Source organism: Sceloporus occidentalis, unplaced genomic scaffold (genome assembly GCF_023333645.1).
Source record: "Sceloporus occidentalis isolate IW3139 unplaced genomic scaffold, rSceOcc1.0.p SCAF_3, whole genome shotgun sequence".
Lineage (NCBI taxonomy): Eukaryota > Metazoa > Chordata > Lepidosauria > Squamata > Phrynosomatidae > Sceloporus > Sceloporus occidentalis.
Window position 1 is genome coordinate 114,824,348 of NW_028316983.1, and position 137,904 is coordinate 114,962,251.

Sequence of the window (137,904 nt, forward strand, 5' to 3'; positions counted from 1 at the left end):
GGGAGGCATGTTCCTCCCTCTGTCCTCCTCTGACCTAATCCCTCCCCTGAACTTGACCCTTCATCCTGCTCCTTCCTCCTTCTCCTGCCCTCCATGGCACCCTTCCTCCTCCTCCTTCCTCCTCCTCCTTCGCCCCGATGAAGGGGAGGCATGTTCCGCCCTCTGCCCTCCCTCTGACTTAATCCCTCCCCTGAACATGACTGGGGCCAAGTTCACATTTGCCAGGACCCGTTTTTTTTCAAAAGATACAGGTAAAACTCCACTTTCAAAAGACCCGTGCCATGTCCCTCAATGTGTGTGCAAACCTCAAATTCAGGTGCTAAAGAATCGGGGCCAAAATGAACTTCCCACTTTTAATCGGTTTCAGAACCAGGGTAAAAGGTAGTCTGAATGGCCACACAAACAAGTTTTCCATTGTATACAACGGAAGCCATTAACTATGCCACTGTATATAACAGGACTTGAGCATCCATGGATTTTGGTATCCATGGGGGTCCTGGAACCAAACCCCAGGAGATACCAAGGACCCACTGTAATACTTTTTCACAAAGTGGTAGTTTAAAAGGAAGCATCAAAAGTGATTCACACTTCTTCTGCCCCTCCACCACTGTAGGAGGGACCAATATTTTTTTTAAAAGTCTTTTAATTTATTATGAAGTTTTCCCATTTCAGTATTGCTTTTAGCTTTCGGCCAACCCTGTTTTTCAAGTCTCTGAAAAGCAGCATAGCTATTCCTCAGCGGCATGACTTTTTTCTATAGGAGTGGAATCAAATTTATGTTAGTACTAGGAATAACATCTGGTCTATCTGTGTTTTCATCACCTGGAAAGTCATACACAGAATCTAACCTGGTTAAAGCCTTGTTGGATGTTAACCTATAGAACAATAGTAGCTACTTTTTCTTATTTTGTATGAAACAGAGCCAGCTGTCTTCCTAGTAACATCTGGGTTTTCACTTACATGGGCTGGAATGAGGAAGAAGGAGCAAAAACACAATTGACAGCTCCCATGCAATCCATTACTACATTATACAGCTAATAATTGTCTCACAATAAGTCCAAATGTTCAGTGTCTCAAAGACTCCCTCCAGATGAGAATATGAGACAGCAGGTGTTCCTCTGTTTTGTTGTCCCTCTTCTTACAACATCACGACAACTGCCAATTTATTTAGATCCAAGAATAAAGACTAAGAATCTGTCCAACTATGACATTTTTAGTTAAACAGGAAAAAGCTGTCAGATTGCACTGGATTGTCTTTATAAGAACAGTAGCCCCATGTAGTATATTCTAACACATTAACCAAACATCTGGTAAGAATTTCCTGTCCTATGCATCTGGCAAATCTGGTAGGTTTTCTGAGTTTCCTAACAGAGCTCCAAGATAGTTATCTACTCACCTTGGCTTTTAGCAACATCTTTCCTCCTGTCTTTGCCCCACAACTGAACTTGTCACCTCATCACCCGCACATTTGGCATTTCTTTTGCTATTTACGCATGCAACATATTCATTCACAGCTATAAAAGTCTGTTTCTAGGCACTTCACTCCATGCAATTGGTGAAGCAGATTTAAGACTACAGAGGTTTATGCTACCCACTTCTTTCTCTCAGTTAGTCTCAAAAGTGCTCCAAGATCCAGACTAACGTGGCCATGTCAATGACTTCCAATTTTGACAGTATATATTTAGTACTGAATACGTATTGCTCAAACAAAAATAATGACCACAGATATTTATATAACTTTAAAGTAGGTGACAAAGCCATTGAAATAGTTCAGGACTTTCCATACCTTGGCTCAACCATTACTCAGAATGGAGACTGCAGTCAGGACAAGAAATCAGAAGACTAGGGTTTGGAAGGGCAGCTATGATGGGAACTAGGCGAGATCCTGAACTGTAAACATATATAATTGAATACTAAAGTTAAGCTTGTCCATGCCATCATATTTCCTATTTCTATGTATAGATGTGAAAGCTGGACAATGAAGAAAGCTGATAAGAAGAACATCAACTTATGTGAAATGTGGTGGTAGAGAAGGGTTTTATGGATACCACAACTGCCAAAAAGACCAATAAGAGCAAATCAAGCCTGAACTCTCCCTAGAAGCTAAAATGACCATATCATGGGAAGACATGACTCACTAGAAAAGACAATAAAGCTTGATAAGGGAGAAGGCTGTAGGAAAAGAGGAAGACTACATTCCAGGTGGATAGACAATCAAAGATGCCACAGCCCTGAGTAAGACCTGAGGTGACTTGGAGGTGATAGGATCACCATAAGTCGAAGTTGCCAAAAAGTGGGGTTCTTCTAGCAAGCAATCGGATATGCTAGCCTCAATGGGCAATATATTCTTATCAGGTGATAGGTTAACTTGCAATAATAGTTTAAAAACCAGGTTAAATCCTACATTCAGGGCTAAATTAAATGTCTGATAGGTAGTTTCCCTTTGTATAGCTGTTTTCAGTATAATAGGTAGCTGGAGAAAGAAGGGGAACATTTACCCACATTAGGACCATGCAGGGACATAGCTAGGATTTTAGGAAGGGGGGAGTCCAGACTAAGTGCCACCATTATAATGGGGCTTGGGTGCAGCAGCGCAGCAGCACACACCATTCATTTTTCATGGAAGGGGGGTCCAGACCCCAAGAACCCCCCCTTGGCTATGTCCCTGGACCATGGCAGAAGAAGGGGTCTTTAAACCTTTGCCCCTGCCTCTTAAACACACACATTGTTGTTAACTGCCTTTGAGTTGATCTCAACCAATGGAGACCCTGTGGATGGGACACCTCCAAGACTCCCATTCCTCCACTGCTCTGTTCATAAGGTCCTGCAAAGTCATACCTGTGTGATTTCCGTAATAGAGTCCAACTATCTAGGATGGGATCTCCTCTCTTTCTACAGCCCTCCACCTTTCCTAGCATGATTGTCTTTTCCGATGAGTTGTGCCTTCTCACGATGTGGCCAAAGTACAACAGACTCAACTTTATCAATCTTGGCTTCCAGGGAGATTTCAGGTTTGGTCTGTTCAAGGGGCCATTTGTTTGGCTGTCCATGGTATCCTCAGCACTCTTCTCCAGCAGCAAAGACATATGAAAGCTGGATTGTTGTAAGGATCAAGTGGGGTGCCCTCAAGTGTGTCAATGCTACTTGAACAGCATGAGACAAATGTATACATGACACATTTATTTAAAGGTGGCAAATCTGTTGCCATTGCTGGATGTTAGTCATGCTCAAAATGGAGGACATTTGGAAATCCCTCCAATCCTCGAGGGAGGACATGTCCTGGAATAAAGGACATCTGATCACTCTGTCCTAACTGCAAAGGAGGACAAATGTAGGGCAACAGAGAAAAATGTAGGACAATGCCACATAAAGGCTAAAGACACTTAAATTTATGTTTCATAGCCATGCTAAAAATGGATGACATCTGGAAATCCCTCCTGGACAGAAATGGAGGACATATCCTGAAAAAGGAGAATGTCTGGGCACCCTGTCCTAAATACAAGGCAGGACAAGGCACCACAAATGATAGGACATTCCAGAAAAATGTTGGGGAATGACCCAAGGAAAGATGAAAAAACTCCTATAAATCATTTACAGGAGTGTTTTAGCTTTTATTGGGTCCTTCCACTATGAGCAGGGCTTTGCATTTATAATAAACATTGGGAAATCCCTGCTGGGCAGAAGGTTGCAATGGGGGACGTGGGCTGGAAAAGGAGGAAGCTCAGCAGTTCCAGGGGTCTAAGGAGGATGGGACTATTTTCGGCTGGGTTTATATTAGCCACGGAGGGAGACAGGGCTGATCATGGGGCGTTCTGAGGCCGTAACGGATTTCCCTGCCATTGACCCTGGCTAAGTAGTTCCGGCTGGCGGATGAATCCCTGTTACGGACCAGAGGGGGTTCAGTGGGGTTGCAGAGGCAGCAATGGCTTCAAGCTCCCCCCAGAGCCAGCAGGAGGAAGGAGGAGGAGGAGGAGGAGGAGGAGGAGGAGGGTCTCCTGAGGAGGAGGAGACCCATCCCCTGCCACTAAAGTTCCCTTCGTACCTGGGAGCCCTGAGCAGGAGGGAAATGGTGGAGCTGTACTGCGACTGCATCCTCCAGGGCTGCCAGGTGCGCCCCTAGTGGCAAGGAGAGGAAGTGATGCTGAGGGTGGGCAGTTGGGAGAAATAACAACGCAGCTGGGTCCCACTATAAGGGCTGGACTCCCCCATCCATGGAACCACCAAAGACTTGAGTACCCAGCTTGATCATGGGGCCAGTTAGCTTACATACATTGCAAACAGCTCAAGGAGTGGCACTTAAATGCACCTCAGGCAAATAGCAATAGCATCTTCATTTGTATCCCGCTTCATACGGAACTAATAAGCTAATTGCCCCCACCAATCTAGGTATTCATTTTAGCGACTTCAGAAGGATGCACGCCTGAGTCGTGCTTGAGCCTCTGGCTGGGATTGAACTCGCTTTGTGAGTGAGTGGCTGCAGTACATTTAACCACTGCGCCACCTCTTCTGGCTTCATTTCAGGATCTGGGATTCCTCCAGATGTTATTGTATCTAAATCGCTGCCCATCTAGCCAGGATGCTGCCACCCGGTGAGGCCTGACCGAGGCAGAACAGAGTGGCACTATTACTTTCTTTGATACACTATACTTCTATTGATGCAGCCTAGAATTGCATTTGGCCTTTTTAGCTGCCGCATCGCACTGTGTGCATCCAATGGGATGGCAGTTGCCAGTGGTTTGCTCCTGTAACAATAGGATGGTGGGGGGGGGGGGAATAAAAAATATAGTATCCAGTAGCACAACTTGAAGCCACAGTGTGCAGTAATGACATGCACACTGCAGCTGCCTTGGGAGCCAGTGCTGTGGTTGGTTGGGACTCGGATCACTTTCAGAAGAGGCAGCTTTTTCTTATCCATCTGTTTTGCCCATATGACAGTCTGAGAAGAATCAATCCTGCATTGGAGAAAAATAATACAAAATGATGTCTTGTTTTTGAAATATAACCATTTATAAAACTGAATAAAGTGAGTTATTTGGATAATGTATATGTCTCCCTTCTATTCTGTCTAGGCAGAAGATGCCAGAAGGGCAATGGGTAAATATATTTTGGAAAAAATGAAGATGAAGGAAAAATGGCTTGGCATCTGGGAGACCAATCCAGACACTTTTTTTACCAGTTCTGAAGAAATCACCGCACCAAATGTTGGTGTGCTTGTTGAGGTAACAAAATCAGTTTACTATTGATTTTATTACTGAAATCAGTAAATAAATATATTAATAGTTTAAAAAATATACTGCTTTTCAGTATTACTTTATTTATTTTTTTCATCAAAGCAAAAAGAAAAGAAGTTGTCAAGCATCTGCCTTTTATGTATTCACTTTACAGATAAACCAAGGAAGTCACAAAAGAAGAAAATAATAAGATGTACTATGAATATTAATATCTATGTTAAAATTTATTTTAAAATATGTCTGAAAATTGTCAAAATGCGTGAATATTGTGCTATCAATACAATAAATAGTTTAATTTTTTTTTAAAGTCACCGACTATGCTGGCTAGGTATAGGAGTATATGTGGATCAGTAATATTTAATGCCCACTTCAAGGTCATAGTTAACATGAAGCCCTTAAATTGAAGAAGTGCCATTTTAGCTTTCCATATGGCATTGTGTATAGGATTCAGTCCAGTCCAGTCATGTGGCTTTGAATTGGAAAATTGGCCAATGTCATAAACAGAGCATAATCTCACTTAAAGGTTAACATTTAGTTGGTGACATAAAGCAGGCATAAGTCCAGTTTTTCCTTGGAGTTTATCAGACAAGGGAAATTGGAAATATAATCCAATGGCAATCCGAACGCAATCATGGGGTTTAAGGTTATTGCATGATAGACAACCACACGCAATTTCGGGCAATGGGAAGTCAGTCCAAACGCAATCATGGGGTTTCACGTTATTGCGTGAGAGTTGATCACATGCAATTTTGGGCAATGGCAAGCTATTTTCGGGCAATGGGAAGTCAGTTCGAACGCAATTCGAATTCACGTAAATTAACTGAACAAGCGAATTCACATGAATTGGCCCCACTTTCTTTTCATTCAAAATTAAGAGAAATTCCTCCCATGTGATAAACTCCCCTGTATGTGTCGGGATTTTGTTGTTGTGGTTGCAGAGGTCAGGTTCTGTACCTCCCTGCACAACCGTCCAAACCTCCTGGAGACCCACCTTTTCCATACTACCTTCCTTAGTCATGACCACATTGGAGGCAAATGGTAAGATGGCTGAGAACCATCTGTGACTATTGGCAGATGCCCAATGCTGAAGGTATATCTCCCTAAGTGTCCCCCAGAGGTCCTAGCAGATGGCATAGTCGCACATCTGACTGAAAGTACATAGCCAGACCTTACTTGGTCATTCTCTACTTGCCCCTCCATGGCAATGGTGGGGTCAGGCGCAGGAGGACAGGGAGTGCTGTGGGAGGGAGAGAGGAGACGTATCATGGTCCCTCAGTGTCTAAGCCAAAGTGCTTATTCTGTTTACCTTTACTAAACAAAACCTTTAATGTCTCAACATCCCAGAAGTATTGGAACTCAAAGTGATTGGGAAAAAATACAGTCATTGTGGTTTAATTATTGTATACAAACTAATTCAAACTTTCAGGTGGAAATTATTTTTTCACATGCATTCACATTATTTTTTTTATATGTGTTGCATCCATTCATTGTTAGAAATGAATGTTATGAAACCATGGATTTTGTAGAAATAGAAAATGGTCTGTGGAAGAAATAAGCTGTTTAAAAAAAAATCCACTTCTCTTTCTCTGCTCCATATCGCTGACCGAATCCTGTACATCTAGCTTTCCTTGAGATACATGGACCAGTCTGGAAAAGATTAACCTCTGTCTTTTCCAGTACTTACTTTTGTGAGATAAACTGTGGTGTTGCTTGTCCCTTGCCTGGGCAGTTTGTGTTCGGATGGAGCTCTGTCCTTTGGCGATAGAGCTGGCTGCTCTCAGCCAAAGGTCACCTTAGTCAAACAGTTTAAAACATGCCACATCCCCATGATGAATTTTCTTTCCATCTTTGATCAGAACAAGACACCTGTTGACCGCCCCCAGGGCCCCTGATGTAACTCTTCCCCCTTATTCAGCAGAGACTTTAGGAAGATCAATAATGCCGGTTTGGACTTTTTTTAAAGTGTTCAGTCACTGCTATCCTTCCCCATCCTATCTGTCTTTATTTGTAATAAAATTACTTACTTGGACTGGCTTCCTTGTTTGCACCTTCTAGCATTTGCCTGATTGCTTTTTGTTTGGGCAGAGTGAATGATAGCAGTAGAAAGTTAAAATAAGACTAAGGCTAGCAAGGACTGGAACTAGGTTATACACCATAACATTCAGAGGAATCCTGCTCACTTGGACTGGATTAACCAAGAGCCAATCATAAGCACACAGAGAGAAATAGGAGACGTTAATGCTAACAAAGGTCCTAAACACACTGCAGAAATAATCCAGTTTCAGTCCGCTTTAACTGCTCCGGCTCAATGCTAGGGAATTATTCTGGCAACTGTAGTTTTGTGAGACATTTAGTTTTCTCTATCAGGGAGCTCTGGTGCCACAATAAACTACAGTTCCCAGGATTCCCTAGCACCAAGCCAAGTCAGTTAAAGTAATCTCAGATTGTGTGTTTTGGACCAAAGTGACTTATCCCACAATAAAGATTTCTTATTCAATTTCCCTTGCTTGGTGTTGATATTGACTTAATTATATCTTTTTCTCCCTCTTGCTTTCCTCACTTGTTTTTTCTCTTCTTCCTATTCCTTGCAAGTCAGCCAATTTATAGAATAATCTGGTGTTTAGAAAGTGGAGCATTTCAGTTTTTATCAGTATAACAAAGCAATCCTGTGGGGGACTTAAGTTGCTCAAACAGCAGCATAACTTCTTTCATATCTTACAACCTCCCAGCCAGTGTTTGTTGAATATAGTCTTATGCCATACATTGGTTTTTCATACGTATTAAATAAAAAAATAAAATTCCTGAATATACCGACAAACACACATATTTTATTTCTCTTTACATAACAATGGTTTATTTCTTTGTTACATTTTAGGTTACTTGCAAAGTGTACGAGCATTTCTGTCCTAACAGGAACATTCCTGTCTCTATTGCTGAGCCTTTCTCCTCTAACATTGCCAATATTACAAGACCTTTAGTTGAAGAAGTTCTGGACAAAAAGGATCATTGTGTGCCTCTTTCGGAAATCGTTCCTGTTCAGGGGCAAGACAGTGCCGTGTCTGACATAGCCAAGGCTTTGGAAATTGTGAGGTATGCTTTTTCTTCAATGTAGTATTCAACAGGGTAGTAAATATCAAGGACGTGCCAAAATGGAAACAATGCTCATATATAACCAAATGTAATAAAGATTTTAATTAAAGACCAAAATATTACAGCAGAACTGAAAACTCAGTTAATGCACTTTGGGACGAATATTAGCCCATATCTCTGTTTGAAGCCTTGGAGATTTGTTTCCAGTCCAAGATGCAGAATTCACTGGGATAAATAGCTATATGATCTATCTTCATAAAAGGCTACTTCCGCTGTTCAATCTAAGGTTACAGAGCCCTAAAGTATTAAAAACCTAACAACTTGTGTGATGGTTAACTGACATCTGATCATCTTCCAGTACCGTACATTTTAAATCATTATTTGATAGTTGTTAGATAAATGCTAGAAGGTACAAAGAGCCAAGAAAATTTTTGAAATGCATATTATAACATTCTGAATTTCTGGCATTCTCTCAGCATGTACTGGGAATTTGGGTTTACTACTTTTTAGACTTGGAAGTTATGGAAGTTCAGTAAATATATACAGTCTTTAAACCAATCTCCATATTTACAACAGAGGTGGGGATCGTGGTTTCCCAGATGTTGTTGGTAACTCCTGGTTTTCCTCACTATTGGTTGTGTTGGCTGGAGCTGACAATAGATGCCATTCTGCCACTTCCAGAACACTGAGAGATTCCTAATGCTGGTTTACAAGAGAGATAATAATAATAATAATAATCCTATTATTATGTTTATTTTAGCCAAGCAACAAAACAAATAATTTTTAAAAATTCTCTTTGATCCCACCATTTTGGAGAAGCTGAAAAGCACAAAAAGCACAAATACCAACTGATGTTTTATTTGTTCTGTACTAGCTGATCAGCAAAATGGTCTCTCTTCATCATAATACAAATGTCCTAGCTTCTTTATTGTCCATTGTCATTTCATGTTATTTTCTGTTTGGTTCAGTCCATGTAAAAGTGCTCAGGCTGCCCAGATGTTGTGGGATTTCAATTCCCATCAATTCCTGTGCAGAGGATGATGGGAATAGCTTGTTGTTGTGTGCCTTCTAATCATTTCCAACTGATGGTGATCCTAAGGTGACCCTGTAATGGGGTTTTCTTGGAAATAATTCCAGAGAGGTTTTACCTTTGCCGTCCTCTGAGGCTGAGAGAGTGTGGCTTGCCCACGATCATTCAGTGGCTTTCCCTGGCTGAACGGGGATTTGAACGCAGGGCTCCAGAGTTGTAGTCCAGTGCTCCAACCATAGCATCACTCTGGCTCTCTGAGGGAATAGTGCTTCATCATGGCCTTGGGCAAGTCATATGCTCTCAGCCTCAGGAAAAGGCAAACCTCCTCTGAAGAAATCTTGCCAAGAAAAACTTATGATAGGATCGCCTTAGAGTCACCATAAGTCAGAAACAACACATACGCAATACATCTGGAAGGCCACAGGTTCATTAGCACAGTTGTCTAGGAACTAAATGTGCTCTGAGTGTTTTCTAACCTGCTATGATCACAGTCTCCTGGGAGTTGGTGCCATCAGTCAGTGGAACAGCTAAACATTCAGAAGCACTTGCTGCAGCTAGAAATGGGGAGACACCTGCAGAGATCACTGACTGTCTTAGAAGAGTTTATTTAACATGGCAGAAATAGTGGAAAATAATTACGGTACTTAGAATATTTCAGAACAACTTGATGGCTTCAGTATATTTAACCACACTACTACACTGCTACTACTAGACATCTACTACAGCAAATCAAAGCAAAATGCAAATACAAACAAAAGAATACAAGATATTTTAGCTGGCACAGATCTTGCAGAAACTGGTCACAAAAGGATGGTTTAGTAGAGAAATAGTGAAGAAATAATATCCTATATCTAGGACAGCATGACTGAGAAGTTAAAAGATTTTAAAATGAAAGCAGCCTATGCAAAAGCATTCTTCTAGACTGTATTGTACAGAAGTACTTATAGAACATGTTTGTGAAGTTTTATATTGCCTTTCCCTTTTCCTAGCTCTTTTCTCTTCTACTAAGTTCTAAGTCTTAATTAATGTTTCTAAGCTATGTTACTGTATAACATACTTTGATACTCTGAAGTAACAGATCAAGGTCATGTTATTGTGCATCTCATTTAGGTTTTTCTATGACTTCCTTTGGAGAAACTGGGATGTTGATGAAAATAGTGAGACTTATGCTGCACGGACAGAAGGGAGAATTAAGATGTAAGTATCTTTGTTAGACCTTGTTTTCATAAAAAGTAGAGGAAATGCAACTCCTTTAGTAATATTTGTCCAACAAAAGAATAGGGATTTTAAAAAGTCACCAAATGACCACTTTATTAATTTGAATATTAACATGTTATGACGGCTGGGCTAGAAGCCTCCTCCCTGATATTCTGATATCATATATAATAGAGGGATGTCCTATCATGTGAAAACTTACTTTTTCACTTTGAAATGGTGCAGTTCAAAGCCAGAATTATCACCTCATAGACATGTGAAGATCTGGGAGGAAGAGCTAAAAAATGTGAAGGGAGGATTCTCCCTGAAGCATTTTTTAACTGGAAAAGTTGAAAACATTGGATTAGAACCTTTTGTTTTAGAATTATGAATAAATATTTAAGACCTAGTTTTCACATATTTACTGCCCCAAATCACTTAAAACTATGTAAGAACGTTTTTTATCTAAGATTTTATGTACCAAATAGATGGCTACAGTTCCAAGCCAAAGGGCCGAAGCACGTGGCCCTCTTCCAAAGGGCTGTAGCCACAGTCCAAAGCAGTCCGCCCGCAGAAGCGGATTTAATCCACTCCTAAAAGTTCCGGCTCTTGCCCCATAAACATTACCTAAATGTGGTTTGTGGCCACTTTGGGGGGGTGTAGATGATACACACACACACACACACACACACACACACACACACACACACCAAATCAGGTGGAAGAAACACAGAGGTCATGCTTTATTTGGCCCATGCATTTCAGAGCTAGATTTCCTTTTCTCGTTTTTTTTTAATGGGTGTGTTAACATTTCTGTGACAATATGAGGAACCAGTAGAAATAACTAATTTCCTTTTTTTTAATTTGCTAATGCAGACAATTTCTTCTGTTTTTATTGGAGGTTCTTTCCCTGCTTCTCATAAATTAGCAAAACCAAAGAGTATCTTTGTAGTTCAGGACCTTGTAAGCTCCATGTGTAACAAAGATAAAATTTTAAAAAATTAAATTCGGTTGGTAATTTTTTTACTTTTATATCTACCAAGTTATGTGTAGTGTTTTATATTGTAAAGTATATCGACCATATATACTTTATACGCTAAAGTTTCAGTTTATAACAAATGTTAACTCTGTATTCCCTCCCCCTCTCCATTCCCCCCCCCCCCGAAATTGCTTCCTCCCATAGTTTTTAAATTGCCATACATTTTACGTTTATGCCATCTCATCTACAATTTGTGGGAATGGAAACTCAATTTTCTTGTATAAAGTTTCAAAAGGAGAGGTTCTCATTTTCTTAACTCTTCATAGTTGGTGTGATATCAAGAATGGGAGTATTCCTGCTCCATTTGCTCATCGTTTTATAAGAAATCTGAAAAAATGCGAGAGCCTGCATTATGAAATGATTAATTACCGAAATAATATTGAGGAAGTCCCCATGCAAGAAGAAGACATTGAACTTTTTAAAAAATATTTTGAAGTAAGAATGTTACGTCGATTATTAAAAAGATGGGAAGACTTACGTCTAAGGTAATTTCATTTGTCGTATGGTTTGTTTTTTTTAAAATAACAATGGGTTTTTAAAGTAAAACAATAATGGCTGCTTTTCAGTTATTTGCTTTTAATGTCTGTCATCTTGTTTATTAATTATAAATATAGGCAGCTTGTTACTAAATTACACAACAGTCCTTACATAGCTGACAAGGGCAATGCCACAGTAATCATGGACACAGAACAATACAAACAAAAATGGATCCTACAATATACAAAAAACTGAAACATGACCCAACCAGCAAAATCACCAAAAAAACTGAACACCCTGATCAAAAACCCCTCAATTCAGCTATCCACAAGACAAAGTTTGTGCAAATCTGAGGCTCTCCCACCAAGACTCTATGGATTTCCCAAGATCCACAAGGATTCCATTCCACTCCGACCCATAGTGAGTGTCAATGGATCCCCCACATATGACTTAGCTAAGTTTCTGGCCACACAATTACAAACCCATATAGGGCAAATCAATAACCTTGAACTAAAACCTGGAGACATACTAATCAGCTTTGATGTGGTCTCCTTGTTCACCAAAGTCCCAATAACAGACACCATGGCGGGTTACAGACTGCCATTAAAGTACGCGCAGAGCCGCACCCCCTAACCCTAGTATGCACTCCACCGCCATTAATATGTCACGGCCGCACAGCCTCCAAATGAGGCGGTGCGGTTGTGACATATTGAGGCCGCGCCACGGCGCATAGTGCGCCCTTTGCGCAACCCCGTTTCGGAGCTCCTTCCTGCTTTGCGTCAGGCTATGCCAACCTTCAGATGGTTGCACCCAGCGACGCAAGGGAGAAAAGGGCCAAGCGGCCCCTTTCTCCTCCTCCCCGCCACCACGGGGTGTCCTTGGGGCTTGAAGCCCCAAGGACACCCCTTTCCAGGCTGCGGGGAAGCGGCCTTTTGCAGCTTCCCCGCAGCCTGCAAAGCGGCGGATCGGGGCCTCGGAGGCTGCTTGGTCTGGCAGCTGAGGCCCTGATACACCGGGGAAAGGGGGGAGTGCAGGCGGCCCCAAACGGGCGGTCTGTAACCCACCCATGATACTCATCCAACGGATTTTTCCAGAAGATATCACAGCCCTGTTCAAAAATTGCCTCACCACAAGCTATTTCCAGTGGGACAATGGATTCTACGAACAGAGAGATGGGGTAGCAATGGGAAGCCCTCTAAGCCCGGTGATAGCAAACTTTTACATGGAACACTTTGAAAAGCAAGCCCTGGAAACAGCACCAAAAAAGCCCACAACATGGATGACACTTTCACCATTTGGAGCCATGGAGAAGAAGATCTGGCTGTGTTCCTGAGCCATCTGAACAACATCCACCCTAACATCCAATTCACTATGGAAAAAGAAAAGGGAGGAAAACTGCCATTTTTGGATGTCCTAGTCATCTGCAAACTGAACCAACGTTTGGGTCACACAGTATACAGAAAACCTACACATACACACAGATACCTGCACAAGAATTCCAACCATCACCTAGGACAAAAAAGAAGCACAATAAAAACACTGGTAGACCGGGCAAAACGGATCTGTGAACCCATTTCTTGTAAGATAAATTGAAGCACCTAGACCAGGCTCTACAGATGAATGGTTATTCCAGCTCAGACATCAGAAGGGCTGCCAGGCCCAGAAAAACTCAGAGGAGGGAAGACAAACAACCACCCAAAGGGAAGGTATTTCTACTATACATCAAAGGAGTCACAGACAGAATAGGCAGAGTGGTGAAGAAGCACAACCTCCAAATGATTTACAAACCGACCAAGAAAATCCAGCAAATGCTATGCTCAGCTAAGGACCAGAGAGACCCTCTCACAGCCGCAGGAGTTTATCACATACCATGCAGTCGCGGACCAGTCTACATAGGGACCACCAAACGCAATGTGCAAACATGAATCAAAGAACATGAGAGAGACTGCAAACTGGTCAGCCAGAAAAATCAGCAGTAGCAGAACACATTACAAACCATCCTGGGCACAAAATGCTGTTCAAAAACACTGAAATTCTGGACCATGCCAACAACTATCAGGTCAGAATGCACGGGGAAGCCACGGAAATCCCCAAACACTTGGACAACTTCAACAGGAAAGAACAAACCCTCAAAGTAAATAAAGTTTGGCTATCAATCCTGAAGGACACCAAAACCAGGACTCAGCAAAAGCAAATGAGAAACCACTTAGGGTCAGAGGCTTTCCCAGCAAACAATGGCCCATTATAGACGGGCCTAAAAGTGCGTGCTCTGCGCATGCTAGGGTTAGGAAGCGGCGGAGCTTCTGCACACCCCCAATCCTAGCACGCGCAGAGTGCACACAAAATGGCGGCGGCCGTTCCACACGGCCGCCACCATGACTACGTCACGACCACACCACCTCTAAACAGGGCGGCGCGGTTGTGACGTAGTGGGGCCACGCGAGGGCGCATAGAGCGCCCTTTCTGCGGCCCCGGAAGGAGCTCCCTTTCGGAGCTCCTTCCAGGTTTGCGTCGCTGGGCGCAGCTTTTACATGGCTGCACCCAGCAAAGCAGAGGAGAAAGGGAACAAGCGGCCCCTTTCTCCTCCTCCCCGCTGCCATCGGGTGTTCCCGAGGACACCCCTTTCCAGGCCGCGGGGAAGCAGCCTTTTGCAGCTTCCTTGTGGCCTGGAAAGCGGCGGAATGGGGCCTCGGAGGCTGCCGTTGTGGCAGCTGAGGCCCCGATACACCGGGGAAAGCAGCGCCTACAGACCGCCCCAAAGGGGTGGTCTGTAACGTGCCAATGATCAGCAATTAGCAGACACTAATCCTCTTTTGCATCTCCTCCTACCCTGAGGAGCCCATCAACAAGAGAAGAATACGCAGATTAACATGGGAATCACTCTTCCCTACCCAGGGTCGCACAGTATATATATACCCACTCTCTTCCAGGTTATCATTCTCTGAAGATGCCAGCCACAGATGCAGGCAAAACATCAGGAAGAAACTCTTCTAGAACATGGCCCCATAGCCAGAAAAACTCATTAAAAACAATGGATGCCGTCCATGAAAGCCTCACAGCAACTGGTTCAGAGCCCTATATTCTTGAGTAACTGTAGTATGTGTTCTTGTGATGCTAGTAAGATTCATCCAATTGTTTTAGATTTGTAGTACATTGCTGATGTTCTTAGAAAAGTAGTTCCATAACCATTGGTTGAATATATATTTTCTATGCATCCTTATGCTTTAATCCCAAGCAGCTCCAGTTGATGGATCTGAAATAGGGGAGCTGGGAGCCTCCCTCCTGCAATCAGAGGCCTCCTAGTCTGAATCTGCACTGCAGAAATAATTCAGTTTAATATTACTTTAACTGCCACAACTCCATCCTATGGAATCCTGGGATTTGTAGCATCCCAAGGTTTTCTAGTTTTTGTTGTGGCATCAGAGATATAATGAAGAAGGCTAAATAGCTAAAAAACAAACAAACAAACAAAAATCTACAAATCCTGAAATTCCACATCATTGAGCCATGGCAATGAAAGTGATATCAAACTGCATTATTTCTGCCGTGTAGATTCAGCTCTAGCAGCATATTATAGCCAATGAAAAGCAGTTTGAGCTCACTATTTCTATATGTTTTTTTCTTCTGCTTTTGTACATATATTCCAGGATAATTTATAGAAGGATCATACTGGTAAATTAAATTTAACTTTAAACAACAAATGTATTAAAATGTATTTAAAGTAATTTCTGCCCAGAATAAGGATTACAAATAAGCATACCTGAAAAAACAAGCTTCCAAGGTAATTCTGAAGTTTCTTGACACATATGCCACACTGAGGTTTAGTCAGGCATGTTCATCATTTACTGCAAGTTATTTTGATTCCATGAACTCTTAGGTTCTTTTTTCTCTATTTAATATTATATTACTAGATTTAGATAATTAAATGTTTGTTGGTTTTATGTGCCGTGAAGTCATTTCCCTTTGTATGCCTTTTATGTCATGACCCTAAGGCCATGGAGGGCGACTTAAATGGTGAAAGGTCTGGAAACCATGCCCTATGAGGAACAACTTAGGGAGCTGGGAATGTTTAGCCTGGAGAAGAGAAGGTTAAGAGGTGATATGATAGCCCTGTTTAAATACTTGAAGGGATGTCATATTGAGGAAGCATCTAGCTTGTTTTCTGCTGCTCCAGAGAACAGGACCCAGAACAATGGATGCAAGCTACAGGAAGAGAGATTCCACCTCAACATTAGGAGGAACCTCCTGACAGTAAGGGCTGTTTGACAGTAGAACACACCTCCTCAGAGTGTAGTGGAGTCTCCTCCTTTGGAGGTCTTTTAACAGAGGCTGGATGGCCATCTGTTGGGTGTGCTTTGATTGAGAGTTCCTGCATGGCAGAGTGTTGGACTGGATGGCCCTTTTGGTTTCTTCCAACTCTATGATTCTATGAGTTTTCTTGGAAAGATTTGTTCAGAGATGGTTTGCCTTTGCCTTCCCCTGAGGCTGAGAGCCTGTGACTTGGTCAGGGTCACCCAGGGGCTGAGACAGGAATTGAACCTTGTTCTCCAGAGTCGTAGTACTATACTCAAACCACTACACCTAATTAAAATGACTGGAATCCTGTTGGTCACAAACATGCGTGTAACTAAGGCATCTGATAGTCCTGATGTGTAAACTATACTCAGAAGAGACTGCTTTCAGAACAGAATACAGAAAAACAGAGTGGTTCTCAATCAGCAAAGGGCTAATTTGTATACTATCACCCTATTTATTCATCTTGTATGCAGAAAATATTGTTCACACAGCAGACTTAGAGTAAGAACCAGGAGGAGTGAATATCAGGAGAAAGAACATTAACAATCTAAGATAGGCAGACAACACAATACTACTAACAGAAACCAGCAAGTACCTGAACAATTACTGAAGAAGGTTAAGGATGGAAGAGCCAAGCCTAATGCTGAACATTAAGAAAAGTAAAATAATGATCACAGAAGAGCTACAATTTGGACAACTGGAAAATCAAAATAGTCAAAGAGTTCCCATACTTTGGACCAAACATAGACCACAACAGAAACTGCAGTCAAAAAATCAGAAGAAGATTAAGAATGGGAAAGGGCAGCTATGAAAGAACTAGACAAGATCCTAAAGTGCAAAGATATAATTCTGAACACTAAAGTGAGGCTTGTTCAAGCCACTGTATTCCCCATCTCCATGTACGGATGTGAGAGCTGGACAGTGAAAAAAGCAGATAGTAAGAAAACCCATTTGAGATGTGGTGCTGGAGAAGATACCATGGGTCAAACTCCCTGGAAGTCAGGATGACTAAACTGAGATGGTTGAATTTTGGCCTCTTCATGGGAAGGCATGAATCATTAGAAAAGACAATGATGCTGGAAAGGCAGAGGACAGTAGAAAGAGAGGAGGACCACATGGCAGATATGTCTTTAACCTGAAGGAGTGTCTTTTTTGGTTATGTATCCAACACCTAATTCCATAGAGATCACATTCAAAATCAGGCAACACAACACATTCGGCTCCAGTAGATAAGAAAGATGTTAGATATCTTTTGCAGGAAATTCTACTCTTCAGCAGCACTGACTGTGAGAGTGGAAAATTTACAGACTGAATTTAAGCTTATCCAAGTTTCCTCTGGGATAAAATGTTATCTTTTATTCCCCACTAGCCAGACAAGCATAGAGAAGCAGCACTGCAGTTTCATCAGGAGGCACATCCATTCGCCACACAACAAATACAGTCTGCTCATCATACTGGAGATTGTGCAGATAAAGTAATGTCTGGTGCAATAGCTCTAAGAAGATATGCTTAGCTGAGATCAACTGGCCTATTAGAGGACACACAGAGAAAAGTAAAAGATCTGCCTGCCATTTAATGGTGATAGTGTCTATAATAGCAAGACTGATGAATCTTTCAATCACCTCTGAAAGGCAAGTCTAACTGGAACCCCCCCCCCCCCATGGGGTTTGGAACCCAGAAGTAACAGTACCATCCTTACATATCTCAGAGGTAATGACAATCATCTACATATTGCAGATCAAAGTCACCTTCCGGTTTGTGTTTTATAATATCACAACAAAAATTCCACTTGTTGGCATATTCTGTGACGCTCTTCCATCCATGCCTTTGATAGAAAAGATTTCTGCTCTGTTACAGAAAAGTGCCATAGGAAAACTGCCAGCTCACGGCATGAATGATGGATATTTATCATGGTATTTCATGCTCCCAAAGGGCGTGAATCATGGAGGTACATGGCATTAACAGATACATACCACCACACAAGTTCAAAATGGTGACACTTCATTCTATTCTATCATTTCTTAGGAAGGGGGATTGGGTTGAATCCATAGACCTATGGAATGCCTACTTCCATATAGGAATCAGACCACAACATCGGAAGTACCTTCGTTTTACAATAGAGAGTGGGGTGGGACTTATACCAGCACAAGGTTCTCCTAGTCAGTCTTTCCATGGCACCAAGAGTGTTCACCAATGTATGGCAGTGGTGATCGCTTTTCTAAGAACTCAAAATGTGCAGATTTACGCATATTTAGACATTGGCACCCTAGTCTATGATCCATATGTGACTCTTCCTTCCCTAAAAACTTGGGATTCTGGCACTTCTTGTTCTATATATGGTGAATATTTTTATTGCAGAATGTTTCGCATCACTTTGCATGCATGGGAAAATAGTGGGATGGTCCTGTGGTTACTGTAATTCTTGTTGTCCCCATTTTTTTAGGATTGGAATGTATATTGAGCATTTTCAATCTGCGGGCCATTGTTTTGTTTTCCATATTTGTTGTCATATTGTAGTTAGGACTAGAGTGGATTCTGTCTCTATGAACCGAAGCAGTTCCATTGGTGTGCCATTTGTTCATGGTGATTTATTTCTGAGTACAGCCTATACTTCACTTTTTATAATCGGGAGTTTGTTTTGTATGTTTCTTCTTTAAATGTCTCTGTCATTCTTTCATCTCTTTTATATAGTTCTTCACTGTATTGTTCCCATCTTCTTTATAGTTCTATTTGATCATGCAATATGTTCCCCTGTTGGTCTTCGTAAACCATCCCACTCTTGGTTTAAATTTCCCTTTGATCTCTTGTGGAAGAAGTCTCTTGTTCTCCTTTGTTTCTGCTTCTAATTCTCTGCCTTGATTATTATAGTAATTGTTTTCATCTCTGCACACAAGTTGTTGAAAAGTTGCATTCAGGGTTTTTGGCTCTATTTCTGCCACCTTTTTTTGTTTTGTCTTCTATCCTTGACTGTTTGAAATGTTTCATTGGCAATCCATTGAGTTTTACCTGTATCTTTCTTTTTGGTTACAGATAGTGTCTTTCTATACTCCTCCCTGACAATATACCTGGTTTAATTCCAAAGTTCCTCTGGTTCTCAATTAACCAGGATTAGTCGTGCAAATCTGTTTTTCACTTTGTCTTTAGATTCCATTAGGATGCTCTACAAATTTTCTTTTGGCATGCTGGTTGGTTTAGCATTCTTCTTTAGTTTCATTCTCACTTTTGATATTAGTAGTTCATAGTCTTGGCAGTAATCGGCTCCAGGACATGTTAGGCGCAGTCTTCAATGAATTCAGTTTTCCTTGTGGTTGTAAAAATACAATTTAAAAACTATGTCCCATCATTCTTTACATGACCATGGCTTTTCTTAATATTGTTTAAAAGTTAAATAGTTCATTGATTTTTCTTTCCTCTAAAGAAATCAGAAATCAAAAGTCATGACTGAAAGCATGGATTTCTGAGGACTACTGTGCATAGTTTCAGCTGTAAATTAATTGTCTGGCAAAAAGCAAAAACACTGAACACTTCATATTTTGTTTGCTCTGCATTTGAAAAGCGTTTCTAGTGCCAGACATTCCTGGCATGTTCATTTTGGATAGTGATATTGTTCAGGCCTAAATATCTGCATTTGTTTAAATCTGAAAAAAAAATAGAGTGGTATGTGTACTGGAGGCTAGCTTGCTTAATATACATCCACAGAACGCTTTGTTTAAAATAACTGAAGTTTACAGTTCAATTTCAATTTCAGGGTTCATGGACCTCTTTTCCGAAGAATACTGAAACGAAGGAAAGGATACAGAGAAGACAGAAAAACTATGACTTATATTGTTGCAAAAACAGTGACAGTGGAAATGGTAAGGAAATGTTCATTTCCAGAAATGTTCAAATGGCTGATTCCCCCCTGCTGCTGCTGCTTGTTTTCATTTCTATCTCTTTTCTCCTTTCCATCCTGTCCCCGATGCTTTTCAACATTTATATGAAGCCACTGGGAGAGGTCATCCAGAGGCATGGGGCAGGGTGTTATCAGTACATATATTTCTCCATGTCTCGGTCTTCAGCTTTGACTTCAGATGGAGTCTCTCCTCTCAATTTTCTTTGAGCGGTAATGGAAAACAAATTGAAGCTGAATCCAGACAAAATGGAGATACTTACGGTATCGGCTCCGAACCCAGGTATCAGGATACAACCTCCAGTCCTAGAAGGGGTCACTCTCTCCTCTAAGGACTGTGTTCGCAGTCTGGGGGTGCTCCTAGACTCATCGTTTCACATAACAAATCAGGTGAATGCGACAGTCAGGAGTGCCAGTTATCAGCTTCGACTGATATGCCAGCTGTTCTCTTTCCTGGAAGTCAGGGACCTTGAGACTGTAGTACATGCGCTGGTAACCTCACGCCTTGATTTCTGCAATGCACTCTACATGAGGCTACCCCCATGCTTTGTCCGGAAACATCAATTAGTTCAGAACATGGCAGCGAGATTTGTCTCTGATACATCCAGAAGAGACCATATAACACCGATCTCAAGATCACTCCAGTTTCAGGGCCCAGTACAAGGTGTTGGTTATTACGTTTAAAGCCCTAAATGGCTTGGGTCCAACCTATCTTCGGGACCGCCTCCTTCCATATAATCCTCCCCGCACACATAGATCCTCGTGGAAAAATTTGTTACAGCCCTGTCTACGACCTCCCAGAGAACCTTTTCAGCTACTGCACCCGGCTTGTGGAATGGCTTGCCAGACGAGATTCGTCCTATCACCACCCTAAACAGCTTTTAAAAAGCTATGAAGACGGATCTCTTCTGGCAGGTCTTTCCTGAATAGTTCCCTCACCACAGCCTATTGTATTGTTTTTAAGTATGCTTTATGTTTTAATTCTACATTGTTTAATTGTATTTCAAGGGGGGGGGGAACTGAGGGTTTGGACTGTATATTTTTAATCTTTGCAAGCCGCCCTGACTGCATTTTGTAGAAAGACGGGATATAAATAATAATAATAATAATAATAATTATTATAATTATATTTTATATATATTTTATATATTATATATTATTATTATTATTCCACAAGTTATATTGTGTCTCACTTTGCCGAGGAAGGGGAGAGGTGTAAATAACACAAAAGATAACCAATTAGCAAGAAAAAGGTCACAACTTTATTGAATACAGCAACAAGTGAAAAGAGGTTTGGCCTGAAAGCATGAGGTCTGGATCTGACATCCACCAACCCGAGTTGGTTGATGAACCGAAATGCCTGGTCACGCCCAGGCTTTGGGATGACAGAGGGGTAACCGGCCTAAAGTGTGCTTGCCACTTAATGAGCCCATTATGCGCATATGCGCATCTTTGCCCCATGTAACCGGGGAACGCTGCATCGATGTCGCCCCCTCACTGTCAACATCACTAACCCGCAGCATCCCCGGCTCTCAATGGGACTCCCGATCCAGTGCTCCGCAGCACAGGAAACCACGCCCAGAAGATCCGAGACCTATGCTGCCACCACAAAAGGCAAGGCCCCCAGGGCCCGCCTTCCTCCAACCCTCACCCAACGTGGCCCTTAAAAATGGGTGTCCCTGTACTCCCCGTCCCTGAGTTCTTGGCAAATGTCCTTTTGTGGGCAGATATATCTTGCGAAAGCCTTGGATTTCCATCTGTCCATCTGCTTGATGGCCTCAACAGGCAATCCGCATTGAGCCACCATCGTCGCAGCTCTGATGTGAAAAGAGTGGCTGCCGAAGTCTTTGGCGGGGAGCCATGCCCTGTGCAGGGCCATACACAGCACCACCACGAGCTGGAACCTGGTGGCTTTGGTTTTGGGTGCCATAGTAAAGCTAAGGATGAATATAACTTGTTTTCTATCCCAACACATTTAGACAGAAGGATCTTTTTTATTTTAATTTGCTCTGTTAAACTGATACTTTTAAAATGCTGGCAAAGGAGATGAAGATGAGTATTTTGGTGTTGATAAGGTATTTTGTTATTGCAGTCAGTAATTTCAGAATGCCTCTATTCCTGACTGTAGTATTTATAATTAAATTGGATTTATTTTTCAAATAATTCCTCATTTCTGATTTATAAATGGAGTTGTAACAGTTACAGCAATTTGATGTTGACTTAATTCCCCTTTTTCACATTCTTTCTCATACAGTATGTCCAGGTTAAAGACTTCTCTTCCAATGCATTTATCGAACAATGTAATAACTTAAACTCAGCTTTGGACAGTTGTTACAGTGGAGATCATATCCTTATCTTCCCTGGAGAATATAAGGCAGCAAGACTTTCAATGTTAACTGAAGATATCATTATTAAAGGTCAGAAGAATATTTATCTTTTTCTTTTGTGTTTACAGTTACCAGATTAGAAGCAGCTGCTATGCTTTTTAATGAACAGATTAAAAAAACCTAAAGAAAATTTAACAGATGGAAAGCTGATTAAAACACGAATCATTTAAAGTTTTCTGTCAAGGCAGTTCTTGTTTTTATCTGTTGGAGAGACATCATGTACATGATACATAATATACATAGTACAGGTGAAGCAATTGTGGCAATGTGCAGCACTGCACAATCATTTGAAATAGCAAATAATCACTTTAAAAGGAGTGAGACCTAGTGTTAATAACTAAAATATCCTATTTTGTTTAGGAGCTGGAAGACCAGAGGAAATTATAATTACTTCAGAGCCTGATCATGAGAGCTTTGTAGTATCCAGGGCCCAAAATGTGAAATTAATGAATATTACCTTAATACAACAAGGGACTGTTGACGGTATTGTAGTCGTAGAATCTGGACACACAGCTCTGGAGAATTGTGTACTGAAGTGTGATGGAACTGGCATCTGTGTATTTGCAGGAGCTTCTTTGACAGTTATAAACAGCGAGATTACTGGAGCTCAGGTACTCTTTCAGTTCAGCATATGATGCAATATGTATGTATGAGTATAAAATGTTTGCATAAAACAGTGAGTATATTTACAAAAAATATGGATTGTTCAGAATTTAGTTCTATTTAATTCCAGATATGTGTATATATTTTTATTGGAAGTGGGAAACTCATGTTGCAAAAAAATTAACACAGAGATGCTATACAGATTTCTGATTTATCTAGGCTTTCTAAAATTGTGTAACATATTTTAATAAAAGACCACACTAAATATGAGGAGGCCTCCCTATTAAATGCCGGATGACTACTAAAGGAGATTTTAACAGAAGTGTTCTTTCCCTGATTTGGCTTGTATATGTTTTCAATTGGACTGATCATTCTCTTTCCTATCTCTAATCAAAGTCTGTGTAACTCCACTGGTTTTCTATCATTGCACTCCCTATTTGAGTTCTGCCTCTCAGTTTTCCAACTTGGCTTGCATCCACACTGCAGAAATAATCCAGTCTGACCCCTCTTTAACTGTCAAGGCTCAATGCTATGGAATTCTGGGAATTGTAGTTTTGTGAGACACTTAACCTTTTCTGTCAGCACTAGTGCCACAATAAATTACAGTTTCCAGAATTCCATTACATTAAGTAATGGCAAATAAAGCGGTGTCAATTTATATTATTTCTACAGTGCTGATACAGCCTCACAGAAGGGAGAAAATACAACTTTAATTCTATTAAAAATAAAATTTAAAATGGGAAAGTTCTCTAGAGTGTCCTTTCAGATAACAGCCATTCTGTGGTCCAAAACATGCTGCAGAAATAATCCACTTTGAGACTGCTTTGACTGCCCTGGCTCAGTGCTAGGGAATCCTGGGAACTGTACTTTATTTTGGCTCCAGAGCTCTCCGACGGAGAAGGCTAAATGTATCAGAAAAGTGCAGTTCCTAGAATTTCCTAGCATTCAGCCAGGGCAGTTAAAGCAGTCTCAAACTGTATTAGTCCTGCAATGTGTTTTGGACCCATATGCCTCAAAAAAGCTCTTCTCTAAATTGATAATCACAGTGCCAGATGCTGCCTATCTGTTTCTTTTTATTCTGCAGTGAACAGTTATTCTTGTCGGTCACAGTAACATTAAACTAAGAGGGATTTTGTTTTTGTTTTTGCTTTTTGCATTCAGGGTGCTGGAGTTGAGTTATATCCAGGAAGCACAGCTATTTTGGAGGGTAATAACATTCACCACTGCAATAACTTTAGAACCTGTGACCCCTCCGGTGGTAATCGTGGTGGCATTAATATTAAGGTAAATCATTGTGGATTGCCACTCTCAAAGCTGAATAAATTGACTAAACTGCAAAAGACAAGTGTTCATAAACAAAATTTTGATTCCTTAACAGGTCCTTCCACTTCCTAAGCTAAGGATGAAAAACAATCATATTCACCGTAACAATGGCTATGGAGTGACTATTATGAAGCCTTCTGAAGAGTTTTCTGCTACAACGGAAGGAACAGTGGCATGTGCTGCAGCTGGAGATGGAGAAGAGTCTGTTTCCAAATTAATGCAGGAACTGAGCCTTGAGATGAACAATAATATACTAGAAGACAACGCTAAAGCCATCACCATAGTAAACTAAAGTTGCAGATTGCATATAATTTCAGAAGTTTGCTTTGATATATTTGGAAAACCTACTTCATTAAAAGACACTACTAATGTTTATTGCTTTATTAGAACACTAATTAATAAGAATAATTTTATGTAATTTTGATTAACGAACCTCTCAAGATGTGGGTGTAATTTAGATAAAAAGGAGAGAACATATGAAAGGGTCAAAAATTTATTTCAGGATAGAGTACCTTTTAGGAATTCTGGAAATTGAATTAGAAAATAACTTGGCAAAACATTATTTTATTTAACAACATGGGCAAGGATCACTTTTGCTCAAGCTTGGAAGAAGAAAGATATACCTCGAAAAGAGGACTGAATGCTAAAACTTTATGATATGATAAAAGCAGACAAACTAACCCAATATTTGAGAGACAATACACTAGACAAATTTGACAAGGATTGGGGGAAAGTTACTGAATTTTTGAGAGAGCAACGAGGAGAAAAAGCAGTCACAGGATTGACGTATAGATATACGTTACAGAATACACACACACACAGAGAGAGAGAGAGAGAGAGATTAAGCATAAAAATTTAATTAGTTGGGGTTTAATGGGATTATAGTACTGTTAAGAGAAAGATAGTAAGAAAATATAGTAACTGGGTCTATGGTATTAAATCTAGAAAGTAAAAGAAAGTCACTTAACAAATGCAAGATCAAATCGACAATGAGGAAGTTTTCAGGAGAGAATGGAAAGACAGTTTGTCAAGAAGTCGGTTTAGATTGAATGTTAATAATAACCAGGTAAATAGTTACAGTAATTTGATAGGTATGGGAAGGAAACAAGAGGGTAAAAAAGTTAAAGACGGAAAGGGCATGTAGGAGATATGTGCAAGTAAAATGAGGAAGGAAAGAAATGAAGTGAGAGAGAAGACGTATGAGAGATTTAAGAGGGGAGAAGTGAAGAAAGGAGGAAGAAGTGAGGTTAGATGGGAGGATTATGGGAAGAGATTGAGGATAAGAGGTAGAAAGGAAGTGGAAATGGAAATGTATGGAAGGGCTTTGGGGTAGAGGAGACTGTGAACCTTTCATCAGCAGAACAGTAAATGTAGTAACAAATGTTTTAATGTATGCGTAATGTACGTGATTTTATTGTATGTGTGGATAGGGAAAATAATAAAACTTTACTAAAAAAATATTTCAGGATAAGAATGTACCAACTAAGAGTAAGTGGAAGTACATTCCTTTGCACTTTGGGTTTTTTTAATTTTATCTATCAAAAACGCAATAAAGAATGTATTATATAAAAAAAGACACTACTAATTGTGTTCTTACTATGGATTAAAACATCGAATATTAGTGTCATACTTACCATATATACTCGGTTGTTGACTTCATGTAGAAGTCGAAGACAAGTTTTGGGACCAAAATTGTGGATTTTGATATGACCCATGGATAAGTTGAGGGTAAATCTTAGGGCCATAAAGCAAAGGACCTAAAGGATGAAGCAAAAGAAAACAATGCCAAAGAACATACAAAATTCCAGCAGGTTCAATCTTAAGGCTGGACGTATGACAGAGTGGGCAGGGGATTAGTGCTTCCAGGGCAGATTATACGCTTGCCTTTCAACAGGGGATTGTTCCTTTTTTAAAATATGAGTTAATATACAGCACTTGCACTGACCTGTGGAGAAGTCGATTCAGGTTTTTTGGGGTAAATTTTTTGACCTAAATTTCTAGACTTATACATGAGTGTAAACAGTAACTGTTTCTAAGTAAAGAGAAAGCAAGGATGATTTTCAATGGAGGAACATAGGAGTCTTCCAAGACATTAACCTTATTATTTCAGGGGTGCACCCGTGTTTTTGCTGGTTACCACTTTGGTCCCCGTTATTGGTCTATGCACCTTCCACTGTAGACCATGAACTGTGCTGTTCCACCCAACTATAAGGAGCCCTGGTTAAATGCTGGTACTGCAGCCACAAGGTTGAGAGTTCGATCACAGAGCTCCAAGGTTGACTCAGCCTTCCATCCTTTCATGGGGGCAATTGACTTACAGACTGCAAACAGCTTAGAGTGTCCTGAGTTCAATATTAAGTAGTATAGAAATGTAAATTTTTCAGGCCTAGCATGAAAAAAGAAGGCCCTCCCTCCCTCCCTCCCTCCCCCATCATCCAGAGAGAGACAAGGGCAGGGTAGTTCCATTGGACCTAATCCAAGTAAGAAGAAGGGCCCTCCCTCCAGTCCGTCTGCCGTGGTCCAGGTCTCAGAGGGAGAAAAGTTCTACCGGACTTGAAGCCCTTCTTTACTGACATTCCCTTCTCCTTTTGTGCCTTGTCTTTTTAGATTGTAAGCCTTAAGGCAGGGAAATGTCTAATTAACAATTTGTAAGTCACACTGAGAAGCTTTTGGCTGAAGAGCGGGGTATAAATACCCTAAATAAATAAATAAATAAATAAATAAATAAATGCTATTGCTATATTCAAGTAGTAGTTCATCGGAGTTCTCTAACTTTCCTCCCAGTTTTCAGCACCAACTCAGGCAGCAGGCATCTATTGGTACCATATGCTTATGGAAAATTTGACAAATTCTAGAATTGCTTGGATACTGTAGCATCAGAAACTCAAGCCAATTATTGTGGATGTTCCCATTCTGAGACCTCTCAAAGGACTTAGGAGCTCTACAGACTGCCCTGATAGACCAGCATCCCGCCACCCCTTTCAGGACCAAACTGGGGGCGTGGCAACCGCATGCCATGGCCAATCCAGCGCTTTGCCGGCTGTAAAAGAAACAGCAAAATGTTGCTCCATTTAGAACCAGCAAAAAGTTGTCCTTGCCACCATGGTGGCACTTTTTGGTGCTCCTTTCGGCATGACAGCAGTTTAGGGGCATGTGTCATCCAAACACATCCCCACACTGACGATTCAAGCTAGTCTGTACAGCCCCTCACTCTCCTCCAGTTGACCCAAGGGCAAACCATCTGGGTGTCATGCAATGAAAGTTTATTCTGCTGCCTTCTTGTTCTCATGGATTGTTGACTATGGTACAGAACTCTCTATGGGAGAGTTTCTACATCAAGAAAGTTTTCCCTACATTTCATGTTTCCTTCCCCAAATGGGAACCTTGTGCTCTTGCAAGCCACCCAAATTGCTCAGTGATAGCCACAGCTGTTGCTACTGCATTCCTGCCCCATGCATTCCTGACTTCCCTTTCTTTTGGAACATATGTGTCAATGGTTAGTCAGTGTTAGGGTCCTTTATTTGCAAGTTAGCAATAAAGATATAAATTTAACAATAAAAGAATAAAAAGGGGGATTTGAATTGAAAAGCCCATATGGGCTTATATGGGCTGTTGTTCAGCCACGACATTCACAGGAAGGCCATAAAACTTTAAAAAATTGACCCCGACTTCAAAGCTAGGGGTTTAAAGCATAGCCATTTCAATCTTAGGCAGGCTATATTGCAAACTGGCTGCATTAGGAAATGGGACAACGCACCAGCCTACCCACCCACCCCCATGTACCCTAAATCCACCTTCATGGTAGGGTTCTGGGTCTTATGCTAGCCAAATGTACTGCAATGACAGAGGACTTCTGGCAATGACAGCCCTGAGTAAGGGCACTAATAATAAATAATAATAATAATAATAATAATAATAATAATAGTAATAATGTATTTATATACCATCTTTCCAAAGGATCAGTTGGGATTCCTTGCAAGCTAGGTAGAGGCCTCTGGTACTCACTGCTTACCCTGTGTCTTCCAGCTGGCTTGATTCCCTAATCCCTGGCCCATTTCGAGCTGGGCAGAGGTGGTACGGAGGGCAATTTCCCCATATCTCTTGAGCTGCTTGCCTCCCTGACCCCATTTGGGTTGGGAAGTGGTGGTGTGAAGAAAGGGACCTGGAGGAGATTCTCCTCACCATCTGTTCCCACGGTTCCCATGCTGCTCTAAGGGCATCTGCAGTCATCACCTGTGCTCCTGCCTCAAAGTGAAAAGCAGGATCAGAAGAGGGAGAGTTGTTGGCAAGGCCTGAGAACCTTTCTCCTATCCTAGGAAATCCTTGCCATATTAAATCTTCCTTCATGCTCCCAAAAGTGTGAGTGAAGGGAGAGAGAGAAGAATATAGGTGTGTCTGTGTGTGATTATAAGTTGAAGTGCAGAGCATGGAGAAAAGTTTTTATTATTTATTTTAAATAAATAACAAGGGAGATAAAAGGAAAAATCAAAGGACTGGAGTGACTGTAGAGACGATGAAGCAGAGCAACAGCGAACATGTCCTATTGAAGCAGTAGGCAGGAAAATGGCTGGCCTTTTGGGGTGACTGATAGTTCTTTCTTTCCCCTGCCTATCTGGAATGAATGGGAGGAGCATAACCCAAACTACAGGATGTTGGGCTCTTGTCTAATGGGAAAGTGAGTAGTAAAATAGCTGAACTGGGAGGATCCAATTCAGTTTTTATTGATGACTGTGGTTATTTCCTACCTGCCTCTGGACAGCGATGGGAGAAACCAAGGGTGTATGGATGCCTTTTCTCCAAACCAGAGAAACAGTATTTGGAAGGCTGAGAAACTAGGTTCTCTGCTGAGATTCTCTGAAACCAAGGACATGGTAGTCTTGATGACAAATGGGAGCGCTGTAATGGTGGATAAGGCTGTAGAGACCAAGACTGATGATAATAGAAAGGTTGTTTAGAAACTGACAAGATAGATGTCCAGTTTCTTTGAAGGTGCTTTCATCTTTTAGCTATGCTAAGTTTGTTAGCCATCTTGCTGCTAACTAGCACTTACTCAAATCAGAGACCTTTGATGGTGGCCTTCACTTGGGAGGACAACCTGGAGGACTGGATTCAAGCATGTAGACATAATCTCTGCCTTGGAATCAGTGAGGTGATGGGAGGTACTTATCTGTTGCACAGAGTTTATAATAATAATAATAAAATTTTATTTATATACCGCCTTTCCAGAGATCAAGGCGGTTTCACAACACAACACATATAACAATAAAAAGCCTTCCTGTTTTCTGAAAACTTGTTAAGGAAGGGGGCTACCTGTCCCACAGGTGCTGCTAGTGCATACATAGCCTTTTATTGTAGTGATCCCGAAAACCATGGCGGTATACCTTACAACCCTCTTTGTTCCAAAGGAATCAAGTGCAGTTTGTTCCCATTTCCTATCAGATGTTTCTACTGTTTAGTTGGGGAGAGGGTATTTGAAAACAAAATTGCACCCTTGTTCTAAACCCTGCATTAATTCTCAATATTTCTGGATGACAACTGGTTCTTGATCCTTTTAAAAATTGAATCTGATACAGAAGGAGGAGTGAGTTTAACTTGAACTTACAGTGCTTTAGCTATCTGAAGAATCTGGCTTACATGTGAGTGGATGTCCTCAGATGGTGAAAGAGGGTCTTGGTCCCAACTAAGACATCCAGCAATGTGGCAGTCAATGTGGAGTATAAAGAGGAATTGGGCTCATAATTAGCATCTGATTCCAAATGAGTACTGATCTCTCATGGGAAAAAATGCAATCTTGTCATGGTCACTATAACTGTAGCAGATTGCGGGGCCTGAGTCTGACACACTGATATCCATAACCTAACAGAGTTGGTAGAAGTTTGGGCTGGTTGGTTGTGAGAAAAAGGCACTGGTGCCATGGGTTGGACTGAGGTTGAGGTCCAGGAGCTAGAAAGAGATGGGGAGAAAGTTGACTTGGATGGAGTGGCATCCAAAGGGTGGGAGGGCAAATGGGACAGCTCATAATGAATCTAAAGCACAAATGAGGAAGAAGAGTTTGGGCATGGAGTGCCAACACACAGATGGGCCACATGGCCACAAACTTGAAGGATAGGGATAGCATGGAGCTGGAGACCTCCATTGAAGCAAAGCCATACAATGATGGAGAAGCAGTTTTCTCTTATAAGTACAGTATTGCAACTATGGCTCTGAGGAGACTGTACATTTTGGATAGCTTATGAATCGGCAGGCTAAGTGACTGTCTTACATGTTCCAGGACTACTAAATTGATCATTTTTTTAGAATTACAATACAGTGAGAATAATTGCCTTTTATTGCAGAAGCTGCACGTACCTAATGAAGAGCAATATAATTTTTTGAAAACACATCACATGGTTTTATTTAAGTCTTGTCTCTTTGACCAATTACAGACGGCTTCACCAAGATCATACAGGTTTGGAAAGAACAGACCAAATTCACTTAAAGGTCTCAGTTGACTGGTTTATAACATTTTCTACAAGTTTTAAAATAACCACATTTAAGTCACTGTCAAAATGAAATATGGTCCCAGCGCGTTATTAATCCATTGGGGAAAAAAAGAACTTGTTTTATTATGATCAAATGAACAAATAATGGAATACCGCTAAAAGAATCTGAATATTTTACATAAATAAATGTTTCAAACTATTCTAGGACTATGAACAATTCCACATTACAAGTAAAGGAAATATGAAGGAAAACATTTAATTCATGCATCATTTTACACTGGGATACTATATTTTTTTCAGTAGCCACCTCTAGCACCCCAACCACCTCTAAATCCACCTCCTCCTCGGTTGCCACCGCTTTGATATCCTCCACCAGAACCTCGAAAGCCTCTACCACCTTGAAAACCACCCCCTGTTCCTGAATATCCCCTTCCCATAGAACCACCACGATAAGAATTATATCCACCTCCATAACCACTTCCATATCCACCCCTGTAGCCACCGCCACCTCTTCCTCTGTAGCCGCCTCCTCCATTGTCATATCGTGCCATCTTTGGTGGACGAGGGCCATCTCCAAACCTAGGAACAAAAATTAATGTATTTCCTATAAAAATCATTATACATAATCCATAAAAATACATTTATATACTTACACCAGGAAACTCTTTCAAAACATAAATTGGAGGATTAAATTTTTAAGTATTAAAGACAAAAAATCTTATTTGACTTGTGACTTTATAAATCTATCCAGTTCCTTCCACTAAGCTGTCCTTTTATAAAGTTATATAATGCAACTGTCTTACTTGTTATCTTCTCCATCTCTTTTTGAGTTGGGGTAATAAGAAATAAATATGATATGCACCATTTTACCCTCTTCCAAACACTGCTTTTAGTTTTTATTATAGCACTTACTTTATTACTATTCACTCATTTTTCTGTCATATTTCAGAGGTTTAATTAAGATTTATGTATCTGACCTATTTTCAAATAGTTCAGTGTGGCCAACAGTACATAGGTCAGACAAACCATTAAGAAATAGCAACAAAAAGCACAACAAAAAGCTATCACAGATCCAGGTTCACACAGCCTAAGAGAATGCACTGAATAGGCCTCCACTCCAATAGTTAATTGCCCTAACTTCAGAAAGCCGAGTACACAGATGATTCTTGCATAAAGATCATGAACCACTAAGCAGGCTCACATGGAAACAATGATCATTTATTCATTCATGCCCCAAAGGTTTGGACTCTGAAAACTAGCACCTTGAACTAGGCCTAAAAAAAATCTAGGAGTCATAGAATCATAGAATCATAGATTCAGTGGAATTCTTTTGATATTGGGACAACACTGAGTTCCTGGAAGCATCTGTTGCAATGCTTATTCGTTCATTGTATACTTGTATTCTTTTAGAGATTGTTTTAATTTTGTACATTGAAGTTTTAGATTGTATGCTGTGTGGCAGGTTTTTCACTAACTATTGTTATTTTATTGAATTTTGATTCCTAATACGTAAAGCGCTGTATAAATTTTACAGTGCTCTATAAATAAATGCAAATAATAATAATAATAATAATAATAATAAACTGCTTTGGCTATTTTCTGAAACAGGTGCAACTTTCAGAGGTTTTTCAAGGGTGAGCCTCACACACAGTCTAGAAATCCAACCTAAATGTTACTAAAACATATATAAGTTTCAGATTACCACTCCATGACACAAAAGTGGAAAGCACTGCATGTTACTGAGCATAGAGGAGTCACACTGAATTAAACAGTTTTCTGAAATCTGAAAATTAGTTTTGAGGGCAAGTGTGATTGTATTCAAAACATGCCACTTCTGAAATGGAGCATCTGTTTACAGTTTCAAATTATCGTTATATACAGGTGTAACTGTACATGATCACTGTGTGTTGTCTGTACTCAATACCATTAAATTTCACCTGTAATTTTCTTGTCAGGTTAGCTTCTTTGGGATCCTATAGTATTCACTTTCTTATTTTCCTATTCTGAATACTTCTGATATCAGTTCAAAAGACTGGCCACTAGATTGCTGAATGAGCTTTATTCAGTACAGTTTATTTATATAGTTCATTGTAGACCCCATGGTTTCATTCATTCTCTATAAAGACTGTAACTTTTCATTGAGATTCTAAGATGAAAGCAGAGAGCTAACCTCATATTGCCCACTGTGAGATTGATACCAGCAGCTAATGGCTTTGAGATTTCGCCAATAACATTCAGCATGTTTTTGTTCAGTGGATCTAGGTCACTAATAATTTCTGGATTTTTTGTTACTTCCACCACAAGTGCTTCCATTGCTGCACGTAGGGCAGTGATACAGGCAGCTGCATTGTGAGGCATCCGTAGTTTGATCCTAAAAGAGACAAGGCAAGTTTACTAAATGTAAAACGTTTGCATTATATATATACATATTTCTCTGCTAGAAAAGGGGCTTCTAAGAAGGCATTACACTGGACATTTAGAAATTCTGTTGTCACTATAACTGATACTTTATAATTAAGGAACCAACTGTTCCATCAGTTGTGTTACGACATGAGTCACATCAACTCTTGTGTATCATCATATGCCCCTTGGAAGTCGGATAACTGTAACTGTAAGAATACTGTGAATTCTCAGGTGTTTTGACAATAAAAGGAACCCAAACTTATTTTAACTTTTATGTTCCTGGAAACTGTTAAAAGAACTGCTGAGTTTTTCTCTTTTATTTTTGATGTATGAACACGGCAATCAATTCCAACCTTGGCCACATAACCAGACTCAAGTAACTGAAGAGATGCAGAAGAACTGCAGCAACCCTTTAAGCAGGATCCTAACAATTCTGTTAAGATACACACCTCTATATGCAATGTGAAAGACTGGGCAATATCAGAAATGCTACTGCTACATATTGTAAACCAAAGATGGATGTCACCCCCAAGACCACAGTATATCTGCTCTTGGTAGGTCTCTTTTATTTATTTTTCAAATTTGCATACATCCATGAAATCAGTTTCTTACAAATACCTGCCCTGTTTATACTTCACGTATAAACCATGAAACTTTCAAGCAGCTTGAATGGCTTAAAACCTGAGGATTGGGGAAATAATAAAAACAGGGCAGAAAGTTTTAAAAGAGAAAAGCCTGAGTAGTAGGGCTGTGGATTTGGCAGTGGGACTGAGAGATAATTCTCAGGGACATGAACTTGATTTTTAAAAATACAAGAGACAAAATGGGACAAATTTTCCAAAAATACCTCTTCAAAGCAATGTTTTAGTATAACTGATAAAGAGAATTCTTCTCTTAATTTTTTGTAATATCTGCACATTAATATTGGTTTATGTCAAAGTTATTTTACTCACACACACACTACACACAAGTAACAAAATTCCCATTACTTTTAAAAGTTTATCACAGTATTCAAAGTTTGCCTGACAACTCATTTATGTGCTTCAGCCCTTTCCAGCTATGAAATCAGTTATTGTATTTCAAAATCCTTCCTCTGTACATTTAACATCTAGTTAGCCAAATGTCCATACCAATCATCCAACATAATAATTTCTCCATCAGATGTAACTTTCTTGGAGCCAAAGAGAAGCAGCTGCAAAGGGCTCACTAAGGTCATTGCTTTGGCAGAGATGGCACGTGTGCGGATCTGCAATCAGACAAATGTGTAAATCTGTGTGTGTATCAACCCAACATAAAATCTGGTGCATTATACAAAATCAAAGTTCAAAAAGCATGCAAGTTTCTAGTTGTTTTTAATTCTTCATTGTAGCATCATAACTCAATACTGCCTAAATGTTTAGAACTCACAGGAGTGTAGGAGTAACGTCAATGTGCTAAAGGCAGGACTATTTTACCCTATACTATCTATCCTGCTTTACACTATTTTTTTTCTATCTCCTCCCTTTTCTCACTCTAAAATGCAAGCATTTTTATAATTCTGTGGGATGATGGATCAACACTAATTTAATATTCAGAAAAGTTCATAATTTATTCTAAGCACAAAATACATCCTGGGCCCAGTGTTATTTAACGTCTTTATAAATGACTTGGATGACAGAATTGGGGGCATACTTATCAAATTTGCAGATGACACTAAATTAGGAGGAGTAGCTAGTACCCCAGAGGACAGGATCAAAATTCAAAATGACCTGAATAGACTAGAAAGCTGGGCCAAAGCTAGCAAAATGAAATTCAATACGGAGAAATGTAAGGTACTGCACTTAGGGAGGAAAAACAAAATGCATAGATATGGGATGGGGGGGACACTTGGCTGAATGAGACTACGTGTGAAAGGGATCTAGGAGTCTAAGTAGACCACAAGTTGAACATAGGTCAACAGTGTGATGCAGCAGCTAAAAAGGCCAATGCAATTTTAGGCGGCATCAACAGACGTATAGTGTCTAGATCAAGGGAAGTAATAGTACCACTCTACTCTGCTTTGGTCAGGCTCCACTTGGAATACTGCGTCCAGTTCTGGGCACCACAATTCAAGAGGGATACTGACAAGCTGGGGTGTGTCCAAAGGAGGGTGACTAAAATGGTGAAGGGTCTTGAGGCCCTTCCCTATGAGGAACGACTTAGGGAGCTGGGGATGATTAGTCTGGAGAAGAGAAGGTTAAGGTGATACGATAGCCCTGTTTAAATACTTGAAGGGATGTCATATTGAGGAGGGAGCAGGCTTGTTTTCTGCTGCTCCAGAGAACAGGACCCAGAACAATGGATGCAAACTGCAGGAAAAGAAATTCCAGCTCAACATTAGGAGGAACTTCCTGACAGCAATGAGTTTGACTGTAGAACACACTACCTCAGAGAGTGGAGTCTCCCTCCTTGGAGGTCTTTAAACAGAGGCTGAATGGCCATCTGTCAGGGATGCTTTGAGTGAGAGTTCCTGCATGTCAGAGGGTTGGACTGGATGGCCCTTGAGGTATCTTCCAACTCTATGATTCTATACATACCATGTAGTTGCACTACGACATTTGGAAACCTAGAACTAATGAGATGATATATGGCTCAAGTTATATGGTAACGAGATATACAGAACTGGCTTTTAAATGGATCTTAATATATAAAATTTGGAAAGTCATTGCAATAGCCTTCCTCAGCCTGGTGCCCTCTAGTCTAGATGTTTTGCAGTATCATACCCAGCAGATACTGAGAAATGATGGGAATAGTAGTTATAGTTGGCTCTCCTCTTCTGTGGGCTTGCCATCCACAGATTGGAGCAGCCGTGGATGGCCCCATTGCATTCTATCCAACAACAGCATATGCATGCACACGTTGTGCTGCCATTGGGAAAACAGAATTTGAGGTCTCACAGATTATGCTATCTGTGGGGTGGGGAGCGTGTGTCTTGGAATGAAACATCCATGGACACAAAGCACCAGCTGTAAAGAATATCTCACTACTTGTTAATGAAGAAACGTTGATCATAAAGAGTGATGAGTTAGCTAACAGAAAGCGAAATGATCTTGCAGAACTTTTGAGACTAAGGGAAAGAAGTTGTAGAGCATAAGTTTTCGTAGACTTGGTTTACTTCCTCAGATGGACGGAGTAAATCTTAGGCCTCAAGCAGATGGGCAGCTTGGAACGGCCTCTAGTAGCTCCAGCCATGACCCGAGTGGTGCAGGATGACCCGGATGCCACGGTCCCAAGGCCAACCGTTGCCATGGTCCATAATGGACCACTGGCAAGGAGTGGTACTCCTTTTGCTGTTGGGTTTGGGCTGCTATAGGCGGCTGCAGCACAGCTTCGATCCGATATGGGGGCATGTATCATTTGAATGCTACACCCCCAGATCAGCCCAAAGGCAGTACTTTTGACCTGTCTGTTTTGGGCCTTAGATAAACTCAAAAGTTGCTATGTACAAGATGCCCTTGCATACTAATATTCCAGACCAACATGGTTATGTCTCAGAAAACCCTGGACTAAGAAACACAAATGCAGGTTTTCTGGAACATGGGACATATCTTGTAAGCATAAAAGAACAGATACCAGAGTTTTATATTTTCAGATCTGAAGAACATTTTCAATAGAAAATCAACCTGAAGTAGTGTCTAACACTAAACCTAAAAAGAAAAGGTGATTTGATAACCAAGGATTTATTTCACACTTGCCTACCTTTTCTCCAAAAACAAAGAATGGAGAGGGGTACTTCATGTCCTGACTGCTGAATGGGCAGTTAACAGAAGATTTGTGAATAAGTGCATTGCGTCCCTCAGTGGTGAGAATCTTCCTTTTCTCCTTATGGAAACAGACATTGGGATACAAGCCAAATGCCAGCAGAGAGATAACAGTATCCAGACTGTTGTCTGGTCCAGTGTTGTTAAATATCTGCGTCATCAAACACTCTGGGAAGAAAACAGAAAACTGGCTTTTCTACCTATGCTGCAAAGAGTGAAACTGTGCACATTTAATAGACCCCCCCATCCAGTATCTAGCCCTTAAAACATTTTACCTTCAGGAAATCCAGAGTTAACAAGAATGTCTTTCAATTGCACTTTGGCTTCCCATGTCATTCTGAGTGTTGCCATGTTGAGTCTCTTATGCTCACAGAAACGTATTTCTGCATTTTCTCCACCAATTCTGCCAAAAGAAAAAGGGCAAGACTTATTTGCAACCAAACTGTAGAACTATTCCAAAGGCAAGCATCAATGTGCTGACATAGTTAACATAAAGTTCTGTGGGACATCTTGTAATAAACAGTTATTTACTCCTTGTATTACACTGAATCCATTTACCTTGCATGATCCCAGGCTTGGAACACAGAGAGCAAAGCCACATGATCAGAAAACCGGTTGCCAGCAAAATTCCTGTGGACATACCCCAACCTCTTCCCTTCACTGATGAAAGGCTCAGGGAAGCAAGTGGCTGCAGAGATGGTACATACAGCATCTCCCACACTGAAACAGAAGCCACATAACAGGGACTTAATGATAAAATATAACACCCATGCCATTACCAGAACTGTATAGAATTCACTTTAAATACAAATTAGGAGGATGGATGATGGTGGAAACAGGTATTATTCTCACAAAACCTGGATAAAAACAGAACAGTCCCATCTTCAAATATACACAGGCAAACCAATATTTGCTTCACATCTTCTTAAACCTATTGCTGAACCTAAGAGCTCTTCCTGACAGTAAGGGCTATTCGAAAGTGGAACACACTCCCTTGGAGAGTGGTGAAGTCTCCCTCCTTGAAGGTCTTTAAACAGAGGCTGGATGGCGATCTGTCGAGGATGCTTTGACTGAGAGTTCCTGCATGGCAGGGGGTTGGACTGGATGGCCCTTGTGGTCTCTTCCAACTCTATGATTCTATAATTCATCTCTCCCACTTAGGATCCAACTGTTATCAATCCCAGAGATGTTCTCATATTTCTAACCTTACTAAATGGGCACTTACTAGAAAATGCATCCCATTATCATCATCTTCCCAAGACGAGGTTCAATGGGGAGCCTTGCTAAAATTCTCCCCAGTGGTGTCAGCTCATCATTGCAGTCCAGGGCATCAAGCTCTGAAACAGAAGTAACATTATCAGCTAAACAGATTACTTCAATCCAATCCAATCAAAAGCCACTGTGCCTAATTATTTTACAACAGACACAGGCTAACCAAAATACTCCCAGATGATGTCAATCACCCCATTTAACCCTCTCTAGCTGTTGTTCCCCTACACCAGTTGGCAGTAAATTAAAATTTTATGAACACTTAAAAAAAAAAGGTCACTTTGTTGAGGCCTGTTCAAAACCTGGCTGTGGTGTTACCTATCAACAAAACATTTCAGAAGCAGCCTAATGTTATCAACAGACTGCGGAAACTAAATTACAGATAAGTATAAAAAACCCAGACACTCTAACCTGTATGCGTCTACAATATATATGAGTGGGTGAGTGAATGGGTGATTGTAAGATACAGCAATTAAGAGGAAGGAACACTATGCTTGGTGACAGGAGGAGTCTGCCAAGTACCTCTGAGGGTATGTTCTGCTTCAATGACTGCATCCAAAGGAGGTGGCTCTATAGCTTTTGCAAGGAATTGCCCAATTCCTCCCAGTCGGAGTAGTTTGATGCTCAAAGCAACTTCATGCAGTGGTGTTCGGAACATCTCAGGAGTCATGTGAGTTTCAAGTCTGGAGTGATAATGAAGGGAGGAAGGATAGGAAAGGTTTTGAACATCTTCAGTTCCATAACTCTACTTTGCTCCTGCCAATTGTGCTCCTGAAAGCACACAGATAATCACACTCCCCAAAGACACTCCCCAAAGCAGAGACAGTTCCAGAGCACACAGGAGGAAGAGAAGGATAAATAATAATGAAGACTACTTAAAAGGAATAGACCTATACTGTATTGTCTATTTGTTGTTTACTAGTTGTGCAATTTTGATGTTCCTTTTAATTGCTATGTTTTTATCAGGTTTTTAATTTTCTTGATGGTTTAATTAAAGTTTTTAAGTTCGTATGAAGTGAAGTTCTGAACTGGGGAAATGACAGCAGGAAGAGGAGGTTTTGTTTATTTAATCATATTGTATTCCAGCTTTGCCCTTTGTAATGGCTTACAAAAATCAAGATGGCTTGCAAAAACTAAAACAGATAAAATTTAACATCAGTAAAAACATGTAAAACAAAACAAAAAAAAAATGACTGAAAAAACTAACGGAGAAGAGAGCCATGTTGGTTAAACAGACACAAATGAATGTTGGCCCCTGCCTTCTTGGGTTGGCATGTGGGATAAACCCATCAGTAGTGGATTGTTCCACCAGCCATCCTGAGAATTAGAATCATACCAGTGCCTGTCACCAATAATGGACTGTACCACATATACTAAAAATGCTTGCCTTATAAACAGTTCCTATAAGCATGTTTTATAAAAGAAAACCTGCCATTGCAGCTGAGAGAAAGATGCCATGAAGGGACCCCATCTAGCCTTTCTTGAAAGGATGTTTCAAAGTTACCACCAAAGCAGCCCTGCTTTGTGTTTCTTCCAGATGCAAGGGCAGTGGGAGAGAAGTCCCTTCCCTGAAGATCTCTAAGCCATTTCAGGCTCATACTGGAAAATACAGTCCTTCAGATAACCTGGTCCCTGAGCCACCCAGGGCTTTACAGGTCATAGCCAGCACTTGGAATGGTGCCTATAAATGGACCTGTACAAGTATCACAAGGGAATTCACACCAAATGACAATCTCGGCTACTGCTCTTTGGACCACTTGAAATTCCTGAACATGTTAATCCGAATACGATCCAATTAAGGCATGTGTCACCATAACCACACCTATGGCCACAACTTTGCATCTTCAGGGGCAGTACAACACACCCAGCACAGGCTGAATCCTTATTTCTTGATCCACTTTTCAGTGAACATGAGTACCTCTGCCTTCTCCAAATCAAGTTTCAATCTGCTTGCTCTTATTCAGTACATTACTGATGACAGGCACTGTTTTATAAGAGGAACAGCTCCCCTGAAGACAAAAAAAATAAATAAAGCTGGGTACCATCATTATACACTGCTAGCAGACTAAATCTCTTCCAGTAGTTTCATGTATATGCTAAATAGCATGAGGTACAAACTCTTCCACCCCAAGGGCCCTCCCTGGTCCATGACCAGGGAGGCAAAACAGGAGTCCCTTAGCACCACCACCTCCTGGGCCTGGACCTTCAGGAAGGAACAGAGGCTCTGTAAAGGCATGCTCCCAAGGCACAACCCAGCAAGATGGCGAGATGCTTATTAGGGCTCATGGTACTGGAAGACACTGAAAAATTCAACAGAACCAGGGGAAGGATACTTCATCCATTCCGATGTGCAGGTTGACCAGCAAGAAGCAGCCGAGTTCAAGCATACCTTTCAAAGCGAGCTCTGCTGCAGAGGTGGAAACAGAACCCAGGACGGACACGGCCAGCCCGCCCTTTCCGCTGCTCCAGGTTAGTTTTTGAGGCCCATACAGTGGCGTAGTTAGTCATGTTGTTGTGAGCAGTGAAAAGCTTCACTTTTTGTCTGCAAAGCAAGTTGTAAAAAACTGCTATCAAACAAGTTACTGTCAAGTTTGTTATCAAATCATTTCAGGTTCTCAAAGGCTGGGGAGAGGGCAGCAAAAGGGCAATATCTTGAAGAAGGTTAGGACTAAACAGTAACAGACAAAAACACTTTGCAGCTCAACAAAATAAATAGGAGAATCAAAAACTCACTTGCAAGAATCAATAACATAGACAACATCATTGATGGTAATGCTGGTCTCTGCAATGTTGGTGGACAAAATTACCTGGAAGATAATCATACATTTGTCTTTAGTACAAAGATGTATTTTAAAAAAACCAATCACAATCTCAAGATTATTCCAGAACATCTATCCTTCTCCTTGCCTCAAGGGAGGCTCACCTTGGTCATTCCAGGGGGCACTGGATCAAACACTTTGCGCTGCTCCTCTCGAGGAATCTGGGAATGTAGAGGAAGAATTCTGTATCGCTGGCTTCCTACAATGAGAACACATGAATGAAAACACTTTAACAAGTCCAAGGGAAGTGCACATCTCTCTCTCTCATCCTCTCTTTTACAAATTGATTATTATTCTCCAGTCACTAACTCCATGCACCCAAGGGAGGCTCCTTCACCTTTATTAACAGAAAGGGAGTGATAACTGAATACTACATGTACCGAAGTGTGGATTCATTTCCAGGTATTTCTGCATGGTATATATCAGATTCCAGCCAGGCAAGAAGACAAGGACTGCCCCTGGGACATTCAAGGTCTCGATATACTTCAAGAGAGCCTCAATGAGTTCAAAAGGGGTTTCTTTTTCATTCAGCTGGGCCATGTGATGTTTTGTTTCTGGGCCATAGTCACCACTACAGATAAGGTTGCAATTGGTCTGCAAGAAAAAATGTAGCACATTTTTAGCTGTTCTGATAGCCTTTTGGCTGAAGAGTGGGGTATAAATAATATTAATAATAATATTTATTATTATTATTATTATTATTATTATTATTATTAGCACATGCAAAACACACTTTCCGATAATACTATTTTTCTGCAGCTTCTATCAAGAAACTGGATAAGCGGAAAAACATATTAACACATTGCACAGGAAGGACTGCAATAACAGACTCAGTTTTCACTGTTCAGAACTAATAATTTGTTGCTAAATTCAGCACTGCCTTTAGTCAGAAATGACTGCAAGGTTCAATTAAGCCATATTAACAGGCATGAAGTCAAGGTTTCCATTTGTTTTCTGTTTTAAACAGTTGGATGCTGCTTTTCCATCATCTAATGCCAAAGTCAGCACACATAAAATCATAAAAAATTAAATTCTATATAACAGTATAGAAACCACAAAATTAAAATACCACTCCAAACATTAGAAATAAACAGAGATGGAGCACAACAACTAACAGTAAGTCAGGAATGGCTAAGACAAAAATAAAGTTTTTACTTGCTGGCTTATTGCAAGAGATTACAATGCCAACCAATTTGAGTATTGAACTATTTTACTCAGTTCCATAAGGCAGTGGTTTACTCCTCTAGATATTTTGGCTTTCAACATCCGGTATCACTGAGCACTGGACATATTGCTGGTATTTCTGGGAGATGCAATCCAAAACATCTGAAGGACCAAAGTCTGAGAATCACTCTTCTAGGCTGTATCTTCTAAGAAATGACAGTAACTCATCTTATGTCTTGATTGGTTTAGCAATAAAGTGCCCATGTTCCTACTAAAAATATAGTCCTGCTTAATATATCAAAGAAGTTTGTTTGTTCATGCTTATTATTTAAAAAGAACAAACAAAGCTTAAAAACATAATCCATTCAATATCCATTTTAGCAATGCAAATAATATTATAAAGAAAGTACATCTATCAAATAAATGCATTACAACTAATAGCTAATTTCTTATTAGTGCTGATGAAATTTTATATGGGGATAACCTCAGCCTACATACATCATCATCTTCTCCACCTTCCTCATCTTTATCTTTTTTCTTCTTGTCCTTTGGTGGAGGAATGAATTTAGTCATCTGGATACAGTCTTCCAGAAAATACTCTGAAACAGAGAGAACAGTCAGATAACTGTAGGATTTTCTCAGCTAAGCATTTAAAAAGAACCTACTAGTATATTCAGCAGGATGTCTCAATGGATCCTATAGATGAAGGTTCACGTCCTTATAACTAAAAGAATGGCAAAAGCTTTAAAAACAGTATCCCAGAAGCTCAAATTGCTGGTGCTTCCATGCCCCACCCCACCTCATAAAAAGTACAACCAGCATCATGTTATAAACATCTAAGGTATATACTCTCATCAGACACCATCTTTCTGGCTCTTTTTTGGCATTAGCAGCACAATAATAGTTCCAGAACCTCATGTCAGAGTGGAACATAACTACAACACCTGAACAAGAAATTATTGTATTTTAAACAGTCACAAGCTTTTCAAATACCTTGAACAGGAAACGTTCTGCCATAGACCTCTATGATAGGACAATTAAAGAAATATTCACAGAACATGCTGGTATCAATGGTAGCAGACATGAGAATGACTCGGATTTCAGGATAGGCCTGAACTACATCCCGCAGAACCACCAACAGGAAATCAGTCTGTAGAGAGAAGGAGAACAATCCCTTAAGAAAACTCAATTCACATCCACAAAGGATGCATCTACATTGTAGAAATAATGCATTTTGATGCCACTTTAAATGCTGCAGATCCATTCTATGTTATCTTGGATTTCTAGTTTTACAAGGTCTTTAGCCTTCTCTGCCAAAAGGTGCTGGTGCCTCACCAAGCTACATATCCCAGGATTCTGTAGCATGGAGCCATGGGAATTAAATGTGGTGTCAAACAGCATTATTTCTACAGTGCAGATGCACGCCAAAACAACTAGTTCACTTCAGACAGCTATAAACTTGGACAAACATTATTTTATTGTACTAAAGATGCTGCTATTGTTATTATTTGCCATCAAATCAACTTTTACTTATGGCGACCCTATGAATGAGGGACTTCCTTTCATTAATGGCCCTGCTCAGATTTTGCACCAATGGATATCCAGTGTGTACCTAAATACAATAATCTGGCAAGTGTTCAAACCTCTTTGCATTGTTGTATTAAAATCTTATTACAACCCTGAAAACAGTTCAGTATTAGATAGCTGAGTATTATTATCCCTATACTGTAGATGAGGAGGCTAAGGATTAACAGGTTGCTTATCAGAAAGGTTGTTCTTCAAATTATCATCTGTGTACTCATGGGGTCTGCACTCATACAGAGCACTATTTGAAATGTTCTAGAGATAAAGAATTCTCAAATTGGTATACAGAGGATGTGAGGAAAATATAACAAGAAAACGATTTATGCATTTGTACTGTTGTGGTAGACAAAAAGGAGATACACTCTTTAAGTGGGCTTAGCATTGTACATCAGCTCTAGAAAGTTCCAAATTATGTGCCCCATAGGTGTAGAACCCATGTATGGAAATTACACAAAGGGAAAATGGCTTGCCTAAGGACCCTAAATAAATTCACAGCCAAGGTTATATCCACACCAGTGTTCCAGCTTCAGCCACAATGCAACAGCTAATAGTGCACTGTGAGCCAAAACCCCAATATGTCTTAACATTAAAGCAAAAGTCTTCACCCACACGAATAGATACAGGTTGCACCAGCCTTATCTGAAATGTCTTAAACCAGAAGTGTTTTCAGAATTCATATTTTTTCCAGATTTTGGAATATCTGCATATCCATAAGGAGATACCCTGGAGACGGGACCCAAGTCTAAACAGGAAATTCATTTATGTTTCATATACACATTATAGACATAGCCTGAACATAATTTTATACAGTATTTTAAATCATTTTGTGCATGAAACCAAGTGTGTGTGCATTGAACGATCAGAAAGCAAAGGTGCAACTATCCCAGCCACCCATGTGGACAATTTGGGATTTTGGAATATTTTGGATTTTGGAATTCTGGATAAGGGAGACTCAAGTACTGGAGAGATTGAAGTGCATCTTTCACATTTGCCCAAGATTCTAAGACAAACATGTAAAAACTGTAGTTATTTTAAAAAATATGATTCACACAGTGGGTACAATTTTTAGCTCCAGGTTTCTGCAAGTAGATATCTAGCACTGATTCAAGATGACTAACCATTAAGATATTTTTGTTTTTAATCCTAGTCAAACAAAAAGTGTGTACAAGTCCAACATGTGCAGCCAATATAAAAACTTTAAGAACAGTACATATTAATAGGCACATGCACGCACAATCGTCCCTCCACATTTGTGGCTTTGACTTTTACAGATTTGATTAATATGTTCTCTCTAGAAATATCTAGGTCCTCTATGGTGAACTTTAACCATAAGTCACAATGAAGGACCTAGAGATTCTTAGAGAGAACACTCCACTAGGCATCTGTAGCTCCTCCAGTGCAATTCTATGGTCAATGTCTGGCAGATGTTGACGACCGCCATAGTGTTCCTGTTATTTGCGTTTTTTTCACATTCACGGGGGTCTTGTGTCCCTAAGCCCAGCAAATGTGGAGGGACAAATGTATGTACGTAAGCGCGCACACACACATAGAATATATAAAAATCTATACTTGCTCCCTTTCATGTGGCACAACAGAAGGAATATTTAGAAAAAGGAAAAAGAACAAGGTTGAACACAGCACAAAATTAACTCACATTAATGTCTCTTTCGTGGATTTCATCCACAATAACATGACTGATTCCTCGAATGCCAGCTTCCAGTTTCCTCAGGAGGACACCTTGAAGAAAAAGAGTCCATGTCAATGCAGATGATGTGTTATTCCAATTCCCAAAAGTACTACAAGGTGCCAATCTTGATGGCATTTTGGTATCAATTAAAAACGTATGTCTTATCATTTGCTGGTTTTCCTATCAGGTTTTATGAGACCTGGGGGTTTTATTGTGTATTTCTTTCATTTGAGGTTTCAGTTTCACCTTTTAAATCTTATTTTTATCTTTGTAAAACTTCTAGGCAGGGGCCAAACAGAGTAAAAATGTTCAACATTTCCAACGTTCTCCTGTTCTCTATAATACCACTGTAGAAAAGGATTCTCTATTTTTTGCTTAGATCAGTTGATGATGGTAATAATGATAATTTATATTTATATCCTGCTTTCCCCCCAAAATGGGACACAAAGCGGGTTATAAACTAAAAAAAAAATACAATTAAAAACATACTAAAGTGGGCATTAAAATGAAATCAAGCTAGTATATTAAAACTAATCAAGCTAGTATATTAAAACACATAAATCATTACAAGAATAAAATGCAATATAAAAGATAAAAGTATTTAAAAACAGTACAAATTAAAACAGTTAAGAATACTAAAAACACATTAAAACAATAAAAATAAAACTATATACAGACCCTTAAAAACCTTCAAATCCAGCACCACAGAACATCAAGAGCCTAACCTCAACCATCTGTACAGGCCTAGAGGCACAAAAATGTTTTAACTGGCTGCCAGAAGGACAACAAGGACAGGGTCCTCCTGGCCTCTCTGGGGAGGGAGTTTCAAAGTCTGGGAGCAGCCACCGAGAAGGCCCATCTCTCTTGTTCCCACCAAACAGACCTGAGAAGTTAGTAGAAGAGGGCCTCTCCATATGATCTTAAAATCTTAATGGCCTCAATACAAGGAGAAACAGTCCTTCTAAGAGGCTGGACCTAAGCTGCACAGAGCTTTCTAGAAAACCAGCACTTAAAATTGTGCCTGGAAACAGATCAGACGTAAATGGAGCTGTTGCAAAAAGGGAGTTGTACGCTCCCTGTAGCCAGCCTCAAATAACAACCTGGCTGCAGCTCTTTGACCCAGCAGAAGGTTCTGAGCACTTTTCAAAGGCAATCCCATATAGAGCCCATTACAATAATCCAAACAGGATGTAACTAAGGCATTTACAACTGTGGCCAGATCCAACCTCTCTAGGAATGAGTACAGCTGACACACTAGCTTTAACTGCAGAAAAGCACTCCTGGTCACTGCTGAGACCTTGGCCTCCAGGCTCAGGGTTGAATCCAAGCATACTCCCAAACTGCAAACCTGTGTTTTCAGGGGGAGTATAACCCCATCTAACATAGGTTCAATCCTTCATCCCAGATCTGTCTTCTGACTAACCAAGAGTACCTTTGTCTTGTCTGGATTAAGCTTCAATTTGTTTGACTTCATCCAGTTCATTATAGTTGCCAGGCACTGGTTAAGCACAGGAATTGTTTCCTTGGAATTAGGTGGAAAGGAGTAGTAGAGGTGGGCATCAGCAGCATACTGATGACACCTGACCCCAAAACTCCAGACAATCTCTCTCAGTAGTTTCATAGTTTTTCTGTTACTTCTCTATTCTAGCTGAGGAATTATCAACCAATAACCAGCACACACCTACAGTGCAGAACATCACACTGGCATGGGGCCGAGGAAGCACTGATTCAAAGCGGACACTGTAACCACAGCTATTCCCAGGTTCTTCTCCTCTCTCGTAGGCAACTCGTTCTGCCACAGAAACAGCACTGATCCTCCTGGGCTGTATAGAAAGAAAATTGATCACAGTTCAAATGTAAAAATTGCATCAGCTGATCAACAGCAGGTCCCTGTAACAAGCCCATGGAGAAAAAAATGGATGTGCTAACAATCTCCACAAAGGGTGGAAACATCCACATGTCTGTGAATGCAAATGCAAACCACTCAGGGTGAGGGGGGTTTCCCAGCAGACAACAGATCATTATTTAAATAGACACCCTGAGACCTTGCTATGCAACAACAGAACAATACACAGATTAACATGTAAACCACTTCCTCTCAACCAAAAGTATATATACCCCACTCTCTTCCATGCCAGCATTCTCTGAAGATGCCAACCACAGCTGCTGGCGAACCGTCAGGAATAAACTCTTCTAGAACACAGCCTCATAGCCCAAAAAAACCTGCAAAAAACTATCCACATGTCTCTTGACACAGGTGCCCAAATAGATTGCACGCAGAGAATCTCTTAATTTTCTTAATTTCATGGTTCCTGTTTTTTTTTAAAAAACACTGTGTTGTAATAAAAGTTATGCTTGGAGTAATATTCTCGATTGTTAAGTGCCAGCAGGAATGTTTAGATACTGCACAGAAGAGTAAAAAGATCCAAGATCACTAGATCTGTACCAATACTACTATATGCAACAACACATCAACAACAAAAACAGCAATTTTTAGCTCAAAACTTTCAATATTTTACCCAGTATTTCCTTAATCAAAAATAATGCTCGGTTCTAACAATTACATTCTAACAATCACAGAAACACACGAACATGAAAAGTTAGAGGAAGACTCAGCTGATGTAGAAACTCTATTCTAATAAGGTAAGAGGCTATCACTGTCTGTGAAGCCTTCCTCATGAAGATATGTTACATAGCTACTGCCAAACTACCAGCACATGTAATCATGACCAACAGCTCATTAACATCACAAACAAAATGAAACAGAATGCTTGGTATCTGCAACAAAACAAAATGGGATTCACATTAAGCCTTGGTCAGCATCTAGATCTAGTGGCAACTTATTCTGATGGGTATTATTGCCAAATATTGTATCAAACACAAATGCTGTTTAGAATAGGTTATTCACCTGAGTCACAACAATGCTACATTCAGCAGCTCTTCCACTGTGGATATATTCATCCAGGATGTACTGTGGAACCTGAGTAGTTTTGCCACAGCCTGTGGCCCCACGGATGATAACAACAGAATTATGGTGGATGGCTTCTTGAATTTCTTGCTCAAATTTCTTCACAGGTAGGGTCTCTCTCTCTTGAAGAATCTAGGACAGAAAGTTCACTATTAATATTCTGCAGTTACATTCTGTCTAAACATCTAACAACTGGCAGCTTCCTTCCCCTTAGGGAATAGGTCACTATTCTGCCCCTGACCTCTGCACTTTGAGAGTTTGGAAGGTGATAAAGAAACCTATGCATGCCCTTTCACTTTTTCTCTCTCACTGTATAGGACACATATGCTTCACATACTGGGGGTATCGTAAAGTAATAATTATCTCCTGAAAGTTATTATGGTATATTGATGAGATTTTGCCAGTGTCATCATTGATCCCTAAGTGCATGATGTTGAGAAAATCAGCTCATTGTGTCTTTTATTTTTGACTAAAGTGTAAGATGGAAAAGACTGAGGCTTGCAGCATGATAAAGATTCTGCATTGAAGGGTAATAGTGCCCGGCAAATATAATGACATAGCAAAATGGTGTCCCTTATAAAAATTGGAAAATCAAGGTTTGATATTTGAAATTAATACTTTTTTTGAACATTTTCAAACCCTGGATGCTTGAATCCATGTATTAAAAATCCATGTATAAGAAGGGCCGACTGTAGTTCCCATTTTTCTAACAGTTAAAGTACAGTACTTACATTCACCTGTGGATAGGTCAACCCAAGTTTTTGGGGTCAATTTACTGATTAAAATTTCTAGACTTATACATGAGTGTATACAGTAAGTGCTACTCCTGGACATGTCTATCTTCAAAGATGCTTTATAGTGGAAAAAAAGAATATCCAGTATAGTAGCAGCAGATTAAATAAGGAAAGGTGGTCATGCAGAGTATATTATGTAAGTTGGGCTTCCTGCCAGTTCACTTGTATGTGGAGTATGACTCTCTGACCCACGATAATCTAAATATATTGACACACCAGCATCTAATACCTGGTATTCAAACTGCTGCAGTATCAAGTCAACACATGCGCTAGCATTTACTCTTCATAACCCTCCACAAAGTAAACAGCCAGCAGACTTACCTTTTGCAGCCCCTGATCATTTTCCAGCTGATACATGAGATTGCTTTTTATGTCAATGCTTATCTGCTCTGGTGTAGCCTTGAAAAAGAACACAGGATTGAAGACAGATTTTTTGTTAACATTTCTACTATTAAGTCAACTAAGCTATAACTAAGGAAGCTAATTTTGTAAAACAGAAAATACAAGGACTGGAATCAGAGCATAATTGATGAGAATTTGCAAACTAAACTTACATATGCCAAAGGACCCTCATCAATATTACAGCTGGTCCATGGATTCCAGTTTGATTGGGGTGGTGACCATGGGACAACCCCCATCTGATTTTGATTTTGAGATGGTTCAAAGTGGGCAAGCTTCCCAAGGTTGAGTACAGCAGGGATACTGGGATCATCAGGCTGCAAGTTAAGAAAACAAAAAGATGTGTGAAAACAGGAAGAGACCAGTCCCAGTAAGAAAGAATAAAAACATATCTTGACTTTACACTCACTGGTGGCATGATTTCAAGACCCATCTCTTCTACGATACTTTGAAGTTGATTTTCCAAATGCGAAGTGATGTTGACGTCATAAGGCTCTATCTGTGGAATTATCGAGAGTGAGGATCCAAAACAACCTCATAAGAAAACACTCCAAGTTACAGTATAAAACCAGTTCCCCAAAATATATCCTGGACAAGTGAAAATCCACTTACAGAAAAGTATGTTATGGAATGTATATTTCCATCTAAAGTTAAAGGAAAAGAGTTTCTACCTAAATATTAGGAGTAACTCCCTGACAGTAAGAGCTGTTCGACAGTGGAACACTCCCTCAGAGAGCAGTGGATTCTCCTTCTTTAGAGGTATTTAAACAGAGGCTGGCTGGCCATCTGTCAGGGATGCTTTGAATGTGAGTTCCTGCATGTCAGGGAGTTGGACTGGATGGCCCTTGTGGTCTCTTCCAACTCTATGATTCTATGAATATTCTTGGCTCAAAACACAAATAGGAAAGTAGGCTTAGTCAAGTTATAACAAATTAGAAACAATTTATATAGCATATCAAAAATCACCATATAACATAAATGCTGTGCGACATAGAACATAGCATTTATTTATGCTATACAGAATATTGATGATACAGTTGCATAAGAAAAAATAAAATAGAAAAAACAGCAATATTTTAAAGTAAGTATTTATTGATTATATATATTACACCCGTCTGTCGAAACTGGAATGTAGAGACTGACAGTAACACACTCCTCCGCCTTAAGGGAAAAGCCAGGGAAGGAGGGAGAAGAGTGAACACGCACGTGACACGACACTCGCAAATAATCAAATTTGCGACTGTCAAAGCCATGAAAATGAAGGAATGACTGTATTGCAAAAGTTAGGCAGGGTTTCAGATTAAAACCAATACAACTTAGCAGTGCTTATTTTTTGGAGAGTGTCTTCTTTTATTTAAAAGGGGTGGGGGAGACCCATCAATCTGTAGGGAAGCATGGGCTATCAGTTTTCCATGGGGGCCTAATGTGGACTTCCCAACGCCAGGCAGTTGCCCACTTCTACTTTAACTTTACTAGTCACTCAACCGTCCAAATAAAAATCACTTCCCAGGAGAACAGAATAGCATAGCAAAGCCTCAGTTATGTGGTCTTCGAACAGTGATTCCCAAACTCTGGCTTTTCAAGTGTTTTGGACTTCAGTTCCCAGAATCCCAAACTATTGGCCAAGATGGCTGAGGCTTCTGGAAGGTGCAATACAAAAATACTTAGAGGACCAAATTTTGGGAATCACTGTCTTAGAACACCAGCAGCCTGTGTTTGCTGGTTTAGCAGACTGTGAAAGCACATGTATGTATGGGGAGAAAGGAACTGCAGGACAGAAAGTTCACAAGACTCACCGATTCACCTTCCTTCTTTTTGGTCTGCCCAGAGTAAGCTTCAATAACGCCCAGATGATAGAGCTGCCTAACCAAAGACAAAGCACAAGATTGTGCTGCCAGCTTTTTATTTGAGCCATGTTCACGGGCAAAGATTCCTGAAACAAAGAAATACAAAATCTGGTAGTGGCCTATATTGATAGATTTTCTTGCTCTGTAGGACTGACAATTTAAACGTGCAGTTACAAATATAACTGCCAGAAAATAACCCTCTGCCTTGGGAAGTGTAGCAGCCTAATTAATTATTTTACAATATATTTTCATCACAGAACAAAGTTTTTGAGATGCTCAAGGTTAGTTCACCCAAATTAGCACTATCTTGTTCAAGGACAAAAAATAAACTTATTCAGGGATTACAATCCTTTCAGTGTAATGTACTTTTAAAAAAAGTTTTTAAAAGGATTTCTTATCAACATGCCTGTAACCTGTGGTCATCACCAGAAACCTTGTTATATGTCCCTCCACCTACAGCAAGGGTGGACAAAGTGTGCCCTCTCAGATCCATTTTTGTGGCCTACAGGCCCACCCAGGGTTGATCCTCCCCCCCTAAAAAAGCAAGTTTGGCTCCAGAATTAGGTGATGTGGAGGGCATTTCCATCACATTAGAAGATCCCTTGGAGCCCCTCCAGGGGTCAAACAATTATTTGCACCAAAATCCTCCAAATTGTCCACAGAGGCACAGAGTGAATTTCCACATTTTGCCAATTTAGGTCCAGGAGAAGCCTTTCATGAAACCCAAAACATGGTGAAAATTACTCCATGTTTTCTAGAAGCATTTGGAGGCAAAAACTTTTTTTTTGACAGGTTTCCTAAGCGGCTAGCTTTCCACAACTGCCCACCAAAGAGACCAGATCTCTTTGAGAGTAGCACCCTGATTTTGACAGAAGTCAGATAGCCTCCCCATCCCTCTCTGTTTTACACACAGTGAACACTGCCTTATCATATCAAGTATTTTGTTTTGATGCTTTATAACTTTTTAAGGTCCCCCATAAACTTTGTTGTTGTTGCTGTTGTGTGCCTTCAAGTTGTTTTCAATTTATGGCAAACATAATGCAAACCTATCATGGGGTTTTCTTGGCAAGATTTGTTCAGAGGTGGTGTGCCATTACCTTCCTCTGAAGCTGAAAGAGTATGACTTGCCCAAGGTCACCCGATGGGTTTCCATGGCTGAGATTCAAACCCTGGTCTTCAGGGTCCTAGTCCAACTCTTAAACCACTACATCACACTGGTCACATAACTTTTACTGTACGATATTATTTTTCTGTTATGTGACATTTAACCTTTTCACCCTATGTACCTGTTGGGCAATGGGTACAAATTTATAAAATGAATAAATAAATAAATGGCAAAAATTGGGCTAAACAAACAATGGGCAAGCTCTGGCATACTCAGAGACTCTTGATGCCTTTTTTCCCATTCAGTAAGACCAGTTTTCAACTTGCACTGGCAGGAAGGAAACTGACATATTGTCTGTTCAAATACACTGAAAGTGACTGAGAACTGATTGCCAGATAGGGTTGCCAGGCTTTCCAGTAATCCTTATAGGATGCATGAGACCTGTCTGGTGAGATCTCAGGGCTCCGAAAAGAATGCAAATCTTGTGGGTTCCCAAAAGCTCATGCAAATCTTGTAATGGCAGGCTAACCATCAAGAAATAGAAACATACTCTGCTGCTTGGCATCAACCTGTCCAGACAAAGAGGAAGCTACAATCCCTTTAAACAAACCCTTGGCATTTGGTACATAAGGCCTGATTGGTTTACAGAGAATTAAATAATTCACAGTCTATGCAGCAGGATCAGGTTTGCTGCACACTCTCAAAGAGAATCTGTATGGATTGCCCTGATATGAAATCAGATTTTAAGACCCACAATATGAGATGTATTGTACAAAATGGAACTTCTTGCAACTCTGGCTGCATCTGCACTGCAGAAACAATCCACTTTAACTGCCACAGCTCAATGGTATGGAATTCTAGGAAATGTTTGTGAGACATCTAGCCATTTCTGTCAGAGAGCTCTGGTGCCACAACAAACTACAGTTCCAAGAATTCCACTGCACTGAGCCATAGCAGTTAAAGTGGTGTCAAACTGGATTATTTCTGCAGTGTGGATGAAGTCCCTGCTGTCAAAACTGTTTCTAGAGAGCAAAAACTCTCTCAAATGATGGCCTTTTCTGAAACTTTCAGAATTCTTCTTTCTCCCTTGGCTTTTTGTTTGTTCAAGATGAATTCACCCCATTAAGATTAGCTGAAATGGCTAAGCCTCATTAGTATATTCAACAGCAAATTAAATCCTCTGAATTACACAGCTTCTGCCATAAGGGCCACCTCTAATAAGACACTTACTTCTGGCCAGCTGCTTGACATAAATAGTCATTTCTGCAATAAAGCTCCTGCAATATATACAGAAAAAGAAGCATTGGTGTTTTGATCCTCCTACACAATAAACGTTTTCAGCATAATAAGCCAAGCCCTTTAATTCATTTGTATTTTCCAACAGTAATCTAAAGCCCACACTTAAAAATTGGTTTTACCCTGAAGTTACTATAAAATGAGAAGCTTTTCTCAAAGCATTTATCATCACATTTTGCTTTTAAAATGAAGATATCTTCCAAGGGTAATATGGACTCTATCATCCATGGCTCTTGTGAGGAATGACAAAAAAAAACAACAACCAAGGATGACCCTCAAAGTTCCCAAATAAATATGTATGACTAAAGGATCTACAGAGAAAAAAACTTGTATGAAAATTTTACAGCAATATTCTGCAAAGCAGAACCACATTTTAAGTAATCTAACCCTCAGGGAAATCTATAATACAAATACGCCATGTATGCTTTTGCCTACTTTAGACTTACAACATCTGTTTAAATACAGGTTTCTTTCTTAACAGGAGCCAGAATACACTAAGAGTGACAATACATACCATTCATTCAATAAAGGAATCACTTCTGTGAACAGCGTATCCAAGAATAATATGCCCTAATTTGGGAATAGCCCCAAACACATGAATAATACAATAACAGCTCCAAATACCCTGCTTGGCATAAAATATTTGGTTTCCCACAGCAGTTTACCCAGTAAAGAAGGTTTCAGCGTGCCTACATGACAATCTGCACTACCACAAATATTATTTAGGTCATAATCCTGTGCAGTCCTAACAGAAAGAAGTGCGTAGGAGCAAACTTTTAGTTATTTCTAATGGAAAGTACCTAAATAAATTCCTTGCAAGGAATCATGAATCTGAATTGCTTTGTACAGAATCACTAGATCTTAAAACTTAGGTGCAATCCAAAGTGTCACCTTAAATTTAAAAAGGTAAAATGCCCATTCAATAATTATGCCTTTAATATTTCTGCAATGCTACAAGGAGAACACATTATAACTATAATGAGGCCATGGTGTTGCTTATCCCACTGTAAATAAAAAGAAGTTTGATAATGCTAAAATCTTGTTCTTAGGCTCCTTCCTAAATCACCAGTGAACTGACCTTTAGGCACAGCGGCTTCATGGGTCAAAAGGCCACTGGCTCTCAGGGACACAACAGCCACCCTTTCATTAGTGACACCGATGTCAGTATGTTTCTCAGCCAGGCTTATAGTCAGCACTCAATTCATTCTCCTCCACCTGAGGGGGGAACAGCGACACCAGAAATCAATTTACAATAGATTCCCATGTGATTGCTTAGTACAGCCTAAGCAGCAGCACATGTGTGAATGAGCAAAAATCTCTGGTGTCACTGTTGGCCACCCCTTTTGACACAAAATTTAAACTGCACTGCTGTTTTTGAGTCACCCTCCAGTCACACCATGGACAGAATACCCTGTATGTGCACCAGGAAAAGATGCCCGTGTTTAGAAGTATATAGTTGCAGTATAGTCTTTTGCAAAATAACTTCCAATTGCAAAATGAATGCCCTTAGAGAGGCACAGTACCCCATTCTGACCTAGTAGTGTGTTGTGGAACTAAGTCCACTCTTGTATTTTTCCATAGCCCCCCCCCCCCCCAAAAAAAAATCATTTCTAAAAATTCACTATTACATAAAATGTATTTGTAATACAAATGAATGGATGTAATACAGCTTAACAATTTGACAACTACAACTTAACTACATTCTGACATAATGGCAAGTCAGAATTCTGGCTTATCACTGACTAAGTGTATTTCTGGGTCTGGATGCGAAACAAAGCAAACTATGGATAAATAGAAGGTTTGGTCACTCCTGACTGCAATGGAAGTGAAAGGGCAGCATGCCTCTAAAGGATTCTGGCTTGTACTGTTTGTGAACAGTTAGTGAATAAGCAAAAATCACAAACCACAATGTGATTCTGGCTCATTTAAGTAACAATTTAATCCAAATTCCCTAAATGTGGATGCAGTGGAAAACTTGCAATCCTTTGAATTTATTTACTCAAAACTAAGGGCCCGAACAGACAGGCCAAAATAAAGCTGTTTGGAGGTATGCTGTTTAAATGACACACGCATCTTAAGAAGCCAGAAGCTGCGCCAAAGCTGTGCTCCAGTCCTTAGGACTAGAGCATGGCTTTGGCATGGCTTCCAGTCTCTTAGGACGCATACCTCCAAAATGATCCGAAGCAGCTTTATTTTGGCCTGTCTGTTTGGGCCCGAAGTTCCTCTGTGTTTAGTGGGCCCTATTCCCAATTAGGGGCAGAGCCTTAGTTATGTCTCAAAGGGTTCCAATGAAGGGAAAGTATGCTGTTGAGCAATATCTTATACTCTTTCTACATACTCTAACACTACTAATTTTAAGCAAATAAAGATAAGATTTGTGTAATATTCTAATATTATTGTAATGGCATCTATCAGTTCAATGCCTCCTCAGAAAATTACATCTGAGTTTGCCTTGCAGCAGATGGCTGCAAGTGAACAAGTTATACCAAGAGTGCATTCTTAACATTCTATGTGCTAAGCAAATTTAAATTCTGGAGAAATCTAAACCACTGGATATACTAGAGCAATTTCTTCCTGGAAAATACAAGTAATCCATTTGAGCGTTCCTGAGAGTAACAAGTCTTACACCCTGGAATGCTCTCTGGAGAACAGCAAGCAGGCTGAGAAACATACTGTCACTCATCACTCCTCTATATAGGTTCTATGATTTGTACTTGAAAATAAACTCCATTATGAACAAACACAATTTCCACACCTGTAAGGAGAAAAGCTTTTATAGTTAACATGTTTTAAAACATTCCTAATTAGGGCTGCCAGCTTTATTTGACTAGCCTGTTCATGTGTATGGAAGAGCAATCCACTGCACACAAATCAAGCAGGTGAGGTTTTTCTGGTACAATGAATGATGGGGAAATCATCAGCTGCTGGTGTATTATCAGTCAAGCTGCTGGTAAACACAAAGGAATGCTGCCAGTTTTAAAAAAAAGATGGCACCCCTAACAGATGTTTTCATATTCAAAGAAATATGAAAACACCTAACAGATGTTTTCATATTCAAAGATGTATCTTCAATGGCAGCTGAAAGAAAAAAGAAATGACATGAGGTGCATGTAAATCCAGATATTAAATCCATCTCTGATTATTAAATGGTTCAGCTGAGATATAATGTGCCCAGTCCAAGAAACACTGGGTTGGTGAAGCTGAAAAGTGATCATCTCAAGCCCTCTTCTCTATTCCTTCCTCTTCCCTCCATTCCTCTTGTATCCATGGCAGGAAAGATGTCCTAGACCATTAAGTAAACGTCTCCCTGCAATGTGGAAACAGAATAGTTGTGGTTTGATGGACTGGAAACATATCTGAACATGAACACAAGCCAGTGAGTACACACAGCACAAATAATGTGCAAGGTCTGCAACTCACTTACAGATGGAAATAACCCACCTCTACAAGCAATGGAGATAAAACTACCTTGCTGCTCTGCCAAAACAGACTATAATTTAGTGCTTTCCTGTCTCTGTCTCCTGGCCAATGAAACTTTTATAAATATAGCCCCAAGTGTATCTGCCACAAGAAATAGTCAGTACCTTATTTATCCTTCAGCATTCAAGGATGCTGGTTGGCAGGGACAATTTGGTAAAACACACACAATTTTTTTCAGCAGAGAAAGTCAAAAGTATGCAGACTTTGGTCCGCTCCTGGAATTAATTTGAGGAGAAACTAGAAATTCAAGCTGTCACAGCATAATCCTGTAATTCCCACTGTGACTGCATGTCTGAACTATCATAGTACAGAAGTGGCAAAAATGGAAGATGAAAGCAGAGAGGCAGGTAAGTGGAACAGGGGACAGATGATCACTATCTATCTGTCCATTTTTTTCAAGATCGCTTATTATGTGCTCTCCTGTTTACATCTTTCTTTCTGAAATGATCCCTAAACAAACATGTTTTTGTATCACATAATACTTCTCTGTCTTATATTATTGACCAGGCAGATGTCAGAAATAAACCTCAGACTGTCACAGCTTTGTTGTAAAGTAGGAGCAGGCAAATGTTTGGGAGGCCAGAGAAAACAGGCACTGGGGGAGGGGGGAAATTGGAAATGATGTGACATGACTCTCAGTTTCTCTTCTGGCTAGTTTCAAGGGATGGGGATTTTAGGGGATTATGGAGGGATGAAGCAAACTGCAAAATGTTGGGGGTGGCTTACTCACACTTTGGGTGTTTTCTGGGACATGTATCCAGGGCTTTGGAAAATGCAAAAGGGGGGACTGGGGGCACTTAATTGTGCCATTGATTTTTTAAAAAAGGAAAAGTTGGGGTTTTCCCACCCCAACCTAAAGTTGATTAACAAAAGGCTTTATCAAGCAAATTTCTTCTGGAATTAACCTAGTTCAGACTACATGTGGAAGAATTTACATTTTCAAGCAATATAAAAAATGACCTGCATATTACCCCCCCTCAAAAGCAAGCTAATCAAAGATAAAGATTTAACATAGCCTTAACTGAGAAATTCTTGCATGTAGGGTTTTCAGATGTTTTCTGCAGTCCAAGAATCCAGAAAGAATCTTTATGTGAAGTGGCTTAACATGTAGTTTAGGCTTACAGAATAAGCACCAGTAAAATATATAATAGGGTTATTTTCTTCTTTCTTTCTTTCATTCATTCATTATTTTCAAATGTCTTCTTTAATTTTATAAACTTTGACTGTTGCTTAAAGACTATGAGGCAGAACCTGGCTTCAGCAACCACAGAGATACATATTGCTGAGGTCTTGTTGAAGAAAAGCCAACAGAAGTAATTTTTAAGCTCAAACAAAGGGAACCAAAAAAATAAATAAAAATAAAATAGTCTTCAGATTCAAATGATTCTGATCACTTAGGATGACTACTTCATGCTACCTTCTCTCCTACTACTCTTTTCATTAAATACACTATATTCTCCATTACGAAGTGCTGAACATCACCTTCAGGCAGCCTGGAGGGATTTCAACATATCAGCAACACTAGAGAGAAAAATGTGCAAACCTGTTATGATCAGGACCCACTTGAGTGTACTTATATTCTCCCTGGATCTTCTCTTTTTGGAAAAACTGGTTCAGGCGTGCCTTGGCATTCTCCAAGGTCCAATTCCCATGAAGCCCAGCATTTAAGTCTACTTCTTCTGACTCCAAAGTCTAGTGTTAAGAAACAAATATCTTGCAATTAAAATTTACAAGTGCCATTCTTAATTTTATTACCTTTTGGTGTAAAGTAAAACAATCTTTATGATTACTTGATCATTTTGCCTTCCAACTCAATGAAACAAACTTTTTATTTTAACTATTGTGACTAAATCATTAGATCTATACACTGGGAAGCCTGAACACATAAAAGTATGGGTATTTGTAAAATGCTCAGAATTATTCCACTATACTCTACCTATGGTGCCACAGATTATTTTAGAGGAAGGCAACAATAACTAATATCATATTTGGTGTGTTAATCAGGAAAAACAAAACATCAGGCTTTAAGAATTGCCTATCTGCTTGCCTTCAAAGCACTTCACACACACTCTTCCTAGGAAGCATACATAGGTATCTTCTTTGAACAAAGGAGCAGCTATTTTGATTACAGACCAAATCTAGAAGTAGAATGAGAACAAACTTTTGGCTAACTGGAAATAAGAATTTTTTAAAAACAAAACCTTACTGCTTGGGCCTCCTGCTCCTCTTTCCTGGAATAGTAATCCTTCAGATTAGCACCACGATCCCACTGAGCTCCACCATACCCTGAGCTTCCAGTTCCAGACAGCAGAGCACCATCTAGCAGTGGGGGGAAAGAAACCCAAATGTTTCATAGTTGTTATAAAACATATACGATATATGTGTTACACAAAACTGCCCTACCCTTTCCTCACCTTGATTTATAAAACAGAAACATCACAATAACTCTCCTACCAAGCCACTCAGCAGGGGAATTATGGCAACTCTGAACAAACCGGAGACACGTCCCAAGATGCTCAAAAGACAACTGTTTTATTACTTAAAAAGAAAAGCTTGGCACACTTTGGCCTGCTTACACTGTTAAGGCCTTCTTCAAGGACTATACAAAATCATAAAACAGCATGTAAACACATATCACATTACATAAATTCATAATTGCACTCGTACATTGCCTATGGCCTTTGCATATCCATTTAGAATCAAGTTCACAAACATTTGCTGGACATGTTGAAAAATGTAATTATGGTTTTATGCAATGCAGTTCCTAGAACACATCAAGCCTGAACTTCAACTGGAGGTCAGTTTGACTAGATTAAAGCTGTCATATTTTGGACACATCAAGAGAAGGTATGACTCACTAGAAAAGACAACAATGCTAGGTAAGGTAAAAGGCAGGAGGAACAAAGGAAGATTACACTGCAGGCAGACTGGCTCTTATCAAGTAGGCCAAGGGCCTGAGTCTGCAAGACTTAAATAGGGCTGTTAAGAATAGGTACTCTTGGAGACATCTCATTCAGAGTCACCATAAGCTGAGGTCAATTTAAAGGCAGTTAACACACACACACACATTTTCATAACACACATGCACACACACACACATATCTAGAGGAGGCAGAGCAAAACAAGCATTTAACATGTTAGAAAAAATAGTTGGAAATGGAACGACTCTGAGATTAAAAGTAAAAAAAAAAAAAAGACTATATAAAACCTATGCTACATAACATCACCAGAAACTATATTAATATTTTCAGATAATGTCTATCCGTTATCACAGTAGGACTGAGAAATTAATACTTGACTGCCAAATCCAGTTATTCTAGATCCCCGACGATATATACCATGTACCTAGACAGCAGATGTTTGGGTTCTTACCCATTTCTGTTTGGAGAGCCAGATGAGGAGGAACTGGCCCTCCCAAGGGAGCATTATCTCCCTGTGCTCCTCCTTCTGTTTCACCCACACCTCCACTGGAAGCAACCACAGGTCCTGCCTAAGCAAGAAGAAGCATTCAATGATTTGCAATACTGCATTCCCAATCCCTTCTCCAAACTGTAAGAAATCTCATGTAGTCTAGCTCTATTTATTTATTTATTCATTTAATAGCCTGCATTTCTCCCACTATGGGACTCAAAATAAGTCATGTGTCCTGGACATTCTAGAACTACTTACTCCAAAAGCTGGGATTTCTTCACTCTTGATTTCATTCACTCGAACAAGGTAATTGAGGAAGTCTCTTGCAGCATTGGTCTGTGCATCTTTCTTGTTGGTGGAGTTGCCCATGCCAATATAGTTGAAACCTGTCACTCGAACCTGTATCAGATGGATAAATATGCCAGTAAGTTGTTTTTTGAGGACTTTTTTTTTAAAAAAAGAGGAGTGTCATCACCACACTGTTTTAAATTATTTCCAATTGTCTTAAGAATTCAGAAGCACAAAGCACAGCCTGAGAGTCCTCTTGAAAGTGAGCAAAATTATGTATAAAGTCAAACAACGCTGTGCCTCTGACCTGCCTTTGCTGTTGATATGCTGCTGCTGGCTCCTTTATTCAGCAAGCTACAGGCAAAAACTGAACATACAAATGCTGCAGTGAGCACTAGAGCTGCACTCTCTTCAGATTCTCATCTTGCAACTCCCATATCCAAGAAGATCAGTAAAGACTGCTTCCCACTGTTGTTATTTCCAGTGATTTCAATCATGGATTATATCAGATTAAAAACTTAACCTCTATGTGAAACAATATGGAACAACTTACACAAAATAACAAAACACCAAAAAGAACAGAACATATAATATCCAATGTACAGTGCAACAGTTTAAATAACAGAAAGTAAGTTAAAAGAAGAGCAGTATCAATCTTACTGCAATTTATCCTTAAACAAAACACCTGGGATGAAAAGTTTTGAGCATTGTTCAATTCAGAAATGAGTATGCACTCTGCATGCACCAAGTTTTAAAAATACATGGTCCTTAAACTGCTGTAGAGTTAGTGGCAGGAGAGGCAAGGGCCTCAAGAACAAGTAGGTGGCACATGCTTGTGTTTCACACCTGGGTGAAATGCATGAAATACCATTTATTTGTATTTTTACATATTTTTACTTAATAAAATACTCCATCTTAGGTCTCCTACAGGGACTTCCTAAAGAATGAAGTAGGATGAAATATGAGTTATATAATACTGCCACAATCCATCTAAAGTAGTACATTTTTCTAGCTCCATTAATTTAAATGAGATAATTAAACCTGTACTTAACACACTCTCTTAGAAATCTATGTACACATACCTGAACCTATCATATCCTGCACAAATAAAACACACAATCAAGTTCTTTTATATCCAAAAACAAGCCAAATATTACTGCACTTTCTTCTTTTACATTGGTAGTTCCCAAATGCCTAGAAGTTGTTGGACTTCAACTTGCATTCAGGAAGACACAACGATCAATTCTAGTCTACCAATGTCTGGGGCCGCAAGATTGGGAACCACTATTTTAGGCAATATTTTTTCCCCCAAGAACATTCATGTGAATGTAGTGGAAAAATAATTAACCTGACATAAATCCAATCGCTATGCCCAACTAGACCACACCTATCGAGTTAGTGTTGGCCTACCATTCAGCAAGTGATTCAACAGGTTGACTCGAACTGACAATAAAAATTGATTTAGCCCTTTGAGTTATATTCAGGCAGATTCATCACCCAATCCTCACCTCACACATAAACTTCTGTCGGTTCTTGTTGCCCACAGCTCGGATCTCGTAAACTGGGGTGACTTTCCGTTTGCCGCACCAGGCGTACAGGAAATTCTTCACGTCTCCCATGATAGGCGCTGCCCTGTAAGGAAAATTAAAGACTTAAAATTCTGAGCATTTTTTTTTGTCTAGAAACATGTTTCCCTGCTAGTTATGAAGTTCTCCACACTCTACCCCACCAAACCAACAGAGCAAGAGAAATCCAGGACTTCTCTGCTGCTGTAAACTGGCATCAGGTTATCCCTCTGGCACTCTTTCACACCCACCCAAAGTAGAACATAAGCATTAACATCCTTGCAGGGTCAAGTCTATGTTTGAGAAATTTAACTCCAGTTTTTAAACATTCAAAAGTATGTCCTACCATATAAGGATGGGAATGGCTCTGGGGAAGGGGAGCACTGAGGCGGTATATTAAAGATATTTAGATATAATGTATTAGAATGTAAGAATATATATATGTATATAGAAAAAGGTTATGTATGATATAATTTTAAGAATATTAAATAAAATTTTAAAAAAATATGTCCTACCAATATAAATGCACTCTGCAGTTATTTTCCCCACAGTGTTGGGTGGTATTGTGATTCAGAGAGGTTACTGGCTTCTAATAAACCCACAGTGTAATTGCAGTTTGTTCTACTACAATGGTGGGTGGTAATACAGCTAAGAGAAAGTAACTACTGTACTTTGGAAGGATTACACGATAGAGGACCAGAAAACTGGGGCCCTCCAAATAGTGAGGAACTGTGTCTCCTAAAATCTATAAAAAGGCCAAGTTTTGTGAAGCTAATTGGAATTGAGAGCCCAACTGCTCACTGTTCTAATACATGATAATTACTCTTGTTTAACACAGTACTTAAATAACCTAAAGGTACCAGATCCCATCTAATCTTGGAAGTTAAACAGTGTCAGCCCTGGGTAGTACTTCTGGTAATAATAATAATAATAATAATAATAATGAAATTTATTTTTATCCCACCCCCTGTGCAACGCAATCGGGGCGGCTTACAGCGTTAAAAATATACATTTATTAATATTATTCAGTCAAAATCCCCGGAAAGAAATTAATTAAATTCCCTGGAAATTAGCAACACTAGCCAGAAGAGATCTGTCTTAACAGCTTTTTTAAAAGCTGTTTAAGGTGGTAGTATGAAGGATCTCAACTGGTAGGCTGGTGATGGGAGATCACCAATGAATATCAGATGCTGTAGGCTATGGCCTGTTACAGACTGCCAAAATAAGGCTGCTTTGGGTCTCTTTGGAGGTATGCTATTTAAATGATACATGGGTCCTAAGAGTCCGGAGGTCACGCCAAAGCCACACTCCATTCCTAAGCACTGGAGTGCAGCTTTGGTGCAGCTTCCGGATTCTTAGGGTGCATGCATCATTTAAACAGCATACCTCCAAAGAGACCCGAAGCAGCTTTATTTTGGCAGTCTGTAACAGGCCTATATTTCAGAGGAAGGAATTGGCAAAACCACCTCTGACTGGTATTCCTTGCCTAAGGAACCCTACGAAATTCACGGGGTTGCCATACATTGATAAGACGACTTGAAGGCATGTACAAACACACCTTAAAACCATGGAATGGGGTTCATTGCCAACCATGAGGCCAAGTTCTGATCCTTTCAGTTTGTGGCTACTGTCAGTGCAGAGCCAGCGTGGCAAGAATTTGAGTGTTGGACCGTGGCTGTATCTGCACTGCAGAAATAATCCAAATTGACACCCTTTAACTGCCATGGCTCAGTGTTATGGAATCCTAGGACTTGTAGTTCGTTGCGGCACTGGTGAAAAGGCAGGCCCAACGCCATCGGGCCTATGCTGAAGAAGAAGAAGAGTTACATCCTGTTTGGACTACAGTAATGGGCTCTATGTGGGGCTGCCTTTGAAAAGTGTTCAGAAAATCCAGTTGGTTCAAAGAGCTGCTGCCAGGCTGTTAACGCTCCTGTTGAAAGAGCTTCACTGGCTCCCAGTGTGTTTCCAGGCACAATCCAAGGTGCTGTTTATTACCTATACAGTCCTACATGGCTCAGGCCCATACTATTTGGCAGACCGTATCTCCTGGTATGAACCAGCCCAGACTCTGAGATCCTCTGGAGAAGCCCTTATCTCCGTCCCAATACCACCACAAACACGGTTATGAGAGAGGGCCTTCTTGGTGGCTGCCCCTAGACCAGGGGTCCTCAAACTCCGGCCCTCCAGGGGTTTGGACTCCATCTCCCAGCAGCCTCAGCCAATCACAGCACACATGCAAATTTCCTTCCTACCTCAGGATTCCACAGTCAATCTGAATAGACTTCCAGAGCCCCACAAAGGCTCCTCCTCCCTCTTTGTCCCTCAGCCAATCACCACCCATATGCAAATTTCTTTCCTACCTCAGGATTCCACAGTCAATGTGAATAGACTTCCAGAGCCCCACAAAGGCTCCTCCTCCCTCTTTGTCCCTCAGCCAATCACCACCCATATGCAAATTTCCTTCCTACCTCAGGATTCCACAGTCAATCTGAATAGACTTCCAGAGCCCCATAAAGGCTCCTCCTCCCCCTTTGTCCCTCAGCCAATCACCACCCATATGCAAATTTCCTTCCTACCTCACGATTCCACAGTCAATCTGAATAGACTTCCAGAGCCCCACAAAGGCTCCTCCTCCCTCTTTGTCCCTCAGCCAATCACCACCCATATGCAAATTTCTTTCCTACCTCAGGATTCCAGTCAATGTGAATAGACTTCCAGACCCCACAAAGGCTCCTCCTCCCTCTTTGTCCCTCAGCCAATCACCACCCATATGCAAATTTCCTTCCTACCACAGGATTCCACAGTCAATCTGAATAGACTTCCAGAGCCCCACAAAGGCTCCTCCTCCCTCTTTGTCCCTCAGCCAATCACCACCCATATGCAAATTTCCTTCCTACCTCAGGATTCCACAGTCAATCTGAATAGACTTCCAGAGCCCCACAAAGGCTCCTCCTCCCTCTTTGTCCCTCAGCCAATCACCACCCAGATGCAAATTTCCATCCTACCTCATAATGCCCTCCTTGACAGCTTGGCCAATGATCTGGGATTCTGGGAGCTGAAGTCCAAAACATCTGGAGGGCTGGAGTTTGAGGACCCCTGCCCTAGACTCTGGAAGATCAGAACGCTAAGAGCCCTCCCTGTAGTCCATCTGCCTCGGAGGGAGAGAAGAAGCGCTGGACCTGATCCCCTTCCCCAGCACCATTCCCTTCTCCTTTGGTGTCGTGTCTTTTTAGATTGTAAGCCTTGAGAGCGGGGTATAAACACTATAAATAAATAGACAGGGAAGGCTATCAATGGCACACAAAACTGCAGTCCCCAGATTTCCATCCTCGATTGAGCCATGGCAGTTAAAGTGGTATCCAACTGGATTATTTTCTGCAGTGCGGATGCGGCGTATGACTACATGGAGGCCTGGGTTTGATTCCATGGAAACTCACTTAGGGAGGAAGTCACACTCTCTCAGCCTCAGGGGAAGGCAATGGCAAAGACTCCTCTGAGAAGAAACCTGCCAAGAAAACCTCTGCAGAAATAACAGACGCCTGACATTCCTCCCCTTTCCTTAGCCTCCCCCACCAAGTGCCCTACTGCGCATGCGCGCAGTAGGGCTCTTGGTGGGGGAGGCTAAGGAAAGGGGAGGAACGTCAGGCGTCTGTTGCCTCAATCAATGGATCCTGCGCATGCGCATTAGCCCACGCTGAAGCAGCCATTTAAGCGCATGCGCACTTCCTCCCCGGCTCCTCTCCTTCCTCCCTTCCCCCCTCAAAGGCCAGAGCATCAACATATGCACACATATATCCACATATATATTTAATATCCTAGTAAATGGCACCTGGTCCCGCCGGGGAGAGGCTCTGCTTCCAACACAAGCCGGTTTTGGAGCCTCTCTAGCGGTCCTGCTCCGGCCGCCGACGCCGCTCTCCGTACACAGGAACAAAATGGCGGCGGCAGCGGCGGAGACAGGGTCCGCGCATGCGCAAACCGAGGCAGCCTCAAGGGCCGCCTGGCGTTAAAAGGGGAAGCGCGCCTCCTGTGGAAGGAAGCGGAATTGCAGCGTGTGCGGCGAGAAAGAGAGAGAGGAGCTGCTGCTGCTGCTGCTGCATCTGCACTGCAGAAATAATCTGTTATGACACCGCTTTAACTGCCACATGGCTTTCCTTTTCGTTTTATTGTTTTATTTTTCTATTTAGAATTTTTTATTGCACGGAGCAATAGCAGTTAAACTGGTGTCATAGCAGATTATTTCTGCAGTGCAGCTGCAGCCTTGGGTTGAATCTATTCACCTGCGATGTGGTTACAATGGAACTTGAAGTCCAAATGGAAATCAGTCAGCCAGGAAGGTTTTGCAGACTGCATTTTAATGGTTTGTTCACATTAACCAGAGCCCTTTCGTTGTAATAGATTCAGCATCTTCTGAGGCAGCAAATACTAAAATATTGCACCGAATGAGATTGCCAAGCAGATCCCCTGGAGAGAGTAGTCATTGACATTGAGAAACTGGAGCCATGTGTCCAAAGGAGGGCGACTAAAATGGTGAAAGGTCTGGAAACCATGTAGCCCTATGAGGAAGGACTCAGGGATCTGGGGATGTTTAGCCTGGAGAAGAGAAGGTTAAGAGGTGATATGACAGTCCTGTTTAATTACTTGAAGGGATGTCATATTGAGGAGGGAGCAACCTTGTTTTCTGCTGCTCCAGAGACTAAGACCCAGAGCAATGGATGCAAGCGCCAGGAAAAGAAATTCCACCTCAACATTAGGAGGAACCTCCTGACAGTAAGGGCTGTTTGACAGGGGAACAGACTCCCTCGGAGTGTAGTGGAGACTCCTTCCTTAGAGGACTTTAAACAGAGGCTGGATGGCCATCTGTCAATGGGGATGCTTTGATTGAGAGTTCCTGCATGGCTGAATGGGGTTGGACTGGATGGCCCTCGTGGTCTCTTCCAACTCTATGATTCTAGTCAGCAGCATTATACACACACACACACACACACACACACACAGAGACCATTGTTTTCAATGCAGCAGTAGTAGCATTATATATATATATATACATATACATATACATATACATATATATACACAGAGAGAGAGAGACCATTGTTTTCAATGCAACAGTAGTAGCATTATATATATATATATATATATATACATATACATATACATATACATATATATATATATATATACACAGAGAGAGAGAGAGAGACCATTGTTTTCAATGCAGCAGTAGTAGCATTATATATATATACATATACATATATATATATATATATATACACAGAGAGAGAGAGAGAGAGAGAGACCATTGTTTTCAATGCAGCAGTAGTAGCATTATATATATATATACATATACATACATATATATATATATATATATATATACACACAGAGAGAGAGAGAGAGACCATTGTTTTCAATGCAGCAGTAGTAGCATTATATATATATACACAGAGAGAGAGAGAGACCATTGTTTTCAATGCAGCAGTAGTAGCATTATATATATATACATATACATATACACACACACACACACACACACACACAGAGAGAGAGAGAGAGAGAGGCCATTGTTTTCAATGCAGCAGTAGTAGCAATATATATATATATATATGAAAGTGAGACCATTGTTTTCAATGCAGCAGTAGTAGCATTATATATATATATATATATATATATATATATACATATACATATATATATATACACAGAGAGAGAGAGAGACCATTGTTTTCAATGCAGCAGTAGTAGCAATATATATATATATATATATATATATATATATATATATGAAAGCGAGACCATTGTTTTCAATGCAGCAGTAGTAGTCAGCATTATATATATATAGTATAAAATATATAGCCATACACACAAGCAGACAGTTGTTTTCATTACAGCACCCTTGCCTTGAGATTTCTCCACTTGCCATGAGGCCCAGTGGAAAGGATCCAGCCCTGAGTGTCAGGGCAGGGCCAGACCTGCCAACCAAACTCTGCATTGCTGTACAGGAGGGTCTTGAAGTCTCTTAAAAATAATGTAATTGAGCTAGGAGTTTTTAAAGACCTCAAAACATTGCACTTGCCTGCTGTTGTTCTCTAAATCCTGACTCTGATGCTGGCAGCAGCAGTAGTAGAGACACCTCATGATGATTCCCTTTTAATAGCCACTGCTTTTGTAACCCCAGGTGCATGCAAGAGTCCTAACCCAGATCAGGACCCTTGCACCATCTGTTCTGATCCATACCTAATTTAGTTTTTAAAATCGTTTCTTCAATTGCCAATTATGTGAATGGTGTCTCATCTTACTTAGCCCCTGGGGCACTCAGAACAACAGTAAAAATGAAAGAGATCAATACTACCAGTAACTGAGAAAACCATCTATGGCTGAAAATACTTATCAGAATCCTTTGCAATACACAGATTTACTTAGCAGGAAAATATGGAAAGGGTTCCATTAAAAAAAGAGGCTCCTATGAGGTTGTGAATCCGCTGCACATCTGGAATGGAAAACAAGGTTCCAAGTTACTTTCTGAAACACAGCGCTGTTTAGTAGTTGTCCATTACTAAACAGGTTGCAACATGCTGCCATTACTCAGTAGCAAGGAGAGGAGAGATACTCTGTGAATTCCCCAAACCATATCTATTATATCACACATCCCAGGACTGAGCCCTAACATGAAGAGCATGTTCGAGATCTGAGTCGTGGTATGAGTTAAGCCATGGACAGGGCCTATTCCTTCCTTGCCTGTGTAACAGACTATTTAATTTCATTTGCAAAGCAGGATTTACTACTTATATTAGTTATTCTTTCAATATATGAAGCAAATGCTTGGAACTACAATGAGTTGCTATCAGGGTCGTACAGAGAAAAAGACCAGTTAATTTGCCCATGAACATTTAATGCTCAAGATGTACCTGGCAAGCAAGCCACCATTCATATTCAGCTTCCCGTTTTTGTATTAGATTAGTGCAGGGAGAAATTTGCCAGAAATAACGCTGGCCTGTCCAAATACATTTGTAACAGTCAGTAGTTTTAAGTGTCGGAGTTGGCAGATGCGCTCGAGTTTGTCCTAGCTGAATTCAAGGGGGATGAAAAATGGGCAAATTGCCTTACTGGATCTTTCAGCCTCACTAAGAACTCGGCCTTCTGTACAGCAAAAGGGACACCAGTCCAGTGTGGCCTTTTCTACTGAATGTGAAGTCTAGGAAAACAGCGCTGGGGGGTACATTCAGGGAACCAAACAGTAATTGGAAGGTACTTGAGAACACCTTGTATCCTCGAAGAGAATGTACTTATTCAATGGAAAGCACAGCACAACATTTCATAGCGAAGGGTACTTGAACGAAATACTTCAGTCAGCAAAAACAGAAACTAATGTTTTCTTTTCTTTATACTTCCAAATTAGACTTAGAAACCACCCACTATGGAATAGGAAGAACAGCAAAAGTTTACCACTTGCTCCAGAAAGTACTACAAAAGGAAAGGTGTTTTTTCAACATTGGTGGGGATGAGTTGGGTAAAATCTAGGGGGAAAGGTTACCTTTATTCGGTTTAGGTACTCTCTTTAAATATCAGGATTGTGACTCTGTGGGACATTCAACTAAAGCCTTTCACAGAAGCCCTGATAAACCAGGCCACACATACATTACTTCCTACGTTCAGAGTTCCAGCAACTGGGACTGGCCCAAATGCAAACAAAGTTCATATTATTGTATCTCCCTGTTGTTAGGATGTGAACCATAGGCCTGTTACAGACTGCCAAAATAAAGCTGCTTTGGGTCTCTTTGGAGGTATGCTATTTAAATGATGCATGGGTCCTAAGAGTCCGGAGGTCGCGCCAAAGCCACACTCCATTCCTAAGCACTCGACTGCAGCTTTGGTGCAGCTTCCGGATTCTTAGGATGCATGCATCATTTAAACAGCATACCTCCAAAGAGACCCGAAGCAGCTTTATTTTGGCAGTCTGTAACAGGTCATAGATAATCTAATTAGGATGGTGCAGACTTTTTTTTATCATTACTTATCCTGGAAATTGAATAGAAATTTCTCAAAGCGGGTGGGGAGGGAAGGGAGCAAGAAGAAGTATATAAGACATCTATTATGCCACAGTAATTTTCTTATCAAAACAAGACTAGAATACAAATCCTTCACCCTCCCATTTGTAAAAAGGAGATACCCCCCCTCCCCAAATCCAAAAAAAGTTCCACAGTAACAACTTGGGGAACAAATCCCAAAGTTTAATAAGAAGGTCACACTCAGCATTTCACATGCCAGCCTTCCTCAACTTCACATCCCCCAAAGGTATTGGACCACAATTTCCATTGCCACAGCGAAGAGGGGCAATGATCAAGCTATCTGGGGAGAGAGGAAAAGTCTGGAGAATTGGGATCTACAGTGAGCTAGAGGCACTCAGCAGCCCTATCCTCTCCTGGAGAGAGAGGTATCCCTACCATTTGGAATGGGAGGTGACTGGGGATTCTGCGGCACATGCAGGAGGCTCTTGAATGTTATATACAACCTCTACTCAGTGGCAGCAGAGAACTTTATCACACAGGGCCTGGAACGGGCCTGTTGCGTTCTAAAAGGGGACGTGATGGGGACAGGAGGTGGCATAGAAGGCATCTTGCCACACAAGGAGAATGCTGCTGCCGCCCTCGAATATTCCCATCACGTTCCGGATGCATCCCAGAGGGGTCGTTTTTCAGGAACACTTGAGAAGCGTTTCTGAAAATCGCCCCCTGAGGAACACATCCTGAACACGATGGGAATGTCTGGCGGTGGAGACAGCGTTCTCCTGTTCCAGGGCCTGTGCGATAAAGTTCTCAGTCTCCCCTATCCCTTCCATGTGTAAACTGAGCCCATGTGGCGCTCAGCCAGTATTTGGCAGTACCACACGAGGGCAATTTTCCCCCTTCCTTTTCTTCCACAGGGAAGGTGTTACCCCCAAGACCTGTACCCCTCCTGTTTGCTGATATCAAAAGAGATGTTTTAGGCATGTAGGCAAGAGGGCATCCCCAGTGTAGAAAAGCAGCTATGATAAGGAGATCTAATTGGCTCAGCATGGGGGAAAGCTAAAAGCACATAGCCAGGATACATCAATGAAGATTGGAATCTGCTAATTCCTTTCTTTGATAGGAGTGGTGGTGGGTGATAGATTTTGGGCTTACAAATGAACAGAAATCCAAGCACATGACTCTCTAGAGGAGAGACTCCTTTGTCCAGAGACATTTGCACTGATTGTCCAGCCATTTACAAGTTTCCTTCTCATTATTCTGTCTTGGAATTTTCATTTTGATCCCAGAATCTGCCCTGGGATATGATTTGCCCTATAAAAATGCCTGCTTAGACACTACCAATTTGGTCTTGTTTTGAAGTCAGACATATGCTGTACCTCACCTGACTCAAAAATAGCAATTGCAAATACATGTCCATACCGCTTATCAGTGCATTTAGGCATTCCCCTAAGCAGTTTACAATGTGTAAGCCAATTGCCCCCAACAACCTGGGTACACATTTTAGCAACCTACGGAAGGATACAAGGCTGAGCGGACCTGAAGCCCTGCCTGGGATCGAACTTACAACCTTGTGGCTGTGAATGTCTGCAGTACTGGCATTTAACCACTGCACCACCAGGGCAAGTGCTGAGCCACTTCATTTCACAGATCCACCCACCTCAACTGGAACTTCTGCTTCTGGAACTGGTATGGTATTAGCGTCTGCAGTCCAGGAAGCCCATAATTCCCTTGTAATGCTGGTGCAGGTCCATTTACAGGCCCCATTCTAAGTGCTGGCCGTGACTTGTAAAGCCTTAGATGGCTCAGAGTCCAAGTTATCTGAAGGACTGTATTTTCCAGTATGAGTCTGAGAGAGCTTAGAGATCTTCACCTCTCCATTTAAATTCAGTTCCTTCCCCTTTGCTCCCTTTTGCAAGCCTTGGCTTCCCAAGGAAAAACCTCTCCATTTAAATCCAGTTGCTTCTATTTATTTTTGCAAAACCTGGTTTCCCAAGGAAAAACCTCTCCATTTAAGTCCAATTGCTTGTCTTTTGCTCTCTTTGCAAGACCTGACTTCCCAAAGAAAAACCTCTCCATTTAAATCCACTTGCTTCTCTTTTTGCTCTCTTTTGCAAAACCTGGCCTCAGGGAAAACCTCTCCATTTAAACCCAGTTGCTTCCTTTCTCAATCCAATGTTAAAAGTAAACCTCTCCTCCAGCACCTGAGAGTTGACTGGGAGAGGTCCAGAGAAGGAGGGAGGTAAGTGGTATTTCCCCCTTTCCATCCTTCTTTATAGAAATTTTACCCTCGACATATCCACCATGGGTCATATCAAAATCCAGGATTTTGACCTTGAAACCTTCCCTCGACTTATACATGAGGTCGACTTATACATGAGTATATACGGTAAAATAAGCAACAACATAAAATACGAATAAAAAGCATTTAAATTAGCTAAAATTATAGGTACTTGGAGGTGAGACATCTATCTTTCTTGGGGTGAACAGGGGCTATCAATATCAGTGGAGGGGAGGTTAATCTGCAAAGGCTTGCCAGAAGAGATCCGTCTCAACAGCCTTTTTAAAGGCTTCTAGAGTGGTAATATGACGGATCTCCTCCGGCAGGTCATTCCATAGCCTAGGAGTGGCAGATGAAAAGGCCCTCTGGGTTAGCACAGCCAATCTGGTCTTCTTAGGCTGCAGTAGATACCTCCCAGAGGACCTGAGTGTGCGGGGTGGATTATGTGGAAGGAGGTGCTCCCGCAAGTAGTCTGGGTCCAGGCCATGTAGGGCTTTAAAGGTTATAACTAACACCTTGTATCGTGCCTAGAAACCATTTGGCAACCAATGGGGATATTTTAAAGCAGGTGTTATATGGTTGGTTCTAGATTTACCTGTGACCAGCCTGGCTGCTATATTTTGCACTAACTGAAGTTTCCAAACTTGGCACAAGGGTAGCCCCATGTAGAGCACATTGCAGAAGTAAAGGCGAGAGTTTACCAACGCATGTACCACTGTTTCTAGGTTGCCCGGGTCCAGGAAGGGATACAGTTGGCGTATCAGCTGAAGCTGATAACAGGCACTCCTGACCAGCGCTCTCAAGCTGGATTCTTTCTGCGGTGTGTTTGGGACCTGGACTGCCTTGGGATTCAAACTCAGAGCAGGGAGAGCTTCCTGTGGTCTGGAAGGAGACTGGCAGTTTGTGGAACCGCTCCCATCTGTGGTTCAGCCACCAGTCCATTAGGTGTGGTCTGGGTCTTTTGGTGGAAGTCGCTGTTTTGGGACATAGAGATATTTTTCCTCAGGATGGTCACAGGAAGGATTCTCTAGTTTGGAGGCATGTTGGCCCTCCTTATCCACTGATTTTTTTTATCCATGGATTCACGCATCCACGGCTTGTAAATATCTTCAAAAAGTATAAATTCCAAATAGCCAACCTTGATTTTCCATTTTTTATAAGGGACACCATTCTACTATGCCACTGTATTTAATGGGACTTGAGCATCCACAGATTTTGGTATCCACAGTGGATCCTGGAACCAAACCCCAGCATCTGGATACTAAAATATTACTCCTATCTGGTGTTGCTCTGCTGTTGAATTTGGGAAGGGTGGCTGTTTCCAAAGTGGGCGATCCAGGTCATTTTGTGCAATAACTGTGTTTTACCCAGAATGGGCGCAAGAAGGTGTTGCCTGTGGATGTTCAGACTTGGTTGCATCATTCCCTTGGAATATTGAAGCACTGGTGAATTTGGTGGATTTTGAGAGTGGAGGCTTCGGGCTGTTTTCTAAAACATACGTGTTTGCCAGGAATGGGTACAAAGCCCAAAGAATCATAGACCCCTGAAATAATAAGGTTAATGTCTTAGACGACTCCATGTCCTTCCATTAAAAATCATCTTTGCTTTCTCTTTACTTAGAAACAGTTACTGTTTATACTCATGTATAAGTCTAGAAATTTGGGTCAAAAAATTTACCCCAAAAAACCTGAATCAGCTTATCCACAGGTCAGTGCAAGTACTATATCTTAACTCTTATTTTAAAAAAGGCACAATCCCCTGGTGAAAGGCAAGAGTATAATCTGCTCTGGAAGCACTAATCCCCTGCCCACTCTGTCATACGTCCAGCCTTAAGATTGAGCCTGCTGGAATTTTGTATGTTCTTTGGCATTGTTTTCTTTTGCTTCATCCTTTAGGTCCTTTGCTTTATGGCCCTAAGATTTACCCTCAACTTATGCATGGGTCATATCAAAATCCACAATTTTGGTCCCAAAACTTGTCTTCGACTTCTACATGAAGTCAACAACCGAGTATATATGGTAAGTTTGACACTAATATTCGATGTTTTAATCCATAGTATCCATAGTAAGAACACAATTAGTAGTGTCTCTTTTTATATAATACATTCTTTATTGCGTTTTTGATAGATAAAATTAAAAAAACCCAAAGTGCAAAGGAATGTACTTCCACTTACTCTTAGTTGGTACATTCTTATCCTGAAATATTTTTTTAGTAAAGTTTTATTATTTTCCCTATCCACACATACAATTAAATCACGTACATTACGCATACATTAAAACATTTGTTACTACATTTACTGTTCTGCTGATGAAAGGTTCACAGTCTCCTCTACCCCAAAGCCCTTCCATACATTTCCATTTCCATTTCCACTTCCTTTCTACGTCTTATCCTCAATCTCTTCCCATAATCCTCCCATCTAACCTCACTTCTCCCTTCCTTCTTCACTTCTCCCCTTTTCATCCTTAAATATCATACTTCTTCTCTCTCATTTCATTTCTTTCCTTCTCCATCTTTCTTGCACATATCCCCTACATGCCCTTACCTTCTTCAACTTACTTTACCCACTTGTTTCCTTCCCATATCTATCAAATTACCATAACTATCTACCTAGTTATTAACATTTAATCTAAACTGACTTCTTGAAAAACTCTCTTTCCATTCTTTCAAGAAAACCTCCTCACTGTCAATTTGATCTTGCATTTTGTTATATGAAGTGACTTTCTTTTTCTTTCTAATTTAACATTTTCTTACTTAACAGTACTATAATCCCATCAAACCCCAATTTATTAAATTTTTATACTTACTCTCTTATATATTCTGTAACATTCATCTATACCCTATGTCAATCCTAAAACTGCTTTTTCTCTCCATTGTTCTCTCAAAAATTCAGTAACCTTCCCCAAATCCTTATATATCTTTCTTCTTCCAAACTTGAGCAAAGGTGATCTTCACCAATGTTATTAAATAAAATAATATTTTGCCAAGTTTATTTTCTAATTCAATTTCCAGAATTCCTAAAAGGTAATCTATCCTGAAAGAAATTTTTGACCCTTTCATAGGTTCTCTCCTTTTTATCTAAATTATACCCACATCTTGAGAGGTTCATTAATCCAGACTACTTATAATTATTCTTTTTAATTAGTTTTCTAATAAAGCAATATATATTAGTAGTGTCTTTTAATGAAGTAAGTTTTCCAAATATATCAAAGCAAATGTCTGAAGTTATGTGCAATGTGCAGCTTCAGTTAACTATGGTGATGGCTTTAGCGTTGTCTTCTAGTATATTATTATTCATCTCAAGGCTCAGTTCCTGCATTAATTTGGAAACAGACTCTTCTCCATCTCCAGCTGCAGCACATGCCATTGTTCCTTCCGTTGTAGCAGAAAACTCTTCAGAAGGCTTCATAATAGTCACTCCATAGCCATTGTTACTGTGAATATGATTGTTTTTCATCCTTAGCTTAGGAAGTGGAAGGACCTATTAAGGAATCAAAATTTTGTTTATGAACAGTTGTCTTTTTAGCCAGTTTATTCAGATTTACATTCCTGTGCTTCCACCTCTCTTCCAAAAACATTATTAAGAGTGGCAAGCCACAAAGATTTACCTTAATATTAATTCCACCACGATTACCGCCGGAGGGGTCACAGGTTCTAAAGGTATTGCAGTGGTGAATGTTATTACCCTCCAAAATAGCTGTGCTTCCTGGATATAACTCAACTCCAGCACCCTGAATGCAAAAAGCAAAATCCCCCAGTTAGTTTAATGAGCCTCTGCAGCTTGGGTCCCTCCTCGGGACACAACCAGGGTGGTTGATAGGTTTGGGAAGCCATCTCTGACCTGCCATCCTCCTTCTGGCTTTCTAGTAACAAACTCTGTGCTGGGGTGACGGCACATGTGCCCACAGAGTGGGCTCTGGGTGCCACCTCTTACAAGCATGCCATAGGTTCGCCATCACTGGTATATACCCATACAAAGTCAACCATTTTTTTTTTTACTTATACAGTATATACACTGCAGCTTTTTAAATTCTTGAAGCTGAAACCTGTTTTATTAAATTTTAAAATGTCAATTTGCATGTATTGCATGTTCAACATGTGGAGGAAACACTAGTTCATCACTATTTCCTGTTTTCTGCTTGGGGGCTAACAGATAGGGATTTAGATTGAGGACATAGAAAGGAAGGTATACTTCTCCTCAGGGTGCTTTTCTAATCTAATTTCCATTTTTTTGTGTTAAAACACTGGAGGAACCTTTCACAGTGCAATTGATTTTGGTTTCAACAGTTTCCTTCATTTAAACCATATTGGATGTTTCAATGATGGTGTTTTCACCAGAATTGCTTGCTACCATTTCTGGTCAATAGCAAATTGACAAATGAACGATCTTTGTTCTTTCAGGTATTAAAAAACTTAACATATTAGTGAAGCAACAATTTCATTAGAAGAATACAGTGATAAAGCTTTTCCTGGACTAGACTATTTACACCAGGTTTTGTGTATATGTGTAGGATGTCTGTAACTGAAACTCTCCTATGGAAAAACTACCTGAACATAGAAAGCTAACATGATTAGACAGAATGGTGGCACATTAGCCTTTATATGGATATGTTACTTTTCTTGTTTATAAAAAGTCTTTCTCTCATAAGGAGATTGGTCAAGCAAACAGCCTCCTTTGCATTGCATGAAACAATCTACCACTTGGTAATGCTGATGGTAAAACTGATCCTTAGTTGGAATGAAGATTGTGCACCTCGGCTGTTCAACATTAAAACGTATGTCCAAGAAACTAGACAGAAGTATAAGCATGCAACATATAAACAATCTGAAAGCTCAAAATATTTGTCAAGTGGAGGCCTATGTAACAAAATACATATGGCCTCTTCTGACAGCTATCAGTTACCTATTAGTAAGTATGAGGTGTAGGTGAAGAGAATGGTGACTATTGCCATTTTTTTTTAAAAAAACTTATTTTAATCTACTTTGCCCCATGAGAGTGAAGACCAGCCTCTATGGCTGTTTCAGCACTGTAGAAATAATACAGACTGACACCACTTTCATTGCCATTGCTCAATGTTATGGGATTCTGGGAACTGTAATTTGTTCAGTGGCACTAGAGCTGATAGAAAAGGTCAAATGTCTCACAAAACTACATCCCAGAATTCCATAGCATTGGGCCATGACAGTTAAAGAGGTGTCAAACTGGATTATTTCTGCAGTGTGGATGCAAGGCAAGTTGGAAAAATGAGAAGCACAACTCAAATAGGGAGTGCAATGATAGAAAACCAGTGGAGTTACACAGACTTTGATTAGAGATAGGAAAGAGAATGATCAGTCCAATTAAAAACATATACAAGCCAAAGCATGGAAAGGAAACTGCTGTTAAAATCTCTTTTAGTAGTCATCCTGCATTAATAGGGAGGCCTCCTCATATTTAGTGTGGTCTTTTATTAAAATGTTTTACACAATTTTAGAAAGCTAGATAAATCTGAAATTTGTCTAGTATCTCTGTGTAGTCAAATTTTTGCAACATCAGTTTCCCCTTCCAATTAAAGTGTGTGTGTGTGTGTATCTTCGTCGTGGTCTCTGCAAATCACACAAATGGGTTATTCTGAACCTGCGCAGCAATGTTTGGAAACTTCTAGAATCTCTGGGCAAAAATTAGTTTGCAACTTTTTGCAACTTTCTGGCAGTAGCTCCACCCACCCTATATATTTCCCCCAACGGTCCTGCTCTTCCCCAGTTCCTTCGTTCCACCACAACTTTCAGCTCGAATAACTTTGCTAGCTCGGTTCACTCCTTGCTATCGGCCTTTGTGTAAAAATCTCTAGACTCTTAATCATCAGACTTATTTCTTGACCATTCTTACAGATCATCCCTTCGACTTTGTTTGCTAACTTCAGATTTGACCACGGTATTGTTGAAAACCACTCTTTCTAAATGACTTCTTTCAAGAGGTGCTTGAGGTGTGGGTAAAAATGCCAATTTCGAATGGACTTGATAGATGTGTCCTCTGCCTGGAGGGGACCCATAACTCCAAGGCTTGTCCCCATTGTAAGGCCATGATGTCTCAGGCCTTGAAAAACCGGGACCAGAAACTGCAGGCCTTTTTGTATGAAAAGGCCCTCCAGCCGCCAGCCCATGCCTCTGTCTCAGATCAGGAGCTCACCATGAGGCCATCCACTTCAACCTCTCCTCCCAAAGAGAAATCTCTTAGATCGGAAAAGGGACGTGGAGACAAGGCTAAGAAATCCTCCAAGAGGAAACATGGAGACAGGCGTGAAAAGTCCTCCAAATCGTCAGGTCACACCAAAGAAGAGGCACCTAGACAGGCTAGATCTGCTTCACCTGTGGCTAAGTCCAGCCGCAAGTGCCCTTCAAGCACAGTCTCACCCCCTCACCCCCGTGGCTACAGCCTCGGCTACTGTCTTGGGCCCTCCAGTGGTCTCTGCTTCTGTTTTGGTGTCTTTGGACCCGAAAGACCTTCCATTCCGTCTCGTCATCTTACCTTTATGGAGGACAATCTTGAAATCATCCGCCTTGACCAAAGTTCCGGGTCAGAGGGTGAGATTTGGGAACTGGAGCCACCAATTCTGACACCCTCAGTCTGTGTGGATAGGTCTCAATCCCGATCATCCCCCATGTCGGGACTGAGTGAATCTTGGTACAGTAGCCAACGAGGCCCAAATACAGGAAGAGGACAACAGTGATTTGTTCAACCTCTATCTTGACATCGTCTATGACCGTCAAGCCAGACAATATTTGTTGGCAGTGGACGTTCTTCATCTTTGCTGGAACCTACCCGGCCCAATAAGGGTGATGGCTCCACCATGAGTGCGAGGGATCCAGCACCACCCCGGTCTGAGGTACTGAACCAGAGACAATCACCTCCTCCCAGGCCCCATTTTCCCACTCCTCGGGGATCTCCAGACCGAACCTACAGAAGATCTCGTTTTCCTTCTCATTCTCGCTCCTCTACACTGGATTTTTATGATGAGAAGTCTCCATCACCGCAAAGATTTGGTGAGCCTGACGCTCCGTCCCCTATGGATGATGTCAGATTATTTTCGGACAGAATCATCTGGATGGCTGCTGCCCTAGAGCTCGAAGTCTCTCATGCTGATGAAGACGTGCTCAACCCCATCAAACTAAGAATCCATGGTTCTATTCCGGCCTCTCCTTCTCTGGGTTACCTCCCATCCCTAGAGAAGATCACTAAGAGGTCATGGAACACCCAGCCACAATTGCGTCCACCTCATGCAAAATTGAAAACCTCTACCGTGTGGCACAATCTGGCTCTGCTTGGCTTTTCCAACACCCGAAGTCTAACTTGGCCACTGTAGAGGGATCTCAGGTGGCCTTTACCCCTTGTACATCTTCTTCTCTGACAGACAAAGAGAGCAAGAAGATTGATGGGTTAGCCAAAAAATTCTATGCCTCGGCAAACCTTGAAGATAGCCAATTATATTGCATGTATGGAGGCGTACATACAGCATTTGATGGAAAAGTTGGAGCTAGCTATCAACATACTCCCCGAAGAGAGAAGGAGGTTCGCCACTGCTATCGGGAATGAGACCCATCTTGTAGGAGGACAGCAAATCATCTCTGCCAGACACTCAACAGACTGTGCCACGAAGGTCCTATCAGGATCTATTGCTCTTTGACGCTATGCATGGCTCTGTCCCTCTGACCTGACTCCACATGCCAAATCAGCCATCGAAGACATGACTTTCGATGACTGGACTCTTTAACCGGGGGACAGACAAGAAGTTAAATTTCCGCTATCAGATGTAAGCAGCCACAAAAAAGCATGGCATGTCTTTGTTTAGAGTAAGATCTCCTCGACCTCGTTACAGTTCTCAGCGTCCTTGGTATCCACCATACCAACAACGTCTGTACCAACAACAGGAGCATCAATACCAGACCCAGGACAGGCCTCATCAGCATCAGCTTTCCCAGTCTTCTTCTTCCTCCTCGGGCCACCGTCAGCCTCCTTAGCCTAGATATCAGCAAGGTTACCAAAAAAAAAAAAAAAAAAGATTCTCAAGGCAAGAAAAGATATTGAAATGTTGCCACGCACTTCGTCACCATCTTCGGTAATAGATTAAGGCCCTATTTCAACATCTGGGCCTCTATCATCTCCGACTTGTGGGTCATAGACATTGTTCATAGGGGCTATGCCCTTGAGTTCGAAGAGCTCCCTACCACCCAAGTTGTTATTTCCACTGTCCCCTCAGACACCCTACTCAATGAAGTGTGCTCTCTGCTGGAAAATGGCACCATCGAACCTGTAGACCCCCCACAAGCCTGATATTGCTTGTTTTCTAAGTATTCCCCTGTCCCAAAACGGGACTCTGGTCTTAGACCCATTTTGGGCTTACATCACTTATACACTTTTATTGTTTATCATTGCTTTAGAATGGTAACCCTTGCTTCCATTCCACCACTTTTGCAGAAGAACTCCTGGTTTGTGACTCTCAACCTGAAGAATGCCTATTTTCCCATCGGGATTCGAGAAGATCATCGGAGGTTCCTCGCCTTTGCTATTGGGACCGAGATGTTCGAATACAGGGTTCTTCTGGTCGGCCTCTCATCTGGTTCCCTTGAAGCAGGTGCATGGCACCGGTAATCTCTTACCTGCATCAAAAAGGGGTCACAGTCTTCCCCTACTTGGAAGACTGGCTCTTCACGACTCCATCCTGAGAGAGACTACTCTAAGATGTCTAATTCACTCTGTCTCTCATAGAGTCTCTTGGCCTCAAGGTCAACTTCGATCAGTCCCATCTGACGATGCTCAGCTCCGAGACCTCCATGGTATACTTACCTCAAGACAGGGTTCCAGGCTCTATCCGCAGAGATCGGGCATGCCTTCCATGGAGACGCATAGAGGCTCATCTCATCCAAGTAGCCATGGGACACCTGGCCACCTTCATCACCCTGTGGGTGAGACTTCATTTGAGACCATTCCAATCCTAGTTTCTCTCCATTTTCAATTCCGTGTGGGATCCTCCATCCACGTTGCTCGCTGTCTCGAGAACAGTTTAAAGATCCTTATGATGGTGGCTCAAACCCAACAACATGTGTTTCGGCATGCCCTTCCTGCCCCCACAACTGTACATCACTCTGACAACATATGCCTCACTACAAGGTTGAGAGGCACACACTCTGAACTTTATCAACAAGGACAAATGGATTGTATCAGAAAGCCATCTCCACATCAACGCCTTAGAGATGTTGACAGTGAAGAAAACACTCAGAGCCTTTCAGTCACTCCTTTCCAACAAGGTAGTACTCCTTCTGATGGACAACACCACCATCATGTACTACCTAAACAAACAAGGTGGCACAAAGCCCAAGACGCTGCTTGATATCATCCTCAGGATCTGGGACTGGTGCATCAACAACACAATTCTTCTCCAATCCATACATCTCCCAGGAAAAGAGAACAAACTGTCGGACCAAGTCAGCAGATCCTCCAACCCATGTTACGAGTGGTGACTCCATCCCAAGACGCTCACCCGCCTCTTTCAACTATGGGGGGAACCAATGATTGACCTCTTTGCCTCATCTCTGAACACTCACTGTACCAAGTTTTGCTCTCGGACCCGTGCTCTGGACTCCCTAGGAGATGCCTTCCAGTTTGAATGGTCAGAAGGACTGGTTTACGCCTTTCATCCCTTTCCACTCATCATGAGGGTCATGGCAAAGATGACGTCAGACCACTCCAATGCCATCCACATCATTTTGTGGTGAGTGAGACAACTGTGGTTTACCCCTCTACTCCATCTGTCCCAGAGGAATTACTTCCAGCTAGATTTCCATCCCGACCTCTTCTCTTTCCATAGAGGCCTAGTTCTGCATCCAGACAGAGAATCTCGCATTGGTGGCATGGAGGATTTGTCCTTAAGGTCCTTGCCTGATCCCATCAGGACTGTTATTCGGCCTGCACAAAAGCCTTCAACACAAAAATCTTACCAATGTAAGTGGAACAAGTTCCTGGCCTTTCTCTCCGGGAGGGACATTCTTCCATACCGATCATTGGTCCCGACGGTGCTGGAGTTCTTGATGTCCCTGGTGAACTTGGAACTGTGTCTGACCTCCATCAAGTGTTACCTGTCAGCTATTTGTTCTCATTGCCATTTCGAGGGCAGGTCTTCCCTATTCAAGGAGCCCTTGGTAAAGAGATTCCTTAGAGGGTTCAACAACTTGCATCCTCCCTCTTTGGTACCAATACCAGCATGGAGTTTGGACCTTGTGTTTTCCTGCTTGGCATCCAAGGCCTTTGAATCCATGGCCACTATAGACATGAGATTGCTGACCTGGAAAACAGCTTTCCTGGTGGCCTTCACTTCTGCTCACCATACGAGCGAGCTTTGTGCTTTGCTGGTGGACCAGCCCTACCTACGGTTCCACAAGGTCAAAGTGGTCCTCTGTACTGATATCACCTTCCTTCCGAAGGTGGTGTTGGCTTTTCACATGAACCAGGACATTGTTTTGCTGACATTGGGTCCGACCCTGACCACTGATACCGAATGCCAGCTCCATGCCTTGGACGTTCGGAGGGCATTGGCCTTCTATCTGGACAGAGCTTTGGGTTCGAGGCACTCCAAGAGACTGTTCGTGTGCTGCTCGGAGGCCAAAAGGACTACCTATGACTGCGCAGAGGTTTTCCAAATGGGTGTCTGGTACCATCCACCTTTGCTATGAACTATCTGGTAGACCTCTCCCTGCTTGGGTTTGTGCCCATGCAACTCAGGCGGTAGCTGCATTCTCCGCTTTTCTGATTGGGGTGCCTTTGGAGGATGTCTGCAAAGCTGCTGTCTTATCCCAGCCATTGACTTTCATCAAACATTACATGCTGGACACCAGGACTAGACAAGATGCAGCTTTTGGGAGGGCAGTGTTGTTTCTGGTTTACACTGACTTATCTTTGACTTGGATTTCAATTGGTATTGCACTGAATTGCCATTGTTTGCATATGTTCTATGCTTTGTGATTGATGTTTTATTTACCTGCACTCCTTGAGTGACTTTGGCAATTGCACTGACCAGTTTATTGTTGATTGATATATGCACTGCATACCATCTTGCATTTACCTCTTACTTGAAACGAGAGAGTATGACAATGTGACTATGACAAGTGCACTTTGAATTCATGAGTTCATTGTTGTTAATAAATTCAATTTGTTTGAACTTACAAATTTGTGTCATGACACTCCTTCTGCCACTGACCAAAGCTTGTCAGTCTAACCCTTTTGTGTGATTCGCAGAGACCACGAAGAAGAAGGACAGGTTGCTTACCTGTAACGGTATTTCTTCGATTGGTCATCTGCGAATTCACACAAATGCCGCCCATCCTCCCCTCAGTTTCCTGCTCAGTTTTGCTAGCTTCAGCTGTCACTTCTTGCACAGCGTACAGACCTGGGGAAGAGTGGGACCATTGGGGGAAATATAGGGTGGGCAGAACTACTGCCAAAAAGTTGCAAACTAACTTTTACCCAGAGATTCTAGAAGTTTATGAGCATTGCTGTGCAGGCGCAGAATAACCAATTTGTGTGAATTTGCAGATGACCACTCGAAGAAATACCATTACTGGTAAGTAACCTGTCCATATATATGTGGAATTAAATAGGACTAAATTTTAAATGGACATATACAAAACAATCCTTTTTTTGGGGGGTCAGTATACTCACTGTTTTATGCAAACATTTTACACTCACACATACATATTGCATCATATGCTGCACTGAAAGAGTACCTCAGCTCCAGTAATCTCGCTGTTTATAACTGTCAAAGAAGCTCCAGCAAATACACAGATGCCAGTTCCATCACACTTCAGTACACAATTCTCCAAAGCTGTGTGTCCAGATTCTACGACTACAATACCGTCAACAGTCCCTTGTTGTATTAAGGTAATATTCATTAATTTCACATTTTGGGCCCTGGATACTACAAAGCTCTCATGATCAGGCTCTGAAGTAATTATAATTTCCTCTGGTCTTCCAGCTCCTAAACAAAATAGGATATTTTAGTTATTAACATTAGGTCTCACTCCTTTTAAAGTGATTCTTTGGTATTTCAAATGATTGAGCAGTGCTGCACATTGCCACAATTGCTTCACCTGTACTATGTATATTATGCTTCATGTATATGATGCCTCTCCAACAGATAAAAACAAGAACTGCCTTGACAGAAAACTTTAAATGATTTGTGTTTTAATCAGCTTTCTGTCTGTCAGGTTTTTTTTTTAGGTTTTCTTAATCATCTGTTCATTAAAAATCATAGCAGCTGCTTCTAATCTGGTAACTGTAAACACAAAAGAAAAAGATAAATATTCTGCTGACCTTTAATAATGATATCTTCAGTTAACATTGAAAGTCTTGCTGCCTTATATTCTCCAGGGAAGAGAAGGATATGATCTCCACTATAACAGCTGTCCAAAGCAGAGTTTAAGTTATCACACTGTTCAATAATTGTATTGGAAGAGAAATCTTTAACCTGGACATACTGTATGAAAGAGAGAATGTGAAAAAAGGGAATTAAGTCAATATCAAATTGCTGCAACTGTTACAACCCCATTTATAAATCAGAAATGAGGAATTATTTGAAAACATAAATCCAATTTAATTATAAACACTACAGTCAGGAATAGAGACATTTTGAAATTACTGAGTGCAATAACAAAATACCTTATCAACCCAAAAATACTCGTCTTTATCTCTTTTGCCAGCATGTTTGAAGCATCAGTCTATGAAGACAGTTTAACAAAGCAAATTAAAATTTGAAAAAAAACAACCTTCGGTCTACCGTAAATGTGCTTAGTTAGAAAACAAGTCATATTCGTCCTAGCTTTAGTACCACACCCAAAACCACCACCGCCTCCCAAGAGCTGACATTGACTGAGACTGCTGTGAGGTAGAACAATTCTGTACATTATAGCTTAGGAAAGTGGGACACTATATAACTTGTGGAAGGGAGAGAAGAGATAGAAAAGAAGGAGGAGGAGCAACAAGTAGCAATCCGCCATTTGGATATTTCTACAAATGCACATTTCCTTACCATTTCCACTGTCACTGTTTTTGAAACAATATAAGTTATTGTTTTTCTGTCTTCTCTGTATCCTTTCCTTCGTTTCAGTATTCTTCGGAAAAAAGGTTCATGAACCCTGAAATTGAAATTGAACTCGAAACTTCAGTTATTTTAAACAAAGCGTTCTGTGGATGTATGTTAAGCAAGCTAGCCTCCAGTACACATACCACTCTATTTTTTTCCAGATTTAAACAAATGCAGATATTTAGGCCTGAACAATATCACTATCCAAAATGAACATGCCAGGAATGTCTGGCACTAGAAACGCTTTTCAAATGCAGAGCAAACCAAATATGAAATATTCAGTGTTTTTTGCTTTTTCTCCAGTCAATTAATTTACAACTGAAACTATCCACAGCAGTCCCCAGAAATGCATACCATCAATCATGACTTTTATTTTGTTGTTTTGTAAAAACAGCATTTTTACAACCACAAGGAGAACTGAATTCATTGAAGACAGAGCCTAACATGTCCTGGAGCAGATGACTGCCAAGACAATGAACTACTAATATCAAAAGTGAGAATGAAACTAAAGAAGAATGCTAAACCAACCAGCATGCCAAAAGAAAATTTGTAGAGCATCCTAATGGAATCTAAAGACAAAGTGAAAAACAGATTTGCACGACTAATCCTGGTTAATTGAGAACCAGAGGAACTTTGGAATTAAACCAGGTATATTGTCAATGAGTAGTGCAGAAAGACACTATCTGTAACCAAAAGGAAAGCTACAGATAAGACTCAATGGATTGCAGATGAAACTCTTCAAACAGTCAAGGATAGAAGACAAAACAAATAGGTGACAGAAATAGAGCCCAAACCCTAAATGCCACTACTATAATAATCAAGGCAGAAAAACAGAAGAAGAAAATGGAAGAAGGTGAGACCTCTTCTACAAGATCTAAGAGATCAAAGAGAAATTAAATCAAGAGTGGGGATGGTTTATGACCAACAGGCGAACATATTGCATGATCAAATAGAAATATAAAGAAGATGAGAACAATACACTGAAGATCTATATAAAAGAGATGAAAGAATGACAGAAACATTTAAAGCAGAATCATACAAAGACAAACCCCCGATTTTAAAAAGTGAAGTATAGGCTGTACTCATAAATAAATCACCATGGACAAATGGCACACCAACGGAACTGCTTCGGTTCATAGAGACAGAATCCACTCTAGTCCTAACTACAATCTGACAACAAATATGGAAAACAAAACAATGGCCCACAGATTGAAAATGCTCAATATGCATTCCAATCCTCAAAAAGGGGGACAACAAGAATTACAGTAACAACAGGACCATCCCACTAATTTTGATGCATGCAAAGTGATGTGAAAAATTCTGCAATAAAGATGTTTACCTTATATAGAATAAGACGCGCCAGAAGCCCAAGGTTTTAGGGAAGAAAGAGGCACCTATGGATCATAGAATAGGGTGCCAATGTCTAAATATGGATAAATCTGCACATCTTGAGTTCTTAGAAAAGCGATCACCACTGCCATACATTGGTGAACACTCTTGGTGCCATGGAAAGACTGACTAGGAGAACCTTGTGCTGGTATAAGTCCCACCCCACCCTCTATTGTAAAATGAAGGTACTTCCGATGTTGTAGTCTGATTCCTATATGGAATTAGGCATTCCATAGGTCTATGGATTCAACCCAGTCCTCCTTTCTAAGGAATGATAGAATGGAATGAAGTGTCACCATTTTGAACTTGTGTGTATGTATCTGTTAATGCCATGTACATCCATGACTGGACGAAGACCTCCATCTCTCTTTGGGAGCATGAAATCCCATAATAAATATCCATCTTTCTTGCCGTGAGCTGACAGTTTTTCTATGGCATCTTTCTGTAACAGAGCAGAAATCTGTTCTATCAAAGGAATGGATGGAGAATTGTCACAGAATATGCCAGTGAGTGGAATACTTGAATTCTCTATGGTATAACCCAGACATATGATGGTTTATCCCAGGGGTTGGCAACCTCCGGCCCACAGGCCGGATGCGGCCCGCTGAGGCCTTTCGGCTGGCCCCTGCGCACTCCTGCCGCCGCCGATCCGGGCACCGCCATTTTGTTTCTCAAAATGGTGGCAAAGTCTCACGGGACCTTTCCCCACCATTTTGAGAAACAAAATGGTGGCGCCCTAGAGGCAAAGTCTCGCGCGACCATGGGAAAGGCCGCGCAAAACTTCACCGGCATTTTGATAAACAAAATGGTGGCAGCCTCTAGGAGGACCGTTGCTGTTGCTGGAGCCCTCAAGAGGGCTCCGGCGGTGGCAGCGGGCCTCCAGGACTTTTTTGCCGGCCTCTGACGGGGCCTGGGGCCCTGTTAGGGGCCGGCAAAGAGGGGGAGGCCTCCAGTGCTGGCGGCCCCCGCCGGCTCTTTCTCGGCCTCTGATAGGGCCTGGGGCCACGTCAGGGGCCAGCAAAGAGGAGGAGGCCTGGCCCCCGGAGGGTGGAAGCTCCACCCCCGGCATGCGGCCCCGCCCCTGGAGGGTGGAAGCTCCACCCCCCTGGCTTCAGCCCCCCAGTTGTCTAAGGGAGAGCAACCCGGACCCCGGATCAAAAAAGGTTGCCTACCCCTGGTTTATACCAAAGAATTTGTGGTGATGTTTTGCTAGGTGGAATAATAGCAGAATAGTCTGGAATCCTGAGATAGAATTGACTGCAGTGTAGCCTGATCCAAAAAGTCAAAATCTGGATTTGGAAAATGTGTATGATTCTTAGATACCAATGGTTGAAAACTTTGTGGCTTATACTGACATTTTTGTGGAAAAGATTATTGTTGTGATGCTATATGGGATAAACCAGAAGGCGACTTTGATCTGGAATATGTAGATGATTGTCATTACCCCTGAGATATCTAAGGATGGTACTGTTGCTTCTGGGTTCCAAATACCATCTTTTTTTGCTATTAGACTTGCCTTGAAGAGGTGATCGAAAGATTAATCAGTCTTGCTGTCATAGACATAATCACCATTGAATGGCACATCTTTTACTTTTCTGTGTGTGTCCTCTAATAGGCCAGTTGATCTCAGCTAAGCATATCTTCTTAGAGCTATTGCACCAGACATTACTTTATCTGCACAATCTCCAGTATGATGAGAAGACTGTATTTGTTATGTGGTGAATGGATGTGCCTCCTGATGAAACTGCAATTTTGCTTCTCTATGGTTGTCTGGCAAGTGGGGAATAAAAGATAACATTTTATCCCAGAGGAAACTTGGATAAGCTTACATGCAGTCTTTAAATTTTCCACTTTCACAGTCAGTGCTGCTGAAGAGTACAATTTCCTGAGAAAGATATCCAATGCCTTTCTCATGTACTGGAGCCTGATGTGTTGCCTGATTTTGATAATAATCTCTATAGAATTGGGTGTTGTATTCATAACCAAAGAAGATAGTCCTTCAGGTTGCATCCTATACATATTTTCATTCCACTTAGAGGCTGATGGTAAGGAAGCTGGTTTAATCCAAGATTGTTTGATTGATTATCAGACTGAAATTTTAAAGTAGTTGGGGCTTTTTCTCAGTTCTCATCTTTTTCCTTGCTCTCCACTAGTTCATTTTGGGGTGAAGCAGACTGGCAGCTTGGAGCCGCCTCTGGCCGCTCCAGCCCCAATTGGCACAGGACTGGGACGACTGGGCAGCCTGCTCTTGAAGTGGGCTTTTGCTACAGTCCCATACTACACTCCAGCAAGAGCAGCTTTTCACTGCTCCTTTTTGTGCCGGCTTTCTCCTACTCGGTGCACCCTCCGCACAACTTGCAGGTGCTTTGGGGGTGCGCGATTTCTGCAAACTCTGCCCCTGAAGAGGCCCAAAGCCAGTGCTTTTTGTTTGTCTGCTTTGGGACTCAGTCACAGAAAATCTCTACCTTACCTTTTAAAAACATACCTTACATACCTTACATGTAGAATAAATTTTGCACTGTACAACAGAGTACAGAATACTGTAGAGAGTACACTGTACATCAGAGTATTAGGTGCTCTGCATGTGAAGCCCCACACCAGTTACCTTTTCCCAGCCGCTGCTGAGCCCCTATTTTTTCTTAGCCCAGTCGGGGGGGGGGGGGGTTAAGGTCAGGTGATGAAGATCCCTGTCTTGGCTATGATGCAGACAAAAAGGATTTTTTCCTTCAGCTTCATTCCCGTTCCCCCTAAAGCTGACACCAGCTGCTTTTTCATTGACTGATTTGCCTCCCACTCCCCATCTTGACCTGTAAATGGCAGCAGCAGTCCTCTGGAGATTGACAGTTGTAAATAGGTTATGAGATTACTTTTTAACACAAACTAATTTACAGTCAAAGGGAACTAGTAGAAGATTTTGAATGTTGTGTAAAGGACTAATCAATAAGTTCCTGTGCACAACATATCAGAAAACATTGTTATTATTGTTGTTAACAGCTGGCTTCAACTCAACAACCCTGTGGATGAGGCATCTCCAAGAATCTGTCATTGACTGCCCTGCTCAGGGCATCTGTGGCCTCTCTGATCGAGTCTAACCATCTGCCATGTGGTCCTCCTCTCTTTCCACTGTCTTCTGCCTTTCCAGCATCATTGTCCTTTCTACTGATTCATGCCTTCCCATGAAGAGGCCAAAATACAACAGTCTCAATTTAGTCATCCTGGCTTCCAGGGAGAATTCAGGCTTTTTGGCCACTCATGGTATCTTCAGCACTCTTCTCCAGCTCCACATCTCAAATGGGATTTCTTCCTAGAATCATAGAAGCATAGAGTTGGAAGAGACCACAAGGGCCATCCAGTCCAACCCCATTCTGCTATGCAGTAAATCACAATCAAAGCATCCCCAGCAGATGGCTATTTAACCTCTTTTTAAAGACCTTTAAGGAAGGAGACTCTACTACACTCTGAGGGAGTGTGTTCCACTGTTGAACAGCCCTTACTGTTAGGGCTAATGTTGAGGTGGAATCTCTTTTCCTGTAGCTTGCATCCATTGCTCTGGGTCCTAGCAGCTTGCTTCCTCCGCAATGTGACATCCCTTCAGATATTTAAAGAGGGCTGTCATATCACCTCTTAACCTTCTCTTCTCCAGACTAAACATCCCCAGCTCCCTAAGACATTCCTCATAGGGCATGGTTTCCAGGCCGTTCACCATTTAAGTCACCCTCCTTTGGACACGCTCCAGTTTCTCAATGTCCTTTTTGAATTGTGGCGCCCAGAATTGGACACAGTATTCCAGGTGGGGCCTGACCAAAGCAGAATAGAGTGGCACTATTACTTCCCTTGATCTAGACACTGTACTTCTATTGATGCAGCCTAAAATTGCATTGGCCTTGTTAGCTGCCACATCACACTGTTGACTCATGTTCAACTTGTGGTCTAGTTGGACTCCTAGATCCCTTTAACATGTAGTTTTGTTCAGCCAGGTATCTCCCATCCTGTATCTGTGCATGTCTACTTTCCACACCAAGTGCAGTACTTTACAGTTCTCCGTGTTGAATTTCGTTTTGTTAGCTTTGGCCCAGCTTTCTAGTCTATTCAGGTCATTTTGAATTTTGGTCCTGTCCCCTGAGATATTAGCTGCTACTCCTAATTTGGTGTCATCTGCAAACTTGATAAGTATACCCCCAATTCTGTCATCCAAGTCATTGATAAAGATGTTGAATAGTACTGGCTCCAGGACAGAGCCCTGTGGGACCCCACTGGTCACTTCTCTCCAGGATGAAAAGGAGCCATTGTTGAGCACCCTTTGGGTTCGGCCAGTCAACCAATTACAATCCATGTAACAGTTGCCTTGTCTAGCCCACATTATACAAGGTTGTTTGCAGGAATGTCATGGGGAACCTTGTCAAAGGCCTTACTGAAATCAAGACACACTATATTTCTATCTGCTTTTTTCACTGTCCAGCTCTCACATCCGTACATGGAGGTGGGGAATACAATGGTTCGAACGATCCTCACTTTAGTGTTCAGAATTATATCTTTGCATTTTAGGATCTTGTCTAGTTCCTTCATAGCTGCCCTTTCCCATTCTTAATCTTCTTTTGGTTTCTTGATGACAGTTTCTGTTCTGGTCTATGTTTGATCCAGGGTATGGGAATTCTTTGACTAATTGGATTTTCCCATTGCCCAAGTTTTTGTTGTTCTGTGGTCATTACTTTTTGTTTTCTTAATGTTCAACATTAGGCTTGGCTCTTTCCTCCTTAACCTTCTTCAGTAATTGTTCAGGTACTTGCTGGTTTCTGTTAGTAGTATTGTGTCTTCTGCCTATCTTAGATTGTTAATGTTCCTTCGCCCAATATTCACTCCTGGTTCTCATTCTAAGTCTGCTGTGTGAACAATATTTTCTGCATACAAGTTGACTAAATAGGGTGATAGTATGCAAATTACCCCTTTGCTGATTGGGAACCACTCTGTTTTTCTGTATTCTGTTCGAACAGCAGCCTCTTCTCCTGAGTACAAGTTACACATCAGGACTATCAGATGCTGTGGCACTCAGAAAATATAATGTGTGCCAGCCTTAGTTACATGCATGTTTGTGACCAAAAGGATTCCAGTCATTTTAATTAGGTGTCATGGTTTGAGTATTGTACTACGACTCTGGAGAACAGGGTTCAATTCCGGTCTCAGCCCCTGGGTGACCCTGGCCAAGTTACAGGTTCTCAGCCTCGGGGGAAGGCAAAGGCAAACCATCTCTGAACAAATATTTCCAAGAAAACTCCATGGCCTTAGGGTCATGACTTAAAAGGTACACAAAGGGAAATGACTTGAAGGCACATAAAACCATCAAACTTTTAATTATCTAAATCTAGTAATATAATATTAAATAGAAACAAAAGAACCTAACAGTTCATGGAATCAAAATAACTGCAGAAATAATGCAGTTTGATACCACTTTAACTACCATGACTCGATGATGTGGAATTTCAGGGTTTGTAGGGTTTTTTTTTTTTAGCTATTTAGCCTTCTTCATTATAGTTCTGATGCCACAACAAAAACTAGAAAACCCTGGGATGCTACAAATCCCAGGATTCCATAGGATGGAGTTGTGGCAGTTAAAGTAATATTAAACTGAATTATTTCTGCATTGCAGATTCAGACTAGGAGGCCTCTGATTGGAGAAGGGAGGCTCCCAGCTCCCCTATTTCAGATCCATCAACTGGAGATGCTTGGGATTAAAGCATAAGGGTGCATGGAAAAAATGTGTTCAAGCAATGGAACTACCTTTCTCAGAACATCAGCAATGTACTACAAATCTAAAACAATTGGATGAGTTTTATTAGCATTACAAGAACACATACTACAGTCACTGAAGAATATAGGGCTCTGAACCAGCTGCTATGATTCCAGTTTTAGCAGCCTATAAACATCTAATGCTGCAATCTTGTAGCCATTTACCTTGCAATTAATCCCAGGAATTAGTAGTGAGCAGACACATATAGGACTGTTATGCAGTTTAGTACTAAGCTGACTATATTTATAATTTTAACTATATTTATTATAATTAATAAACAAAATGACAGACATTAAAATCAAATAACTGAAAAGCAGCCATTATTGTTTTACTTTAAAAGAACATTGTTGTTGTTGTTGTTTTTTAAAAAAGCCATACGACAAATGAAATTACCTTAGACGTAAATCTTCCCACGTTTTTAATGATCCACGTAATGTTCTTACTTCATAAAAGTTTTTCCAACATTTAATCATTTGTTCTGCTGTGGCCTCTCCCTTAAGATTAGTTTGGTACTGAACCATTTCCAAATGCATGCTTTTATATTTTTCCAGATTTCTTCTAAAACGATGAGCAAATGGAGCAGGAATACTCCCATTCTTGATATCACACCAACTATGAAAAGTTAAGAAAATTAGAACATCTCCTTTTGAAGCTTTATACAAGAAAATTGAGTCTCCATACTCACAAATTGAAGATGAGATGGCATAAATGTAAAAATGTAAAATGTATGGCAACTGAAAAGCTATGGGAAGAAAACCTATTTTTCCACCCAAGTCAGAGAGGAAGCAATTTCAGAAAAAAATGGGGAGGGGGAGAGATACGGAGCTAACACCAGGCCCATTCATACTAAAGAAATAAGTTATTTCATGGGTTTGCCATGATCGAATCTCTCCGTGGCATTTTATCCCGGATTCCCGTTCATACTGACATGAAATGCCATGGAGAGATTCGACCCTGGCAGTCATGGCAGCGGAGGCGGAGGAAGAGGAGGAGGGGGCCAAAGACAAGGAGAGAAAGGCTGATCCAGGCACAGATGGGGCAGATGAGGGAGGAGGAGGAAGAGGGGAGCTCTGAATGGGATCGAATTGGAAGTTCTCATTGGTGGCTGCTGCAAAAATCCTGCTTCTTTTGAAAAGAACCTCCGAAATTCCTGGGGTAAAAAAACCTAGTTAAGGGTGATTTGCACTTCCCCGCCCGAATTCGGATCAGGAAAAAACGGTGTGAATGTGAACAACCCCCAGGAAAACCCGGCACAAGTGTGAACACCCCAAATTTACACTTGGAACCCAGTTTAAAATGCAGTGTGAATGGGCCTACATTTTATAGACTGAAACTTTACAGAACAAAGTATATATAGACTATATACTTTACATTATAAAACACTACACATAACTTGGTTGACATAAAAGCAAAAAATTACAAAATGAATTTACTTTTTTAAATTTTGTTTTTGTTACAAATGGAGCTTACAAGGTCCTGAACTACAAAGATTCCCTTTGTTTTTGCTAATTTATGAGAAGCAGGGAAAGAACCCCCAATAAAAACAGAAGAAATTGTCAGCATTTGCAAAACATATCGTCACACAAACGTTAACACAACCATAAAAAAAATGAGAAAAGGAAATCTACGCCTGAAAAGCACAGGGCAAATAAGGCATAGCCTCAGTGTGTCTTCCACCCAATTTGGGTGTGTGTGTGTCATATACACCCCCCCAAACTGGTCGTAAACGGCAGTTAGGCCGTGTTTATGGGGCAAGATCCGGAACTTTTAGGAGTGGATTAAATTTGCTCTTGCCGACGGACTGCTTCAGACTGTGGCTACAGGCCACTTTGGAAGAGGGCCACGTGCTTCGGCCCTTTGGCTTGGAACTATAGCCATCTATATGGTACATAAAATCTTACATAAAAAACGTTCTTACGTAGTTTTAAGTGATTTGGGGCAGTAAATATGTGAAAACTAGGTCTTAAATATTTATTCATAATTCTAAAACAAAAGGTTCTAATCCAATTTTTTCAACTTTTCCACTTAAAAAATGCTTCAGGAAGAATCCTCTCTCCACATTTTTCAGCTCTTCCTCCCAGATTTTCACATCTCCATGAGGTGATAATTCTGGCTTTGAATTGCACCACTTCAAAGTGAAAAAGGAAGTTTTCACTTGATAGGACATTCCTCTATTATATATGATATCAGAATATCAGGGAGGAGGCTTCTAGCCCAGCCGTCATAACATGTTAATATTCAAACTGATAAAGTGGTTATTTGGTGACTTTAAAATCCTTATTCTTTTGTTGGACAAATATTACTATCGGAGTTGCATTTCCTCTACTTTTTATGAAAACAAGGTCTGACAAAGGGCTCATTCCAACTATGAAAAGGGGTCCTGTTTGGAATTGATTTTTCCTAATGGCGCTTTACAGAGTGCCCAAAAAGGGCGCTCTGCCGGTGCCCGTGTTTGCTGCGTCAGGGAACCGCAGCAGACAAACTGCGCGATTCCCTGCACAGCAAAAAGAACCCGCAAAAAGCGGGTTCTTTTTGTGGCACGTTTATGACGCCGCAAGGAGCCAATGGCACACTTGCGGTGTCATTTACGCGCTGTGAGGTGCGGACGCTAAGTCTCCATTACGTCAAAATGGCAGCGCCCATGTAGAATGGGTGCCACCATTTTGTATGTACTTGGCATGTACTAGGTTTAGGGGCATCCGGAAAGGATGCGCCTTCTTAACCCTAGTACGTGCCGAGCACGTACTTTTTGGCAGTGTGTAACCCTCCATTGGCACACTTATTATTTCTGTTGGGTAAGACAGAGCGGTCCTTTAGAGCAAAATCAGTAATCAGCAAAACTAATCGTAAAATCAGTAGAATGGCCTAGCAGCTACTCACCTTTGCAAGCAGCTGCCAGTCTATCAATTTTGCGATCAGTTTTAATTTTTTTTTTAAAAAGGACCCAAAATGGTAGCACTGCGTGTCACACATCTCTGAAGATGGATGACACACACCCCTCTGCCATTTGCCCCTCTCCTCTGAAAGAGTCAATCCTGATCTGGCTTTCCCACTTAAATGGATGCAGGTCGGGAATGATTCTTACCAGAAGAACCGCTAAAAAGTGGCTGCCAAAATACCCTGAGCTTTTGGCATTTGCCCCACTTTTCTCCCACTGGAATTGATCAAATGAGGATTGGAATCAATTTCCAGTGGAAACAAGGAGTATATAAATCAATTCAGGATTCGAAGCTTTTTGTAGTGGGAATGACCCCAAAGATACTTACATCTTAATTCTGTCCTTTATCAGTGCAGCATAAGTCTCACTATTTTCATCACGATCCCATTCTCTCCAAAGGAAGTTTAAGAAAAACCTAAATGAGATGCACAGTAACATGACCTTGATCTATAACTTCAGAGTATCAAAATATATTATACTGTAACATAGTTTAGAAGCATTAATTGTTAAAAGACTTAGAACTTAGTAGGAAAGAAAAGAGTGAGGAAAAGGGAAAGGCAATATAAAACTTCACAAACGTGTTCTGTAAGCACTTCTGTACAACACAGTCATTTTTCATTGGTTGTTGTGTCATATGTTGAATAGCTGAGTCTTGGACTACTTGGTTGGCACTAAAAAGACTTTGGAAATGTTCAGCCCATTGGTTCAGAATGGAAGCTTTATCTGTAATTAGTGTTTGACCTGAAGCTTGGAAACACAGAGGTCATGTACCCCATGCTAAATTCCACTAGCTCCTTGTGAGTTACTGAGAAAAAGGTGAACTGCCATCAGATCTCTGAAATGCAGTTATCATCACCCTGTATAAGAAAAAAGGAGCAAAATCCGATTGCTCAAGCTATCGAGGTATAACACTGCTCTCCATCAGTAGATGGGCCCGCACTAAGACTCTAAACTATCTAGTCTGTGAGCTGCTTTTTGCTGATGATGCTGCCCTCGTTGCCCATACGGAAGCAGCTTTGCAGTGCCTCACATCCTCTTTTGCAACAGCTGCAAAGCTCTTTGGGCTGGAAGTCAGTCTGAAGAAAATGGAAGTTCTCTACCAGCCGGCACCTCAGGAAGAACACTACCATCCCCACATCACTGTAGGCAAATCTGTGCTTAAGTCCATTCAGCAGTTCACCTGCCTTGGAAGCATCATCTCTTCAGATGCCAAGAGTGATAAAGAGATCGAACACAGATTAGCAAAGGCATATAGTGCATTCAGAAGGCTTTACAAAAGAGTTTGGAGTAACAAACACCTAAGTCAAAGCACAAAACTCAGTGTGTATAGAGCCATTGTACTGTCTATTCTCCTTTATGGGTCTGAAACATGGGTCACCTATCACCAACATCTACGACTCCTCGAATGCTTTCATCAGTGCTGTTTACGCACAATTCTAAATACACACTGGACTGACTATGTGACAAGTGTTGCTGTCCTTGAGCAAATAGGGATCACTAGCATTGAGGCCATGCTATTGAGAACACAGCTGTGCTGGGCAGGGCACGTTTCCAGGATGGAGGACCATCGCCTCCCCAAAATAATACTCTACAGTGAACTCGCCACGGATCAGCGTAAGAGGGGCACTCCAAAGAAGAGATACAAGGACTCAATGAAACAACATCGCAGGCTCGGCCAAATTGATCACCAACAATGGTTTGCCCTGGCCTCGCATCAGGAGGCATGGAGATGCACTATCTATGATGCTGCAGCCTTTTTTGAAAACTCTTGCCGAACGAGTCTCAAAGAGAAACGACAACGCAGAAAGAACCACAACCCGAAACCAAGGAGACTTTCTACTGTGCTTTCTGCAACCAGACTTGTTTTTCTTGGCTTGGCCTTTTTAGTCACCAATGCACTTGTAGAAAGCATGGGATTAGTCCTTCCTGAATCTTTGTTCACAAAGAAAAGCCAGACAAGACAAGACACAATACAGTCTAGAAGAATGCTTCTGCACAGGCTGCTTTCATTTTTAAAATCTTTCAACTTATCAGTCATGCTGTCCTAGATATAGCATATAATTTCTTCACCATTCCTTTACTAAACCATCCTTTTGTGACCAATTTCTGCAATATCTGTGCCAGCTAAAATATCTTTTATCCTTTTGTTTGTATTTTCATTTTGCTTTGATTTGCTGAAGTAGATGTCTTAGTATGGTTAAATATACTGAAGCCATCAAGTTGTTCTGAAATATTCTTAATAAGTACTGTAATCATTTTCAATTATTTCTGCCATGTTAAATAAACTCTTCTAAGACAGTCAGTGATCTCTGCAGGTGTCTCCCCATTTCTAGCTGCAGCAAGTGCTTCTGAATGTTTAGCTGTTCCACTGACTGATGGCACCAACTCCCAAGAGACTGTGATCATAGCAGGTTAGAAAACACTCAGAGCACATTTAGTTCCTAGACAACTGTGCTAATGAAGCTGTGGCCTTCCAGGTGTATTGTGTATGTATTGTTTCGGGCTTATGCTGACTAAGGTGATCCTATGTTAAGGTTTTCTTGGCAAGATTTCAGAGGAGGTTGCCGTTGCCTTTTCCTGAAGCTGAGAGCGTGTGACTTGCCCAAAGTCACAATGAACCGCTTATTCCCTCAGAGAGCCAGAGTGATGGTGTGGCTGGAGCATTGGTTTTGTTGCTTGGCTAAGATAAACATCACTCTTGTTAACCAGCAGTAGGAATCTTGTAATGTTCCAGATGTTGCTGAATGGCATCTATTATCAGCTCTATGTTACCAAGTTTGGTTTTATATAAATTTTGGGTGCCATGCGATCAAAAATCATGACCCTTGACTGACCCCATTGCAAGCTGCCATTATCCCAAAGGCAAGCTGACCACGTAGCCAGCTACTCCTTGCTAGGCATGGTCAAGGAAAAAGGTAGAATTTAAACCTTAAGCAAGCAGTTCTGGGAGTTGCCCTACACGTTTTGCAGGCTGCCCAAAGAAGAGAGGACAATAGAGGTAGCCTCCTTCTCAATGAGCAAGTGATTGTCTTAACAGCTCTGCCATCTAGATATTTGTCTTCCCCTGAAAAGTGCCAGACCTCTTCTTTGTGTATCCATTGTGTAAGTTTCAGCTTAGACAAAAGATAGCCATCAAGACCTTTGTTTGCCAGCTAGCCATAGCCTGAGGATATGCTCAGGGGTATAAAAGGACCTCTCTTCCAGCCCTCACTGGGCTTGTGAGCTTTGAGTTCCAAACCTGATACCTTGCGTGTCGAGCAGCCTGCTCCAAGCTTGCGATCCTTCAGCCTTGGGCTCCGCTGAAATCACTTGAGCTAAGCCATAGCTCACTGTCTCTTGGGCCTCGTGTTAGCTTTGCCCGCTGGAACTCAGATCATAGCCACCACGGTCGCCGCTTTCTTTCCCCGTTCTCGCAGCCGTGTCTCACCATCCACCATCCCTCACATCCGTCGCTTTGGAGAAGACACCTAAGGTAATTATCCCAACAGTGCCTCTATCCTTTCTCCTTCACTCCCAAACTCTTCCCCTCCCTTGCTTTAGCATTGAATGTGTGTGTGTGTGTGTGTGTGTGATCCCCTTTGTTGTGTGGCTTTAATAAACGTTTTATATTTTTATTGCAACTCATTGGCATTGGAGTCTCTGTTTCTTGGGGTTGGACTAGATGACCTCTGGTATACACATAGGGACACGATCCCGTGCGTGCATTGTTAGGACACACCTCTCATAATATTTGATTTAATTAAAATTCCCCTAATTCAATCCTTTCTAACATCTAGCCAACACAACCAATAGTGAGGAATACCAGGAGTTACCAAGAACATCTGGAAAACCATGATTGCCACCTCTGTTGTAAATATGAAGATTAGTTTAAAGACTGTACATATTTACTGAACTTCCATAACTTCCAAGTCTAAAAAGTAGTAAAATGTTTCTTGGACCTTTGTACCTACTAGCATTTTGTCATTGCCCAGAAACTATCAAATAACGATTTAAAATGTGTAGTACTGGAAGGTGATCAGATGTTAGCTAACCATCACATGAGTTGTTAGGGTTTTAATACTTTAGGGCTCTGTAACCTTACAACAGAGGAAGTAGCCTTTTATGAAGTCAGATCATGTAGTTATCTATCCCAGTGAATTCTGCATCTTGGACTGGAAACAAATCTCCAAGGCTTCAAGCAGAGATCTTTCACATCACTTTTTACCTGGGATTTATTTAAACTAGACATGGCAGGAACTATGAAAACATATGCCCTCCTCCTGGTCTAATATTTGTCCCAAAGTGCATTAACTGACTTTTCAGTTCTGCTGTAATATTTTGGCCCTTAATTAAAATCTTTATTACATTTGGTTATATATCGGCATTGTTTCTATTTTGGCACGTCCTCATATTTACTACCCTGTTGAACACCACATTGAAGAAAAAAAGCATACCTCACAATTTCCAAAGCCTTGGCTATGTCAGACACGGCACTATCTTGCCCCTGAACAGGAAAGATTTCCGAAAGAGGCACACAATGATCCTTTTTGTCCAGAAAATTATCAATGAAAGGTCTTGGAATATTGGCAATATTAGAGGAGAAGGGCTCAGTCTTTCCATTAACACAGATGGAAATGTTCAAGTTAGGACAGAAATCCTCAGGCAGTTTGTAAATAACCTAAAATATAAAAAAGAAACAAACCATTATTATGTAAAGAGAAATAAAAAACATGTGTATTTGTCAGTATATTCAGAAATTTTATTTTTTTTACTTAATACGTATGAAAAACCAATGTATGGCATAAGACTATATTCAACATATACTGGCTGGGAGGTTGTAAGATATGAAAGAAGTTATGCTGCTGTTTCAGCAACTTAAGTCCCCCACAGGATTGCTCTGTTATACTGATAAAAACTGAAATGCTCCACTTTCTAAACACCAAATTATTCTATAAATTGGCTGACTTGCAAGGAATAGGAAGAAGAGAAAAAACAAATGTGGAAGGCAAGAGGGAGAAAAAGATATAATTAAGTCAATATCAACACCAAGTAAGGGAATAAGAAATCTTTATTATGGGATAAGTCACTCTGGTCCAAAACACACTGTAGAAAATAACATCTACTATTTCTGTGTGCTTACTATGGTTGGATCCTAGTTAATCCAGTCCAAGTGAGCAGGATTCCTCTGAATGTTTTGGTGTATAACCTAGTTCCAGTCCTTGCTAGCCAGCCCTTAGTCTTATTTTAACTCTACTGCTATGATTCACTCCGCCAGCATAACCCCAAACAGAATAGTGACAAGGAGTAAACAGGCAAATGCTAGAAGGTGCAAACAAAGAAGCCAGTCCAAGTAAATAATTTTATTACAAATAAAGACAGATAGGATGGGGAAGGATAGCAGTGACTGAACACTTTAAAAAGAAGTCCAAAACCGGCATTATTGATCTTCCTAAAGTCTCTGCTGAATAAGGGAGAAGAGTTACATCAGGGGCCCTGGGGGCGGTCAACAGGTGTCTTGTTCTGATCAAAGATGGAAAGAAAATTCATCATGGGGATGTGGCATGTTTTAAACTGTTTGACTAAGGTGACCTTTGGCTGTGAGCAGCCAGCTCTATCGGCAAAGGACAGAGCTCCATCCGAACAAGGGACAAGCAACACCACAGTTTATCTCACAAAAGTAAGTACTGGAAAAGACAGAGGTTAATCTTTTCCAGACTGGTCCATGTATCTCAAGGAAAGCAAGATGTACAGGATTTGGTCAGTGATATGGAGCAGAGAAAGAGAAGTGGATTTTTTTTTTTAAACAGCTTATTTCTTCCACAGACCATTTTCTATTTCTACAAAATCCATGGTTTCATAACATTCATTTCTAACAATGAATGGATGCAACACATATTAAAAAAATAATGTGAATGCATGTGAAAAAATAATTTCCACCTGAAAGTTTGAATTAGTTTGTATACAATAATTAAACCACAATGACTGTATTTTTTCCTAATCATTTTAAGTTCAAATACTTCTCAGTTGTTGAGAAATTAAAGGTTTTGTTTAGTAAAGGTAAACAGAAGAAACACTTTGGCTTAGACACTGAGGGACCATGATACGACTCCTCTCTCCCTCCCACAGCACTCCCTGTCCTCCTGCGCCTGACCCCACCATTGCCATGGAGGGGCGAGTAGAGAATGACCAAGTAAGGTCTGGCTATGTACTTTCAGTCAGATGTACAACTATACCATCTGCTAGGACCTCTGGGGGACACTTAGGGAGATATACCTTCAGCATTGGGCATCTGCCAATAGTCACAGAGACAGACAGTTCTCAGCCATCCTACCACTTGCCTCCAACCAATACGTGGTCATGACTAAGGAAGGTAGTATGGAAAAGGTGCGTCTCCAGGAGGTTTGGACGGTTGTGCAGGGAGGTACAGAATCTGACCTCTGCAACCACAACAACAACATCCCAACACATACAGGCAAAAACTGGATTTATGCCTGCTTTATGTCACCAACTAAAAGCCAACCTTTAAATGACATTATGCTCTATTTATGACACTGGCCAATTTTCCAATGCAAAGCCACATCACTGGACTGGCCTGCATCCCATACATAATGCCATATGGAAAGCTAAAATGTCACTTCTTCAATTCAAGGGCATCATGATAAATATGACCGTGAAGTGGGCTTTAAATATTATTGCCCCACATATACTCCTATACCTAGCCAGCATAGTTGGTGATGAAGGATGCTGTGAGTTGCCATACAATAACATTTGGAGGGCTGTGCAAATCCTACCCTGCTTTAGGAGTCCTTCTCAAAATATAATCAAAATCAACACACAAGGTTACTGAGTGGCAAGGCATTTTATATAGTAATATGCATATGCTGTAGTAAATTCAGAGCTAAATTATATTCATTAAAATAGTTCCATTAAGCTGCTTTAAAACAGAATGCATACAGTATACTCTTATGATGGTTTACACACAATTAAGTCTCTGTTCAACTAAGCTTACAGTCTAGTTAAACCACTTAACTCCCTTCTTGCAGTGTTTTAACTCAGTAATGGAAATACTAGAATATTCAAAAACAATGGTTTGTAATATTTTCTGATACAAGGAAGCAGAAAATTCCAAAAACTAGTAGCAGTCCCTGCAATATTTAAAATTAGTCAAAAAATGTAGTTTCCTGAAAAGCAGTATACTTTTAAAACTATTAATACATTTGTTACTGATCTCAGTAATAAAATCAATAGTAAACCTTGATTTTGTTACCTCAACAAGCACACCAACATTTGGTGCGGTGGTTTCATCAGAATTGGCAAAACAATGTTCTGGTTTGGTCACCCAGATGCCAAGCCATTTTTCCTTCATCTTCATTTTTTCATAAAGATATTTACTCATTACCTGCTTGGCATCTTCTGCCTAGAAAGAATAGAAGGGAGACATATACATTATCCAAATTACTCACTTTATTCAGTTTTAGAAATGGTTAATTTTGAAAAACAAGTCATCATTTTGCATTATTTTTCTCCAATAAAGCATTGTTTCTTCTCAGCCTGTCATATGGGCAAAACAGACGGACAGGAAAAAGCTGCCTCTTCTGAAAGTGATCTGAGTCCCAACCAACCTCCTAAAGCGGCTGCAGTGCGCACGTCATGACTGCACAGCATGGCTTCAACCTGTGCTACTGGATACTATTTTTTTTACTCCCTCCCTCCCCGCACTGCCTCTGCACATTGTTACAGGACAAACCGCTGGCAACTGCCATCCCATTGGATGGGCATCCCTGTGAACCTGCACACAGTTGCAGTGTGATGCAGCAGCTGAAAAGGTCAAATGTGATTCTAGGCTGCATCAATAGAAGTATATTGTATCAAAGAAAGTAATAGTGCCACTCTATCCTGCCTCGGTCAGGCCTCACCAGGTGGCGGCATCCCGGCTAGGTAGGCAGCGATTTAGGTACAATAACATCCGGGGGCATCCCTGATCCTGAATTGAAGCCAGAAGAGGTGGCGCAGTGGTTAAATGTACTGCAGCCACTCACTCACAAAGCGAGTTCAATCCCAGCCAGAGGCTCAAGTGTGACTCAGCTTGCATCCTTCTGAAGTCTCTAAAATCAATACCTAGATTGGTGGGGGCAATTAGCTTATTAGTTCTGTATGAAGCGGGATACAAATGACGCTGCTATTGCTATTTGCCTAAGGGATAAGCTGCAATAACAGAGACCTTTCTATACCTCTTATCAGTGTACTTAAGCACCACTCCCTGAGCGGTTTGCAATGTGTGTAAGCTAACTGGCCCCATGATCAAGCTGGGTACTTAAGCCTTTGGTGGTTCCATGGATGGGAGTCCCACCCTTAAAGTGGGACCCAGCTGCGTTTATTTCTCCCAACTGCCCACCCTCAGCCTCAGTTCCTCTCCCCGCCACTAGGGGCGCACCTTGCAGCCCTGGAGGAGCTGGTCGCAGAACAGCTCCACTATCTCCCTCCCACTCAGGGCTTCCAGGTAGGAAGGGAACTTTAGCGGCAGGGGCTGGGCCACGTCCTCCTGTCTCCCACTGGGCATTTGAGGCGGCCTCCTTCCCTCCAGAGACCCTTCTCCTCCTCCTTCTTCTCCTCCTTCCTCCTGCTGGCTCTGGGGGGCACTTGAATCCATTGCTGCCTTTGCAACCCCACTGAGTGCCTTCTGGTCCGTTACAGGGATTCATCCGCCAGCCGGAACTACTTAGCCAGGGTCAATGGCAGGGAAATCCGTTACGGCCTCAGAACACCCCGTGATCAGCCCCATCTCCCTCCGTGGCTAATATAAACCCAGCTGAAAATAGTCCCATCCTCCTTAGACCCCTGGAACTGCTGAGCTTCCTCCTTTTCCAGCCCATGTTCCCCATTGCAACCTTCTTCCCAGCAGGGATTTCCCAATGTTTATTGTAAATGCAAAGCCCTGCTCATAGTGGAATGACCCAATAAAAGCTAAAACACTCCTGTAAATGATTTATAGGAGTTTTTTCATCTTTCCTTGGGTCATTCCCCAACATTTTTCTGGAATGTCCTATCATTTGTGGTGCCTTGTCCTGCCTTGTATTTAGGACAGGGTGCCCAGACATCCTCCTTTTTCAGGATATGTCCTCCATTTCCGTCCAGGAGGGATTTCCAGATCTCATCCATTTTGAGCATGGCTATGAAACATGAACGAATATGTAGAGAGATCTTGTAGCACCTTTGAGACTAAGTGAAAACAAAACGTTGGCAGCATAAGCTTTCCTATACTGAAGGCTACTTCCTCAGATACTTTTGGTGGAAGTATGAATTTATTTATATGAGTGTTTTTAGCCCTTATGTGGCAATGCCCTACCTTTTTCTTGGATGCTCTACATTTTGCGGTGCCTTGTCCCGCTTTGCTGTTTGGTCATCCTGTGTCCAGCACATAATTAAAGTGAATATCAGAGGATTTATGCTACAGAGTTACAGATAGTTAAGTATCTTTTCTAGTGGCTCAGGGGCAATTTTGCACAATACACAGTCAAACCTGGGTTTGGTGGTCTTGGAAAGTTACATGGTGGACTGTAGCCCCCAGAAAGCAGCAAAAATCTGAACCATTGGCTGGGACGGTTCTGGAAGTTTGCAGGGTTTGCCTTAGGGTCACCTCAATTACAGTAGTGTCTGTATGTAGAGAGACCTTGTAGCCCCTTTGAGACTAACTGAAAGAAATAATTTAACAGTATGAGCTTTCGTAGACTTCAGTCTACTTCCTCCGGTGCATTAGTGTGTGAAGTTTGAAAGATTTGGCACAAGGTGGCCTTGTGTAACATCCCGTGCCACGTCATCACAACCACACACCAGTCCACGAGAGCGGCCGAGAGCTTCCAGAAATGGCTGTATTCTTCTGACTGGGTCCAAGCTGCACTCAGGCACATTTTGGCTTCCCTTGAGCATATGGGAAAGAAGAAGCAGTCATATCCTGAGGCTGCTTGATCTCCACCAGGTATACAAGAGCAGTCAGAACAAGTCCTTGTGGCCAAGAACTGCTGCACCTGGAAGCCCCTTGGCTGCTCTTGTGCACCGGCAGCGGAGAGCCACCGAACCCCTTCCAATGATGGTTGAGCATGCTGCTGGGGACTTATGTGCTGGGTTGAAACAAGTAGCCTGGAGAAGAGAAGGTTAAGAGGTGGTATGATAGCCCTGTATTTGAAGGGAGCAAGCTGGTTTTCTACAGCTCCTGTGGAGAGGACCCAAAACAATGGATGCAAGCTGCAGGAAAAGAGATTCCACCTCAACATTAGGAGGAAGTTATTGACTGAAATGCTGTTTGACAGTGGGGCACACTCTCTCAGAAAGTGGTGGAGTCTCCTTTAAACAGAGGCTGGATGGCCATCTGTCGGGGATGCTTTGATTGTGAGCTCCTGCATGGCAGGTGGTTGACCTAAATGCCCTTTGAGGTCTCTTCCCACTCTATGAGTCTATGATTCTAAGTGTAATGTATGTATAAAGCCTCTGGGGACATGAAAAAGAATAATGCATAACTCATTAAGGGGTAACTACTCTCTGACTAAAGGCATTGTACTCAGTTCAGTACTTAGGACCTTATCACACTAGAGGAATCCTGCCCAGAAATGGGATTATTTGTTTGGTTGTTATTTTAAGGTATGTTTCAAATTGAATAATTTAATTGCATTTTTAGGGAGGGATATTGGGATACGGGGCAGTTTTACTGTGTAAGCCACCCCATTTGTGTTATTCTAGAGGCAGGATATAAATTATCATCACCATCACCATCACCACCACCATTTAAAATAGATTTACAAAAGAAAAGCCACAAATGCGGGAGGTTTTTCACACGACATGTCTGCAAACCTAAAATAAAGTGAATGTAAAGGGGACAAAAAGACACTTTTTCACTTTTGAGAAGTTCCCCAAGTATCAGGTGATAGCCAGGTTGCCACTGCGGTATGGCCACATTCTATCCTGACACTCCTTTGGGAGAATAAATATGAAGGGCCCAACATCAGTACCATTTTAAGCTGCACAAGAGGATTTAAATGCAGCTACCCTTTCAAGTTTTGGGTGGGCCGTCATTGGTACACCGCTGTCCTGGACTGCAGCCAGCACACACAGACACACACTGATAAGAATGGCTTAGCCCAGCAAGTGGAAGCAGAACACAGACCTTGCAAGGAGTAAGCGTGAGAGCAGTCCGAGACGCCAAACCGAAGTCAGGATACCAGAAGTCAGAGCAGTCCGAAAGCCAAGCCGAAGTCAGGATATCGAGAGTCAGAGTAGTCAAAGCAGTCCAAGGTCAAAGCAGCGAGAAGACAACAAGGGTCCAGTCCGAGGTCAAAGCAACAAGGAGTCAAGATACAAGGAGCCAGTGCCAGCAGAAATCACATTAAGGGATCATGCAATAAACTCTGGCACTGAGTTGAGGCCTTTCTACAGCTTAAGTAAGGGAAACTCTCCCCCATGCCACCTGCAGTTGGTTTGCTGATTGCCTCTCTGCAATCCTCCTAGACCTGCGCCTGCAAGCACTCTCAGCCCTTCGCTGTTTGTAAGTAGGCACCTCCAGGCAAGCTTCCTCCCCAGAGTCACCACTAGACTATTGCACCACAGGAGGCAGCTCACTAACACTAGGATCTTCTCCTCTGAGGCTGGGAGATCACAGCTGGGACCTGGCAGAGCAGGATTATCACCTGTTGTAGCCGCAATTAGCTCTTGCTCTGGAAGAGGCCCCTCTTCATCCTCCTCCTCCGAGAGCTGTTCTTGGGTGGCCATGACAACCGCATGCTTCTCACTGCCGCCTGGTTGATTTTGTGGCTGCGATTGACTGTTCTCAAGATCCTGTGGGGCTGATGCTGATTCAGATTCAAAGCCATAGTTGCTCCCTCTGTACTGAGGCCAATTACCACTGAGTGCTCTGTCAATTTGGAGCCATGATTTCCTATCAAGGTGCACCATTGGCTCATGCCTCCCTGAATTGGGAGCATAGTGTTTCCTCTGTACTGAGGGCCACTACCTTTGAGTGCTCTGCCAAATCCAGGGCCATACTTGTCCCCTCCTTTTCATGGCCTATTGGGAATGGAAATAGCTCTTAGCACATTCCAATAATCTACAGAGTGATGGACAATGTGAAAAAAATGTCAGTCTAGAAAGCTATCTTAGGTGGTATACCAACTACTTACAAGATGATTGGTTCGACTTACTACCCCATGCTGAAATAGCCTTCAACAGTGCTGTCCAGCAAAGCTACGGCTATGAACCTGAAACACTGCTGTCCTTACCATCAGAACCTTCAGACCTGGTCTCTGTGTCTCAGTGGATTGTTAAGGTCAAAGGGGCCTGTCCAAAAATTATAACAGTGTTGGAAGGGGCAAAACAGGTTTACAAAAAATTTGCAGATCAAAAAAGAAATTCTGAGCGGGATATTAAGCCCGGTAATAAGGTACTCTATATCTGTCCTCAAGACACATGAAGACCAGACACCCTTCCAAAAAACTGGGACCCAAATATATTGGACCCTTTAAGGTCAAACGGTTGATAAATGCTGTTACTGCTGAGATTGACTTGCCGAAGTCATATAGAGATTTACATCCTTGTTTCCACTTTAGCTTGCTAAAACCAGACCTGAGCCAGGGACATAGCCAGGATTTTGGGGAAGGGGGGTCCTGACTAGCTGCCACCATTATAATGGGGCTTGGGCACAGCAGCACACACCATTCATTGTATCTAATGGAAAGGGGAGTCCGGACCCCATGAACACCCCCCTTGGTTACGTCCCTGCCTGAGCACTGAACCATGGAAGATGACTGACAACGCCCCACCTCCTTTGATGATTGAAGGGGAACAGCATTTTGAAATTTACAGGATTTGGGACTCCTGAATCCATAGGAGCAAATTGCAATACCTGATTCGCTGGAAACATTTTTCAGCAGATCATGATGAGTGGGTGGAGCATCGTCATGTAAAAGCACCTAATTTAGTGGCTCAGTTTCATCACAAATATCCATACAAGCCTGCTTTAATGGTTTCTTAGGTTAAAGTTTTCATTTAGAGTTGGACTGGTTTTTTTTGGGGGGGGGCATACTGTTAGGATCCATGGATGTTATCAATTGGGTCCATGTACTCTACCAGATAATCATGTATATCTGTATGTGCAAGCTATACACTTGGATGCTCATATACATAGATGGGGGTGGTTGCCGCAACCATAACTATAACTGTTTGGCTGACCAAACATGTAGGAGCTAAGTACAGTGAGCCCACACCATATGCGGGCTCCTTATAGGTGGCTTTCAGCATATGCTGAAGCCACCTGGGAAACAGGCAAGTGCCCTGTGCGTGTGCATTGCCACGCAGTGTGCATGACCCCTATTATATCCAATGGGGTTCGCAAATGGTGTGCATGGCTGTGGAATGTGCACACAGCCGCGCAGAAAGCATGAGCCCCATTGGATATTATGGGGCTCAAGCTTACACGTTTTTTGCTTTACTTGTGGGGGGTGGTGGTCTGGAATGGATTCCTCGTGTAAAGCAAGGATCCATTGTATCTCCAGGTGGCTGTTATCAGTTGAGGCCTTGAGAGTTTAGTTTGCTGACTTGGAGTGTGAGGGGTTAAGGGGGATGGAAGTTTACAGGCCTGGAGCATTATGCTCAGATACAGTGTGTCTTGTAAGTTACAGAAATTGGATCTTGCGATCTTCCCAAGAGAAGAGATTTGGTGTGACTGGATGAGGTAATATTCCTCATCTCTGATGTCACCACTGTTCCAGAAATTGTTACTGGAGCTCTTCTCCAGTTCGATGCCATAAAGCTATCTCTCTATGGATGGACTTCCCAACCATTTCATTGCTGAGCACAGATTGTCCATTTTATACTCTGCTAAAGAGGACATTTAGCCCTATACTTAGCATTCTAAGCTGTGTCTGTCAAATGCCATAATCTTCAATTCATGACTTCGAGAAGGCTTTATCAGGTCACTGCTCTTTTCCCTACTTTCAAGGTTCCTTCAGTGACACACCTTCATGCTTTGTGTGCTTTGTAAGCCCCTTTTCTGGGTACCAATGTCTCGACCTGGGCAGCCTCATGCCTATTGCCCTTCATGTTGGTTTCCATTCATATTTCATGTCAGACAATGTCTGTATACTAAACCTTCTTGTTTGGTATTTTACTATAACTGCTTACAATAGTGAGCTTCCTTCACTTTCACGCCACAGACCGATTTGGTAGCTTTGGCATAATCTTCATTGCCAACAAACCTCTGCTATCTAGATCAGAGAGAAAAAACTGACAAACAAAATAAACCGATATAATAAGAAACAGAGTGAAACCACATAAGATGCAGAAGGGAAGGGAAAAAAGAGCCATTCTCTTAGCAGTCTTGAGAGTGTTGTGGAGAGAAATTCACAGTGTGCTGCTGTAACTGCAGCAGATGAAAAGGAATGGAGGGGAACTGTGTGTGTGGGGGGATTGTAAGTCACTCTGAGAGCCTTTGTGGCTGAAGAGCGGGGTATAAATACTCCAAATAAATAAATGGTGATGCATATTCACTGGGGAAGAGATGGAGCCACCATTAAAAAATAAGACGTAAAGAATAACGCATATGTGCAGTGGCATCCCTGCAGCGGGTGTCAGCTGGTGTAGTGGCAGGGCTTTAAGGATAGGATTTTGGGGGCAGGGCTTCCTGAAGCGGTGCATACTTTCTTCCCTCGTGCTGTCCTTCTCGTCAGGAGAAGTGCAGATTGAGGCTGCATGAGGGGAAGGGAATGTGCGCAGTCTCCCTTCTGAACAGAGCATGATGGCATGGGGGGCTGACTGGGCATCACTGCTCTTCTGGAGGGTGTCGCCACTGCTTGTGTGTGTCATAGAACCCATAAAGAAGTTACTTTTCTAAACAAGAATACCGCTAGTAGTTACACTTGGAAAGGCAGGCTTAGAATTCAAATTACAATCCTTTGATCTATAATGCTAGCAATGTAATTTTAGTTTCTGGTCCAGATATCTGTTAATGGGAAATTAAATTTAAATTCTCTATTTTCATCAAGCTATAAAGAGCTTTCTCTGCACTTAGAAACAGTTACTGTTTATACTCATGTATAACACTAGAAATTTAGGTCAAAAAATTTACCCCAAAAAACCTGAATCAACTTATCCACAGGCCAGTGCAAGTACTGTATCTTAACTCTTATTTTAAAAAAGGAACAATCCCTTGGTAAAAGGCAAGCGTATAATCTGCCCTGGAAGCACTAACCCCCTGCCCACTCTGTCATACGTCCAGCCTTAAGTTTGAGCCTGCTGGAATTTTGAATGTTCTTTGGCATTGTTTTCTTTTGCTTCATCCTTTAGGTCCTTTGCTTTATGGCCTGAAGATTTACCCTCAACTTATCCATGGGTCATATCAAAATCCACAATTTTGGCCCCAAAACATGTCCTCAACTTATACATGAGGTCGACTTACACTCGAGTGTATATGGTAAGTATGGCATCACTATTCCATGTTTTAACAGTATCCATAGTAAGAACACACTTAGTAGTGTCTTTTAATGAAGTAAGTTTTCCAAATATATCAAAGCAAACTTCTGAAATTATGTGCAGTCTGCAGCTTCAGTTAACTATGGTGATGGCTTTAGCATTGTCTTCTAGTATATTAGTGTTCATCTGAAGGCTCAGCTCCTGCATTAATTATGTGCAGTCTGCAACTTTAGTTAATGATGGTGATGGCTTTAGCGTTCTCTTCTAGTATATTAGTGCTCATGTCAAGGCTCAGTTCCTGCATTAACTTGGAAACAGACTCTTCCCCATCTCCTGCTGCAGCACATGCCACTGTTCCTTCAGTTGTTGCAGAAAACTCTTCAGAAGGCTTCATAATAGTCACTCCATAGCCATTGTTACTGTGAATATGATTGTTTTTCATCCTTAGCTTAGGAAGTGGAAGGACCTGTTAAGGAATCAAAATTTTGTTTATGAACACTTGTCTTTTGCAGTTTAGTCAATTTATTCAGCTTTACATCCCCCTGCTTCTACCTCTCTTCCAAAACATTATTAAGAGTGGCAATCCACAATGATTTACCTTAATATTAATGCCACCAAGTTTACTACCAGAGGGGTCACAGGTTCTAAAGTTATTGCAGTGGTGAATGTTATTACCCTCCAAAATCGCTGTGCTTCCTGGATGTAACTCAACTCCAGCACCCTGAATGCAAAAAGCAAAAAACAAAATCCCTCACTTAGTTTAATGGTATTGTGACTGACAAGAATAACTGTTCACTGCAGAATGTCAACATTTTGCATGAATAAAAAGAAACTGATACACAGCATATAGCACTGTGGTTAACAATTTAGAAAAGAGCTTCTTTGAGGCATATACGTACCAAACACATTGCAGAACTAATCCAGTCTGAGACTGCTTTAACTGCCCTGGCTGAATGCTAGGATATTCTGGGAACTGTAGCCTTCTCTTTCAGACAGTTCTGGTGCCAAAATAAACTACGGCGGGTTACAGACCGCCATTTAGTACGTATAGAATACGTACTAGGGTTAGGAAGGGGCGGTGCTTCCGCACCCCCCTAACCCTAGTACGTATTCAATACGTACAAGATGGCAGCGCCCTGTTCATATGGGCGCTGCCATCTTGACGTATCAGACGCTGAGCGTCCGTACGCGTCGCGGGCGTTGTGACGTAGTGAGTGCGCCCCTGGCGCCTCGCTACGTCACAAACGCGACTCAAAAAGAAGCTCCATTTTGGAGCTTCTTTATGGGTCCACACGGGAGCCGCGCCGTGTGGAGGCTCCGGCTCCCCCGTGGACCAACCGGCGGCAGCGGCAGACCGCCGCAAAGCAGCGGTCTGTAACCCGCCATCAATTCCCAGGATTTCCTAACACTGACCCAGGGCAGTTCTGAAACTGGATCATTTCTGCAGTGTGTTTGGACCACTGAATGATTGGAATGAGGATTGTGCACCTTGGCTGTTCATTGTTAAAACATGTCGAAGAAACTAGACAGAACTATAAGCATGCAATACATAAATAGTCTGAAAGCTCCAAATACTTGGCAAGTGGAGGCCTATGCTCCAAAATACATATGGCCTCTCTTGATAACTCTCAGTTACTTATTCGTAAGTCTGAGGTGTATGTGAAGAGAATGGTGACTACTGCAGTTTTTTAAAATACCATGATTTTAATCCACTTTGCACCATGAGAGTGAAGACCAGCTTCTATGGCTGTATCAGCACTGTAGAAATAATCTAAATTGGCACCACTTTCATTGCTGTTGCTCAATGCAATGTAATTCTGGAAACTGTAATTTGTTGTGGCACTAGAGCTTTAAAAAAGGTTAGATGTCTCACAAAACTACAATGCCCAGAATTGCATAGCAATGAGCCATGACAGTTAAAGAGGTGCCAAACTGGATTATTTCTGCAGTGTGGATGCAACCCAACTTGGAAAACTGAGAGGCAGAACTCAAGTAGGGAGTGCAATGATAGAAAACCAGTGGAGTTACACAGACTTTGATTAGAGATAGGAAAGAGAATGATCAGTCCAATTGAAAACATATACAAGCCAAATCAGGGAAAGAACACTTCTGTTAAAATCTCCTTTAGTAGTCATCTGGCATTTAATAGGGAGGCCTCCTCATATTTAGTGTGGTCTTTTGCTAAAATATGTTACACAATTTGAGAAAGCCTAGAAATTTGTAAAGCATCTCTATGTTGTCATTTTTTTGCAACATCAGTTTCCCACTTCCAATAAAAATATATACACATATCTGGAATTAAATAGAACTAAATTCTGAACAATCCATATTTTTTGTAAGTATACTCCCTGTTTTATGCAAACATTTTACACTCACACATACATATTGCATCATATGCTGAACTGAAAGAGTACCTGAGCTCCAGTAATCTCGCTGTTTATAACTGTCAAAGAAGCTCCAGCAAGTACACAGATGCCAGTTCCATCACACTTCAGTACACAATTCTCCAAAGCTGTGTGTCCGGATTCTACGACTACAATACCGTCAACAGTCCCTTGTTGTATTAAGGTAATATTCATTAATTTCACATTTTGGGCCCTGGATACTACAAAGCTCTCATGATCAGGCTCTGAAGTAATTATAATTTCCTCTGGTCTTCCAGCTCCTAAACAAAATAGGATATTTTAGTTATTAATTCTAGGACTCACTCCTTTTAAAGTGATTCTTTGTTATTTCAAATGATTGAGCAGTGCTGCACATTGCCACAATTGCTTCACCTGTACTATGTATATTATGTATCATGTACATGATGTCTCTCCAACAGATAAAAACAAGAACTGCCTTGACAGAAAACTTTAAATGATTCGTGTTTTAATCAGCTTTCCATCTGTTAAATTTTCTTTAGGTTTTCTTAATCTGTTCATTAAAAATCATAGCAGCTGCTTCTAATCTGGTAACTGTAAACACAAAAGAAAAAGATAAATATTCTGCTGACCTTTAATAATAATATCTTCAGTTAACATTGAAAGTCTTGCTGCCTTATATTCTCCAGGGAAGATAAGGATATGATCTCCACTGTAACAACTGTCCAAAGCTGAGTTTAAGTTATGACATTGTTCGATAAATGCATTGGAAGAGAAGTCTTTAACCTGGACATACTGTATGAGAGAGAATGTGAAAAAGGGGAATTAAGTCAACATCAGATTGCTGTAACTGTTACAACTCCATTTATAAGCCAGAAATGAGGAATTATTTGAAAAATAAATCCAATTTACTTATAAACACTACAGTCAGGAATAGAGACATTTTGAAATTACTGAGTGCAATAACAAAATACCTTATCAACACAAAAATACTCGTCTTTATCTCCTTTGCCAGCATGTTTGAAGCATCAGTCTATGAAAACAGTTTAACAAAGCAAATTAAAATTAAAGAAAAGATCCTTCGGTCTACCGTAAATGTGCTTAGTTAGAAAACAAGTCATATTCATCCGAGCTTTACTACCACACCCAAAACCACCACCGCCTCCCAAGAGCTGACACTGACTGAGGCCCTTATCACACGTGAAACTGGAACTCTAAACCGAAGTGCTTCCGTGGCCTTTCCATGGCAAGGGGGAAGCGGAGTCACTTCAAATCCAAGGCAATTCACATGATGAACTACCACACCTGAAGAATGAAATTGTGGTAATTACTGGGTCAAAGCAGAGTGAATGCACATTGAATTACCACACCAGTACATACCATGCAGATTCAACGATTCGAATTGGGACCCTTGCGCATGCTCATTGGGGCTCTGAAAGCATTGATACCTCTTACACTTCCGGAGTGAAGAAGGGGGCCACTTCCTGGTTCCAGTTTCATGTGAATGCTAGTCTCACATGAATGACAGCTTCATGTTTCTTCTTCCCTTCTGTTTTAATTGATTTTTTACTCGATTTACTCTAGATGTGTCCTGGTTCCTCTGTGTCAGATTTCCCTGCGTCCCCCACCTGCTTCCTTCGAATGTATCCGGTTTCCCTTGTCCTCCATACTCCTTAAAATACCACATCCCTGAATCCAATCCACTCTCCTTCCCTTTGTAACAGTTGCCTTCTCTTAGGTTGCATCCGCACTGGGGAAATAATCCGGTTTGACTCCACTTTAACTGTCCTTGCTCAGTGCTATGGAATTCTGGGAGTTGGAGTTAGTTGTGGAGTCCTTGGCTTGAGGCTAAGGAATTCTGGGAGTTGGAGTTTGTTGCTCCCCCCAGCCTCCGATGGTCCCCTCCATTGCTCCTATTTCTTCCCCCAGCCTCCTGTTTCATTCCCTTCACCCTTCTCTTCTACACCTAAATCTACCCTTCCGAGCCCTGGAAGCAAATGGGGCAAAATTGCTGCACAGCATCATGGGAAATATGGGACCTTGGAGGTTTGGGGTGGGGTGTACCAGGACGGAAGCAAAGTTGAATTCCACACCAGAGCAATTCGGATTGAAATCAAAGTGAGCTTGGAAACAATTTTTGTGAATTCACAAAAATCAGGAATCACTTCGGATTCACTGAGGATTCGCCTTGGAACGACCACCCATAGAAAGCAATCACGTGTGATAATACATCATGTTATCACGTGAATTCCCATCGTTGGACCCGCAGTGGCTTCGGATCAGAGCTGCAAAAACCTCAGTGTGATAAACACCTGAGTCTGATGTGAGGTAGAACAATTCTGCACATTATAGATCAGGAAACTAAGACACTATATAACTTGTGGAAGGGAGAGAAGAGATAGAAAAGGAGGAGGAGGAGCAGCGAGCAGCAATCAGCCATTTGGATAATTCTACAAAGGAACATTTCCTTACCATTGCCACTGTCACTGTTTTTGCAACAATATAAGTTATAGGTTTTCCGTCTTCTCTGTATCCTTTCTTTCGTTTCAGTATTCTTCGGAAAAGAGGTCCATGAACCCTGAAATTGAAATTGAACTCAAAACTTCAATTATTTTAAACAAAGCGTTCTGTGGATGTATGTTAAGCAAGCTAGTCTCAAGTACACATACCACTCTATTTTCCCCCCAGATTTAAACAAATGCAGATATTTAGGCCTGAACAATATCACTATACAAAATGAACATGCCAGGAATGTCTGGCACTAGAAATCCTTTTCAAATGCAGAGCAAACCAAATATGAAATATTCAGTGTTTTTTGCTTTTCCCCCAGTCAATTAATTTACAACTGAAACTATCCACAGCAGTCCCCAGAAATGCATACCATCAATCAAGACTTTTATTTTGTTGTTTTGTAAAAACAGCATTTTTACAACCACAAGGAGAACTGAATTCATTGAAGACAGAGCCTAACATGTCCTGGAGCAGATGACTGCCAAGACTATGAACTACTAATATCAAAAGTGAGAATGAAACTAAAGAAGAATGCTAAATCAACCAGCATGCCAAAAGAAAATTTGTAGAGCATCCTAATGGAATCTAAAGACAAAGTGAATAATAATAATAATAATAATAATAATAATAATAATAATAATACATTTTATTTATAAACCACTATTCCAATTAGATCATAGATTTGCACGACTAACCCTGATTAAATAAGAACCAGAGGAACTTTGGAATTAAGCCAGGTATATTGTCAATGAGTAGTGCAGAAAGACACTATCTGTAACCAAAAGGAAAGATACAGGTAAGACTCAATGGACTGCAGATGAAACTCTTCAAACATGCATCTTTCTTCCAGTAAGCTGGAAGTTTTTCCATTGTACCTTTCTGTAACAGAGCAGAAATATCTTCTATCAAAGGCATGGATGGAAGAGCGTCACAGAATATGCCAACAAGTGGAATACCTGAGATCTCTATGGTATAACCCAGACATATGATGGTTAATATACAAGAATCTGTGGTGATGTTTTGCCAAGCAGAATAATAGCAGAATAGTCTGGAATCCTGAGACAGAACTGGCTGCAGCATTATCTGATCCAAAAAGTAAAAATCTGGATTTGGAAAATGTGTATGATTCTTAGATACCAATGGTTGAAAACTTTGTAGCTTACAGTATATTGACGTCTTTGTGGAAAAGATTATTGTTGTGATGTTATATGGGATAAACCGGAAGGCGACTTTGATCTGGAATATGTAGATGATTGTCGTTACCCCTGAGATATGTAAGGATGGTACTGTTACTTCTGGGTTCCAAAACCCATCTTTTTTTGCAGTTAGGCTTGCCTTGAAGAGGTGATCGAAAGATTCATCAGTCTTGCTGTCATAGACATAATCACCATTGAATGGCAGATCTTTTACTTTTCTGTGTGTGTCCTCTAATAGGCCAGTTGATCTCAGCCAAGCATATCTTCTTAGAGCTATTGCACCAGACATTACTTTATCTGCACAATCTCCAGTATGATGAGCAGACTGTATTTGTTGTGTGGCGAATGGATGTGCCTCCTGATGAAACTGCAGTGCTGCTTCTCTATGCTTGTCTGGCGAGTGGGGAATAAAAGATTACATTTTATCCCATAGGAAACTTGGATAAGCTTACATGCAGTCCATAAATTTTCCACTCCAACAGTCAGTGCTGCTGAAGTGTACAATCTCCTGTGAAAGATATCCAACACCTTTCTTATGTACTGGAGCAGAATGTGATGTGTTGCCTGATTTTGATAGCGATCTCTATGGAATTAGGTGTACATCCTGTACATATTTTCATTCCACTTAGAGGCTGATGGCAATGAAGCTGGTTTAATCCAAGATTGTTTGATTATCAGACTGAAATTTTAAAGTAGTTGGGGCTTTTTCTCAGTTCTCATGCTCCTTGCCCTCCTCTAGTTCATTTTGTGGTGAAGCAAACTGGCAGCTTGGAGCAGCCTCTGGCTGCTCCAGCCCCAATTGGCACAGTTGGCCATCCAGCCTCTGCTTAAAGACCTCCAAGGAAAGAGACTCCACCACTCTCCGAAGGAGTTTGTTTCACTGTCGAACAGCCCTTACTGTCAGGATTTTCCTCTTAATGTTGAGGTGGAATCTCTTTTCCTGTAACTTGCATCCATTGTTCCAGATCCTAGTCTCTGGAGCAGCAAAAAACAAGCTTGCTCCCTCCTCAATTTGATATCCTTTCAAATATTTAAGCAGAGCTATCATATCAGCACTTAACCTTCTCTTCTCCAGGCTAAACATCCCCAGCTCCCTGAGTCGTTCCTCATAGGGCATGGTTTCCAAACCCTTCACGATTTTAGTCGCCCTCCTTTGGACACGCTCCAGTTTCTCAATGTCCTTTTTGAATTGTGGTGCCCAGAACTTGACACAGTATTCCAGGTGGGGCCTGACCAAAGCAGAATAGAGTGGCACTATGACTTCCCTTGATCTAGACACTATACTTTATTGATGCAGCCTAAAATCATATTGACCTTGTTAGCTGCCGCATTGCACTGTTGACTCATGTTCAACTTGTGGTCTACTTAGATTCCTAGGTCCCTTTCACATGTAGTCTCATTCAGCCAGGTGTCTCCCATCCTATATCTGTGCATTTCTACTTTCTGCCCTAAGTGCAGTACCTTACATTTCTCTGTGTTGAATTTCATTTTGTTAGCTTTGGCCCAGCTTTCTAGTCTATTCAGGTCATTTTGAATTTTGGTCCTGTCCCCTGAGGTATTAGCTGCTACTCCTAATTTGGTGTCATCTGCAAATTTGATAAGTATACTCCGAATTTTGTCATCCAAGTCATTGATAAAGATGTTGAACAGCACTGGCCCCAGGACAGAGCCCTGTGGTACTCCACTGGTCACTTCCCTCCAGGATGAAAAGGAGCCATTGTTGAGCACCCTTTGGGTTCGGCCAGTCAACCAATTACAAATCCATGTAACAGTTGCCTTGTCTAGCCCACATTATACAAGGTTGTTTGCAGGAATGTCATGGGGAACCTTGTCAAAGGCCTTACTGAAATCAAGACACACTATATTTCTATCTGCTTTTTTCACTGTCCAGCTCTCACATCCGTACATGGAGGTGGGGAATACAATGGTTCGAACGATCCTCACTTTAGTGTTCAGAATTATATCTTTGCATTTTAGGATCTTATCTAGTTCCTTCATAGCTGCCCTTTCCCATTCTTAATCTTCTTTTGATTTCTTGACGACAGTTTCTGTTCTGGTCTATGTTTGATCCAGGGTATGGGAATTCTTTGACTAATTGGGTTTTCCCATTGCCCAAGTTTTTGTTGTTCTGTGGTCATTACTTTTTGTTTTCTTAATGTTCAACATTAGGCTTGGCTCTTTCCTCCTTAACCTTCTTCAGTAATTGTTCAAGTACTTGCTGGTTTCTGTTAGTAATATTGTGTTGTCTGCGTATCTAAGATTGTTAATGTTCCTTCACTCAATATTCAAACCTCCTGTTTCTTACTCTAAGTCTGCTGTGTGAACAATATTATCTGCATACAAGTTGAATAAATAGGGTGATCGTATGCAAATTACCCATTTGCTGATTGGGAACCACTCTGTATCTCTGCATTCTGTTCTGACAGCAGCCTCTTCTCCTGCGGACTGTCCGGGAAAGCAGCCAAAGGGCTGATAAGGCAGCTAGTTCTCAAACAAACAAACCCCCTCCCAGCACAGCAAAGTCAGTGTAAGCTACACAGTCCTGGAGATTCACAGTAGTTCTACCAAAGGGATTACCAAGAGAATTGTCAGACGGTCCGAGGTTCAGGGCAACAGATAGGCAGGTCGATAAAGCAGTCCAAGGTCAAGGTTTCCGGGTAGTCAAGACAAGAAGCCAAAAGAGCCAGAGACAGAGTCTTTCCTCTAAAAGAGTCAGATATCCACTGGCAAAGAACCACACATGCTCTAGGTGCTTAAGAAGGCAAGGAGCCGGCCTTCAGCTGTGTCTGATTACGAAGACGCTTCTGATAAAGCCTCCGAGATCTTCGAAGGCCCTCTCTTTCTGCTCGACGCTCATTGAAGGTAGGCACACTGCCCAGATCCTCCTCCGTGTCCACAGCCTCGGCACCAGGCAAACTTGACTGCTGAATCTCTGGAGGGGCCATAGACTCTGGTCCAGCAGAACTAGGGCCAGCCTCTGGCTCCTCCGTTACAGGTTCAAGCCCCAGGGGCTCTGGCTCCTCCATTACAGGTTCAGGTCCCAGGGGCTCTAGCTCATCCTCTGAGTCCTCCAAGCCATCCTCCAGGCTGGGCATGACATGGACAGGACTATCAGATGCCGAGGGACTCAGAAAAGGTACATGTGTGTCAACCTTAGTTAAATGTATGTTTGTGACCAACAGGATTCCAGTCATTTTAATTAGGTGTAGTGCTTTGAGTATTGTACTACAACTCTGGAGAACAAGGTTCGATTCCCAGCTCAGCCCCTGGGTGACCCTGGCCAAGTCACAGGCTCTCAGCCTCAGGGGAAGGCAAAGGCAAACCATCTCTGAACAAATCTTTCCAAGAAAACCCAAGGCTTGTGTGACTTAAAAGACACACAAAGGGAAAAGACTTGAAGGCACATTTTTAAATTAATAAAATAAACCTTTTAAATTATCTAAGGTGCAGTACAGACTGCCGCAAAGGAGTACGTCTGTGGCAACCCTTTTCGATCTGGTGTGGGGGGCAGGGCAGCCTCACCGGCAGTTCTGTGGCCCCAATCTGGAGTTTTTCGGGACAAAATGCTGCTTCTCTGTGGTGTGGAAAAGAGGTATCCTTGGGATTTCATGCCCCTGGACACCCCGGGAGCCAGAGCTGTTTGGTTACTGCAGGAATGATGCACGCTCCGAAAAGGAGCTCCATTTTACTTGCAGTAAATGATGAACATGCCTGACTAAACCTCAGTGTGGCAGCTTTTATGTCACAAGAAACTTCAGAATTATCATGGAAGCTTGCTTTTACAAGTATGTTTATTTGTAATCCATATTTAAAAAAGCTATTTAGTCTTCATTATAGTTGTGATGCCACAACAAAAACTAGAAAACCTTGGGATGCTGCAAATCCCAGGATTCCATAGGATGGAGTTGTGGCAGTTAAACTAATATTAAACTGAATTATTTCTGCAGTGCAGATTCAGACTGGGAGGCCTCTGATTGCAGGAGGGAAGCTCCCAGCTCCCCTATTTCAGATCCATCAACTGGAGATGCTTGGGATTAAAGCATAAGGATGCATGGAAAATATATATTCAACCAAAGGTTATGGAACTACCTTTCTAAGAACATCAGCAATGTACTACAAATCTAAAACAATTGGATGAATCTTACTAGCATCACAAGAACACATACTACATTTACTCAAGAATATAGGGCTCTGAACCAGCTGCTGTGATCCCAGTTTCAACAGCCTATAAACATCTAAGGCTGTAGTCTTATAGCCACTTACAGGAACCCAGGAACTAGGAGCCACCCAGGAACTAGGAGTGAGCAAACACATATAGGACTGTTATGTAATTTAGTACCAAGATGACTATATTTATAATTAATAAACAAAATGACAGACATTACAAGCAAATAACTGAAGAGCAGCCATTACTGTTTTACTTTAAAAGCCCATTGTTCTTGTTGTTTTAAAAAAACCCATACGACAAATGAAATTACCTTAGACGTAAGTCTTCCCATGTTTTTAATAATTCCCGTAATGTTCTTACTTCATAAAACTTTTCCCAACATTTAACACTTTGTGCTGCTGTGGCCTCTCCCTTAAGATTAGTTTGGTGACGAATCATTTTGCAATGCTTACTGTTGTACTTTTCCAGATGTCTTGTAAACTGACGAGCAAATGGAGCAGGAATACTCCCATTCTTGATATCACACCAACTATGAAGAGGTAAGAAAATTAGAACATCTCCTTTTGAAGCTTTATACAAGAAAATTGAGTCTCCATACTCACAAATTGAAGATGAGATGGCATAAATGTAAAAATGTAAAATGTATGGCAACTGAAAAGCTATGGGAAGAAAACCTATTTTTCCACCCAAGTCAGAGAGGAAGCAATTTCAGAAAAAAATGGGGAGGGGGAGAGATACGGAGCTAACACCAGGCCCATTCATACTAAAGAAATAAGTTATTTCATGGGTTTGCCATGATCAAATCTCTCCGTGGCATTTTATCCCGGATTCCCGTTCATACTGACATGAAATGCCATGGAGAGATTCGACCCTGGCAGTCATGGCAGCGGAGGCGGAGGAAGAGGAGGAGGGGGCCAAAGACAAGGAGAGAAAGGCTGATCCAGGCACAGATGGGGGCAGATGAGGGAGGAGGAGGAAGAGGGGAGCTCTGAATGGGATCGAATTGGAAGTTCTCATTGATGGCTGCTGCAAAAACCCTGCTTCTTTTGAAAAGAACCTCCAAAATCCCTGGGGTAAAAAACCCGAGTTAAGGGTGATTTGCACTTCCCTGCCCGAATTCGGATCAGGAAAAACCGGTGTGAATGTGAACAACCCCCAGGAAAACCCAGCACAAGTATGAACGCCCCAAATTTACACTTGGAACCCAGTTTAAAATGCAGTGTGAATGTGCCTACCTTTTATAGATTGAAACTTTACAGAACAAAGTATATATAGACTATGTACTTTACAATATAAAACACTACACATAACTTGGTTGACATAAAAGCAAAAAATTACAAAATGAATTTACTTTTTTAAATTTTATTTTTGTTACAAATGGAGCTTACAAGGTCCTGAACTACAAAGATTCCCTTTGTTTTTGCTAATTTATGAGAAGCAGGGAAAGAACCCCCAATAAAAACAGAAGAAATTGTCAGCATTTGCAAAACAAAGGGACATAGTTATTTCTACTGGTTCCTCATATCGTCACACAAACGTTAACACAACCATAAAAAAACAGAGAAAAGGAAATCTAAGTCTGAAATGCATGGGCCAAATAAAGCATGACCTCGGTGTGTCTTCCACCTGATTTGGTGTGCGTATGTGTTTGTGTGTCATCTACACCCCCCCCCCCCAAAATGGCCGCAAACTGTATTTAGGCCGTGTTTATGGGGCAAGAGCTGGAACTTAAATCCGCTCCTGCCGGCGGGCTGTTTTGGACTGTGGCTACAGCCCACTTTGCAAGCAGGCCATGCTATTTGAATGGGAACTGTAGCCATCTATATGGTACACAAAATCTTACATTAAAAACGTTCTTACATAGTTTTAAGTGATTTGGGGCAGTAAATATGTGAAAACTAGGTCCTAAATTCTAAACCAAAAGGTTTTAATCTATTTTTTTCAACTTTTCCAGTTAGAAAAATGCTTCAGGAAGAATCCTCCCTCCACATTTTTCAGCTCTTCCTCCCAGATCTTCACATCTCCATGAGGTGATAATTCTGGCTTTGAACTGCACCATTTCAAAGTGAAAAAGGAAGTTTTCACATGATAGGACATCCCTCTATTATATATGATATCAGAATATCAGGGAGGAGGCTTCTAGCCCAGCCGTCATAACATGTTAGTATTCAAACTAATAAAGTGGTCATTTCGTGACTTTTTAAAATCCTTATTCTTATGTTGGACAAATATTACTATCGGAGTTGCATTTCCTCTACTTTTTATGAAAACAAGGTCTGACAAAGGGCTCATTCCAACTATGAAAAGGGGTCCTGTTTGGAATCGATTTTTCCCATTGGGACACTTGCCGTTCCTGTTGGGGAAGACAGAGCAGTCTTTCAGAGCAAAATCAGTAGATAAGCAAAACTAATTGCAAAATCAGTAGAATGGCCTAGCAGTTACTCACCTTTGCAAGCAGCTGCTTTGCCAATCTATAAATTTTGCCATTAGTTTTAATTTTAAAATCCTTATTCTTTTGTTGGACAGATATTACTATAGGAGTTGCATTTCCTCTCCATTTTATGAAAACGAAGGCCCGTTAGAAATGGGCCTTTGCAGCACCCCCGTCACGTGCTAGGGGTTGGCCGAGGACCTAGCATCCATACCGGCCTCACCCCTAGCACGTGACAAGGGCGTAAAGATGGCGGCGCCCTATACACCCGGGCGCTGCCATCTTTACGTGCTGGACGCTTATCGTCCGCACGTTGTACCCCGGATGTGACGCCGCGAGTGTGCGAGTAGCGTGTCGCGGTGTTCCATCTGGGGCACAAGAAGAAGCGTCATTTTGGCGCTTCTTCTTTGCTTTGTCCAGGAACCGTGCAGTTTGGCTGCTGCAGTTCCCGGACGCAGCAACCAGACGCGGAGGCAGAGCGCCGCTTTTCGGCGGTTTGTAACCCACCAAAGTCTGACAAAGATACTTACATCTTAATTCTCGCTTCTATCTGTGCAGTATAACTCTCACTATTTTCATCATCATCTTCATCTTCATCTTCATCTTCATCTTCATCGTCATCGTCATCTTCATCGTCATCGTCATCGTCATCGTCATCGTCATCACCATCACCATCACCATCACCATCACCATCACCACCACCATCCCAATTTCTCCAAAGGAAGTCATTGAAAAACCTAAATGAGATGCACAATAACATGACCTTGATCTGTTACTTCAGAGCATCAAAGTATATTATACTGTAACATAGTTTAGAAACATTAATTGTTAAGAGACTTAGAACTTAGTAGGAGAGAAAAGGTGTATTGTGTATGTGTTGTTTCTGACTTATGGTGACTCTAAGGCGATCCTATCATAAGTTTTTCTTGGCAAGATTTCTTCAGAGGAGGTTTGCCTTTTCCTGAGGCTGAGAGCATATGACTTGCCCAAGGCCATGATGAAGCACTATTCCCTCAGAGAGCCAGAGTGATGCTATGGTTGGAGCACTGGACTACAACTCTGGAGCCCTGCGTTCAAATCCCCGTTCAGCCAGGGAAAGCCACTGAATGATCGTGGGCAAGCCACACTCTCTCAGCCTCAGAGGACGGCAAAGGTAAAACCTCTCTGGAATTATTTCCAAGAAAACCCCATTACAGGGTCACCTTAGGATCACCATCAGTTGGAAATGATTTGAAGGCACACAACAACAAGCTATTCCCATCATCCTCTGCACAGGAACTGATGGGAATTGAAATCCCACAACATCTGGGCAGCCTGAGCACTTTTACATGGACTGAACCAAACAGAAAATAACATGAAATGACAATGGACAATAAAGAAGCTAGAACATTTTTATTATGATGAAGAGAGACCATTTTGCTGATCAGCTAGTACAGAACAAATAAAACATCAGTTGGTATTTGTGCTTTTTTGCTTTTCAGCTTCTCCAAAATGGTGGGATCAAAGAGAATTTTTTAAAATTATTTGTTTTGTTGCTTGGCTAAAATAAACATAATAATAGGATTATTATTATTATTATTATCTCTCTTGTAAACCAGCATTAGGAATCTCTCAGTGTTCTGGAAGTGGCAGAATGGCATCTATTGTCAGCTCCAGCCAACACAACCAATAGTGAGGAAAACCAGGAGTTACCAACAACATCTGGGAAACCACGATCCCCACCTCTGTTGTAAATATGGAGATTGGTTTAAAGACTGTATATATTTACTGAACTTCCATAACTTCCAAGTCTAAAAAGTAGTAAACCCAAATTCCCAGTACATGCTGAGAGAATGCCAGAAATTCAGAATGTTATAATATGCATTTCAAAAATTTTCTTGGCTCTTTGTACCTTCTAGCATTTATCTAACAACTATCAAATAATGATTTAAAATGTACGGTACTGGAAGATGATCAGATGTCAGTTAACCATCACACAAGTTGTTAGGTTTTTAATACTTTAGGGCTCTGTAACCTTAGATTGAACAGCGGAAGTAGCCTTTTATGAAGATAGATCATATAGCTATTTATCCCAGTGAATTCTGCATCTTGGACTGGAAAGAAATCTCCAAGGCTTCAAACAGAGATATGGGCTAATATTCGTCCCAAAGTGCATTAACTGAGTTTTCAGTTCTGCTGTAATATTTTGGTCTTTAATTAAAATCTTTATTACATTTGGTTATATATGAGCATTGTTTCTATTTTGGCACGTCCTTGATATTTACTACCCTGTTGAATACTACATTGAAGAAAAAGCATACCTCACAATTTCCAAAGCCTTGGCTATGTCAGACACGGCACTGTCTTGCCCCTGAACAGGAACGATTTCCGAAAGAGGCACACAATGATCCTTTTTGTCCAGAACTTCTTCAACTAAAGGTCTTGTAATATTGGCAATATTAGAGGAGAAAGGCTCAGCAATAGAGACAGGAATTTTCATGTTAAGACAGAAATGCTCGGGCACGTTGAAAGTAACCTAAAATGTAACAAAGAAATAAACCATTATTATGTAAAGAGAAATAAAAAATGTGTGTTTGTCGGTATATTCAGGAATTTTATTTTTTTATTTAATACGTATGAAAAACCAATGTATGGCATAAAACTATATTCAACATACACTGGCTGGGAGGTTGTAAGATATGAAAGAAGTTATGCTGCTGTTTCAGCAACTTAAGTCCCCCACAGGATTGCTCTGTTATACTGATAAAAACTGAAATGTTCCATTTTCTAAATTATTCTATAAATTGGCTGACTTGCAAGGAACAAGAAGAACATAAAAAACAAGAGTGGAAAGCAAGAGGGAGAAAAAGATACAATTAAGTCAATATAAACACCAAGCAAGGGAAATTGAATAAGAAATCTTTATTGTGGGATAAGTCACTTTGGTCCAAAACACATTGTGACTGCTTTAACTGCCTTGGCTCGGTGCTAGGGAATCCTGGGAACTGTAGTTTATTGTGGCACCAGAGCTCCCTGATAGAGAAAATTAATTGTCTCACAAAACTACAGTTGCCAGAATAATTCCCTAGCATTGAGCCAGGGCAGTTAAAGCGGACTGAAACTGGATTATTTCTGCAGTGTGTTTAGGACCTTTGTTATCATTAACAGTTACTATTTCGTTCTGTGTGCTTACTATGGTTGGATCCTAGTTAATCCAGTCCAAGTGAGCAGGATTCCTCTGAATGTTATGGTGTATAACCTAGTTCCAGTCCTTGCTAGCCAGCCCTTAGTCTAATTTTAACTTTTTACTGCTATGATTCACTCCGCCAGCATAACCCCAAACAGAATAGTGACAAGGAGTAAACAGGCAAATGCTAGAAGGTGCAAACAAAGAAGCCAGTCCAAGTAAATAATTTTATTACAAATAAAGACAGATAGGATGGGGAAGGATAGCAGTGACTGAACACTTTAAAAAAAGTCCAAAACCGGCATTATTGATCTTTCTAAAGTCTCTGCTGAATAAGGGAGAAGAGTTACATCAGGGGCCCTGGGGGCGGTCAACAGGTGTCTTGTTCTGATCAAAGATGGAAAGAAAATTCATCATGGGGATGTGGCATGTTTTAAACTGTTTGACTAAGGTGACCTTTGGCTGAGAGCAGCCAGCTCTATCGGCAAAGGACAGAGCTCCATCCGAACAAGGGACAAGCAACACCACAGTTTATCTCACAAAAGTAAGTACTGGAAAAGACAGAGGTTAATCTTTTCCAGACTGGTCCATGAATCTCAAGGAAAGCAAGATGTACAGGATTTGGTCAGTGATATGGAGCAGAGAAAGAGAAGTGGATTAAAAACAAAACAAAACAAAAATGTTATTTCTTCCACTGACAATTTTCTATTTCTACAGAATCCATAGTTTCATAACATTTATTTTTTTAACAATGAATGGATGCAACACATATGAAAAAAATAATGTGAATGCATGTGAAAAAATAATTTCCACCTGAAAGTTTGAATTAGTTCATATACAATAATTAAACCACAATGACTGTATTTTTTCCCAATCACTTTGAGTTCCAATACTTCTGGGATGTTGAGACATTAAAGGTTTTGTTTAGTAAAGGTAAACAGAATAAGCACTTTGGCTTAGACACTGAGGGACCATGATACGTCTCCTCTCTCCCTCCCACAGGACTCCCTGTCCTCCTGCGCCTGACCCCACCATTGCCATGGAGGAGTGAGTAGAGAATGACCAAGTAAGGTCTGGCTATGTACTTTCAGTCAGATGCACGACTATGCCATCTGCTAGGACCTCTGGGGGACACTTAGGGAGATATACCTTCAGCATTGGGCATCTGCCAATAGTCACAGAGACAGACAGTTCTCAGCCATCCTACCACTTGCCTCCAACCAATACGTGGTCATGACTAAGGAAGGTAGTATGGAAAAGGTGGGTCTCCAGGAGGTTTGGATGGTTGTGCAGGGAGGTACAGACTCTGACCTCTGCAACCACAAGAACCAAATCCCAACACATACAGGGGGGTTGCTCCGGGTCCTGATCTCTGGAGCCGCAGAAAACAAGCTTGCTCCCTCCTCAATGTGACATTCCTTCAAATATTTAAACAGGGCTATCATATCACCTCTTAACCTTCTCTTCTCCAGGCTAAACACCCCCAGGTCCCTAAGTCGTTCCTCACAGGACATGGCTGGCTTCCAGACCCTTCACCATTTTGGTCGCCCTCCTTTGGACAGAGTTTTCCACCTAAACCACCTAAACCTTAATTTTTCCTCCTTCCAGATAAATGTTCTGATTTTGGAATTCCATTGAGCAAAGGGTTTTTTGTTTATGATTATTGGCAGATTAGAAAACAGGAAATTAAATTTAGGAAATAAGGACATCTTAATTGCTGCTATTTTCCTGGAAAAAGAAAGTTTTAATTGTGACAATTTTTCCATCTTTTGTTTAATGTTTTTCGTGTATCTTTGTAATTGTTGTCAAATAGGTCAGTGCTCTTTTTCGTGATCCATATATTTAAATAATTAACTTGCTTTCTAAATATTTAGCTATCTTTTGTAATCTTTCTTCTTCCTCTTTAGAGATGTTTCTTGTCAGGATCACCTATTTTTCTTGATTTATTTTAAATCCTGCAATATTTCCAAGTCTTTGTAATGTCATGATTAACCTGTTGATATTTTCTTCTTCTAACGGGTCATCTAAAAAGACTACTATGTCATCAGCATTGGTTTTGATGTTATATTCATAATTTGTAATTCTCGGTCCTCTTATTTTTGGATTATTTCTTATTTGGCTTATCAATATTTCTGTTGCCATAATGAATACAAGTGGAGAGAGCAGGCAGCCTTGCCGTGCCCCTTTCTGTATCATAGGCGGTGATGAAAGATGTTGTGAGTTGCCATACAATAACATTTGGAGGGCTGTGCGAATTCCACCCTGCTTTAGGAGTCCTTCTCAAAATATAATCAAAATCAACACACAAGGTTACTGAGTCACAAGGCATTTTATATAGTAATATGCATATGCTGTAGTCAGTTCAGAGCTAAATTATATTCATAAAAATAGTTCCATTAAGCTGCTTTAAAACAGAATGCATACAGTATACTCTTACAGTTGATCCTTGTTATACGCTGGGGTTTGGTTCCAAGATCCCCCGTGTATAACAAAATCCGTGTATGCTCAAGTCCCATTAAGTATAATGACATAGCAAAATGGTGTCCCTAATAAAAAATGGAACATCAAGGTAAATTTATACTCTTTTGGAACATTTTCAAACCGTGTATGCTTAAATCCCTGTATAAAAAATCCGTGTATAAGAAGGGCCGACTGTATGATCGTTTACACACAATTAAGTCTCTGTTCAACTAAGCTTACAGTCTAGTTAAACCACTTAACTCCCTTCTTGCAGTGTTTTAACTCAGTAATGGAAATACTAGAATATTCAAAAACAAAGATTTGTAATATTTTCTGACACAAGGAAGCAGAAAATTCCAAAAACTAGTAGCAGTCCCTGCAATATTTAAAATTAATGTCAAAAATTCTAGTTTTCTGAAAAGCAGTATACGTTTAAAACTATTAATACATTTGTTACTGATCTCAGTAATAAAATCAGTAGTAAACATTGATTTTGCTACCTCAACAAGCACACCAACATTTGGTGCGGTGATTTCTTCAGAACTGGTAAAAAAAGTGTCTGGTTTGGTCTCCCAGATGCCAAGCCATTTTTCCTTCATCTTCATTTTTTCATAAAGATATTTACTCATTACCTGCTTGGCATCTTCTGCCTAGACAGAATAGAAGGGAGACATATACATTATCCAAATTACTCACTTTATTCAGTTTTAGAAATGGTTAATTTTGAAAAACAAGTCATCATTTTGCATTATTTTTCTCCAATAAAGCATTGTTTCTTCTCAGCCTGTCATATGGGCAAAACAGACGGACAGGAAAAAGCTGCCTCTTCTGAAAGTGATCCGAGTCCCAACCAACCACAGCACTGGCTCCTAAAGCGGCTGCAGTGCGCACGTCATGACTGCACAGCATGGCTTCAACTTGTGCTACTGGATACTATTTTTTTTACTCCCCCCCTCCCTGCACTGCCTCTGCACATTGTTACAGGACAAACCGCTGGCAACTGCCATCCCATTGGATGGGCATCCCTGTGAACCTGCACACAGTCGCAATGTGATGCAGCAGCTGAAAAGGCCAAATGTGATTCTAGGCTGCATCAATAGAAGTATATTGTATCAAAGAAAGTAATAGTGCCACTCTATCCTGCCTCGGTCAGGCCTCACCGGGTGGCGGCATCCCGGCTAGATAGGCAGCGATTTAGGTACAATAACATCCGGGGGCATCCCTGATCCTGATTTGAAGCAAGAAGAGGTGGCGCAGTGGTTAAATGTACTGCAGCCACTCACTCACAAAGCGAGTTCAATCCCAGCCAGAGGCTCAAGTGTGACTCCTTCTGAAGTCTCTAAAATCAATACCTAGATTGGTGGGGGCAATTAGCTTATTAGTTCTGTATGAAGCGGGATACAAATGAAGCTGCTATTGCTATTTGCCTAAGGGATAAGCTGCAATAACAGAGACCTTTCTATACCTCTTATCAGTGTACTTAAGCACCACTCCCTGAGCGGTTTGCAATGTGTGTAAGCTAACTGGCCCCATGATCAAGCTGGGTACTTAAGCCTTTGGTGGTTCCATGGATGGGAGTCCCACCCTTAAAGTGGGACCCAGCTGCGTTTATTTCTCCCAACTGCCCACCCTCAGCCTCAGTTCCTCTCCCCGCCACTAGGGGCGCACCTTGCAGCCCTGGAGGAGCTGGTCGCAGAACAGCTCCACTATCTCCCTCCCACTCAGGGCTTCCAGGTAGGAAGGGAACTTTAGCGGCAGGGGCTGGGCCACGTCCTCCTGTCTCCCATTGGGCATTTGAGGCGGCCACCTTCCCTCCAGAGACCCTTCTCCTTCTCCTTCTTCTCCTCCTTCCTCCTGCTGGCTCTGGGGGGCACTTGAATCCATTGCTGCCTTTGCAACCCCACTGAGCGCCTTCTGGTCTGTTACAGGGATTCATCTGCCAGCCGGAACTACTTAGCCAGGGACAATGGCAGAGGATTCCGTTACGGCCTCAGAACGCCCCGTGATCAGCCCTGTCTCCCTCCGCGGCTAATATAAACCCAGCCGAAAATAGTCCCATCTTCCTTAGACCCCTGGAACTGCTGAGCTTCCTCCTTTTCCAGCCCACGTCCCCCATTGCAACCTTCTGCCCAGCAGGGATTTCCCAATGTTTATTGTAAATGCAAAGCCCTGCTCATAGTGGAATGACCCAATAAAAGCTGAAGCGCTCCTGTAAATGAGTTTTTTCATCTTTCATTGGGTTCCCCAATATTTTTCTGGAATTTCCTATCATTTGTGGTGCCTTGTCCTGCCTTGTATTTAGGACAGGGTGCCCAGACATCCTCCTTTTCCAGGACATGTCCTCCATTTCCGTCCAGGAGGGATTTCCAGATCTCATCCATTTTGAGCATGGCTATGAAACATGATTTTAGGTGTCTCTCTACATTTTGCAGTGCCTTGTCCCCCCTTTGCTGTTAGGACATCTGGTCATCATGTGTCCAGCACATAATTTAAGCGAATATCAGAGGATTTATGCTACAGAGTTACAGATAGTGAAGTATCTTTCCTAGTGGCTCAGGGGCCATTTTGCACACTTCACAGTCAAACCTGAGTTTGGTGGTCTTGGAAAGTTACATGGTGGACTGTAGCCCCCAAAATCCTCCCAAAATCTGAACCATTGGCTGGGACGGTTCTGGAAGTTTGCAGAGTTTGCCTTAGGGTCACCTCAATTACAGTAGTGTCTGTATGTAGAGAGACATTGTAGCCCCTTTGAGACTAACTGAAAGAAATAATTTAGCAGCATGAGCTTTCGTAGACTTCAGTCTACTTCCTCTGGTGCATTAGTGTGTGTAGTTTGAAAGATTTGGCATAAGGTGGCCTTGTGTAGCATCCCATGGAATGTCATCACAACGACACACCAGGCCACGAGAGCAGCTGAGAGCTTCCAGAAATGGCTCTATTCTTCTGACTGGGTCCAAGCTGCGCTCAGGCACATTTTGGCTTCCCTTGAGCATATGGGAAAGAAGAAGCAGTCATATCCAGAGGCTGCTTGATCTCCACCAGGTACAAAAGAGCAGTCAGGACAAGCCCTTGCACATCCTGCCTCCAGTCAGTGGCCAGGAGCTGCTGCACCTGGAAGACCCCTGGCTGCTCTTGTGCACCGGCAGCGGAGAGCCACCAAACCCCCTCCAATGATGGTTGAGCATGCTGCTGGGGACTTATGTGCTGGGTTGAAACAAGTAGCCTGGAGAAGAGAAGGTTAAGAGGTGGTATGATAGCCCTGTATTTAAAGGGGTGTCATATTGAGGATGGAGCAAGCTTGTTTTCTACAGCTACTGAGGACAGGACCCAAAACAATGGATGCAAGCTGCAGGAAAAGAGATTCCACCTCAACATTAGGAGGAAGTTATTGACTGAAATGCTGTTTGACAGTGGGACACACTCCCTCAGAAAGTGGTGGAGTCTCCTTCTTTAAACAGAGGCTGGATGGCCATCTGTCGGGGATGCTTTGATTGTGAGCTCCTGCATGGCAGGTGGTTGACCTAAATGCCCTTTGAGGTCTCTTCCCACTCTATGAGTCTATGATTCTAAGTGTAATGTATGTATAAAGCCTCTGGGGACATGAAAAAGAATAATGCATAACTCATTAAGGGGTAACTGCTCTCTGACTAAAGGCATAGTACTCAGTTCAGTACTTAGGGCCTTATCACACTAGAGGAATCCTGCCCAGAAATGGGATTATTTGTTTGCTTGTTATTTTAAGGTATGTTTCAAATTGAATAATTTAACTGCATTTTTTTAGGGGGGGGGGATATTGGGATACGGGGCAGTTTGTTTTACTGTGTAAGCTGTCAGGGATTTGAAGGGTTAAAACACAGCACACAGGGAAATGCTTGATGTCTGTGTGTTTGGCCATGAGCATTCTGCAGAGTGGCAAGGCTGATCAAGCTCAGATGAAGCTCATTGGCTCAAGGACACTTCAGTGTCCAAGTGCACGTAGCCATGGATGATGAAACCATGTGTCTAGATTGCACAGGAGACACATGACATGGTTACACACCTGAACTCACTGGGTTTGGGAGACCACATGGTCTGGAAACTATATAAACCCAGGGGTTGCAAGGGATTGCTTGTGGGTTTGTAGAAGGAGTTGGATTGGTATGGTTTGGAGTTTTAGAGATCTAGTTTTGTATAAGAGCACTGTGAATAAAGAGCACTTTGGGAGACTTAGTTTCTCTGGTGGTTTATCAGAAGAAGCTATAGCATTGGTTTGCTGTGTGTCCCCGGAGGTTCCTGCATTGCTGCAGTTCCTGGAAGACATCCAGTTGCTGTCATCCCAAATTGGACTTTGGAGCCACGCTTCGGCTTCTGGAAATTTGCCAGCTCTGCTCCAAGGGTCTGATTTAACCCCAGGACTCGTTTGAGTTGCTGACAGTGATTGTTGGACCCCAGCAGTTGCGCTGACAAGCCACCCTGTTTGTGTTATACAGAGAGGCTGGATATAAATACATTCATTCTTCTTATTCTTATTCTTATTTAAAATAGATTTAAAGTAGAAAAACCACAAATGCAGGAGGTTTTTCACACGACATGTCTGCAAACCTATAATAAAGTGAATGTAAAGGGGACAAAAACGACACTTTTTCACTTTCAAGAAGTTCCCCAAGTATCAGGTGATAGCCAGGTTGCCACCATGGTATGGCCGCATTCCATCCTGACACTCCTTTGGGAGAACAATATTAAGGGCCCAACATCGGTACCGTTTTAAGCTTCACAAGAGGATTCAAATTCAAAAAGAGGATTAAGAAACAAAGCCCTCCCTCCAGTTCATCTGTCTTTGTCCAGGTCTCAGAGGGAGTGAAGAACTGCTGGACCTGATCCCCCACCCACCACCATTCCCTTCTCCTTTTGTGTCGAGTCTTTTTAGATTGTAAGCCTGAGGGCAGGGAACCATTTAATTAAAAAAAGTAATTGTAAACTGCCCTGAGAGCGTTTAGGGCTGAAGAGTGGAGTATAAATACCGTAAATAGATAAAAATAAATAAATAAATACAGCTGCCCTTTCAGTTTTTGGGGGCCGTCATTGGTACCACCGCACGCTCCTCGCTGCCGCCTGGTTCATTTCGTGGCTGCGATTGACTGTTCTCGAGAGCCTGTGGGGCTGATGCTGATTTGGATTCAAGGCCATAGTTGCTCCCTCTGTACTGAGGCCAATTACCACTGAGTGCTCTGTCAATTTGGAGCCATGATTTCCTTTCTATATATATCAAGGAGCACCATTGGCTCGTGCCTCCCTGAATTGGGACCATAGTGTTTTCTCTGTACTGAGGGCCACTACCTGTGAGTGCTCTGCCAAATCCAGGGCCATACTTGACCCCTCCTTTTCATGGCCTATTGGGAGTGGAAATATCTCTGAGCACATCCCATCATCCACAGAATGATGGACAATGTGAAAAAACAAATGGCAGTCTGGAAAGATATTTTAGGTGCTATACCAACTACTTACAAGATGATTGGCTCGACTTACTATCCCATGCTGAAATAGCCTTTAACAGTGCTATCCAGCAAAGCACTGGACTCTCCCCTTTTGAAATTATCTACGGCTATGAACCTGAAACACTGCCGTCCTTACCATCAGAACCTTGAGACCCGGTCTTTGTGTCTCAGTGGATTGTTAAGGTCAAAGGGGCCTGTCCAAAAATTATAACAGCGTTGGAAGGGGCAAAACAGGTTTACAAAAATTTTGCAGATAAAAAAAGAAACTCTGGGTGGGATATTAAACCTGGTAATAAGGTACTGTATATCTGTCCACAAGACACTTGAAGACCAGACACCCTTCCAAAAATCTGGGACTCAAATATATTGGACCCTTTAAGGTCAAACAGTTGATAAATACTGTTACTGCTGAGATTGACTTGCCGAAGTCATATAGAGATTTACATCCTGGTTTCCACTGAAACGGGACCTGAACCAGGGACATAGCCAGGATTTTGAGGGGGGGGGGGTTCAGACTAACTGCTACCATTATAATGGGGCTTGGGCACAGTGGCGCAGCAGCATGCACCATTCATTGTATCTAATGGAAAGGGGAGTCCGGACCCCATGGACCCCCCCCCCCTTGGTTACGTCCCTGCCTGAGCACTGACCCATGGAAGATGACTGACAATGCCCCACCTCCTTTGATGATCGAAGGGGAACAGCATTTTGAAATTTACAGGATTTGGGACTCCTGAATCGATAGGAGCAAATTGCAATAACTGATTCGCTGGAAACATTTTCCAGCAGATCATGATGAGTGGGTGGAGCATCGTCATGTAAAAGCACCTAATTTAGTGGCTCAGTTTCATCACAAATATCCATACAAGCCTGCTTTAATGGTTTCTTAGGTTAAAATGTTCATTTAGAGTTGGTATTCTTGTTTGGTATTTTACTGTAACTGCTTACAATAGTGAGCTTCCTTCACTTTCATGCCACCAACCTATTCGGTAGCTTTGGCATAATCTCCATTGCCAACAAACCTCTGCTATCTAGATCAGGGTTTTCTCCCATCCTTAGTTTGCACTTGCCATTTATTATGGACCATCAAAGCTTACCTACAATCTGTGCAACATACGGTTAGCTGGAAGCCTGTTTTTCTACCAGTTAGCATGTTTCACCTGCATTGGTGACTTTTCCCACTACATCTCAGTACTGGATCATCATATCAGTAGGACTGTGCATTCCCATGTTTGCATGCCTTTGGACTTGGTTTCACAAATGGTGATTTTGTTTGGGAGCAATGTGCCTTTCTTTTTGCCTGTTCTCTATCTATCGTATAACTAGTATAACTATTGTAAGCATGTAATCTGTACTTAATCGTTATTTTGTTGTCGGGGGAGAGTTAGGGATTGCTTTATTACTTATGTTATGCTTGATTATTACGACATGTCATGTTATTTTAACATATGTAATTTGATATTGATAGTTGTTTTGATGTGCCGGGGATTGCCCTTTAAATTATTATGTTATGTTATGCCTCCATTATTATGCTATGTATTATGCTATGTATTTTGGATTTTGTACTCTCTATTCTTTATTTTTTTTGTATAATTATTTTATTGTTATAATATTGCTGTGATGTATTTGATGGGAGGTGGAAGATATTTCTTAAATATTGCTTTAGAGGCCATGAATAACTGTGCTTGGTGCCATGGGTTCAAAACACACAGGAGGACAAAAGAGAGAAAAAACTGACAAACAAACCGAGATAATAAGAAACAGAGTGAAGTCACATAAGATGCAGAAGGGAAGGGAAAAAAGAGCCATTCTCTTAGCAGTCTTGAGAGTGTTGTGGAGAGAAATGCACAATGTGCTGCTGTAACTGCAGCAGATGAAAAGGAATGGAGGAGAACAGTGGGGGGGGGGGGGGGAGGATTGTAAGTCACTCTGAGAGCCTTTGTGGCTGAAGAGCAGGGTAAAAATACTCCAGATAAATAAATGGTGATTCATATTCACTGGAGAAGAGATGGAGCCACCATTAAAAAAATAAGAAGCAAAGAATAACGCATATGTGCAGTGGCGTCCCTGCAGTGGGTGTCACCTGTAGTGGCGGGGCTTTGAGGATAGGGCTTTGGGGGCAGAACTTCCTGGAGCGGTGCACACTCTCTACTCCTTGTGTCATCCTTCTCCTCAGAAGTACAAGGCAAGGCTGCAGGGGATATGATGGCGTCGGGGGGCTTACTGGGCATCGCTCCTTTCCTGGGGTGTGTCACCACTGCGTATGTGTATCATAGAACCCCAAAGAGGTTACTTT

General features: G+C 41.4%; 4 protein-coding genes across 8 annotated transcripts; 1 reads left to right on the forward strand and 3 right to left on the reverse strand.

Moving 5' to 3' along the window:
* The first annotated feature begins 3,871 nt into the window (after window positions 1-3,871).
* On the forward strand, window positions 3,872-25,100 carry LOC149316587 (testicular spindle-associated protein SHCBP1L-like). The gene is made up of 10 exons (XM_089518730.1): window positions 3,872-4,108; window positions 5,070-5,219; window positions 8,107-8,321; window positions 10,462-10,548; window positions 11,851-12,069; window positions 20,106-20,211; window positions 22,501-22,663; window positions 22,994-23,244; window positions 24,398-24,520; window positions 24,615-25,100. Exons 1-10 carry the CDS (start codon window positions 3,923-3,925, stop codon window positions 24,849-24,851), a joined length of 1,737 nt encoding a protein of 578 aa, XP_089374856.1. The 5' UTR covers window positions 3,872-3,922; the 3' UTR covers window positions 24,852-25,100.
* A 5,826-nt stretch (window positions 25,101-30,926) lies between these two features.
* DHX9 (DExH-box helicase 9) lies at window positions 30,927-66,831 on the reverse strand. 5 transcript variants are annotated; one of them, XM_089515879.1, is made up of 28 exons: window positions 66,729-66,831; window positions 62,843-62,966; window positions 61,305-61,445; window positions 61,008-61,125; window positions 59,842-59,954; window positions 59,179-59,327; window positions 54,090-54,136; window positions 51,704-51,840; window positions 50,317-50,406; window positions 50,063-50,224; window positions 49,830-49,907; window positions 48,655-48,846; window positions 47,428-47,569; window positions 45,714-45,796; window positions 43,469-43,625; window positions 42,974-43,074; window positions 41,692-41,905; window positions 41,416-41,510; window positions 41,226-41,299; window positions 40,882-41,034; window positions 39,015-39,175; window positions 38,449-38,560; window positions 37,782-37,943; window positions 37,499-37,626; window positions 37,162-37,391; window positions 34,575-34,690; window positions 33,212-33,412; window positions 30,927-31,620 (listed from the first exon to the last, which is right to left on the reverse strand). In XM_089515879.1, the coding sequence occupies exons 2-28, from the start codon at window positions 62,951-62,953 to the stop codon at window positions 31,338-31,340; spliced, it is 3,750 nt and encodes a 1,249-aa protein (XP_089372005.1). In that variant the 5' UTR covers window positions 62,954-62,966; window positions 66,729-66,831; the 3' UTR covers window positions 30,927-31,337. The 5 variants fall into 5 exon arrangements, with proteins under 5 accessions (XP_089372005.1, XP_089372006.1, XP_089372004.1 ...); XM_089515880.1 differs by lacking the exon at window positions 66,729-66,831 and adding an exon at window positions 66,337-66,358; XM_089515878.1 differs by lacking the exon at window positions 66,729-66,831 and adding an exon at window positions 65,905-65,924.
* Window positions 66,832-75,547: 8,716 nt separating this feature from the next.
* On the reverse strand, window positions 75,548-105,080 carry LOC149316589 (testicular spindle-associated protein SHCBP1L-like). Its single transcript, XM_089515883.1, has 10 exons — window positions 104,821-105,080; window positions 103,654-103,803; window positions 100,841-101,064; window positions 96,736-96,822; window positions 93,863-94,081; window positions 86,242-86,347; window positions 85,527-85,689; window positions 84,941-85,191; window positions 76,792-76,914; window positions 75,548-76,664 (listed from the first exon to the last, which is right to left on the reverse strand). Exons 1-10 carry the CDS (start codon window positions 105,034-105,036, stop codon window positions 76,428-76,430), a joined length of 1,776 nt encoding a protein of 591 aa, XP_089372009.1. The 5' UTR covers window positions 105,037-105,080; the 3' UTR covers window positions 75,548-76,427.
* A 6,874-nt stretch (window positions 105,081-111,954) lies between these two features.
* On the reverse strand, window positions 111,955-132,018 carry LOC149316590 (testicular spindle-associated protein SHCBP1L-like). The gene is made up of 10 exons (XM_089518317.1): window positions 131,803-132,018; window positions 130,635-130,784; window positions 126,809-127,023; window positions 125,039-125,245; window positions 122,388-122,606; window positions 116,675-116,780; window positions 114,835-114,997; window positions 114,254-114,504; window positions 112,438-112,560; window positions 111,955-112,305 (listed from the first exon to the last, which is right to left on the reverse strand). The coding sequence occupies exons 1-10, from the start codon at window positions 132,016-132,018 to the stop codon at window positions 112,069-112,071; spliced, it is 1,887 nt and encodes a 628-aa protein (XP_089374443.1). The 3' UTR covers window positions 111,955-112,068.
* Between the last annotated feature and the right edge of the window lie 5,886 nt (window positions 132,019-137,904).

Excerpts from the sequence above, each read along its gene's own strand:
- LOC149316587 (XM_089518730.1), top strand. The coding sequence starts at position 3,923 with ATGGCTTCAAGCTCCCCCCAGAGCCAGCAGGAGGAAGGAGGAGGAGGA. Across the intron at positions 22,664-22,993 it reads TGAAGATATCATTATTAAAG|GAGCTGGAAGACCAGAGGAA; the intron begins GTCAGAAGAATA and ends TATTTTGTTTAG. Across the intron at positions 24,521-24,614 it reads GTGGTGGCATTAATATTAAG|GTCCTTCCACTTCCTAAGCT; the intron begins GTAAATCATTGT and ends ATTCCTTAACAG.
- DHX9 (XM_089515878.1), bottom strand. Across the intron at positions 37,392-37,498 it reads TAACTCTGGATTTCCTGAAG|AGTGTTTGATGACGCAGATA; the intron begins GTAAAATGTTTT and ends TTTTCTTCCCAG. Across the intron at positions 33,413-34,574 it reads ATTATTATGTTGGATGATTG|GATCAAACTACGGATGCCTC; the intron begins GTATGGACATTT and ends TGTCTCTTTTAG.
- LOC149316589 (XM_089515883.1), bottom strand. The coding sequence starts at position 105,036 with ATGGATTCAAGTGCCCCCCAGAGCCAGCAGGAGGAAGGAGGAGAAGAA. Across the intron at positions 85,690-86,241 it reads AAACAGTGACAGTGGAAATG|TATGTCCAGGTTAAAGATTT; the intron begins GTAAGGAAATGT and ends TCTTTCATACAG. Across the intron at positions 85,192-85,526 it reads TGAAGATATCATTATTAAAG|GAGCTGGAAGACCAGAGGAA; the intron begins GTCAGCAGAATA and ends TATTTTGTTTAG.
- LOC149316590 (XM_089518317.1), bottom strand. The coding sequence starts at position 132,018 with ATGGATTCAAGTGCCCCCCAGAGCCAGCAGGAGGAAGGAGGAGAAGAA. Across the intron at positions 122,607-125,038 it reads ATAGAAGCGAGAATTAAGAT|TTGGTGTGATATCAAGAATG; the intron begins GTAAGTATCTTT and ends ACCTCTTCATAG. Across the intron at positions 114,998-116,674 it reads AAACAGTGACAGTGGCAATG|TATGTCCAGGTTAAAGACTT; the intron begins GTAAGGAAATGT and ends TCTCTCATACAG.